We start from the raw sequence: 144,179 nt of genomic DNA, 5'->3' as shown, positions 1-144,179 counted from the left end.
ATACAATCCCACTTTATTTCGACCCATCTTTGTTGGCCAAGTTACAGGGTGATATTACCTCATTCATTTGGACCAAGCAAAATCCAAGGATAGCTTGGAAGAAAATTAGGCGCCACAGGGAGAAGGGGGGCTGGCAGGTCCAGACTTGCAGATTTATGCATGGGCGTTTCAATTATCGCACTCACGAATTCTGCTAAAAATGTCAACAGATGATGGGATCGGGAGTATGTTTTGGGCCTTATTGAAGGGTGAAGGAGTTGGGCAGTCAGGATTCTTGTTTACATTTGGTGACCCCAAATTCTTTAAAAAGGTAAAATTGAAGGTGCTGCAGGGCCTGGCAAGAACTTGGGCTAAGTTGAGGTCTTCAATAAATTTGGGGTATTACTCCAGAAGGTCTCCAATATGGGATCTTCCTGTGGCTCCAGGTTGGGTGGGTGATACACTAGTACTCCTACTAAGAGAGGCTTGAATAGCAGCTTGGGGAGATCTGTTTGTGGAAGGGACCCTGCTTCCTTGGGAATATCTAGTAAGTAAGGTGGGGCCCAATCTCTCTAGATTTAAATATTTGCAAATATAGAGCTGGGCTCAAGCATTTACCACCCAAACCGTACGCCTGAATAACTTGCCATTAGGGGGAGGTTGTCAACTTGAATCTCTTTTTTTTAGATAAACCACCTGTAAAAAAAAGAGATCTCTCTATGGTACAATCTAATCCTGGAAGAAATAGATGGGGAATTCCACCTTCCTGAGCTATTGTTGGGCTCTTTGATGCCTGGCCTGAATGTGAAAGATATGTGGCTAATGTCCTGCAAAGTACTGTGGGACTTATTTAAACCAGTCTGGCTACATAGACACCATCTTTTTACCCTACATAGGGCATATTACTCTCCACAGAGGTTGTCCAAGTTTTCCCCGGGGGGCCCAGTGGCTTGCGCACAGTGTGGCTTAAAAGAGGCTCCTGATGCGCATATGTTTTTTGATTGTCCTCATCTGGCACCTTTTTGGGACTCAATAAGCAGCAAGCTTACATCCTCTCTGGGCTTTACAGTAACGATTGACCTTCGCCTCGTAATCTTTGGAGTAGTGGTCCAGCCAAGAACCTTTTGTTCTATTCGATCCTGGCAGCCCGTAGAGAAATTTGTAAGCAATTGAAGGATGCCTCCGCTCCTTCTTTTCAAGACTAGTGTACGTCAATCCTCCAAATCTCGAAATTAGATCTCGCCAGGGCTGGAAAACAAGATAAGAGAGCATTTTGGCACTTACTCGGCTGGTCCCACTGATTGAACCGGGGTTTTTTTTTTGTGGGGTTTTTTGTGTTTTTTTTTTTTTTGGTTTTCCCCAGGTCCGATGATTACGTTGCCATGGTACAATCTCCCTGCTATGCTATTCTGTCTCTTCCCATTTGCCACTCTGGCAAGCAATAGAAATGGTGGTAATTGGCTCAATGGTTAATATCTGCCAACTAGGTAACAAGGTGTTCGGATCAGTTTGAAATTCGTCGTTGCTGTTGGGAATAGGTTACCATTCGCTATTCTCTATCCCTGCCAGTTTCGACTGAGGCAGCACAACTGTACTTTTTTATGCCTTTCTCCCTTGTTCAGCAGTTCAGCAGATCGAAACCATGATGGTAAATGAGTATCTAAAAAAAAAAAAAAGAATATCTTCTTCTAAGCTCAGTAAAAAGTCATAGTTCTACATACAATTCATTTTTCAAATTGAAATAATTTTATTGCATGACTAATTAAAATCATTGCACAATCAGCAACAGTCGGCACTGCCAATCCTAATTAATATCACTGATTCTGAATAAAATAACTTTAATGGGCTTATTGAACACATTAAATTATTTTCCAATCTAAAACAGTAAAATAGTTCAAAAGATAAATGCAATAATTAAAAGTTCCCATTTAAAGAAATTTAAAACCATAAGCCGTGATTAAACAGCCCGCATTCCATTGTGTTGTTCCTTAAAATTGTGAAGCAGTCAATCATTATTTGTATATCAAAATGTAACGTTTTTGCTTTTTACAAATAAAGTACTAGAAAATCAAAGTTCAGAGGTGTGCAAATAATTGTTTGAGCTGAATTGCACCTCTCCTAAGTCAGTGCAGAATGGAAACCTTTGACTTTTTTGGTCTAACTAATCATTACCATGTTGTGTTATCTACATGATGGCTCCAAATGTTTAGGAATTAAGTCATAGGGGTCTATTCATAAAGGTATTCACAAAGGTAAACGTGCACATGCCTGTTCAGAAACTTTATTCTCTAGTATGTTTAGCAGCTCTACAATAGTACTACTATCGTACAACAAAGTGCTATTCACATAATGGCATGCGGAGGTCTATGCTTCCATCTCTTCTATCTTTTCTGCATGGAGACCTCTACCCCAACTGTGGATATCTACACTCAATTAAGTACATGGTTTAGTAGGAATGTGGGCAGTGAGAAGGTGGAAAATGAGGAATACTGAAAACTAAAGTGGAGTGCTTAAGTGAGTAGTAAGGAGAGTAAAGGGAGGGTTAGGGAGCGTTTTATGAAGGGACACACATGCACCCACTAATCAGTAAGCACCTTCTTATTCACAAACTTCCCTTCTATAATTACTAAAGCCAAAAGGACCCCAAATAGTTGTAAATGTACTCCAGTTCAGAGCTGGAATTGGTTCAGCACCACCCATGGTCACTTACAGGTACTGCAATACCCTCCCATTAAAAATAATGGCAACAGGGGCTTTAACCCCTCCCATGCTCATGACGAGCTCAGCTCGTCATGACCTCGTCATGCGCGGGGCTAATTCCCCTGCTGTGCTGAGCATTCCATTAAACGGGCGTGGTCGTGACGAGCTCAGCTCGACATGAGCACACGAGAACCGTGGCTCATGATGACCTGAGCTCGTCATGAGCACCGGGGCGCTGTGCGCGCGCCCCTGCCCCCAGCACAGCAGGGGAATGTGCCCCGCAGCCAAGGGGTTAAATAAAAGCCCATAGGAACTAATATTGAAATAAATACCATTATTCAGACTGTGTAAAAATATAATTATATTTTAATTATTGTTAAATAACTCTAAAAGTCAAACATAATTATCAATACTCAGCAATTGCAGCCAAGTTGTACCTCATTCACTTGAAGTATAGTCACAGAGTGTATCTTAAAAGGCACAGATTGTGGACGTTGGTGTGGTCTCCTCCCTTTCATGCATCCGCTGCACAAAGCAGAACAGAAACCTTCTGCAAATGACATGCAGCTAGATTCATCATAGTCCCGTTTTGCGAGTCCTTAATGGCGATTATTAAGGAATCGTTATTAAGGACTTGCAAAACGGGATTCATGTAGGAATGGCACATAAAATTGCGATTCCTACATCATCCTTATTTGCGATTAGCAAATTGCTAATCGCAAATAAGGAATAACTTCCCATTCATTCCTATGGGCCTACAGGCCCATAGGAATAAATGGGGAGTTATTCCTTATTTGCGATTAGCAATTTGCTAATCGCAAATAAGGATGCGATTTCAAGGGTGCCAGGGGTGTCCAAAGGACACCCTGTAGCACCCCTGAAATGCAAATTTACACAGGTGTTGCGCACACACATGTCCAAAGGACATGTGTGTGTGTAACATGCAACTGAGAAAAATGCACTAAAGTGCTTTTTTCTATTTTTTCGCTATTTACCACGAAGTCAGACTTCGTGGTAAATAGCGGCCAAAAATTGCAAATTCGCAATTTAAAATTGGTTAATGAATTGCATTTAAGGAATCTCAAATAGAGATTCCTTAAATGCAATTCCTCGCAAATATGCGATTTTGCAAATAGCGATTTTTGCATTTGGGATGATGAATCCCAAAAGCAAAAATTGCGCTCGCAAAGGGCCAGATTCTGAGAATCTGGCCCTTTGCGAGCCGATTTTTCGTTCATGAATCTAGCTGATGGAGTTGTCATCAGATAGAACCCTACTAGAGACAGGTGCTCTCCTGTTTGGAATCGGTACTGGGGTGGACTATACTTTCAGATCCCAAGTCTTTCCTCCTACATATTAACTCAGATCTTGACAAAGAGACGTGGCATGATACGTGACATTTTATCCGTTTGTGTTGGAGGGTGTTAGACCTGCCATACTTGGCATAGTTTTGTCCTAACTTTTTGCCTTTAACCTGCCTTTTTTGCTGACTTCATTTTTGCTAGCTTTAGGACGCTGCACGCTTTACCACTGCCAACCAGTACTAAAGTGCTCATGCTCTCCCCTTAAAACATGGTAGAATTGACTCAAACCGAATTGGCATATTTAATTTACTCCTGAGTAAAGTGGTACTACCTGTGCCCAGGACCTGAAAATGAAATGCTACTAGTGGGCCTGCAGCACTGAATGTGCTACTCACTTAAGTAGACTTTCAGCATATCTGAGGTCCGTTATTGCAGCCTGTATGTGCAGTTATAACCTGTCATTTTGACCTAGTAAAATGAACCTTTTGCCAGACGCAAACCTTCTTTTTTAATACCTATAAGTCACCCCTATGGTAGGTCCTGGGCAGAAAACAGTGTATTTAAAAAGGTGGAAATGTACTTTTCAGGTTTACATGTCCTAGCAGTATAAAACTCTTACATTCATTTTTCACTACTGCAAGGTCTACCTCTCCCATAGTCTAACATTGGAGTTATCTTATTAGAATAAATAAGTGATCCTTTCCAAATGGGAGCGAGCAGGTAACCAATTCATTTTTGGAATTGAAATGAAAAATCCTCTCTCATGGTGAAGTTGAATTTTAAATTCCAATTTTAAAAATGGCACTTTTAGAAAGTTACTTATAATGGGGTTGGGCCCTTATTACAAAGCTATATCGGGCCTATTTTAAACTTGTATATAACCAGAGTCTAGCTGAACTTATTAAACCACCATCATTTGTTGGTTAAGGTCAAGTAAATTAATAGTCTTGGCCTGTGTATTTATTCACAATTATGCATAACTGTAGGAGGCTGGCTAAGTATGTGGAGTACACTTATTTAAGAGAACAACCTTGCATTAATCCAGACAACCCTTATGGTGATTTTAGTGGTCTTAGGCAAATATAGAAAGCTCTCTAAGTGGTAGATGTGGAGAGCAGCCTTCAGACGTAGTTCCGAAGGAGTGTTAAGCAGCTTGATTTACTAGAACTAATCATATAGGGTAGGTTGAACGAAAAAGAACCAAACAGTGAAGTTATAAAAAATTATTTTATTTATTATACACACTCACAAACACAATAGTATATCTCCTACCCAGAGATATCAACACAATACACACAATACTTCAAATGTAATCAGGTAAGTAAGCACAAATACACAGTGCTTGCCAGGGTGAGACCAAACCATGTACTAAAGAAGTGGAATGCAAACTTCGACCAAAGTTAGGACTTGGATCAGAAGACTCAGAAGAGCTGGGGACACAAGGAACCACCCTAGGTAAGTACCCAGAACCTCACAGAGGTTGTGTACAGAGTGTAAACACAGCTTTGTACTTAATGCAAACCAGTGGGAAAGTGGTAGTTGCAGTTCCTCAAGAATCAACAGGTTTGTCAGTTTCTCAAGAAGAAGGACCCGTCCCAGTGGACCCTGAAGAAACCCTGTAGAATACAGAAGGTGGGAGAGTCACCCCACCTGTGGATACTCCAGGAATCAGCATATCTACACCAGGGAAGCCGGATGCGTAGGTGCGAAGTGTTACCGGAAATTGCCATAGACCACAATGGAGGACTTCATGAAAGATGCCGCTGGTGAAGATGGTGGAAGAGTCTGGTGAAATCAAAGGATGGATATTTGAAGAGAAGTACCTGCAAGCACAGGGGACAGAGTCTCTGCCATTCAAAAGTGACCAGGAGGCACGGAAGGCCAATGACCACTGATGGCAGAAGATGCATGAGTGATTATGGTGACCTTGAAGTTGCAGCTGTGAGGACCAGAAGCCATTCACAAGCTGTCCCACATCTGGGGTCAAGTACTAGGGTGTCGGTGTCCGGCAGGAGCACCAACAAACCTTAGCAGCAGCAACAGATGTGGTAAATGAAAATGTTCAGCGTTGGGACCAACAAGGTCCACGGGACTCACTAAGTGCAGTAGAGTCTAAGCAGGCCCAGAGCAAGCAGGGGACCCCTCTGAAGCCCAATAAGACACTCACAGGGCCCACAGGTCAAAGGCACAGGAGTTGCAAGAGGGCCTTGAGAAGCTCACCAAAGATGCAGGCCCACGGTGCAGAGGATATGGTAAGGATCTTGGTAGGAGGAGATGCTGGAAGCGGGTGATTTTTGTAGCCCAATTAAATCTGGAGGACAGAGCCAACAAGCCTTGGCAATGACAAGTCAATGCGCTGCGCAGTGGTTCTGTTCCAGCAGTTCCGACAAGGGATTCTGGCCTCAAACTTGCTGAGAGGACAGGTCAGGACTCAAGGGAGTTGCAGAACCACCACCTGTGTTGCTGAGCCTTTCAGAGTATGTGGGACATTAGGAGCAGCAGACCGGTCAGCTTTGTTGCGGTGCCTGCCTTCACTCCAAGGAGATTCCTTCGGGTGTCTTTGATGCCCACAGGCCTCGAGAGGAACCTGGATGAAGCACAGGCAGAGATGATGAAGAAGACTTGCAGAACAGCGAGACCAGGAGCAGCAGGAGTCTTCCTTGGTGCAGTCTCAGTTCCAGGAGGAGTCCAGCGAAGTCCAAGGTGCCCAGAAGGTAACATTTGAAGTGGTTTACAGTTTAAATCTTGTCCCAGCACAAATCTAACCCTTCCCAGTGGAACCCAAAGAAACCCTGTTGAAGACAGAAATATGTAGAGCCACCCCAACTGTGGATACCCCAGGAATCAGGATACTTACACCATGGAAGCCAGGTGCATAGTTGTGAAGTGAAGTCGGAAACCGCCATACACCACAAAGAAGGACTTCAGCAAAGATGTCGCTGGTGAAAAAGGTGGAAGAGTTCAGTGGAATCAAAGGATGGATTCTTGAACAGTAGTACCTTCAAGCAGAGGGAACCGAGCCTACCACTCGTAAGTGACCAGGTGGCACAGAAGACCAATGATCACCGATGACGGAAGATGCAGGAGTAATGACTGTGACACTGTTACTGCAGCTGTAAGGACCAGGCAATGCTGTGGAAGACCAGGAGCTGTTGATTAGCGTCCCCGTGACGGGAGTCAAGAACCAGGGGGTCTGTGTCTGGCAGGAGCACCAACAAGCCTTGGCAGCAGCAACAGATGTGGTAAACAAAAAAGGAGCAGCATTGGGACCAGTAAGGTCCATGTGACTCATAAAGTGGAGGAGAATCAGAGCAGGCCTCGAGCAAGCAGGAGAGCCCACTGAAGCCAAAGAAGAACCTCAAGAGGACCCACAGCCTGAAAAAACAGGATTTGCAGGAGGACCTCGAGCAGCTCACCAAAGATGCAGACCCACGATGCAGAGGATGCAGTGAGGACAAAGATATCGGTAGGAGGACATCCTGGAAGCTGGAGCTTCTTGTAGCTTGAACATCTCTGAAGGACAGAGCCAACAAGTCTTGACAACAACAAGTTGATGCAGGCACAGGGTTTTTTTTCCAGCGGTTCTGATGAGGGATACTGGCCTCAAACCTGCTTAGAGGACAGGTCAGGACTCGAGGGAGTTGCAGGACCACCACCTGTGATGCTGAATCTTTCTGAGTCCATGGGATGTCAGGAGCAGCAGAGCAGTCAGCTTCATTGCGGTGCCTGCAGATGCAAGGGAGTGACTCCTTCACTCCAAGGGAGATTTCTTTGGGTGTCCTTGATGCCTGGCGAGGAACCTGGATGAAGCACAGGCACAGACAATGAAGAAGACTTGCAGAACAGTGAGACCAGGAGCAGCAGGAGTCTTCCTTGGTGCAGTCTCGGTTCCAGGCGAAGTCCAGCGAAGTACAAGGTGCCCAGACAATTAAATCTGAAGTGGTTTCGAAATGTTGAATCTTGTCCCATGACAAATCTGAAGTGCCACCCACAGTACCCTAGGGAAAGGGTTGGAATGATTCAAAGGTCCCTCCCAGTGGAAGATAGTCCCATGTCCTTTATCCAGTTTCGCACCAGAGTGGGAGCTAGGGGCTCCCTGAACTGGCTCAAACTGGAGTATGCAAGAAGGCACCAAATGTGCCCTTCAATGCAGTTTGGTGGCACTGGCAAGCAGCCCCACCCGAGCCCAATATACTAAGTCCTGTCTGAGAAGGTGGTCACACCTCCTTGTGACAAGAAACCTATTGTTCTACCTTCCCCTACTTAAGCTTGACTCAGCATCAGGAGGGCAGAATTGTGTCTGGGGTCGGCATCAGAACTAGCTTGCTCTTAGTCCCTGAAAGGCTGGTACCATGAATACAGGGGGGTACCCTACTTGTGCTCCCCAGTACATTGGATTCTACATCCAACAATGGGATCGGTGTTGGGGTAGGGTTCCAACATGTTTGATACAAAACATGACCGGTTTCTGTGCAGCCAACACATAGTTAGACATCTCGTAATTGGCTTGATGGTCACTATATTTGTTAAATGTCTGAACACACTTGCAAAGCCTAGAGTATCGACTCTGGGGTCTGTAGTGGTGACCTGCTCATGCAGGTGCAACCTCAAACTTGTAACCAAGCACCCTGCCCTCAGGACTGAAGAGCCTGCCATAGGCGTGACTTATAGGTTTTAAGTCTAGTATCCTCAGATATAAAGAAACTTATATCTGTGATGAGGGGGGCAAGCAACCACTCACACAGGCTGCAATGGCTGGCCTGTAGTCACAGTTTGCGTGGTCTCTCATGGGTGGCATAATACATGCTGCAGCCCATGGGAGATGTTCCCTCGTGTACTTATGCCCTGGGACTTTAGTACCATATACTAGGGACTTATAAGGGTAAACCAGTAGCCAATTGTGGAGGTATCAAAGTATTTACCATTGTCAAATTTAGGGAGAGAGCACAGTGACTGGGGTCCTGATTTGCAAAATCCCAATCAGACTAGTCAGAAAACAGCATAACACCAGTAAAAAGTGGGGGTAACCATGAAAGCAGTTACTACTTTCCTACAATAACCATTTTTACAATTCTTATATACACTTATACATGTCCTAAGGAACACATTCAAGCAATTTTTGTATTCTTCAATCGAATCCATCAAAATGTACACAGTTTTTCAATACAACAACAAAAAATGAGAACACCAAAGTAATAAGGGGCTTGACACACGTCTACGGAAATATTTGTGAAGAGCTTCATCAGAATATCTTCTGTTTAGAGGATATTTACAATGAACTGGCAAGCCCAATACAATTAAAACAGCTCTGAAACCCCCACGAGACTTTTACAGCAAGAGGTTCACAGCATAAAGAATCACAGAGATGATAACCTCTGCATTATGTAAAAACTATTAACTGGTCATATGAGCACTATTGAGTTTTATTTTGTTTTCCATGCACAATTATAGACAAATGTTAATAAATTGCTACTCTTACACAATTACACTTTACTAGTGAAAAACTGTGTGCATTATGATTTCTCAGGTACTGCTGAAGTATTACGTGACCACTAACATGACTATGTGGACCTTATTAAAGGATTGCATATTAACACAAGTCTACCTTCGGAATAATAGTATGTGTTTTCTCTTCTTTACCACTTTACTATTTCAAAATAAGGTATGTGCCTGTTCACACAAAACCTATCACTGCTTTCTGTTTTGAATGTTTCGTCGACAGGGGTGATCCAGTAGACTGTATTGCACAGGTCACTGAGTATTTTTACTCCATCACCTTTTACTGAACAAACAGTGCAAAATTTAATTTTCAAATTTTGTTAACGTCATTCTTGTCTTGCCCCGTCATTGTAAATGTCATTATAAATGGCTGTGTCACTGGCAATACCAGTGCTAAATTGCTAAACCACCATAGCAATGCAAGGAATTGGATTTTATCCACTTGCAGGCTATATTTAGGGCTTGGACATCACAGCTGTCAAACAGACACTGTCTGGGTCAGCACATTAAACCCAGACGTATTGGCCTTGACAGCGCTTTTTTGTCCCATTTAATAATACCCAGAGAAATTAATTTTTTTAGCCACCAGCAAGCAAAAAAAAAAATACTTTCTTCGCTGCCACTGTCAAGTAAAATCGCCTGTACCTTCTTCCTCCAGTAAGGAATGATTATGTAACGTAATATAAAATCCAGTGCACATTTTTGTGTTTCTCACGGTTTTAAGTGCCTATTATTCACTACCAGGAGAGGTGAGAGATTACGAAGGTGATCGGTCTCCCGACGGCAGGGGTGCAGGGAAGGGCCTCGACTGTAACTTGAAAGCGTTGAAGCCCATCACCTTTTCACTCACCGCTCAAGAGTTTCCGCCCCTCAGCCATTACTGCTGAAGTCTGCACCGAGAATATTATTACATGCATTGAAGCCCTGCACCTGCATTGGTACTTATACAACACTTACAGCAAATAGCTATTGCAGATCCTCATAATATTACGTTTAACCGCCAACTCAGTGCCTCTGTGTTATACTTTTCTCTTTGAGGCTGGTATGTAGTCTGTTATTGTTTTAATATGCAGTCTGCAAATGATAGGTCTTCGGATTTTCTTCAAGGCAAGCCAGGATGCAAAAAAATACTATTATTTTAATCGTTTAGTTTTTCTCTGGTGCAGAAGAAGAGCTCTTTAATAAAGTGGTAAGACGCTGAAAACGATTAGCACAAAGCTAGTTAAGTTCCATTAAAAATAAACTTAATAGATTTTATATTGTGAATATTTGCAAACTATTTGGCCCCATTGGTGTAGTAAAACAAAATATTACATTTGATGTGCTTGGCTTGGAAAAGCTGTAGTTCTGCCAGACCCACATTGTCTGAAGTCTGAAATTGTAAATTATAATGTTACTTGAGATGGCGTATTGAGTCTTTTGTGGGGCACGGCATGACACATGATGTAATCTTAACTCCGCGTGCAGGTGTGATCCTACAGTCTGCCAGTCTCAGCACCTGGTTCCAATGTTCTCCCTGGCAGAGTGCCAGCACAGCCTACTGTACTACTACTGCAGAAACTAAAATAATTTTACATCCAGGTCCTGTAGCGAAAATCCTCCAGAACCTTAGTGTTAGCAAAACAAATACCAACCGTGTGGCAAATTCTTAAAATTAGCACTTTTCCCACACTGCTGGATGCCATATTCGACCGTATTCAAAAAATGAGGGAAGCAGCCAAGAACATAATTCACTGCTTACTGTGTAAAAAGATTAAGTTTGATTACATTTAGTGTGAATAAAAAATATGATGTACCTTATAAGGAAACAGATATATTAATGTAAAGCGTGGTAGATTTTTTTAGGTCTGGCGTAATGTATCGGGTCAGCACTTGAATGTCACCGGAATGTGTCGTACTCACCAGTCTACCAAAGGGAAAGGGAAACCAGCATAATAGTAAGTGTACTGCCATGCTCACGTTCTCTACCACCCACAACCATTCGTCTTACCACCATCACCCAACAGCACCCATAATTAAGGGAAATTAGCAGTCGCAGATATGGCAGGAAGATAGTGGGTTGGTGGCAATTTTTGGGCTTAGGTGGTGGCAACCTTCCTGCATTTTCTTTTCTGGTGCTTGAACTCACCTCCAACAGTCCCATCCACTCACTCCCATAGTCCATCCGTTTACCCTCGCAGTCATGTGGCATTCACCATCTAGTCCTGCTCCCTCCATCACGCTTGTCTCATGCTATGGACCCAACATTGGTGACCAGGAATTCTTCCGAATCCTCTGGGGCAAAATAATGGACATAGGCTCTACACACTTGATATCGAGGGGAGATTTTAATGTCATTGTAAACCCGACTCTGGATAGGTCACATCCATAACCTCACCACTATACTAATGCACAGAAGGCCCTCAAACACATTGTGGAGGAATATGACCGTATAGACGCATGGAGAACTCTCCACCCAAAAACCAGAGAAGGGACTTGCTACTCCACTGCCCACTCCTCTCGGTCTCAAATAGACAACTGGCTAATAGACAAAGGGTTAGCAACCTGGTTAACTCATCCAACTAACCTCTCCTGCACATATTCAGAACACTCTCCCATACTCCTCACTCTCACACCACCCAATGAAGATCCAAAATACGTGTCCTGGCATCTCAATCCACAAACTTTATTAGACCCCGTCTTCAAAGACGAAATAGAGCAAGAAATATCATATTTCTTTCCCCGAAATGAAGACTCGGTTCTGCATTACTCAACAATATGGGAAGCCTTCAAGGTTACCATACGTGGTATATGCATAGCCAAAAGCAGAGGAATCCTAAAATATATTCGCGCCAAGCTGCAGAAGCTTGAACTTGATATCAAACAGGTGGAACTAAATATTCGAACCTTGCCCACCCCTGAACTGAAGGCGCGCTTACATGACCTAGTCACTGACTACCAAGAAACAGCTGACAGGGAGTGCAAATATAGAGGGAAATACCATCAGGCACGCTGATATGGTGAGGGAGAAAGGCTGGGTAAAGCACTTGCTTCTACGATTCGCTTCGCCAACACTATACTTGATGAGGATGACGATGGCCAGACATACAGAGACACCTCAGACATAGTAAATATTTTCAGGAAATTTTATAAACACCTACACAAAACACACAGATGACAGCCGGTAGATTTTATTCCATTCTTTGAAGACACAGTCATCGCATGGCTAGGGGATGGACAGAGAGAGATCCTTCTTGCACACCACGAGGACGAGGAGATTATGTCGGCCATAATGCAACTGCAATCTGGCAAGTCTCTGGGACCGGATGGCCTCCCGGCTGAATTTTATAAAACGTTTTGACATCTGATTATCCCTATTCTACGACATGTGTTTGAAGAGGCTCGCGAATCGGGCATCTTGCCTCAATCGATGCGCGAAGCATTGATTATTTCCCTACCTAAGCCGGGAAAGCCGAACACACAGGTGGATTCGTATAGACCCCTATCCCTTATAAATGTTGCCGCCAAGATTTTAGCTAAACTAATAGTAAACCGTATCAGCCCTCTAATCCATCTTCTGGTACTCTCAGACCAGTTGGGGTTTGTGCCGACCAGAGGCACCTCCAATAACCTGCGCACCCTCTTCGTGATTCTTCACGATATTGACCCCGACACCAACAACGCAGCTATTTTTTTAGATACCACCAAGGCGTTTGACACCCTCGAATGGGACTATCTAGCCTTTGTTCTAAGTCGCATGGGTTTCCCTCTCCCATTCCTGGCCTGGATAAATCTACGTTACACAGGCCCGCATGCTACACCATTGGCCGAGGCACCATACAGGGATGCCCCCTATCTCCCCTCCTGTTCGCCCTAGCCATTGAACCCCTCGCTGCGATGGTCCGCCAGCACTTCTGCGACCACACCATCATCTACCCAGAAAGGCAAATACTAATTTCTCTATACGTAGATGATATCACACTATATTTACGTATCCAGGATGAAAGCTTGAATCTCATTATCAGACGCTTTATCTTCTTTGGAAGGCTCTCCGGAGTCAATATCAATTGGGGCAAATCCCAAATCTACCCCCTCACTGACTCCACTCCCAGATTCAAACCAGACTATCCCCTAAAATGGTGCGAGGACACACTCACCTACCTTGGGATAGTCATCTCCCGTAAACAAAATGTTATGTTATGTTATGTTATACAAGGGATTTATATAGCGTGCGGCTACTCGAAGGAGTGTCCCGACGCTTTGAATTGCACACTAATCTCATAACACAACAGGGAAAGTAAATAAAAGAAAAACCAGAAAAAGAAAAAAACCTAATAGGGGCCAGAACTAAGAAGTAAAAAGCCAGGTTTTGAGCCCTTTCCTAAAGGCCAACAAATTCGGAATGCTGCGCAGGGACACAGGCAGTTTATTCCACAACTGTGGCGCTAGTAGTTTAAAAGAGCGGCCACCGATGCGAGCTCTCTTCACACGAGGAACCGCCGCAAGAGACAGGGTTTCAGACCTGAGCGACCTGGCAGGAAGGTAAAAAGTCAACCTTTTCTGAAGGTATTTTGCTCCGGCGGCGTGCAAGGCTTTGTGTGCCAGGGTGAGAGTCTTAAAAATTATCCGCTTCCGGACAGGGAGCCAGTGCAGAGCCTCCAGGAGGCCCGAGGCTCTAGCACGGCGAGAAAGTCCAAAGATGGCACGTGCTGCCGAATTCTGGACAACCTGTAGCCGTTGGAGCAGGTATTCTGGCAGGCCGAGATAGAGGACGTTGGAATAGTCAATTCTCGAGCCTATAATCGCCTGCACCGTGATCTTCCTATGTTCCTCCGATAGCAGGGGAAGGAACTTGCGTAGCATCCGGAGTAGGCCAAAGCAGGTGCCAGTGAGACCGATTACCTGTGAGCGTAGTGTGAGGCCATTGTCGATCTTAATCCCAAGGTTTTTAGCTACCTGGGACGAACTTGCTGGTGGAAACATGTTCTCAGGCCACCACACTTTCCAGTCCGGATCCGAACTGCACCCAAAAAAGAGGACCTCGGATTTATCCGAGTTGCACTTGAGGCTGTTATGATGGAACCATTGAAACACAGCCTCAAGGCAACCCTGGATCCTACCTCCATCGAAGTCCGCACCCCTCTCACAGGTGAAGAGGAGCTGGGTGTCATCGGCGTAAGAAACGATCTGGGCCCCGAAAGACTCCGCCAGTGCCGCCAGAGGGGTCATGAAGATGTTAAATAAAGTTGGGCTCAGGACAGAGCCCTGAGGAACTCCGACCCCCAATGGCGACATCTCGGCGGAGCAAGCAGAAGCCCAGACCGTTTGTCGACGGCCTGCCAGGAATGATCGAAACCACTGGAGCACCGTCCCTCGGAGACCAATCTCTGAGAGTCTTGCAAGAAGACCCTCATGAGGGACGGTGTCAAAGGCCGCCGACAGATCTAACATCACCAGCATCGCTCTCCCGCCCGAATCCAGCACCTCCTTTACCGCCTCCGAGACTTCCAGGAGAGCTGTTTCGGTGCTAAGATTGGCGCGAAAACCCGACTGGGTGGGGTGCAGTAGGTCATGGGACTCCAGGTAATTGGCAAGCACCTTATGGACATGCTTTTCAATGACCTTCGCAAAAGCCGGCAGAAGCGAGATAGGTCTATAATTCGCCAACACCTCCACATCCAGGCCAGGCTTTTTTAGCAGGGGAATAATCATTGCCTGCTTCCAGGACTGGGGAACCACACCCTGTGCAAGAGAACAGTTCAACAGGGGGTTCACAAGTGGATTAATGACAGCTGCCATTTTAGCCAGAAATTTTGCGGGGCAGGCGTCCCGGGGGGAACCTGATTTAAGCCCAGCCATCAGGTCAAGTGAAGCAGTCAGCGAGAGAGGAGGGAAAGCTGCCAGGGCCACACCCGCGTTAGGTCGGGTAACAGCGGCATCCTCCGCCCAACCTGGCATCACAGGCTCCAGCACATGGAAGGAGTCCTGGATCCGCTGGATCTTAGAGGTAAAAAAGTCCGCAATCGCCCTGACCCAAGGCGCAGGAGGGGAGGTCTGGGTTGGTGCTGCGCGAGACGTTGTAAACTCCCGCACAATGGCGAACAGCTCCTTACAGGAATTGGAGGCAGCTTCAATTTTTCTCGCGAAATAAGCCTTCTTCTCCGCGAGGATGTTCCGATGATAAGCTTTCGCCACAGACCTGTAGGCGAGTTTCGCCGTTGCGTCGTATTTCACGCGCCATGCTCTTTCCGCTACCTTGCATTGCCGCCGTGAGGCCGCCAATGCTTCCGTAAACCAAGGGGCAGATGCACCTTTTCCAGGTTTGCGGAGGGGTCTCAGAGGAGCAAGATCATTAAGTCTCTCTGAGAGCCAGACCTGCAATCGCTCCACATCCTCCTCTAAGTTCCCCGTTAACACACAGGGGTGGTCCACACAAGCCTGTGCCAACAGTTCCGGAGTAATCGGGTGGGGTACCCTGAATCCCACGGAAGTCTGCCGGGGGGCACCAGAAGGCTTCCTAACTTCCGAGAAATAAAATTTCACCAGCCTATGGTCAGACCAAAGCACCTGGATAGGAGCCAGCATCTCTATAGGGGTCGTAGAGAAGGTCAGATCTAGGGTATGTCCCTTCTCATGGGTCGGTCCAACATGATAAGGAACCAGGCCCAGAGGGGCTGTGACCTCCAACATTTTGATTGCATCGGCATCCGTTGCCACGTCCATATGGACGTTAAAGTCCCCGGCAACAATACAATGCTCTGACGTGAGTAACAAAGAAGAAGTCACCGACTGGAACTCTTCGAAAAAAGAGCCCAAGGGCCCTGGCGGCCGATAGACTAGGAGACCCTTCATCGATTGGTGTGGTGAGAGGACAATGGCGAAGGCAAGGGATTCACAATCCTTGATCGCGTCCGAGGGGATGATGGTACAGGTGGCTGATTTATTTACTATTAGTGCAACCCCCCCTCCACGCCCCTTCAGCCTGTCCTGCCTGAAGATGTTATACTCAGGCGGGAGAGCAGTAGCGATATCTGGGTTGGACGCCTCGCCGAGCCACGTCTCGGTGAGCATCAGAAACAGGGGTTTTTCTGACTCCAGCAGATCGAGTATGTCCAAAGCATGCCGGCCCAGGGATCTAGTGTTGAGCAGCAGGCCCAGATGTTTAGCGCTACTCGCCGCCTTCTGTGGTGCCCCGCCAAGATGTTTGTGCGGGCACCAGCCACACTCAGGGCAACGATGCTTGCCCTTGTGGCGAGCAGGAAACACCATACGGCAGGAGCCATTAATGTGTTGCCAAGAACGAAGTTCCGAACCCGAGTAGTGAAGCATAATGCTCACATACACAAGCTACATATGAGATAAAATCGCCCAGTCCCGCCCGTCGCCTCGTACGCCTCCGGGACGCTGACGGGCGCAGACGGGCAGGACTCTGGCACGACTCCGGCTAAGCGGAGGCGTCCTGCTGCGCGATCCCGCTGCGCGGGAGAGGACGACTTTAAATAGGCGTCTCCCACATCCACTCGAGCGTCGGGACGCTCCAAGATGGCGCCCGCGCACACACACACTCAGCCCAACCAAAGATGGCGCCCACAAATGAAATCAACCCCGGAACCCGGACCCGCCAAATGGCAGTGTGTTTTCCAAAATTAAATGCGGGTAAGGGGACAGAAGCCCAGTGGAGCGGCGATAAAATCAGGGGTTTAAGGAACCTAAATAAACAGAGATAGGCAAAGGGAGTTTAAAATCACCAGTTGTCCGAGCTAGGTGTCAGCGCGACCTGCGCTCGTGTAGCAATCAACAGAATGCCTGAAAAATCGAGTCCGCCTTAAATAGGCGTCTCCCACATCCAACTCATGAGCGCCAATTATGGTAGCGCATTAGACTCAATCACGGAAAAAATCACGCGGTGGGTCGCGCTCACCCTGTCCATGGCCGGCAGAACTGCTCTTATAAAAATGGTAATATTGCCCAAACTATTATACTTGTTTGTTAATATTCCCTACGCTCCCAACCGGCACTTCTTATCATCCCTTAATAGCCAACTCATAAAACTCACTTCAGGAGGAAAAATAGCCAGACTTCGCTGGACCACTCTCACACGTCCCTTCTGCAAAGGCGGGTTCAAAATACCAGACCTGGAGTCATATTTTAGCTGCGCGCAAGCCCATTTTGCCTCATATTGGCTAAACCCCCCTCCCTACATGCCGCACTTAGCAATCTAAGACGGATATATGGCCCGACCCGTTGCACTGCCTATTTAAGCAGCCCTGCAGTCCCGCAGTCCCTCGCCTCCACCACTGTACAATCCACCATCAGCGCTTGGCAAGACCTAGGGAACCTCACACAATGCGCTCTGTTGTATTCCCCATTCTGCCCCAGTCCAGTAGACAGGATATCCCAGTTACACAAGAGGGCGGATGTCGCAAACTTCTCAGCAAACTATCAATACAATCCTGGGGACATCTCTACACTGGGGGTAAATTCCGAACAAGCGAGGAATTCTTCAGCTCTGTAATTCCCTCCCCCCTAGAGCGCTTCTACTATGTCAGACTGCGCCAAGACGTTAAAACCCTGACGCCCTACTTCCCACAGGAACCCCCATCATGTCCCCCTTACACGCCCTCCTACAACAAACCACTCCCGCCCACGTGATGTCACTACTATACCGTACAGTACAGAAAGAATGGGAATACGAGCAACCTCTGGCCAGGGGCAGATGGGAGGAAGAGTTGGGACATCCTTTTACCGACGAACAGTGGTCTTTTTGCTTCCGGCAGATGGGCGATATATCCGCAAACAGCAGAATTCGAATCATTCATTATAAATATATCCATTGTCTCTACTACACACCGGCACGTCTATATGGCCTAAGCATTTGCGATAATGATAGATGTGACTGCTGCACCGATTTTCAGCACATCGCCTGGGACTGTCCTCCCGTCCGTTATTTCTGGATGGAGGTGCTCACGGTTTTGGACCACATGACAGGACTGCATGATCCCGATGACCCTCTGACTGCCCTCTTAGGCTACACTGAACCTATAAATGCCAAAATCTGCAAATACACATCCCTTGTGTTCCTCTTTGCGAAGAGAAGGGTCGCTTGTAGGTGGGGAAGAGGAAGAGCGGCAACATTTAAAGATTGGCTCCAAGACCTTGTCTATTGCCAGGAACAATTGCATACCTAAGCAGGACTCTCACCCCCTTCCTCCCGACCATGGGATATATGGGCACCCCTACACACCTACTTACTAAAACGTGCGTCCGACACAACCTCCATGACTCCACCCCCACACCCCCATGGAGTGAAAGAAACTATCACGGAGGACACTCCCACCCTGTACGAAACACGCTATACACAGGAGTAGATGGGTCACCATGTTACACCACTCCAGATCTGAAGGATTGAAATGCGCTAACACATACAAGCATGTTCAAGGCACACACGATGTAAAAGTGGAAATGTTTCTTCTGTTAATAATAGGTTGTTATTTAAAATCACGAGCTAACAGACAAATGTATTGTTTTTTAAGACCTCCTGTTCCTATAGATGCGGCCGGCCCCGGAGGGTTGTAGGCGGCTTGCTGTGTAACCCTCCTAATTTCGAACAATTTTTTCATTCATCACATTGCTATGCCGGCCCTCATAGGGATGTAGGCACTAAGCTGTGGATGAGATGTCTTGCCCTTAAATAAAGGTTTTCAAAACTTAAAGAAAAGAAAAGTCCTGCTCCCTCCTCACACAGTCTCATCTGCTTCCCCTGCAGTCCCATTCCCACCCAGCAATCCCATCCACTCCCAAGTCACATCCACATAGCCTCATCCACTTACAACATAGTCTATTCAATCCCTGTGCAGTCAATCCACTCTCCAATGCAGTCCCACTGCGCTCCATATGCAAATCATTAGCTTTGCATACAATATCAACCACATGTCCACTTCAACACATGGTGATAATTGGGTTGGTGGTCCCTGGTCAGCAGTGAGAAGGATGTTTAGTGGTGGTAATATTGCCATCATTCAACCAGCCCATCTAAAACTTTAAATCAGGAAATGTGTGCATTTACCATCATGTCAGTTCCTTATGTAGTTATATTTTCACCCACTGCTGCAATGTCTAAATCCAAGATTAGTTTTCAAATCATCCTCATGTCATCAGGAACATTCTCATTTTGAGAAGTGTTCAGTTAGTCATTTTCACATCATCCCCAAATCATCAGGCACAAGTTTCTAAACGTTGCTGATGACTTTAAGAGCTTTATGATGTAGGTTGGAGAGAAAATCCTGCGTCCTTCTCCCCTCACTGGATACATAAGTATTATGTCTTTGCTTATATCTTTATGCACCCTCATGTCCTGCGATGTTCTGCAATCTTTTCCTTTGGGTATGTAAAGCGCTCTGATACCCACGGGTCTAGCTAGCGCTATGTAAAACTTTATAAATAACTAAATAAAATAGCTTCTGAGGTAGCTGGATGATTATCTGATGACTTGTGGATGGCTTCAAAAGTCATTCTATTTACAACTTTAGCTGTTGTCTGCATCCGCACATTAAAAAAAGCACATAATACCTCGAGAAAGGAGTGGGTCACACCCCATTGGCCATTGCTTGATGGAAGAGCACATTTTGCATAATCCCACCGAACAACATAGCGAGGGGGGCAATTGGCAATTGGTTAGCCCCTTTTACTTCCTTTGTAGGAAGTGTGATTCCCATTTTTGATCAGCCTTCACCCTAGGTGCTCGATATTGGAAGTGTCATCCATCATGATTTATGGCATTTTGCTTCTTCATTTGAGTCTTAATATGAATAGGCAAGTACAGACAGCTTTATTCTGCACTTTACACTGTGTCATGTAGGTAGAAGCCACAGCAGCTAAACCAAGTAGATAATAGTAGTTGCACAAGAAGATACAAATAGCAATTTGCCACCATCAGATCCCAGTGATTGGTTTCACAAGCAATTGATTGCTGCTACTTTTTCTGGGAGTTGTAGTTCTATCAGTATGTCTCTACCACCCACCCCTAAAGATTCTTTGTAATTCTGTCTCAGATATCTGCCCTTCAAGCCAGGAATGCTCTGCCAGCTGATCCAGCAGGTTTTCTGGCTACTGGAGAAGAGTGCAGAGGTGCTATTTGAAGAAAATGAAAGCCGGAAGCTTTACATAACCAAGCATCCCACTGTTTTCTTCATGCTGTAACAACGGAGAGGCTACAGGGAACATGGGAAGTAACTGATGTGGCTACTGGAGAAGGTCACCAAGACTGTCAGTTATTACTTTGCAGGTGAATACATCAGGAGTAATTTCATTGCGGTCATTATTTCAGGAGAACGATTGCATCGCCGTACTTTACATCAGGAGTACTTTACTTTGCAGGTAAGTTGGCAAGTATTGTCTAGCCCCATAAAGACATCTATATGATGCCTTCCTGTTATGGTTAAATGGCAATAAATGTAACCTAAGATTAACTTACAAAACCCATAAACTCAATATGGAACACATTTGGAACTTTTGGACCTTCTAGTTACTCTCTGAAATGGTACCCTATATAACAATCTTTTCAGGAAAGCAACTGCAGGCAATAGTATTCTCCATACCCATAGCCACCATCCAACCAATTTGAAAAGGATAGTCCCTTATGGTGAGCTGCTCAGAGCTAAACATAATAGCAGCAACCATGAGACATTCAAGAAGGAACAGAACCGCATGGTCACCAGATTTACGTCTAGAGGTTACCCATCTAAAGTCATCTGCACAGCCTGCGATAAGGTATCGGGAGTCAGTAGGGATATTTTGTTGGTTCCCAAGAAGAAGAAGGTCACTCCTAATGTGGTTAGATTCATTACCACCTGTAATCATGAGTCAGGTGCCATTCGTAGAGTCCTGAGGAAACATAGGGGTCTAGTAAAGACAGATCAAACTATTGGTAAACTGGTCAGTTCATCTCGCTATATTACATACAGGAAGAACAGGTTATTGAGCGATTTGCTTTTATATAGTTATCCAACTAGAAACCTGGGAGCCGCAGGATTGTGGCTCAGTGAGCAACAGGGATTTTTCAAATGCAGGAGGTGCAAGGCATGCTCACAGAATTCTAATAAGAAACTCTACACTCTACCCACAGATGGGAAAAGTAAAATCAGAAAATGTATCACCTGTACAACTGAGTTTATTTATTTATTTATTTATTTATTATCACATTTGTAGAGCGCTCTGTTACCCGGAGGTGTCCTGGCGCTGGCTGCTAGTGCTGGTCTGAGTGGATGGGCTTAGTGGGTAAAGAGCCAGGTCTTAAGCTCTCTCCTAAAGGCCATCAGGTCCTGAGATTGTCTGAGCGAGAGTGGAAGTTTGTTCCAGGCCTCTGCTGCCCCAAGGGTGAAGCTCCTGCCTCCCCAGCGAGCTCTTTTAATTCTGGGGACAGTGACCAGGGCCAGTTCCCCTGATCTCAGGGTTCGTGCTGGTTTATGCCAGCGGAAGAGCAGTTTCATATATCTGGGGCCCGTATCGTATCGGGCTTTAAAGACCATGCATAGAGCTTTAAAGACAATTCTCTTACGGACTGGCAGCCAGTGTAGAGTCACCAAATCCTGAGCTACTGATGCGAATTTGGGAGTATCAGTGATCAGGCGGGCCGCTGCATTCTGCAATAGTTGGAGTTTATTAAGAACGCTCTGCTGGGCGTTTAACATCAAGCTGTTACAATAGTCCAAGCGAGAAAGGACTAGACCTGTAACAATGGTTTTCCTGTGTTCCTTCTCCACATACGGGAGAATTCTTCTGATGGTTTTAAGGATATAGTGCAGAGAGGAAGAGAGTGCGTTGATCTGGGGTTTAAAGGACAGGGAATTGTCCACCAGAATGCCTAGGTTTTTTACTTTGTCCACCGGGGAGGGGAGAGGACCCATTTCCTCTGGCCACCATCTCGGGGACCAGAAGTTATCCCTAGCTCCGAAGAGCAATACTTCTGTCTTCGTGGAATTAAGTTTTAGACAGTTTTGTGCCATCCAGCAGCCCACCTCATGCATGCAGTTTTTAAATCTGTCTGCTATATTCTCAATATTTCCGGGTAAAAGTGACACCACTATCTGAGTGTCGTCTGCATATGCCGTGAGGTGAAAACCGAACGATCGTATCACCGGGGCAAGAGACGCAACATAAACATTAAAAAGGGTCGGGCTAAGTGAAGACCCCTGGGGAACTCCACCAGGCAGCACAAAGGGATGCGAATCATAATCTCCTAGGGCCACTACCTGGGTTCTGTCGGACAGGAAGGCCTGTAAGATTTTTAGTGCCTTTCCCTGGATTCCACAGGCCCTCAACCGGTCCACCAACAGTTTGTGGTGGACCGTGTCAAAGGCCGCGGAGAGATCCAGCAGGATCAGGGCCGCTCTGCCTCCTGCGTCCATCACCTGCCTGATGTCTTCCACTGATTTGATCAGGGCGGATTCCGTGCTGTGCTCCGCCCGAAACCCGTGTTGAGAAGGGTCAAGATGATCCCCCGTGTTTAAAAAGGCGCTTGGTTGTACATTGAGGCTGCCTTCCATGATTTTAGCGGGGTGGGGAAGTCGAGCAATCGGTCGATAATTATTCATCTCGGTGATGTCTTGATTGTTTTTTTTTAGCAGTGGCAGGATAGAGGCTCGCTTCCATCTGGATGGGTATTCCCCTTTCTCCAACATCTGATTGAAGAGTGGGGTGAGTCCACTTGCAATGACGTCTGGAGCTAGTTTGGCTATACCAGTAGGACAGGGATCATGAGGAGAGCCTGATTTTATTTTTAATAGGCGCCTCACCACTTCCTTTTCAGTAATGGGCTGATATTGTTGGAGTGTAACCGAAGGGCCGAGTGGCTCCGGGCCCTCCCTCAAGGGGGGTGTCTTAACTCGGCTGTCTAGGGAAAAGAAGATGTTTTCTACCTTTTCTCGAAAGAAGGTGGCCAAGTTTGTTGTGTATCTTCTGGTGTGTGCTTGTGGACTCCAATGTGTAGGGAGTACCCTCTTCCCAGTAAAGAAAAGGATATTAGAACATATGCATGCCATAAGAATAATGATTCCATTTACCCCATGGCGAGACACTGGCATCAGGCGCATGCCACTGAAACTGAAAAGATCTTTTTTTATGGCAATTAAGAGGATCTTGATGAATTTGAGCGGAGGTAACAGGGAACACCTTCTGAGGAAGTTGGAGTCCGACTATATTATCAAGCTCAATAGTAAACACCATGGGGGGCTCAACCAGGATGAGGAACCTCACGCCCATATAAGATAAGTCCTTTGCTTATTCCTGTTTTTGCTTCCCTTTGCTCTTAAACTCATCTTAAAGACGTTCTGTGATTCGGGGTTTCTTTTGGTGCTATTGGATTGAGAACGAGATTGATGTAATATGAAGTTCAGAAATCTATGTATATTTTGTTTATAAATTTGATATTCCAGTCTTTGACGATATTATGAAATGGTATCCTGGGCATATCATCACGTCGAATATATATTTCTAAAGTGCATTTGAATATGTGCGTTTTAGGGGTCCTTTTTGGCACATCTGTTAACACGGAGTGTTTATGTATTGTATTGTGTGATACACAAATAACTGCAGATTTCTTTTGTTCGTACATATTGGAATTTTACTTTTGCCACTTGGCATTGATGACTGATACTGACATTTGTCGCATTATCAATATGGATGGACATATGCTTCTCTTTTCGTTAATTTTCGTGTTTCTTTTAAATCAGCCATTGCGTGGACAACAGTATATACAGATATTTTAGCTGATGTCAGCCACTCAGCTGGTACATGTTGTGATTCCTCATACTATGCCTAAAGACCTGTTGATTTATTTATCTTTTGCTCTAAGCCTGAGGCTATTTCCCAAGAAATCGCTAACACAATGTTGGCTCAGAATGAGTATGTGATTGGGCGAGTGAATTTGACTCCTTCCTCTTGACTGTCCACTGGCTGGCTGTACTGGCTTTAACCTTATATGAATGCATTTCTCCATTGTTGAGATCGTATCAATCTTGCATATCTGCAGTGCATGTACGGCACGTGAACTATGTTTTCTTTCTATGATATTTTAAATATATATGTATTGTGGTAACTTTAGTATGTCAAGTTTGATTTTTATGTCTTTGATGAAGTCTTGTTTAACAAGCATTAGAAATGCAATCGGGCTCGGATTTATTTGAGTTTGAGCTAATGGCATTGTAAATGCCAATGTATTGTTGCTATGTGTTATGGAGTGTGTTCATGTGGTGTGTACTGCCAGTAATCTCCTTGTGAGTGTGCGAATATTGCACCACTTGCCTGTGATGTCCTTCTTGTGAGTGTGAGAAGCTTGCACCTCTGCTGCCTGTGGTCTCCTTGTGAGTGTAAGAAGCTTGCACTGCTGCTGCCTGTGATGTCGTTCTTGTGAGTGGGAGAAGATTGCACCTCAGCTGCCTGTGGTCTCCTTGTGAGTGTATGCACTGTCACCGCTAGCCTGTAGATATGCACTGTCATCGCTAGCCTGTAGATATGCATTGGGGTCACTAGCCTGTGGGTATGCACCGTCATCGCTAGCCTGTAGATATGCACTGTCATCGCTAGCCTGTAGATATGCGCTGTCTTTGCTATCCTGTAGATATGCGCTGTCGTCGCTAGCCTGTAGATATGCATTATCATAGCTAGCCTGTAGATATGCACTGTCATTGCTAGCCTGTAGATATGCATTGGCTTCACTCTGCACTACGCACCACGCCTCTGCACTACGCACTACGCCTCTGCACTATGCACTACGCCTCTGCACTACGCACTACGCCTCTGCACTACGCACTACGCCTCTGCACTACGCACTACGCCTCTGCACTACGCACTACGCCTCTGCACTACGCACTACGCCTCTGCACTACGCACTACGCCTCTGCACTACGCACTACGCCTCTGCACTACGCACTACGCCTCTGCACTCTGCACTACGCACTACGCCTCTGCACTCTGCACTACTCCTCTGCACTACGCACTACGCCTCTGCACTCTGCACTACGCACTACACCTCTGCACTCTGCACTACGCACTACACCTCTGCACTCTGCACTATGCCTCTGCACTACGCACTACGCACTATGCCTCTGCACTACGCACCTGCACTCTGCACTACACACTATGCCTCTGCACTATGCACTACGCCTCTGCACTACGCCTCTGCACTACGCACTACGCCTCTGCACTACGCCTCTGCACTCTGCACTACGCCTCTGCACTACGCCTCTGCACTACGCCTCTGCACTACGCCTCTGCACTACGCCTCTGCACTCTGCACTACGCCTCTGCACTACGCACTACGCCTCTGCACTACGCACTACGCACTACGCCTCTGCACTCTGCACTACGCACTACGCCTCTGCACTACGCACTACGCCTCTGCACTACGCCTCTGCACTATGCACTACGCCTCTGCACTACGCACTACGCCTCTGCACTCTGCACTACGCACTACGCCTCTGCACTACGCACTACGCCTCCGCACTCTGCACTACGCACTACGCCTCTGCACTACGCACTACGCCTCTGCACTCTGCACTATGCCTCTGCACTACGCGCTACGCCTCTGCACTACGCCTCTGCACTCTGCACTACGCCTCTGCACTACGCACTACGCCTCTGCACTACGCACTACGCCTCTGCACTCTGCACTCTGCACTACGCCTCTGCACTACGCACTACGCACTACGCCTCTGCACTACGCACTATGCCTCAGCACTACGCACTACGCCTCTGCACTCTGCACTACGCCTCTGCACTACGCACTACGCCTCTGCACTACGCCTCTGCACTACGCACTACCCCTCTGCACTTCGCCTCTGCACTCTGCACTACGCACTACGCCTCTGCACTCTGCACTACGCCTCTGCACTCTGCACTACGTCTCTGCACTCTGCACTACGCCTCTGCACTACGCCTCTGCACTCTGCACTACGCCTCTGCACTACGCACTACGCCTCTGCACTACGCACTACGCCTCTGCACTCTGCACTACGCACTACGCCTCTGCACTACGCACTATGCCTCTGCACTATGCACTACGCCTCTGCACTATGCACTATGCCTCTGCACTATGCACTACGCCTCTGCACTCTGCACTACGCCTCGGCACTACGCACTACGCCTCTGCACTACGCCTCTGCACTACGCACTACGCCTCTGCACTACGCACTACGCCTCTGCACTACGCACTACGCCTCTGCACTACGCACTCTGCACTACGCACTACGCCCAGAGCTGAAGGGAAAAAAAACACAGCAGTGCACAAGCTCCCACCACCATCTGCCTTCAATTACTGGCACCTCGGACAGCTGGTAATTGAGGATTTATGTATTCTTCTGCGCGTTTCCAACACTTTATGCAGCGCTCGCACTATCTGGATTGCATTACACGGCCACTCTGACAGCTCCTAATTAAGATTAATCACTCTGCCGTGCTCGTTCTCGCACAGAATATGCCACATCGGGCACGCGTAAATTACTTACAGCCTATCACGTCAACGCTACTAAATACACAGCACAGCGAAGACGAATCACTAGGCAGATTCCATAAAAAACTAAGGAATGTGCCAGCCTGGACCCCTTTCTGCATTGAACACATAAGAGCTCGCAAGCTCCGCCTCCACGAAGTGGAGGCTTAGACCCGAGCCCTAAAAAGGCACACATACACTGTTAAATGTTTTTGGGTTTTCACAAAGACTGTGGAGGTCGAAACATGTCAGCCTTGTGATTGTATTTTCTACGGCAATAATCCTTGGGAGTGCGAGTCATCTTTCCTGTGTCGCACGCAGGATACAGGTTTCCTGTTTTATATATATACGTATATATATATGTGTGTGTGTGTATATATTTATATATATACACTAAATATTAAATTAAATAATGAACATATTTATATATACATATTTGTTTTTTTATCTAGTAACTGTGGTGCTGTTTGATTAATCTTTATTTTTTAAAGTTCACTTATTTCACTTCATTCATGGAATAATTTGCACTGATCCATCGAGCGAGGACCAAGAAATCTTGAGAAATTTGTGTTTAAAGAGGTGTTAGGGTGACCATGGAGGGGATTATCTCAAGATAAATGTAATGCTATCTGGACGATTATGTACTGTGTAACTCTGGCAAAACTCTAGCGGCACCACAAATTCTTAAAATCTTTGAATTCTATTAGCTGAAGGAGCTTTTTCTCCTGACAGCTAATGGGGTACTGTGGTACCTCGCAAACTGATTGACCAGCTGCAACAGCTCAAGAAAATGTTGTACCAGACAATATAGGTCTTGAGGATCTTGTCCCCGTGTCCCGAAAACATTTGTATAAAAAGGCATAAGCGAGCAGAGTAAGGGCACCCTGACCCATGGCACTTGTTGGGGGGTCGGCACGGATACTCCTCCAGTGATTAATATATATTTTTTAAATCTGGGAGACGGGTACCATGGTACTCTCATGGGACACATCGCAGGCCTAAGCTTAACGAGTACTGAGGTACATTGGTGGTGAAAGCTTGCAAGACAGGTACCAAGGGATTACCATGATACCTGAATAAAATTAAAAAAGAAAAAAGGACAGATGAAGATGTTGGACGCAAAGCCTGCCAAGAGACCGGCCCTGGGGCCAACCATTGTGCACAGCTGTTATTGGCTGCATACGAAAGGTTGGCTGTTGGTCAACTTGAAATATGATTTTAAAAAACAGAAATTAGGTGTAGATGTTGAAAGGAGACATGAGCTAAAAAAATTTAAAAACGGATATACACAAGTTATAGTTTAGTCAGATGTCATCAGAGATGTTATCAATGATGTCATAGAACATGCCATGAGTGATGTAACATGAGAGGTTATAAGCAGTGCATGATGAAGGCATAAGTTGTAGTTACTTAAGTTAACTCTAACAGGTGAATTTCAGTGTGATTTGAGTTTAAAATATTACGTGTCCAGGCCATCAGTTCTACCCCTAACCTGCCCCCTTACACTTTCTTTTTTTCCATTGTCAGTACAGAGTGACCAAATCCTGAACAATTCTCTTCATTTTGTGGCCAGCCAATTAGAGCATCAACTCCTGCGGGACTAGCATAAATGAGGTGGCCAACAGCAAAACAAGCTCCCCAAAGGTAATCACATCACTCGGTAATTTAAAGAGGCATGCCCACGATACTCCTGCAAGTGGCCACGAACCCAATCACCCAGACATCTATACATTTTGAACCTCAATTTTGCAAAAATTAGTGAAGTGATTTACACTAAATCACAAAATGCATGCTTTCTTTGCAGCTTTCTGTCAAATTTAGTGTATTCCCTTCCCTTCAGCCATTTTGGCTGTTATGTTCTCTAGAATTCCATATGCAAATTGCACGTGGAAATTGTGTTTTGGGACTCCTCTGTTTTTCTCTGGCCCTGCTTGATGGATCACCATGAAACTTTCAAGGAAGGAGCTGAGGTAAATGAACTTTTTTTCTTTAAGTTTCATGAAGATTCATCAAACGACACTGAAGATATGAGGAAACCAAAAAATCTAATTCCTATGACAACTAGGTCCTAACTATAACTACACAGTGGCAATCACCACTTTGTAAAGTGTGTGTGTATGTGTATATATATATATATATATATATATATATATATATATATATATTCACTGAAAAAACCATAGGTTATAGACCATATATAGTTAGGAATTAGCATTTACAAAGCCTTGAAAATTCACTGAAAAAACCATAGGTTATAGACCATATATAGTTAGGAATTAGCATTTACAAAACCTTGAAAATTCACTGAAAAAACCATAGGTTAGAGACCATATATAGTTAGCTGGACATTTTATTGACATAAAACCAATGAAATTCCATATATAGTTAGTTGCACTAACTATATATCGCGCACCCGCAATCCACTGCTGATGATGTCACATATTACATCATTCATGACATGGTCAGTGACATCACTGATGACATCACTGATGACATCTCAAATGACATCACTGATGACATCATCCAGTGACTGTGTGTTTCTGTAAAGTTTAAATATGTTTTACATATTGAAGAATGAGTAGATGTATAAGTGTCTGGACGAAGGATTTAGTAGGTGCATGACTGAATGTATGAGTGAGTGATTAAATGTGTCTCACTGAGTGCATGGGTTAGTGACTAAACTGTCTTAATTTGTGCATCATTATGTCTGTTGTTCTGTAAACTGCTGCATGTGTTGATCAGTAGCTATATGAGTAACTATATGGGTTATTGATTGGTTGTCCAAGTATTTGTATGGGAGACTGAGTGTGTGTGTGGCTGGCTGGGAGGTGTGTGACTCTGTGCAGATCAATGTGTACTTGTATCAATGATTGTATAAGAAGGTAAGTATGTGTTAGTATATTTTTGAAAATGTAAGGTGCTCTATGTTTAACTGTATAGACAAGAAAATGGAAGTGTGATTGATTCTTTACAGGACTGACTAGGTGTGTGAGTAACTCCATGGATGAGTGGCAGAGTGTGAGTGTCTGTATAGGTGTATGAGTGCATATGATAGTGTTGTAAAGATGAGTGATTGTATGTATGAATGATTGTATGGGTGAATGAGTGAAGGTGTGTGTAGACGTAGGAATCAGTGAGTACGTATGTAGTAACTACTATTGGTGTGTCAATGGTTTCAAAAATTATACTCTGTATTTAACACTGGGTGAAACAGAGGTTATATTAAAATGTGAGGAGATGCATTGTATTGTCACATGAATGATATCATCAGTGGTGTGGTCATTGATGTCAAATGAGATGTCATCAGTGATGTCATTTGAGATGTCATCAGTGATGTCATCAGTGATGTCACTGACCATGTCATGAATGATGTAATATGTGACATCATCAGCAGTGGATTGCGGGTGCGCGCTATATAGTTAGTGCAACTAACTATATATGGAATTTCATTGGTTTTATGTCAATAAAATGTCCAGCTAACTATATATGGTCTCTAACCTATGGTTTTTTCAGTGAATTTTCAAGGTTTTGTAAATGCTAATTCCTAACTATATATGGTCTATAACCTATGGTTTTTTCAGTGAATTTTCAAGGTTTTGTAAATGCTAATTCCTAACTATATATGGTCTATAACCTATGGTTTTTTCAGTGAATTTCAATGGTTTTTTAATAGCAAATATCATAAGCTGTCGAATGTCAAGTACGTGGTAAGTAAAAACATTTTCGTGTTTATGCACACTGATCTGCTTTGAATGCTGCCCCCCACCCCTCATTTCTATTAGGAGTACTCTCTCTTTGCAGATAGTGAAGGGTAGTTAACGCAGCCCTTTGCCCCCTTTGTAATCCGTCGTGCCTGCTTCTCTCTCCATTTGATTGATTGTTCTCTTTGGTTCATTCTCTATTTACAAACAAGCACAGAGTCGCAATACTCTGTTTAGTCTTTGCAGATAGCGAAAAACCGTGTAAAAAAACAAAAGGAATCGAGCAAAATCAGTAGGCCACTAATGGGATCTCTTTTTGACCTCGCTAAAATAGAAACATTAGGAACAACCTGTTGAAAATAGCAATGCGTATGTACATAAGCGGCGTTCATTTGTGTTCACAGTACCCCTTGTTGATTGTTTGAATCGAGCATTGAATTGTTCGAAGTTGGTTCTCTTAAGGATCTTCTCTGCCTGCAAACGAGGAAGAATAGGAATATTCTCTCTCCCTTTGCAGATAGTGAAGGGTAGGTAACGCAAGCCTTTAACACGTCGTACCTATTTCATTCCTCATTGATTGATTGATTATCCGAACATTGACTGTTTGGGAATTAGTTCTTTTTGGAGGTATTCCCTGTTTGCAAATAAACGTAGGAAAATCTTTGCAAGTAGTGAAACGGTACGTAATGCGGACCTTTCTCCCCCGTTGTAATCTGTCATGCCTATCTACTCCCCACTGATTGATGCACCTGTTTCACCCGGACCATTTACTAGACATACGTCATCTGGCCCGACCAGAGAGCACCCCTAGTGAAAAGGACATATGCAATAATAACGAAGTGATCACTGTATCCTGTTAACAGAAACTTTAGCATGAAACAACCTGGAAAGAAAAGAATAGGAAAACGAAAATCAGTAGGCCACTGATGAACATGAACTTTTATTAAACAACGAACAAAGAAACGATAACATAACGTAATGATAAAACCTGTTAATGTCCTAGAAACAAGAAAACGTTAAAATATGCCATTGGTGAGAGACCAGAAAAACAGTAAGAGAAACCAAATCACCCCTCGCTGTCCCACCACCTGCCACGCCAAAAAAATCGATAGACTAGGGAAAATGCAAGTCAGTAGAACATCCGCCCCCACTCTGGAAACTTCCAAGGTGGAGCAGGGTTCCGGCTACGCCCAGCCGGGAGCAGCCCATATAAGGCAGGTCCTGCTGCCACGCCTCGGCCAGGAGATCCTAACGTAGGGTGTAGCCGGAGGAGAGGCCGAGACCAGCGGGACCCGGCCAGGGGATTGCCTTTACAACGCTGAACAGTTGCAGGGGGGGGGAAATGTCTCCTCGACCCTCCCCTCTCTCTCCCAGTCCGGCCGCGGTGGCCCTTGAGAGTTGCAGGTAGTCCCGCCACATGCTCTTCCGGTCCGGCCACCAACGGTCGGGGGGCCGAGGCCGACGGGATCCGGCTGCAGCCGATAAACCAAGAAACCCGTTCATGGGGCCAGAGCCAGGGGCGTCCGGCCGACATCTACCGGAAGCCCGGCCCGAAGACGAACGGGACACTTCTTCTTTCTTGTATAATTGCTGCAACAACCCTGGGGGGGATGTCTTGCACATGCCTCCGACCCCCCCCCCCTCGTCCTCATCGCCTGGTCCGGCCATAACAAATATCAAGCGAGACGCCGTGGGGTGCACTGGGAGGAAGAGACGGTGCGAACAGGCCTCTCCCGCCTCCCCAGTGGAGGCTTCCCAGCTGCACCCTCAGCGCTCCAGGCGCCCGGAAAAGAGTTCTTCCACTGTGGCCATGCTGCAACGTCTCGCCCGGCAGGGTGGAGCCCGTCCGCTCATTTGACCCCGCGATCGCCAGTAGCTACCGAACTCTCAAAATGGCGGTCGACCTTGCAAGAGCGGGCCCAGCATAAAGAAATGGCCCGGTCACTGGTTGACTCCACCACCGTAGTCCTCCACGACCTTGAAGATTCTAGAGGAGCCGCGGGAGTCTCCGACCCCCGATGGGGAATGACTGCCATGATCACCCGTGGAGTGACGAAACTGTATTCGCGGGACGTCGGCGCCAGCCTCACTTTGAATTACTAGAATCCTGCAGACCTCACTTCCGGTAAAAGCACAGTGTGACCCGGTAGGAAAAATTGTTGCACCCCCTCCCCTTTTTGACTGATAGTTCAAACCACCGATCCTTTCCTTTGCCCTTTTAACGGAACTTTGGACTGCCTCCCCCTCTTTTATATTTTCTAGAGAAAACAAAACATTAACCACTACATTAGCATAGCAGTTGACACCAGAACTGTTTTCAAATTGAAAACCAACAACATCTTCAACAGAATCCTTTTTGTTTCTGCTGTGACCCTGCTACAGCACAGGCATTGTCCCCAGCAGTAATTCTGCAATGCCGGTAAGAATAGCTGTGGTGCCTACTGGACTCACTCACCCCCGCGGCGCCCCACGCCGTTATGTGCTGGGCGGCAACTTGCTAGACATCACTTTAGTGCCATCTAGATTTCAGCGCGTTCTGCTGCCTTGGAACTATTCGCACAACAGACCGCTACTGACAAGAATATTTCATTATTGGTGCTGTCAATTTCAATAAATCTATTGGATAATTCAAAAGAAATTGCCACGGTCTCTTCGTTGTTTAAATGTTTTTACTGTTTTTGTTTTGTTGTATATATTTATATGTTATTAAAGTTTTATATTCCTACTACTTTGTTGGAGTGCTATATATTTTTAATGTGAGACATAATTGTAAAAACTTTGATGTACAAAGAGTCATTCCTGGAATCTTACGCTTCAGGCTCGATCCCCTCCCCAATCACAATACAGGATAGTTTTCAGATAGTAGGAACACGTGTGGTGTGACGGATCTCATCGGGTGTGGGCCTTGATCTACTATAACTCCTTTGAAGAGGGGTGATTCTTTACAGCTGAGGCCATAAACTACATCTGCAGGGCTAGCTGATAGCCTGGACAATCGGACACAGAGGAAGAGGAGTGTCAGAGGGTGCGGTAGTGAATAGGGCGAAAGGGAGGTGTCGGGCGGGCACAGAGTGTGATTCTCAGGGAAGAGCAGCGCAGATGGGGGGAGGTTTATTGCCCATGCATAAGACAGAGAGCGGGGGTGACCAGTGCCTGGGGAAGATGCTTGCGAGGGTGAGGAGCCATGCTACGAATCGACAGCGTGCAGAGAGTGGGTCTGGTCAAGACATCTAAAATGGCTGCCGTGCACGACAAAAGTGTGGCATTTCAAAAAAGGCAAGATGGCGCAGACAATGTTTTTCAACACTTCCTCATTTCCTTCGAATCGAACGTTAACAGACGTTGGGGCATATTACCAAAGTTAAGCGATATTTATCGCTAACGATGCTTACCAACGAATTTTTTACCGCTAAGCATCGTCAGAAATTATCAAAGATAAACCTTGCTATTATCAAGGTTTATCACAAATGCGATAATAAACGGCCGCAATGCATGAATATCGCTAAAAACTCAGCGATATATTTATACATTACCGAGCTAATGCTCTTAGCCATGTTATCCACCTCCCATTGGATAACATGGCTAAGAACTGCTCAGGGCAGGTGTTACTTTTTGGAGATATTCGCGCTTAGCGCGAATATCTCCAAAAGTTGGTAATAGGAGATAGATATTTTGCATGTTGTAATGCAAGTTATTGTGGTATATGGAACTCATACCATAATCTCTCAGGAAAGCAGAAACTGATCCTTTTGGGACCGCCTAAAAAGGCCTAGGGGGTGAGGAGTACTCTACTTTGCCCCCTTTTCACGTTCCGAACTATTTTATTTTACTCTCTTCTGTAATTACACAAAATAGCACCGATAAGATGCATCGGAGACACACAGTGAGAGAAAGGAGGCCGGAGATGAAGAAGAGATGTCAAATACACATTGGAGATAATATAGTGGCAGAAGGGAAGTAAATATGAGTAAACTTACCATGTAACATAAAAATGTTGCACTCTATACTATAAGTCTCATTTTATACTACAATCACTTCGCTACAACCTCATAAATTAAAAATAAAAATGAATAATGTCTCAAACAATTTTTGATTTCTAAATATAAATTTATTCTTCAGAATTTTCTAAATTTGAAAGAACTAGTAACATGTCCTCATCAGCAATGTCCTCATGAAAAGTCTGCAATAATGATTCTTGTAACTCTATCGTCTCCAAACACTCGATAAATTCGCCATCAAGAGATTGATCAAAAAAATCATTCAAGTCATCTCCTCCTTCTGACAATATTTCATTATTGGTGCTGTCAATTTCAATCAATGTAGTGGAATCATTCAAGTCATCTCCTCGTGACAATATTTCATTATTGGTGCTCTCAATTTCAATCAATGTAGTGGAATCATTCAAGTCATCTCCTCCTTGTGACAATATTTCATTATTGGTGCTGTCCATTTCAATCAATCTAATGGAATCATACAAGTCATCTCCTCCTTGTGACAATATTTCATTATTGCTGCTCTCAATTTCAATCAACGTAGTGGAATCATTCAAGTCATCTCCTTGTGACAATATTTCATTCTTGGTGCTGTCCATTTCAATCAATCTAATGGAATCATACAAGTCATGTCCTCCTTGTGACAATGTTTCATTATTGGTGCTCTCAATTTCAATCAATGTAGTGGACAATTCAAAAGAAATTGCCACGGTCTCTTCATTGTGAGCCATTTTATTTTGAAATTGCTTGCTGTAAATTGCAGAAAAAAATAATCACTTTCATTTATCGTTTTTAGTAATACATAATATAAAACTAACTTTATCAAGTATCTAGTATAACAGAAGGACTGCAAATAAATAACAGAAAACATTTTTCAAATTATCTTCAAGTGTACAACATAGTTCCCCTTACAAATTAACAACTCACCTTTTCAAAAGTAGGAAAAGTGTTAGTACTGTGTAAATCAAACACCAGAAATTCACCACCAAAAATTCCTCACAAATGTACCTCAGACAGTAGTATCACAAAATGGCTGTGGTTTCCTCTCATTTGACATATATACATAACCAATTAACTTTCATCACACACAAATACAAAACCAAAGTAACATTTTAATTGGTTCTAAATTTCAACACTTTCAAATGTGTTTTCCCCATGCAATTTTCCATAGGACATTTACATACGTCTACAGCCTGAATGGCTGAACGGAATTACACCAAACTTGGCAAAATGGTACATCAAACCTAAGAGGTCAGGAAGGATCTACTATGCCCCCTTCTGGTCATTTCCCCCTTCGCTTTGGCCTCCTCTTGTCTCTCAATCCTACCGAGAGACAAGATGGCGGCCGCTACGGACTGTTTGGAATGTTGACAGACGCCGGAGAACCAATCAGCTTCGCAAAGCTCCGTAACGCGAAAAGTACGCGAAGCGGAGCGCTGTTACAGATATATATCTTTTTTTGAACGTTAATTTCTCAAAATCCACTGGAGCACATATATTGAGACCTAGCAAAGGCACATCGGGCTACCAGTCCCTAATATTTTACCAAGTTTCGTGCAAATCCATTCAGCCGTTCGATTATTATTATTATTTTTTTTTTTGCCCCGCGGGGCCCTTTTAAAACCTCCACATCAAACCTAGGGGGTCAGCGAGGATCTACTATTCCCCCTTATGGTCATTTGCCCCTTCGCTTTCGCCTCCTCTTGTCTCTCGATCCTACCGAGAGACAAGATGGCGGCCGCTACGGACTATTTGGAATGTTGACAGACGCCGGAGAACTAATCAGCTTCGCTTCACAAAGCTCCGTTGCGCGAAAAGTCCGCGTCCTGGGCCGCTGCCCAGTCCGCTGTTACAGATATATATCTTTTTTTAAACGTTAATTTCTCAAAATCCACTGCAGCACATATATTGAGACCTACAAAAGGCACATCGGGCTACCAGTCCCTACAATTTTGCCAAGTTTCGTGCAAATCCATTCAGCCGTTCGGGCTAAAAGTGAGGCCAACCGCCCTATGGAAAACTCAATGTTAAAAACGCGTTTTGGGACCCCCCTTTTTTCTCGGCCCCCCCTTGACGAACCCCCCCAAAATTTTCAGGGGCTGCTCAGAAACAAAATGTGCCATTTTCCTGAAAATTTCAGCCAATTCCGTCCACAAACGCCAAAGTTATTAGACATAGAATTTTCAAAAAACCCATAGAGAAAAAATCCTAACTATATATACCTACTGGCGACCGCCAGTAGGTAATATATATACATATATATATATATATATATGAAAAACATCGCTCCTCCTCTGCACGCTCTGCGCTCGCAGCCCACGCTTCCACGCCAGCAAGTAGAGGACCGGACCAACAAGTCAGCAAGATGTAATTTTTATTTCTACATCACCCACAGAACCAGCGACGCGTTTCGGGGCAAGGTGCCCTTGTTCACGCTGCAACATAGTAGTGTTTGTAATGCTCTTTTATACACTTATCTTTGCAAAATGTCACCACCCCCTGGTGGCGACCTCCAGTGTTGCATGTGTTAATACAAACAGTGAAAAAGTACTATTGCTGCCAATTGTATAATGTACATCTGTCTTTCTGTGTATAGCATTGTGTCTCTATACAAACATGACTGGTTAAATCCATTAATTCTAAAAGAATACTGACCATGTAAATCATTTTAAAATATGTCCCAAAACCAATTATAGTATTATACATCACTAATCTGAATTTTCTAAAACTAATGAAGTAAGTTTACAAGACTTTACAAATACAGTACTCTTGATTTTACTAACCACCCACAATTCGATAATTATTGGTAGCTATAGTTATGTACATGTGCAAATCTAAGCATTTAGCAGCAACAAATAAAGTGCAAAAAGTGAGGAAAAGTGCAAATTGTATGAAAAAAGTGCAAAGTGCAAGAGTCGACCGCATTACCATCAAAACAAGGATACCATACATTTCCATACATATAGAATATTAGTATTTTAAAATTTTAAAATTTCATAAATGTCAGTATGGTTGAATTATCGGTTCTCAAGGTTCATAAATAGCAAATTGTATCAAAAAGTTTATCAAAAATTTAAAAATGGGCATATGTAAAAATAACATCATACCCCATGACTAGGAACACATAATGACACCATTTAACTTGATCTAAAATCTAGTAGATAAAGTTAAAAGACAATTCATAATACACTGGTATAAACAATTTGTAGATAAAGAGATATCAAAGTAAATGAGCTAGAAATTTCAATATACAGATATAAGCGAGGGTACAGATCTTATAAAACCCTCCGCGCTCAATGCTCACATAACCCTTCTTCTGCTACTCTTCTAAATCTAGCATCTCCTAATAGGGAACCTAACTAGGAGACAAATACTATCAAGAGGAGAAGAGGAAATAAAATAGATATACACAGATTACTCATGAAAACAGGCTGGGAGTATCGGGGAATAAGCAATCTATTCTTATAGGAAATGATGCATTTCTTCAATGTTGTTGAGCCCATTTGGCCAACGACTGTCGAGCTCCAAGATAAACCTACTTTCCAATTTTCTGAGTTGGAGTTCGCGATCACCCCCTCTTTTCTGTGGCGGGACTGCTCCAATCACAAAGTAACTCAAGCATGAAAGGTCATTATTGTGAGCCCTTTTAAAATGTCGGGCGACCGGATATGCCGGGTCACTGTGTAGAATTGCGCGTAAATGCTGCAGTATTCTGACATGCACCTGGAGCTTGGTACTGCCAACATATCTGAGCCCACAGGTGCATGCCAGAACGTATACAGCATGGTCAGTTCTACAGGAGTAATTTCCCAAAATAGGTTTAGAAATGGAGCTAAATGGAGTCGAATAGTGTGAGATGGTGGTGCCAAATTTGCAAGCACGGCAGCTTGTGCATTTAAAGAAACCCTGTCTCGGTTGTAACCAAGATTTTTTCATTTTAAGCTCAGGTGCAGCTTTATCCAAACAATTCCCCATTGTTTTGGCACGTCTGAAAGTTACAGTGGGAGCGACCGGCAATCTAGTATTAAGGACATGGTCGCTGAGGACAATGGGCCAGTTTTTATTAATGATGGATTTAATTAACCTTTCTTCCCTACTGTATGTGGTAATCAGGCATGGACATTCTACTGGAGGGTCCATAACAATAGAGGTTTCATCAACAGTAATTGTGGCAGGAAAAAGACTTTCTCTAGACCGAGACAAGGATTTGTTGAGAGCTGCTTTTAAAATATCATCAGAATACCCCCTTGCTTTCAGCCGTGTCATAAGGTCTTTAAGACATCTTTCATAGTCAGATGGGGAACTGCAAATTCTCTTCAACCTCAGAATTTCACCGTAGGGAATTCCTGCAATGGTGTGTCTGGGGTGCATGCTATTAGCATGCAGCGTAGCGTTGCCTGCAGTTGATTTTCTGTGTAAGGTAGTATTAAGGGTGTCATTGGCAACATATACTTCAACATCTAGAAATTGGATTTTATTTTTATCTATATGCGCCGTAAAGTTAAGATTGAGACTGTTGCAATTTATCTCCTGTATGAATGTAAGGGCTTCCTCCTTAGGGCCTCTCCAAGCGATAAAAATATCGTCAATGTACCTCAAGAAACAAATTACATTGTTGTCCATCCACCCTTTGTGGTGCACTTTGAGGACCTGCTCCTCCCACCAGCCAACGTGCAAGCATGCATAGCTGGGAGAGAAGCAGGCCCCCATCGCCACCCCTCTGAGCTGTCTGAAAATCTCTTTACCAAAAGAGAAGAAATTATTGTGGAGGCACCATTCCATGAGACACAAAATGACCTTATTGTGTTCATAATACTTAATTGTTCGTTTAGAGAGGTACCATTTCACAGCGGAAAGTCCTTGTCCGTGATCTATGCTTGTATAAAGCGCCTCCACATCTATATATATATATGTACATATATATATATATATATATATATATATATATATATATATATATATATATATATATATATATATATGTATATATATATATATATATGTTTCAAAAACTGGACATCACCGTCGCCTCTCCAGCTCGTCCTGGGTAATCGCTCCTGCGGTGGTGAACTGCTACTCATTCATTAACAGAAGCAAGTATCTCTTGCTCTCAATGGAAAGCACTCATGGCTGTAGTTTCAGCAAAAATGCTTTATTGTGCAGACCCCCACCGCCCCTCCAATGACAGACACATTTCGCCTTGCGGCTTTTTCAATGTCAGTTTCCCTGTGCAAAACCAGCTGTATTTCATCACAGTGTTTCACATGATTAAACAATAACATAGATGATGGACTAACAATTCATTACTGTCCAAAAACGTGGCGGACATCTTAAATGATGTTTTTCAAATAAACTTGTATTATACTGCCATAAAGTGAAATATGAAGTGCTCAGTATGTACATATTAAAACCTTCAGTACCACAAAAGGGACGACAATTCATATATTAAGTAAGTGCTTATCAATTTCGACTTATCATTATCATTGCTGTAGGGTTTAATCTCTGCCGTGGTGCTGAAATGGTATTTAGGAATTTATTGATACAGTTTTTTTTTCTGTCTGTCTACTTCAAAGATTAATACATGATAATGCCTTGCACTCAAACAAAGCAGAATAGCTGTCCATAATACCTTTAGGTGTCAGTAACAACTACTTAATGTTCAACTCCATCCTGCTTGTTGGAAAATGGCCCTCTCTGAAAGGCCCCCCCAAACATTTTTCCATTCCCCTCCTTGCGGAACTCTTTTTGTTGACCTTAAAACTCTAAGCACTTTACCGCTGCTAACCAGTGCAAAAGTGCATGCTCTTCTCACCTAAACATGGTGACATTGATGTATACAAAATTGACATATTTGATTTACTAGTAAGTCTCTTGTAGAAAGGTATAACATATACCCAGGGACTGTACCCCAAATGGGCACTGATTGTGCCACCCCATAAGTAGCCTTTCAAACCTGTCTAAGGCCTGCCACTGCAGGGCCTGTGCGTGCAGTTCACTGTCACTTCGACCTGGCATTCAAAACTACTTGTCAAGCCTTAAAACACCCTTATATTACATATAAGTACACATTTGAGGTGGATGACAGCTACACTTTGTACATTCCCTCTAGACAGCCACAACATAGAAAGGATAGGTGTGCCTGAGTACCCATCTACATACATATGCATTCTGATGGCCTTGCCTGGGCAGGATGGAAGGGAGGTGCTAACACTTCACTTGAATAGGCAGTGTTCTATCCCCAAACAGAGGGCTGATTACCCCACCCCAGATAGCCAGACAGACAAACAGGACTTGGTCTGTGCACTTCAGAAAGCTACTATGAAGTCACCCCAGCATCCAAGGCACTTTTGGGTATAAGTACTGGGTCTCTGACCCCATCAAATCAGACACTACTGGACTTGTAACTAAGCGCGGCCAGAAAAACTTCTGTGCTGCTTAAAGACCCAACTGGTGATCTGCAAGGCCTGCTTTTCTGTGCGTTGCCCTGCTGCCTGCTGCTCTCTGACTCTGCTAATGAAGAGCTGGACTCTGTCTTCACTCCAAGTGATCTCCAAAGTCTTGTTAGCTTGCCTTCTGTTGCTTGAGACTCAGGGATATCAAAGTCACTACCCCTTCACCTGTGCCTGGCTCACTGGAAGTGGTACAAAAGGGGGTGGTAATGGACGGAGCATCTGACCCAATCAAACACTCACACCCAGTCAAATGATCTGGGTTTAATCCATCACCGTTTTTTAGCCCACTCTGCCACCCCAGTTCAGACATGGCTGTATGCAAATCAGTCTGACCCTGTGCCTCATGGGACCAGTCCAACCCAAACTGCCAAGCCATGCCTTCCCGGGACCGGAAACAAGCTTCCGAGGACCGGTTTCTGGCATTGCAGCCGTCTTCAGCCCGGCTTGCTTGAATCCAGTGGCTCACTGGAAGTGGCCTAGATACTTGCAACACAGATTTCATGTCTGCATGTAGCAGAACTGACCTGATTGCAGGAGTAAAATCGGTGCATCACCTCGGAACCAGCACTTTGCCTGCATAGATGCACGCATCGGACAGCGTATTGTCGCCACTGCAGCTTGGTGAAAGTGGAGCATCCCCTTGACTGTGTGGCAGAATCCGGCGCATTGCTCCACTCCGACACCTGTCTTCGAAACTGATGCGACACCTTCAGTGCATGGAGAAGATCGACGGATCGTGTACCTGTGGGTCTTAACGTCGAGACATCTCACTGTTTGCAACTAGGAAAGGCACTTTATTCACCGGGGCCTGCGTGGGCACTGAAGCTGGCCGGCGCTCCATCGCGTTCAGCCCGAACTTTGGCTTTGCCACCGTCCAGCGTGACCTAATGTAACCTTTTTATTGCTACTTGCTTCTAAGTGCTTTATTGCATTTATTATTTTAAACTTCTATATCTCAACTTCTATACATTGGATTTTTGTCATTGTGGTTTCGTTCAGAATACAATAATCTATGTTCCTAAACCTGTGTGGAGTCTTTATGTGGTATATTCACTGTTTTACTGTGTGTGTGTACTGCACAAATACTTGAAAAGCTATAAGAATGTAGAGGTACCCCTGCACATCAGAATGTCTCAATCCAGACAATTTAGATGGATCCTAAACAACACCAGAAAGACCATAACTCAGGCCCACGGCACCAGCCGTCTCGACTACGGCAACATCCGCTATGCTGTCATCTCCACCTTGCTCCTAAGAAGCTTTCAGACCATACAGAATGCTGTAGTCAGGCTCATCCTGGACCTCCCCCAATAACTCACAACACCCCCTGCCTGGGAGACCTCCACTGTCTGCCGATCCAGAAGAGATGCCAGTTCAAGATCCTCATGAATGCCTACAAAACCCTCCATGACCTAGGACCTGCCTACATCAACCATTGACTGAACTTCCACAAACCCTGCACTCCTCTTCACTCGCCCTCGCACACACACCCCTATCTGTTGCGCTGCAGCAGTAGCCACTCCTTCTCCTACATCGCTAACAAGACCTGGAACAACCTTCCCCTCTGTACAGCCTCCTTGCTGGCAGACTTCCGACAGAGACTCAAGACCTGGCTCTCCGACGGACACTCAGCGAACAGATACTCTTGGGTGTGACATTGTTGCACTTTACAAATGCTGTTTGATTGATTGATTGAATCTGTCTGCAGACTTAGAAAGGTCTCAACAGCCACCTTTTCCAGCTTCCCTCCAAACAAGGACTGATGCCTCTGTTCAAATGTAGAATTTCCTCACGTGTGTTCCAATTTGCAGCACTCAACTTTCCTAAATATTTCAAAAACATAAGATGTGCTAATATACTTTTGGCACCAGTTGGCAAATATCTGACAAATCTTGGCTGAATCAAATCATTGTGAATTTGATTCATCTTAATTTTGGAGCTATTTGAGGTTTATTGGGCCTGTGAGCCTTCCTAAAGTCTGTTATACCAAGGATCCTGGGATGTGTTGGAAGCATGACAACTCACATTTTTAATAAGGAAGCCCTATGACAGAGTTGTTACTAGTGGTCCAATTAATTTTTTTTAGGAATGGTGTTAGCCAAGATGTTGATTTTAGAAAGCTTTCAAATATATATTATACTTGTTTATTGAGGCTTTCTGCCAGCCCTCATCCATTGGTTTGTTGTTTTGCCATTCACATTTTTTCCTCCCCCTACAGCATACAGCATAGGAAAATTGGTCATCCACTTCAGCTATTGCCTTAATTTACGGAGAGTGAAGCATTCTGCTCTTTCACAGGGAGCGCAACGCAGTTTCTGTCAATGCCTTGTGCTACTATGACAATGTGTACCTATTGAGGACTGAAAGAGCCAGGCCCATAAGTTCTGGACCTGTTCTAGAGACACACTCTGATGTTTCTTTTTAGCAGCTTTGAAGCATAGAGGGGAGAACATTTGTTAGTAGGCCAATCAGTTAATTAAGAGTCCCTGTGGACACTTAGTCACCACAGACAACTACGTAAAGTTAGTTTGATTTATTACAAAGCCAAAAATAACTGAACAAAAAGGTACCTTAGGATGAGAGTGTAAAAATACATCGGAATTAGCATAAAGCCAAGTCTCCACATCCATTGAGACGATGTAACATAAACAATACAATTAATTCAAGAAGCAGAATGCAGAGTATCAGAAAGCGTGAGTTCAAATGTCCCTACATTGAAGGTTGATGAATAAAGACCATTAATCTATCCCTACTCTAACACTAAGGTGACATCCCTACTTAAGCATCTTCAGGAAGGAAGGTAAAGGTGTCCGCATGTGGAGTCTTCCTAAGAAGCCTCTCCAAAGCCGATGGGTCATGTAGCATAAAACTTTTGCGAGAGAACTTACTCTCAGATGCTCTTTCTCCAAAGACAGAATAAGACATGGGTGCTTTCCCTACTCACCTCATCACATTTTTCATAGAGAACTTTCCCAAGATTAATTGCGGATCACGCTATCTGCTCTGAGTATAATCCTAAAGGTGTTGTTCCATGAGACAACGGTGTTATGTCCTTGCAACATTTTGTTCTTGGTTCCAAGGCCTTCTCCTGTGTGAATCACAACGGCCTTCCTTTGTAAACTTAAGCCACACAATTGTAACTTCTCCTCTTCCTGCCTGACTAGTAAGACAAAGACATTATTTTATCTAACAAGAGCGCTTCTTTCACCTGCAACACAAAACGTGAGAAAGAGCAAATTCCACAGCACATGAAATTCAAACTGTGAACTCTAAAGCGAGAGTTTCCAGGGAACTGCATTTCAGACCTAGGAAGTTCAGTTAACATAAGAAAGCATCGCAGGAACTTTTCGAATTTGCATAGGAAATAAGACACCTTCAATGAATGCATTTACGTACATATAAATGACATGATTAATAAACATATTTAGTGCTTGATTAATGGTCAGTTCACAACACAAGTTCTTCACGTTAATTTGTTCTGCTAGTTACATTTACCTTCCACGTAAATTTTTTCATGTTACTTTTAAACAGCCTAAATACTTCAGGTTTCTGATTAATACATTTTAAAATTCTAACACTTCATGTTAATACAACAAAGGAATATATGCAGGTGCGCTCTATACATTTGATTATAATCTACCCAAGCAACAAAAAAAATGTGTTTCCTGCAACATCAAGTCCCCCCTCTGATGACGATGAGTCATCACAAACACTCTGAATCCCTGTAGAGTAGTCAGATCTAAACAGGTGTCATAGCTAGTCTCCTCTGTCTGAACTCCTCCAAACGCTTCAAATTCTCATAATGACTGTCCTGCAGTCTTTCCATCCTTCTCTCTCTCTCTCTCACTCAAGGAGTACTTCACTTGCCTCTCCTTATGTCATTTGCATGCCCTTATCATACCTACGAAGATAATAACACCGACCACAACAATTATAATTGGCTTCAAGATAATTCCAAGAATTCCCTTTCCTAGGTTAGCAAACTAACTTCCTGCTGCATCAAAACATCAAATCCCTTTCCAATGTTATACCAAACTCCTTCAGAGGCCAGATCATGTATCTCATCATGTATCTCAGTGATATTACTTATATATAGGCTTACCTGTTTTCAGTTTCTATTTTTGGTCAATTCTGGTGGGGGGTTTTCAGTGATTTCAGTACCTTAAAAAGCAGTTGTTATCAGTGGTTACACATTTGCGCGCCACTAAAAACAACAAAAAAAGTGTTTTTCCGGTGTTTAAGGAACGTTTTGCTTTTATTATTGCTTGCTTTCTGCACTGATAGAACATGGTATATAGACAGTGTGCGTATAGTGTTTATGAGGTCCAAATAGATTTTTGCAAATTAAACTTATTGTAGTACACCATACAATACTTCTTCAGTGAGTCTTTGGTCATGTGTGCTCGCTCTTTCCTTCCCATGTAAACTTCTGTGAAAAAGCCCTCTCAACATTGGTAATTGAGATGGGCAACGCCAAAACAGCCAGTGCACAATTTGTTAGCTCTGGCCACTGACATAGCTTTCCATGCCAATACTGGTGCACTTGAACATTGCGATTCTCATGGCAGGTTCTGCAACATTTGCATTGAGCTGGCGCTTATGCCATCAGAGTTATTGAAGTGGTCAAAAATGAAGCAGCACTTTTGAAGCTACGGAGGAAATTCCCCTTTACTGAAGGGATCTAGAACTTGTACAGAGCACCACAGTGAGATTTCATTAAGTTCAAATGCCATTTGTGTGAAGGGACATTTCTATGCATCATTGCAAGCCATTTCTCATACATTGTAAAATAAACGTTCCTGAATTGCTCTTCAACATTGCTATGCTTACCAAGTGTCAAGCACTCTAACATGGAACATATTGCAGTGCCAAAGTCACAAAAAGTGTCTCCCAGCCTAGTCTCTAGGAGATGTTTCACATCTACACCAATTATGCTGAACACTTGGCAGACAAGAGTTTTTTCAGACTCTAGCTATTTATCATGTCAACTACAGCAGTTCTGTTTTCCTGTAAAAATCTAATAATGCAGTAGAGTGTGCTTTTTTTACATCACTATCAATATGCAACTAAAGATCCTTCCATTTCTTGCCTTTGGCATCATAACTCAGCAAATATTTTGTAAACGGTTGCCACATGGATAATATAGCATTCATAGCCCTTTGAACTGATAACACTCAGCTAAAGGACACAGTTGGGATGACTCTTTCTTTGATGTCACACAAAGCAAGAAATGATAAATGTTTGCGTTTTAGTTCCTGTGCATAAGAAAACAGTGTTCCAGAATGGACTAAAAAGTAAACAGCATCCCTCATTAACTCTGAAGAATGTAAAGATGCTTTCATCATACTATCTAACAAGTAGCAAGGATCTCCTACATGGAATTAGTTCAGCTCGGGTATCAATTTTGACATGTCATCATACAACCTTTCCATATACATAGCTGAATCACTGCAAATACAAACAATATCACTCCAATCTTTGCTGAACTTGGAAAGAACCTTTTTTTGCAGAGCATTTCAAGTGACACAGTGTTCCATGTTTTCCAAACGTCTAGTGTCATGTTTTCACCACTATCCCAGATGCTTGGTGATAGTGCTCTTTATACATTTACTTGTCACTATACCTTGCATTGAATGTTTAAAGCCTGAGGTGTTGGCAATTCACCTACTATCAATACTGACCCACTAGAAACTGTGGGCTGATGCATTAAGGGTTTTTACCCATTCTCTGTGGGTAAATGTGATGACGCATATTAGGAAAGATTCTTATGAAACCAGCCATTTTACCTATCAGTGAAAGAATCAAACGCAGCCAAAATATGAAATATGATTTTGATATTTCCAGATGCTCAACAGTTTATAAAATAATTAAACGAGACGTAAAACATGCTTCTAAACCCTTTATCTTTAGACCAAAGACCACAAAATCTGAAACAAGCAAAAGGAACCAGAAACAATATTTTAGTGGCATCCCTAAACATAAAAACTCAAGCAGACTAATGTTAGCCCAGTCTTTCTTACTGCTAGCTTGTATAACAAAGCTACATTGTATTGGCCCCTTCAGGAAGAAAAAAAATGACTCTTTCACTCTCTTTTTCCTTTCTTTGAATGGCATTTAGTTTGTGGTTGTGCAGGTTTTTTTTCAGTGTTTATATGTTTTCACTGGTGAGGGCTATTTCTCTTTCAGTGGGGTTTTATCAGTTATTATAGGTTTAAACCTAAAACCCCATAGCCTACTTATATATCCCTGAGATCTTTACTTTTGTCAGGGATATAAGTGCAACACTGTTGGACCTTTAGCATCCGACACACTCTGCCTTCTTTTGCCAGTAACATATCTAACGCAAGATGGTTTGGCATCACCATTGCCCTTTTCAAAACCATTTTCCTATCTCTGAGTAGCAATGACTGAGCTGTGTTAACCGAAAACGTATTCACAATGGTAGACAACTTCCTGATCTTGATGTCATTCAGCACCACTCCTACTAGGTATCATTGCTCCAAATATGTCTCCCACAACTTCACCAGCACTCAGTCCACGTTTCTCTCTATGATTCGATTTTCCCTCCGAACCTTCCACATCTTCCACATGATATATCTTCAGAAAACACAACTGCCACATAGCAAGTACCATCCCAATTGTTTGGAAGTCGAACATATGCATTCTTCCCACACAAAAAAATATACTCCTGGTATCACTTGTATAGCTTCTTGCAGAAATGTCTTCCAGGGACCACTGATTAAAAAGATATGGTCTCACAAAGTTTGGCCCACAAATACAGTGTCATAACGACTCTGAACGTGATGTATGCAAGTAGTAAATAACACTCTGACCTTCCCTGGCCTACTCCTATATCGACCACCTGGGCCTTGAGTGACCTTTACCCTAGCTCTCCAGACCCTTCTTGAATCCAGTTTAGAATCCCCCACATTTACTATTTTGGGTGATTTCAACTTTCACCTTGAATCTAATAATAATCCAGACACTGCGAGGCTACTTGCCAACCTGGCAGCGCATGGTCTAACCCAAATTGTCTCAGACGCCACTCGTTCTGCTGGTAACACTCTGGACAACATCTTCACCAATTATTCCGAAATCACTCTGGACAAAATGCTACCACTACCCTGGACTGGTCACAAAACGATTTATTTTAAAATAAAAAATGATGCGGCCAAACCACCACAACTTAAATAGATCACCTCTTGTAAAAACCCGACCTTGGCATAAAATACAGAAAAATGAGTTAGAAAAGACTCTTGACAAATGCCCTTCCTCACAGGCCGCTGATAATAATGTGACAGTGCATCAATTTGATGAATGGATTAGATCAGCAGTCGATTCGTTGGCCACGGGAAAAACTATGAAAACAGGAAGATGCCAGGTGTCAGCACCCTGGTACCGCCCAGACCTTAAAAATATTAAGGCTCAATGTAGAAGAGTTGATCGACAATGGAGGGTGACTATAGTCCTAGCGGAATATAAGGAGGCTATCAAAAAAGCTGGGACTGAATATTCCAGAACTAGAATAGGGGCAGCTAAGAACTCCTCTAAGGAGCTTTCTTAAACAATTCTTGCCCTATCCAAGCATCAGCAGGCTAATCAGTTTAGACCTGATCAAACCTTCTGTAACAAGATGGCCAATTTCTTTCAAATGAAGGTGTAATCAAAACTGCTCTGACGTTGCTAAAGCCAACATTATGACCATCCAGGCAAATTCCACTCAGGGTAAACTAACCAGTTTTTTGGCCCTTACCTCATGGAAAGTGAATAATCTCTTTTCACTAAGTCGGGATCCCCTAATTTCCCATGACCCCCAGCCACTCAACATCTGGTCTCAGAAAAGATTTGCGTCCATTTAGCTCCACTCATAAATGAAGTAACCAAGTCAGGGACTTTTCCTCTGAACTGGAAGAAGGCATGTATCAGGCCGTTTCTGAAACAAGCATTGGCATAGCCAATAGGTCTCGGTTTTGGGACCTTATAAGTATTTAGTTATGCAGCACAATATCGTTGGTGCAATAACATCAACTGTTGCATGGCTAAAAACGTATAAGGTCTCAAAGGCGAGACCTATTGGCTATGCCAATGCCCTCCAGGCAGGTGTACTTGCTTTGGATTGCTGTAGCCTGAGATACAGTTTATACTCACCAGGACAAACAAGAGTGGAATGGAAAAAAAGAAAACACTAAAGTAAAATACTTGACCACTTGCCCTAGCACTTAAAGTGCATTTCCAGTGTCTTTTTAGAAAGATGTGTATGTGTGATACGAGATACATTGGCTAAAGTGAACTGAACCGAAGCACCATGCAGAGAACAGCATATTATTCCAGAAGGAACAGACAATAATGATGGGGAGACACGGGGAGAAGACGTATCAATTAAAGAGATGACATTGGCACTGCTGAGGGAGGATGAAGTGGAGAGGCTATGGGGAAAAGCTAATTACCACCACCATTGAATAGGAGAGAGGTACCAAGGGATGTAAATAAAGTGGGATGAAGAAACCTCAGTGAGGAAAAAGAACCCTCAGGCACCAACTGGGTAGTTGGTTGGCAGTTGTCTTCATTGGGTCCTTATTGTAAGTACGTGAACACTACGTAGCAGCAAAAAATATATATATAATATTTCTTTACATATAAATCAATCAACAGAACCTTCTGTAACTGCTAATAGGATAGCTTCAAAAAGGTAACCGAAGCTACATGCACATCACAAGACCCACCAACCCAGTGTATAAGTTCTTCCAAACACTCTTTTAGTGCAGCATATATAGTTACAATACGTGTATATACAAAAAACATTGAAATAAAATCAGTCCCAATTAAATTTTTAGGAACTGCTGCACCATTTGTGGCAATAACAGCAAGAGCACCTAATCAATATTTGTGGAGCTCCGCTAGGTATACATTGGCCATTTTGCGATTCACTTTCATGAGCCTAACATTAGTTACACTGTATCAAGGCCCCGAAGTGTTTCTTTACTTAGAAAGTGCCCGTTAAAAGTACCAAGTGGTTAGATACACCTTCAATCTGGAAAGATTACGAACGCCATAAAAAAGGGGGGGAAACATCACTCACTTCACGATAGCAGGAGAAATGCCCCTTAGGCACGTGGCAGGGGAAACCTTCTCGTTCAGAGCACTGCAAAAACACAGGAAAGAGAAGTATGTCACCCCTCCTGTTTACGGCAGTGTTAACTCGGAATCAAGGTTTACAATGAATGCCACAATGACACTTACACCCTCACTCGAGTTCCCAAAGTCACTTACTTTCGTCTAAATGACTCTCCACAGAAGCACCTATTCTGCGCACATCCACGGCCTGTAATCACTGGACCCATGGAAGCGTCTTGGTTAAGTAAACGCGTAGGCAACGTTCACTACGTTACTCGCGACCATGTGACCGCCATGCAGGAGTGCCCGATCTTAAAGGGACAGGTACTTAGTCAAACACAATTTCTCCTTTGTTTTTCGAATTCAAATGGCAGAAAACTTTATTGCCTCGTAAACAAGTCCACCACATGACATTTGATCCCACGCCAGTAAATGAAAAATGACGTGTTTAAAAATAGGGTGACTTCATTGGGAGATTTAACAGTCGTAGATGCTCTCATTATTTAGCAAACCCGATCGACAACCAAAATGAGAAATCTGCATATGGAAGCTTCAATTAGCATGGAACATTTTTGAAAAAAAACATTTATTCAACCCCCTGAAGTAAATAGCTATTAAGGGTGGAACAAAGGTCATACAGTGTGGCCCTTACTTGCATAGCTTAAAAATCACAGAGGGACAATCTCGTTTCAGCTCTCTCATTAAACACTGTTAAAGGACAGGCAGATCTATCGTCGCATTACAGAGCCCCATGGTATATCGTCGTTGAGCCCTTGTAAATGCTTAGACAAACGATAGATCCATCTTTGTTCTTTTTCGAAGATGGTACTTTCTCTGCCCTGTTTTATCTGTTCTATAACCGTCCATCTGACGTCATTGGGACAGTGTCCGTGTTCCAAGAAGTGGGTAGTTAGTTTTGTTGTTCCTTTGCGGCACCGTACATTACTGCGATGTTCGCAGATGCGTAACTTTATTTTCCGTGTGGTCATTCCCACGTACTTAAGGTTACAAGGGCATGTGATTAAATAAATTACATTTGTAGAGTTACAATTTGTGTGTCCCCTAAGGTGCCATAGCTTTCCTGCTTCCAAATTCAATGTCTTAGTGGCAGTCGTCAGGTGGCAGACGCTGCATCCACCACATGGATAATGGCAAGCCCCAAGTGTTTAAAACGCTGTTGTCATGTACTTGATCTGTGTTTCTTGGACGAGTATGCACGAGTGCATCCTGTAGGCTTCTCTCTCGTTTATAAGAGAACAGGGGTTTCTGCCACTCCCGTCCATTACTATTCAGAATGTTCCAATGCTTACCAATGCAACGACTGACAGCATTTGAAATATTGCTATAAGTCGTCACACAGGTCAATGGAGTTTCAGTCTCAGAAACCCTAGGGTAGTCCTCCAATAGGGCCTCCCGATTCTGATTACGGGCCCTCTTGCAACTTTGTTTTAAAATCTTGGTAGGATAACCTCTTGTACGCAACTTGTTTGTTAGATCTTGAGCTTGTTTCTTAAAATCTGTCACATCACTACAATTCCTACGGATACGTAAGAATTGACCAAATGGAAGATTAGTCCGTAGGGGACGAGGATGGAAGCTCGAAAAATGAAGCAAATTATTTTTGCTAGTGGGCTTGTGGTAAGTTTTTGTGGTCAAATGATCTCCTATTCTGGTAATGATAACGTCTAGAAACACAATGGATTCCGGGTGGTACTGATGGGTAAATTTCAAATGAGGGTCACAGGTATTGACCCAGTCGAAGAAAGCCAGGAGACTTTCCTCGGACCCCTGCCAAATTAAAAGCACATCATCAATGTACCTCTGCCACAGGATCACATTGAGAGCGTAGGGGTTCGTTGCTGCCAAGATATGTTTTTTTTTCAAAATTGTACACATACAACCCTGCTATACTTGGGGCAAAAGTACTGCCCATAGACATCCCTGTCTTCTGGAGGTACATCTTGTCTTGATATTGGAACCTGATGTGAAAGGGGTGTAAAAGAAGACTTTTTTCTGAAAGTTGTGTCACAAGTTGTAGTCTGACTTGCACCTTGGTTCTACCCAGTTGGTGCCTGAGGGTTCTTTTTCCTCACTGAGGTTTCTTCATCCCACTTTATTTACATCCCTTGGTACATCTCTTCTATTCAATGGTGGTGGTAATTAGTTTTCTATCCCTCCAATGTTTATTTTTTATTCTTAGTCTGAGCTAGTCTCGTACTATTGGGTACTCTTATGTTGTTTTGATTTATTAGCTCTAAGGGGTACAAGAGTGGCCTATTGACCCTTTCTCTCTTGTTGTTGGTTTATGGGGAAAAGCTACCAACTACAAAGAATTTACAAAAATGCAGGCGTCTGACGACTGTCTCGTGTATAAGAACTCTATGCACACATGACAGCTAATGTTAGCTTATGGAAGACAACACAAGGTTAGTGTGTCTTTCTGGAGACAGACAACGGCGGCTTTGTGGGATTGAAAGCTATGCGCTGCCCAAGTACAGGAGACACTTCGTGAACACTTTGCTTTTTATAAGGCAGCCTGTTCTTTAAGCAACTACAATGCTGGCTACGCTCAGATCTAAAAAGCACAGAAAACCAATAAAGGACCAATAGAAATGCTTTCTTACAGTTTTTTTGATAATGTAAATATGAGCAAACATAGCAGCGATTTGATTGGATCATGGCAGTAGATCCACAGGACAAAAAAATAAATAAGCCTTTATGTGCTACTTATGGGTGGCACTAAATTACTGAAAGAAGACTCAAAAGAGCTGTTTTCTCATTACATGGGGGTGAGAACCAGTTGGCAAAACTGTACTTTACCTGGAGCTTCCAATATCCTTGTAACTATTGGGGAGGGTAGGAGTCCACCGGTACAACAAATGCTATGAAAGACTTTGCAGTGAAGCGGGAGTTGTGTGCGCGCGCGGCCAATGATTGGAAAAACAAGCAATGGCCGCGAAATTAAATACTAAACACAAAAAAAACCGGAGTTGTGCGCACGCGTGCGCCCAATGAAAAAACAGTGCTGTGCACGTCGCGCGCGCGCTTTTGCGCGTGATAGTAAGCTGGTCTCCGCTTTGGAAGCACTTCCAAAAGCAGCTTACTAAACATCGCGGCCAGACCAGCGCATGCGCTGGATCAGGCCGAGACCTAAAAACCTGCCCTGGATCCTATGCAGGTAAAAAAACTACCAACCTATATCGTGCCTGCCAGTAGCAGCTAAAGTCCTTGAAAAATCACTAAATAGTGAGCTAATTAAATGATGACAAGGGTTCTTATAAAGCGCATGGCTACCCGGGAGTGTCCCAGCGCTGATCAATCATAAGGAAAGAAACAAAGTTAAGTGAAGAGCCAAGTCTTCAGATGCTTTCGAAAAATAAGATGGTTGGGCTCTCTACGAAGGTGCAATGGAAGAGAATTCCAAAGCTTGGGAGCATTGTACGAGAAGAGCCTGCCCCCTCTTCTAGCTTTTCTGATTCTGGGGACTACAGCTAGGTGAAGTGAATTTGAATGAAGGTTTCTGGAGGCTTTATGCAGACGAATCAGAGCTTTGATGATGGCGGGACTATTCCCTTCTAGGGATTTATGGGCAATACATAAGGCCTTGAAGTGGACTCTTTCTTGAACCGGGAGCCAGTGCAGGGTGCGAATAGCAGGTTTTGCGGAGCATCAGTGACTGGTACCAGTCAACAATCTTGCCGCCGCATTCTGGAGAATCTGACGCCTCTTAATCACTGCAATAGGTGACCCCAGATAAAGGGCATTGCCGAGAACAATCCTAGAAAGGATCAGGGCCTGGACCAGTATCTTTTTCATTGGAAACGGAAGCAGAGGAAGTACTTTCCGAATCATTTTCAGCAAACCATAGCAGAAAGCCATCGTTTTTCTGGCTTGAGTTTTGAAAGAAAGGTCTTGATCTAACCATATTCTGAGACTTTTTATTTCTGGTTTAGGGACTGGAGGAGGCCCCATGCAAGCTGGCCAAAGCGAGTTAATGTTAGAACTACGATTATTACCCAGCAACATCAACTCAGTGTTGTCACCATTGAGCTTCAGATGGGAAAGGCTCATCCATTTGGCCACTTCCTCTAAACAGGAGTGGAGATTAGTGGGCGACTGGTTAGGTTGATTCAGTGCTACGACCAGTTGCCTATCGTCAGCATATGACACAATATGAATCCCGAAGGGGGTGACAATGTCCGCTAAGGGAGACATATCAACATTGAAAAGAGTGGGGCTCAGGGAGGAGCCCTAAGGAACACCACACTTCAATGTAACGGGGTCCGAGATGACCTCATCTTGGAACACTTGATAGGATCTTCATTCCAGAAAAGATTGCAGCCAATTAAGTGTGCGGCCTGACACACCAACATTCCTAAGACGTTGTATCAAGATTTGATGGTTCACCGTGTCAAAGGCCGCGCTGAGGTCAAGGAGAATGATAGCAGATGTGCCTCCTTGGTCAAGGATTTTTCTTGATTCCTCCACTACCGCCATTAGAGCGGTTTCGGTTCCTTGTCTAGGACGGAAACCAGTTTGAGATGGATGGAGCAGGTTATGAAATTCGAGAAATGTAGAGAGGGTGCTGTTGACATGTTTTTTTGCAATTTTACTTACTCCAGAAAGGAGCGAGATGGGCCGGTAGTTAGTTAAATCCGTGGGATCCAAGTGAGGTTTTTTAATAAGTGCTCTGACCATCGCTTTTTTCCATTCAGGGGGGAACAGACCAGAGAAAATGTAGTGTAGTTCCTATATTCCCAATGGGCTCTGCACATTGGAATAATATATCCTATAGATTTGACGTAGGACTTAGGTCGACCAGGTCTCTATCGAATATATTAGACTTAATTGTGAGTGCCAGCTAGCTCCGAGGTCACTAGAAACTTTCTCGAATACACAAGAAGGGATTAGTTTCTGACAACCGCATAAACATGACAGCTTTGTTTCCCCAAGAATAAAACTGATCTTCAGAGTTGTGGAAACAATAGATAGATATTTTACTCAGTCAATCGTGCATGCTTAGTTCCATCAGAGGTGCAGAGAAATAGAGAGACGGGCGTTTTCGTTAAAAGGGTTTATTGAACAGTCTTCTTTCTCATGCAAGTAAAGTGAACTGCTACAATCGTAATACTGGTAGCAAAATATAATGCATACAGTAAGAAGAGTATTATAAAATAATACTGTAAAAGCATTGTATGGTTTCTAAACCATAGATAAATACATACATAAATAACAAAGGCTAAAAGTACTCAACTGGTGCTTCTAAAAAACGCCTACCCTAATGTACCTAACCTAAGTTTAATACGAGGGAAGAAGTAAGTGAGGTATAGCATAGATTTAGTTTTCTTCACCAAGAATCTAACCAAGATTTCTCTTAGGGTCTAATCAGTTCCGTACCTTGGTTTTAAGTTCAAGTTCAAGTTCAAGAATTTATATAGCACACTACTCACCCATAGGGTCTCAAGGCGCTTGGGGAGGGGGATCATTATTTATCAAATATCCAGGTTTTAAGTTCTTTTCTGAAGGAGATGTGGTTCTGTGTAAGGCGGAGGTGGGTGGGGAGAGAGTTCCAGGTCTTGGCCGCCAAGTAGGAGAAGGATCTACCTCCCATGGTGGATCTTTGGATACGCGGAACTGCGGCGAGGCCTTGACTGGAGGATCTTAGTTGGCGGGTGGGTGTGTAGAAGGATAGTCGAGTGTTGAGGCATTCGGGCCCTAGTTTGTAGAGGGCCTTGTGTGCGTGGGTGAGGAGACGGAATGTTATTCTTTTGTTGACGGGAAGCCAGTGGAGGTCTTTCAGGTGGGCGGTAATGTGATCTTGGCGAGGGATGTCCAAAATGAGTCTCGCTGATGCGTTTTGGATGCGTTGGAGTTTTTTCTGTAGTTTGGCTGTCATTCCGGCATAGAGGGTGTTTCCGTAGTCTAGTCGACTCGTAACTAGTGCGTGGGTGACGGTCTTTCTTGTTTCGGTGGGGATCCAGTGGAAGATTTTTTTGAGCATACGGAGTACGCTGAAACAGGAGGATGAGACGGCGCTGACTTGTTTGGTCATCGAGAGTGAGGAGTCTAAGATAAAGCCAAGGTTGCGTGCGTGGTCTGTGGGTATGGGTGCTGAGCCCAGATCCGAGGGCCACCATGAGTCGTCCCAGGCAGAGGGGGATGATCCTAGGATGAGCACTTCCGTTTTGTCTGAGTTAAGTTTTAGGTGGCTGTGTTTCATCCATACGGCTACTTCTTTCATGCCTTCGTGGAGATTGGTTTTGGCGGTCTTGGGGTCTTTGGTGAGGGAAGGGATTAGCTGGGTGTCGTCAGCGTAGGAGATGATGTTAAGGTTGTGTTGACGCGCGATGGAGGCGAGTGGGCTCATGTAAACGTTGAAGAGGGTGGGACTGAGTGATGATCCTTGTGGTACACCGCAGATGACTTCGGTGGCCTCTGATTTGAAAGGGGGAAGTCGGACTCTCTGAGTTCTCTCAGCTAGGAACGAGATGATCCAGTCCAGGGCTTTTCCTTTTATGCCGATGTTGCTGAGGCGTTGTATGAGGGTGCTGTGACAGACAGTGTCGAAGGCGGCGGAGAGGTCGAGTAGAATGAGGGCCACTGTTTCTCCGTTGTCCAGTAGTGTTCGGATGTCGTCTGTTGCTGCGATGAGGGCGGTCTCGGTGCTGTGTTTGGCTCGAAATCCGGACTGTGAAGGATCGAGGGAATTGTTGGATTCGAGGAAGGCGGCGAGTTGGCTATTAACGGCTTTCTCGATGACTTTGGCCGGGAATGGGAGGAGGGATATGGGGCGGTAGTTTTTAAGTTCAGAGGGGTCTGCTGTGGGTTTCTTCAGGAGGGCGCTGACTTCGGCATGTTTCCAGCTTTCTGGGAAGGTAACAGAGATGAAGGAGCAGTTGATGACATCACGGAGATGGGGTGCGATGATGGAGTCTGCTTTGTTGAAGATGTGGTGGGGACAGGGGTCGGTTGGCGAGCCATAGTGGATGGAATTCATTAGGCGGATAGTGTCTTCAGTGTTGATTGGGTTCCAGGCGCTGAGGTTGTTAGAGGGCAGTTTAGGTTCAGAGGGGGGTGGAGGGGATTGTTCGTTGGAATTGTTTTCGAAGCTGTTATGTATGTCGGCGATTTTGTTGTAGAAGAAGGAGGATAACGAGTCGCAGAGGTCTTGGGAGGGAGTGATGTCGTTTGAGGCTGCGGTGGGGTTGGTGAATTCTTTGATGATGTTGAATAGATCCTTGCTGTTATGTGCGTTGTTGTCGAGTCGATTCTTGAATGCTGATTTCTTGGTGGATCGAATCAGCTGGTGGTGTTTGCGGATGGCTGTCTTGAAGGTGGTCATGTTGTCAGTGGTTGGGTTTTTTCTCCATGTTTTCTCGAGAGTACGGCATAGCCTTTTGGATTTCTTAAGGTCATTGTTGAACCAGGGGGCCTTTTTGCTGTCTTGTTTGGTGTGAAGGTTTTTCAGGGGTGCTAATTCGTCAGCGCTGTGAGTGATCCATTGTTTGAATTTGATGGCAGCTTGGTTTGGGTCCGATGAGGGGACGGGTGGGTTTTGGTTGAGCGATGAGAGGAGTTGGTCGGTGGTGATTTTGTTCCATTTTCTTCGGGGAATAGGTTGTGGGGGGTTGTGGGTCGAGGTGGTTTTGTAGCTGAAGTGAACGCATCTGTGGTCCGTCCAATGGAGAGCTGTGGTGCGGTCGAAGGAGATGCGTTTGCTCGAGGTGAAGATTGGGTCGAGCGTGTGTCCGGCTACATGGGTGGGGGTGTCAACAAGTTGTTTGAGGCCGAGATTGGCCAGGTTGTCAAGAAGGGTGGTGGTGTTGTTGTCGTTTTTCTTTTCCAGGTGGAAGTTGAGGTCTCCTAGTAGAATGTAGTTCTCGGAGGCGAGGGCATGTGGACTGATGAAGTCAGTGATGTCTTCGCTGAATTGTTTACGGGTTCCTGGAGGTCTGTAGATGAGGGAGCCTCTGAGTGTGGTCCTAGGGTCGGTGTGGATCTGGAAGTGAAGGTGTTCGGCGTTTGCAAGGTTATCATCGGAGCTGGTCGTGATTTTGATGGAGTTCTTATGGACGATGGCGATTCCTCCTCCTGTTTGGACGGTGCGGTCTTTTCAGATGATCTTGTAATTGTTCGGGATGGCTATGGCGATGTCGGGTGTTGATGATGCGTTCATCCATGTTTCAGTAAGGAAGGCGAGGTCCGGTGATGTAGTGTCGAGTAGATCCCAGAGTTCGGTGGTGTGTCTGTGGATCGAGCAGGTGTTAAGCAGGATGCACTTCAGGTGGTTAGAGTCGAAGTTGTGTTTGGGGTTGGTGGATGTGGTATGGGTCTTGATGCTGGTAAATTTGCAGGAGCGGCAGGCGAAGGGACCGTGGGTACGTCCTGGGACAGCTTTGTAGCATTGTGATGTGCGTCCGGTGTTAAGGGCTAGGAGGGTGGCGGCGTCATACATTAATCGGGATGAGTGAGGTTTGCGGGGGCCAGGGGGTCTGGCGCTGGGCGTGGTCCAGTCGCGGACGGGCGCAAACGGGCTTACCTTTGGCGCACCTTCACGCGCATGGGGCGCGACTGCTGCGCGTGAACGCTGCGCGTGTAAGCATCTGTCATATGTGGATGGAGGGGGGGAGGGGCGAGGGAGGAGCAGCTGGGAGGTGGGGGCGGGGCGTAGGTCCGGTCAGGGAGGGACAACAACAAGGCACAAAATGGCTGCAGGCCAAAAACGAAACTGTATTGGAGGCACAACTTGATATGGACGTTGTGCACAATTGCACTATTTAAATACAGTGATCAAAAGTAGCCAGGCACAATATAATCCTGTAGGCTGCGCGTTTACTGAGTGTAGCGCGACGAAACTAATTTGGTTACCTCAAGCGCTACGAGCAGTAATTTTAAACAGACGGGCAGCTGTGAAACTTAAGCAATAGTAGAAACGCTGCGATCTTCTAACAACAATAGCGCGCTGTAATTCCCCAAAAGCACAAGCGCTATAGTATATTAAATTGCAGCGGACATGCAGGCACAGTTCAAAAATAATGAGGGAGCAATGCGGGTGGGCGCAATCAGACAGGCAGGCACAGAGCAAATTAATGAGGGCAATGCGGGTGAGCGCTACGATACCACGGCAGATAGTGCTGGGAGCTGCGTGGGGAGCGACCGTAGCTGAAGGCTTCAGGGGAGGTCTGGTATCTCTGTCTCGGGACTCGATTTCCCAACACCCCGCAAGGGGAGCTTGGAAACACTGGAGCTGGATTCTCAGCGGGAGAAAGGACAGCTTCTCTATCAGTGCGTCAGCGGGAGGTCGGCTTCCTTCGGCACTTGCTGTAGCGAGCTGCATCAGGCAAGTAGATAATTGAGCTGCTCCGAACCACTGTGTGTTTGCTAGGGCAAGTGTAGGCATAATTATACCTTGAAGGTGCCTAGTTTGACGTAAAGTCGGACATAATAACGTCATCAAAGAACCCCAAGGGAATGGTAGTTCTTTGAAAACTCCATGATTTCTAGGACAAATCAATATTCAAGCAATGGGATGTCCCTGACGGCTGAGGCCGAGTTTTCCAAGAAATCGTTGTGGATATTTGGAACAAGTGGAAGTAGCCATGCCTGTATTTGGACTGGATGGGTTATGTCTAAATATGGGTATGATTTCTATGTCTATATAAGGGCAATGTGAATTATACCTGTATAAGGGCATGAATTGGTAAATTATGCTTGGATTCTAAAATGCTACACAACAAAAAGAGAGGCATTGATTATGGTGAGGATGGTAGGGTAATCGAGTAATCTTTGACAATCAGCTAAACTTTGCAGGTCAGATTAATCACCTTATGTCCTCCTGCTTTTTCTTACTAAGGACCCTATGTAACATCATGCCTTTTATTCCACTGGGACTCAGGAAAACATTCGTAGTGGCTCTCATCCTCTCTGAAGTAGATTATTGCAATGCAATATTCTTGGGCATTGACAAGGCGCAGATGGACTACAAACTCTTCAAAATGCTGCTGCGCAACTACTACTTAACATTCCTAAAGGTCATCCTACTTCCGCTAGAATTAGGTTACTTCACAGGTTTCCAACACAACAACGGGTAGAATTCAAGGCACGCTGTCTGGTTCACAAGGCACTGTATGGAGGGGGCGCCTTTGATGTGCAGAAACTGTTTCTCTGGTATTTGCCTATTCGGAACTTTAGATCAACCAACACAGGTTTGGTTCAGATTCGTAAAATTCGCAGGGCAAGATGGGAAGGCAGGAGTCTATCCCACTATGCTGCTAAACTGTGTAATAAGCTGCCGGCCGCCATTAGGTTGCAGCCAAATAGGTTGCATTTCAGGAAAATGATCAAAACTTGGTTGTTTACCCCCAATTAAGTTCACGACTGAACTGAGCAGCTCACCTCTCATTCCCTTAGTGCCAATACACCTCAGCATTCGAGCGCTTGACAAATACTTTACCTTACCTTACCTTACCTATGCAAATCTTACCTTGATGTTCCCAATCTAAAGCTATAGGACGATTGCTTACCTTAGCCTTGTGAGCTAACTCCTCTTTGGTCCATTCAACCTTACTATCTTGATTGTTAAACTTAGCAAATAGTCGGGGGAGTGTCTTGGCCAGCAAAGATGGCGGTGGTGTTTTAGATCGCGCTCCGACCAGCCCCGCATTATCCTTAACATTGATCCTGCCTATCCGACCTATCGTCGGTAGAAACATGGACCGAGTGTCACCGGAAAGCTGGGTCTTCCTACAGGGCGAGTCCTGAAGCGGTGGAAGGCCCAGCAGCAAAGTTGAGAAAGCCGAGTGCGACCGTGGCCTGTGCGGGAAGCAGTCTGCGTGAGGCCGGGCACTCTCCTGGCCTGACCGGCGGAGGGGGGGCCCGGGCGGAGGAGCGGCTGGTGGGCGGGCGGCGAGACGATCAGCGACCCCCGCAGCTGTCTGGCAGAGGTGAGCCCAGGAGAGTCAGTCGAGAGCCCCACACACTGAGGCGGACTGCGCAGGACGTTGGTGGCCGAATCAGGCCATGGGGGTAGAAGCCTTCGGCAGTGCTTGCGGTAGAGAGTTGACGGCCATATCATGCAGCCCTGGGGCGGCCGCGCGGACAGTAGCAGCTAAGAGGGAGTGGTTGTGTCACCTGGTACTCCCGTGCTGATGATTGTGGGGTCTGCCCTGACTGTTGCTCCCCTGTGCCATCCACCTTCTAACGGTAGAGATACCCGGCAGCTCTGTCGGGCCGCGGGGGGAGGGGCGGTGCACCAGAGTGGAGGAACACCGGAGGGCCTACCTGGATGGGAATCAGGCCCCTGGAGCTGGTTGGACAGGACTGAGCTTGGCTCCGGCGCTGTCCCCTGGTGAGGCTTTGGCCGGCAGGCGGCTTCCGGCTTTAATCGTTCCTAGTGGTGAGGACCGCCATTTTGGGTCGCTGCTGTGGCGTTGAAGGTGAGGCTGCTGGTCCCAGACGCGGGTGAGATGCCCGATGGTACCGGAGATGGTGCAGGCCCCTGGAGTGGACGTGGGGAAAGGGATCCCGCGTAAGAGTGGGACAACTGGATATGTGTTGCCCCCTCGCCCTCCCCCTCTTCCCCCCCAGTTCTCCACTCTTTAGGGGCTGGTGCAGGTTGGAGGTCCGTGGTCTTGTCGGGCCGCAAGGAGGAGGGCAGTGTGAGACCTTCTTGGTGGTGAACTGTGCCGCGGCGAACTCAGACCGTGCTTGCCCGCTGGAGTGCCTCGCATCTGACGCACTTGGGTGCCCATGTGGAACGCCTTGTTAATAGACATGACGCGAGATAGGGGTGGTGGGGGCCAGACCAAGCAGGGACTTATCGACAAATACCGGGGCAGGAGCGGCGGTTAGGACAGCGGGACAGCAGGGGCAGGTGCCAGACAAGGCAAGACTCCTGGCGGCCATTACCCAATCCAGGGATATGCTTGACGCATAAATTGGGGCAGTCAGCTCCGATGTCATGCTGCTGCGACAAGATCTGCGCAACGCAGTGGCGCGCATTACGGAGACTGAGACCCACATCTTGGGGGTCGAAGATGATGTCACTACCCTGACGAAAAAGGTTGCGGCCATGGAAACAATCCAAAAGGGACTGACGATGCGGGGGGAGGATGCCGAGGGACGTGACTGGTGCAACAACCTCCGCTTTGTAGGATTCCCAGAGGGCAGCGAGGGGAGCAGCGTGGAGCGCTTACTGACACAGTGGCTGGAGGGTCAGCTCTAAGCATGGGCATAAAATCTGTTCCGCTCGCGGATTTTGCGGATTTTCGGCAAATTCGCAATCCGCGAACTCTCGCTAATTTGCCGAAAATTCGCAAATCCGCGCAAGGCCGATTTTTTGCTTGGTCGCACTTGCCAAATAGAATACTATACAATTTTGCGGCTCGCAGCGTTCACTTACCGTCATTTAGCGCTTGAAGAGTTGTTTTTCTCCATGTTTGCGTGTGCTGCGCCATTTTGGATCCCGCGGGAGTTTGTCGACCGCTATTACATCATCGCGGCTTGCCACCTTGCACAGCGAGAGTTTGGCAACGCGAGTACGTCATAAAGGCCCGTGATCACGCATCGCGGGAGTAAACACTTGCGAACACGTAGATGCGGCGGGCAGCGACAATTTCGCAATTGCGAAATTTCAAAATTTGCAATTTCGCACAAGAAATCCACCAGCAGTCAGCATAAACCTTCTGAAAATGATTTTTTATCAGAATAACTCCTCAGGTTGACATTTGCCTGCACTTTTTTTTGCAAGGAGTCCGTTTTGGGGGGGTGGGAGGAAGGAAGTGCCCCACAGTCTCCAACTTCCTGTTCCTGTCCAGCAAGGCCGATTTTTTGCTTGGTCGCACTTGCCAAATAGAATACTATACAATTTTGCGGCTCGCAGCGTTCACTTACCGTCATTTAGCGCTTGAAGAGTTGTTTTTCTCCATGTTTGCGTGTGCTGCGCCATTTTGGATCTTGCTGCGGTATCCCGCGGGAGTTTGTCGACCGCTATTACATCATCGCGGCTTGCCACCTTGCACAGCGAGAGTTTGGCAACGCGAGTACGTCATAAAGGCCCGTGATCACGCATCGCGGGAGTAAACACTTGCGAACACGTAGATGCGGCGGGCAGCGACAATCTCGCAATTGCGAAATTTCAAAATTTGCAATTTCGCACAAGAAATCCACCAGCAGTCAGCATAAACCTTCTGAAAATGATTTTTTATCAGAATAACTCCTCAGGTTGACATTTGCCTGCACTTTTTTTTGCAAGGAGTCCGTTTTGGGGGGGTGGGAGGAAGGAAGTGCCCCACAGTCTCCAACTTCCTGTTCCTGTCCAGCAGGCTCCTCCCAGTGCTTTGTTCATGTCCTGGTCACTTTGATTTGGATCTTGACCTGGAAGGATTACTTTTTGTGGATGCTGCTGGATATTTAGATTTGAGGCCTTTTTGACTTTCTTTGGATCACTTTTGGATTAGAAATTTCACAAGTAAGTTTGTTTGGGGCATTACAGTTGCTGCAACTCCAATTTTGGAACTTTTTTCAGAACATTAAATAAAATATATTGTGCAAAACTGAAAACACTCAGCAGGTGCAAAAGTTAAATCTTATCATTAGTAACCATTCCCTGTAGTGCTTCCTGAGGGGCCCCTCCAGAGTTCAGTTGCCTACTTTCAACTATTCTATGACCCTGCTCTGACCCTCACAGCAGGCTCAGAGAATAGCTACAAGTATGCCACAAAGGTCCTGTTAAAAAAAATTACACTGCAACAGAAAGCAATTACAGATAAGGAAGCAGGTGCCAGACTGGAAGTTCAAATTCAGTGACACATTAATCAGCCCCTAATTCATTCATGTCAGTTGAGGCAGGGCAGGTGTGCTTTTCCACCCATAATCTACAGTGATGAAACAGAGGGTGGCATGGGTGAGCCAGAGGGTGGCATGGGTGAGCAGAGTGTGGCAGTGGTGAAACAGAGGGTGGCCGTGGTGAAACAGAGGGTGCTGTGATGAACCAGACGTAGAAACAACATGGTCGCGACCGTTGCTACCCGACAAGTAAGTTCGCTTTTGCGAACTGGTAAAAACCCTTGCGAAATGGCAGAAACACTTGCGAACACAAAAAAAAAAAGAATCCGCAAACTTCTTGAGTTCGCGGATTTTGCGGATTGCGAATCCGTAAATACGCTATTTCGCGGATTGCCAATTCGCAAAATCCACCCATGCTTAGTCAGCTCCCACTGATGTACTCTCCCGCTGCTTTGTAGTGAAACGGGCACACAGGGCACTTATGCAGAAACCCCGGCAAGGGGCTCACCCGCGCCCAATTATAGCAAAGCTTCTAAATTACTTGGACCGTGACACTATCTTGAAGCAAGCCCAAGTCAAGGAACCCCTTATCTACAACAATGCACGCATCCTTATATTCCCGGATTATACGCGACTGGTGCAGCAGCAGCGGCAATTGTTTCTTGCGGCAAAGGACCCCCTCCAGGATCTCAAGCTCCCGTATGCCCTGTTATTCCCTGCCCGCCTGAGAGAGGTGTACCGCTCTCGTATGCACTTCTTTGATACCCCGGAGGAGGTTTTTAAATGGACAGATGAGACAGTGCGGGTACGGGTTCATACACCACCTGGCAGGGAATCGGATTCATCCTCGAGGGAGGTGGCCCGGAGGGGAGGCAGGAGGTCGAGGTGCAGGCGTCGTTCCCAATACAGCACCGCCCTCTCATATGGGGCTCCACCGTTGATAGACAGGCCTGGGCGGACTGATCCTTAGGTCCATTTGAGGCTGTGGGACCTCGGACTGTGAACTAATTGCCGGATAAGCTTGGAACCGGGCTGGTATCTCTTCCACACAGCTGCTAGCGGGTAATCTCCCGCGGGCATGGGTTCATTGGGCAGTATTGTCCCTGTCCCCCGGTCGGGGACTCTGCTCCCATCCGTCCGTGATAGATACTTCAGCGTTTGTGAGGTATGGGGTGGGGGGATTGTTTTGGGGAGTGGGGTTGTTCTTGTTTTTAGATTGTGCGTCCACAATGTGTTCTCACAGATGAGCACACACACCGAGGATCGTGCATACCCGTCAAGGTCATAAATGCTTATCGAGATGTCCAATACAACGGGCGGGATGCGGGTGACCCCTGGGGCCCTGCGCAAAGTTAGCTGGAACGTCCACGGGGCTCTGGACAAGGTTAAATGTGGGGACCTACTTAAACAGGCCAAGCGAGCAGGGCCGATGCGCTCCTGCTACAGGAAACACACTTGATGGACACTAAGACCCTGTGCCTGCAGAGACACAGGTTTCAGCATATCTTCCACTCAGGCTTCACGAGGGGCTCGTGGGGAGTGGCGATATTAATTCACTGCAGGGTCCCATATACTCACGAGAAACACTGGTCAGACACACAGGGTGCTACATTATTTTTTTCGGGGCAAGGTTAGGGAGGACACTCTGACACTGGGAAGCGTTTATGCTCCCCCACCATTGCAATGGAATTTAGTGGAGCGGCTTTTGAACATCTGGGCGGATATGCCAGACACGCTCTCAGTCGTGGGCGGGGACTGGAATGATGTTATGGAACGGGGTCAGGATAGATGGAGGAGTGGGGGTGTTGTAGAGACTGGTCCTCCCACTAAGTTACACTCCCTAGTGATGGGGCTTGATTGGGTGGACGTCCGGAGGTACATACACGGACCCCTTCGAGAATACACATATCTCTCCATGATACATGATTCATTCTCGAGACTCGACTACCTTTTTGTCCCCAGGGTAATAGTACACAGGGTGGCGTCGGCTGATATTCTGCCCAGGGGCTTGTCAGATCATTCACCGGTGACCCTTATGCTTCAGATAGGTCCAGGACGGCAGCCCCTCAGAAGGCACATGTCGGTGTGGCATCTGCAGAAAGAGGACTACAGGGAGCATCTGGCCGAAGCAATTGATCACTGCCTGACAGCTAATGTAGGGTCTGTTTCCTTTGCTGCGGTACTGTGGGAGTCACTAAAACCCAAGCTGACAGGGGTAGATATTTCCTGGTGTGTGGCGGCGCGCAGGGAGCGCAAGAAGGAATTGCTCCATGTAGAGGGTGAATTGGAGGCGCTGGAATGTGGGAGCCGGGAAGCAGAGGGCGACCCAGTCAGACGGCAACTAATATTCGCTCAGCAAAACTATGCAGCCCTGCTGATGGACGAGGCCCGCCAGGCTAGGCTGGTGACACGTAGTAGGGTATATCAATGGGGGGACAAATCCAGCAAGATGCTGCATCGCCTATGTCAGGGCGCCTTTCATTCCCAGGCCCTACCGAGAATCCAGGGCCCGGCCAAGGTGCAGGTTATTGAGCCCCTGGCTATTGCGGAAAGTTTTGCCACATACTATGAGGACCTCTACGCACCAAAAGAATGCCTTACAGTCGCTGTCATTGCTAAATTTATAGATGGTCTACCACCCAAGGCCGTTTCTGATGAGGTGCGGGACAGACTAGATCGGCCTCTAATGGATGAGGAGCTATGCATTGCTCTGAGGGAACTGAACCCTGGAAAGGCTCCAGGACCGAACGTATTCCCCAGGGAGTTTAAAAAAAAAATTCTACAGCTGGCCCCACACTTTAGACCAGTGGTGGAGGAGGCAAGGGAACACAACTCACTTCCTCCGGACTGAGGGCACGCAGAGGTGGTGGTGCTCCTCAAACCTGGCAGACCTCCAGAGCTGCACGCGTCGTATCATCCCATCTCCCTCCTAAACGTGGAGGTGAAGGTCTTGGCCAAGGCATTGGCCAACCGGCTTCTACCACACATCTCCACCCTGGCCCACCCTGACCAGGCTGGGTTTTTGCCCCAGAGGGCGACCCGTCAAAATATCAGGCGCGCACATGTGGGAGCCAGTGGGCAGCTGGGGGAACCGGCGGCACTCTTGTTGGCCGACATGGATAGGGCCTTCGATTACCTGAGCTGGGTGTATCTCTTCGCCTTATTGCGGAGACTCAACTTCGACCAGAAATTCCTAGCTTATCTGATGCTCCTCTATACTGACTTGACGGCATCAGTGCGGGTGGCGGGGGCACTCTCCAGACCCTTTTCTATTCAGCCGGGAACGTGGCAGGGCTGCCCCCTTTCTCTGTATCTATTGGCACTCGCCATGGAGCCGCTGGCGGCCTTTGTGCGCATAGATGCCCAGATTCGGGGATTTGAGTGGGTGCCGGGCCTCTCAGACAAAATAGCACTGTACGCGGACGACGTTTTGTTATTTCTCACAGCTTTAGACAAGTCGGGCTGTGGCGTATTCTACAGATCTTTGGGGAACCTCTGGACTGTATATGAACCCACGTAAGTCTACACTGTGAGCCCTAGGGGGTCGAATGAGAATGGGAGCATGGGCCCAACCGGTCCAAATGGCGGTGGGGGAGCTGAAATATTTGGGTGACTGTCTTCCTGTCCGACGTGCCAGCAGTGTTTTGGGAACGCAATCTGGCCCCGGTGTGGGACCGCACCAGAGAAGATCTTAAGGTGTGGTCTCGCATGCCCCTGTTCCTATATGGCAGTTTGGCGATTTTAAAGATGGTAGCGCATCTCCAGCTCCTTTACCAATTACAGAATCATCCATATCAAATCCCACCCCGATGGTTTAAGCAAGTGAATGCAGCGCTGGGCCAGTTTCTGTGGGAGGGGGGAAGGTGAGGTTGGCCTTGTGCACATGCATCCTGTCTACTTACAGTGGGGGCCTCGCATCATCAGATATCCTCTCATACTATCAAGCTTCACACTTACTAGTGCTCAATGAATGGTGGTATGATGGCAGGGGAGACCCGGCTTATGCAGTTGAGCCGCAGCTCATGGGACGCCATTCCCTACAAACGATACTATACTCTGCACGCTTCGGAGATTATTGCCGTCGGTCATGCGGGCGGTATTTTTGATCTGGAGACAGAATCTGCGTTGGATGGGGTGGTGGAATACCTTGACCCGTGAGACTCCTCTTTGGGACAATGGACGCTTACCTCAACTGGTAGCACTGCAGTACTTCCGTGGGTGGGACGCAATAGGCATCTCGGTTCTGGGAGATGTAATCAGGGACCTGACACTTAATTCATTCCAGGACCTACAGGGGGAGTATGCGATGCCGCGCTCCAAGTTTTACCGCAACCTACAATTTAGGCACTCCCTCGCCCCTAGCTTGGCAGGCCTGGAGTCACTACCCGACTTTAGCCCCATAGAAGTGAAGTTTTTCATGGGGGATCTCACGAATATATCAGACGTTAGTCATTCACTGCTCCCCCAACCTACAGAGGCTTAGGAATGCTTGGGTAGCAGACATGGGTGCATTGGAGGAGGAGGACTGGGCTGAGGCCCTAACGGCCCGCGAGGGGCGGCAATAACAATGCGCCTACGGCTAGTACAATTTAAGTATCTGCACAGGGTGTACTTCACCAGAGAGCGCCTGTGGAGGGCGGGTATGATCGCCTCTCCCGAGTGCCTTCGCTGTCATCGGAAGGACGGTACACTTATACACATGGTCTGGAGCTGCCTCTCACTAAATGGCTTTTGGAGAGGGATATACTCCTGCCTCTCGGAGGTATTGGGTTGGGAGCTTCCCCGCATGCTGCGCTTGGCCCTGCTACATGTTATGGAGGGAGTGGGGGGCAATATTTACAAACGCCACCTTCCACAACTGGGCCTCACACTAGCGAAAAGAGATATCGCCAGGGCCTGGAAGGCACCTAGGGCCCCTTCGGTGGCGCATGGAAAAATCGGCTAGATTTTTGAATGGGGCTAGAACAACCCATTTTCCTTGCCAGGGGGTGTCCGCGCAAACACTATAAGATATGGAAGCGGTGGGCAGACTACCAGGGTCTGGAACTGGACCCGCCACAGGACACAGAGACACGCTTGCCAGACTAATTCACATGTCTTTTTCTAAGATGGGGGTGGCGGGCGGGACAGCTCAGAGGGGCCAGGATTCCTGGGTGTGATGTTATGTGATGGACAGGTTTTTGTGGCATGGGCGCAATCCGGGAGGGGGGAGTTGGGGGATATGTTATAATGTGGTTCACTAATATCTACAAAAGTCAAAGTCACTATCAATGTATATTGATGTGTGCAGATGTCTCTGGAGTGCAGGGCCCTGTAATGTATGTGAAACTAGACAAATAAAATATGTTTATAAAAAAAAACGTACCAAATAGTCCCTTATGCCTATCTTCTACTTGATCTAACAAATGTATTTTCTATGTCTGTTAAGATGCAGGTTAGGTTATGTCTATGCGCATAAGCAGTGTCTAATGTTACCCTGGGTGCAAAATACATTCCCATTCTCTCCTCCTGCTAATAATAGTTGTATTTGCTCAAATGTTTATAGACTGGTATTTCTGAGAGTACTGCATCATAATTTGAGAAATAGTACTCATAATAAACTTTTCCATAAAACATGCTAAGGAGCAAACTACAACTAATTCCATACAATAAAGGTTTGTGATAGTATCTAATCCCCTCCTCGACCGAAGCAGGCAATGGCATACACACAGAGCAATCTCTCACTTCCATAGTATTGACATATTCAAAAAGCAATTTAGCATAAGCAGTCAGTGTAAAATCACCTTTAGACAAATCTACATGAAGAGAGCGACTAGTTTGCTCTATTAAGCCTTTATCAGATCCTAATGGTACCCTCCTTTGAGGCAGCAGTGGTAGGTGTAGATGTCCCATGTACCCCCACTCCATATTACTCAACCTCATGTGCGCTTAGAATTGACTCAGTGATTACTACAGCTATTACTGTCATTAGTCCTACAATGAGAGTACCTCTAATACATTTGTGCCTACGATTCAAATTCCAGACTCCATTTTCAAAGTGGCTCGGATTGCAGCTATAAGAGGATTAATCACACAGAGTCTTTTTTCTCCACCTCTTATTCATGTGCAACAAAAGTCTTTGAGCAAATTTTCCTTGGCCCTTGGAAAGTTCCTTCAACAGTCCTTACACAATATGTACACAGATTAGAAGACTTCCCTAGCCCTCTTTCTTCTTGTAAATGAAAAAGTCCCTATTTTATTCTTCTTCCACTCGGATCTAGGTTATTTTCTTTCCAGCAATTTATTTACAGTACAAAAGTTAAATTTACATCCCTTACGAGATCAGAGCCAGTCCCCTTAGTGACTTGTGTTAATGGTTCAGCTGCCAATGCTGCAGTCTCTTGAGGAGACGGTGGAGCTCCAAAGCTTGGAATTTTGATGTCTTCCAGAATCAGAGTCCGTAAGCCACTCAACCTTGGTAGAAAAGGCACAGTCAATGACAGATGTGCATTAGCCTCGATTCCAGGAACTCTCAACAAGATTTCAACAATCAATATTGAAATCTCAGACCTCGCTCTCCCCGACATTTGCAACCAGATAAGTCCACTTAGGAGAGGAATATCCCAGACACAGCGCTCTTGTTCTCCTAGATATCCTAGAACTGCTTGTGGCTTGCTCAATGTCACTTAGATCAGACTCCGAAGATTCACTTCTTGGTGCAAGTTCTCTTTCAGAAGCCAGTTCAGATTCCTTCTCCTTTGTCTCAAAGGCCACATTTCATCTGCAGCATCCTTCTTCATTGACTGCACACAACCATTGTCCACACCAGTTTCTTCTTACTGAAACAGACTTAATACCATAGCAACGTTACCATCTCCCTCAGAGTTTATACCAGGGTCTTGTGTAGCTTGACCCTCCCCAGTCTGATCTGATGGGTATCCAGCTCCTTCACGAACCTCCACAGCTTGTTTTGCCCTCTCCGGTGACGCCTCGGTCACTGCTAGAAATACTTCTGAGAGAGGGGCTACTTCATCAGAGGGACCGGCGGCTCATCGGGTATGGGAAGCACGGATCCAGTTCAGTATTTCTCCGAACTTCACAGCAATATTCATCAAAATATCACCTGATATGGTCCATGCCACTGAGAGTCTAGACAGTTTTTCTTCACGTGCTTTCGGACAAGCACCCAATCACCTGGGCTCAGGTCGTGGCAGTGGTCTTTCAAAGTCTGTGCAGTTGCTGCTTCGCCCTGAGGAGACACAGAACAAACCACATCAGCCAATCCTCTACAGTAGTCAAGAATCAAGTCATCTCTGATATTGATCAATGCAGTGGCAGGCACAGCAGGCAAGCGCATCGCTCTTCCCATCAAGATTTCATGTGGCAATAACCCAGTTCTCCTGTCAGGAATACTGCGCAAACTCATTAAAACCAAAGGCAACTCATCAGGCCATTTCAAAGACGTCGAAGCACATGCTTTAGCCTGTCTCGCCTTTAAGGTCCGGTTAATTTGCTTCACTATGCCAGATGTCTCTGGTCTGTAATTCAATGTAGAGTTTTGATCCACACTCAGGGTGGTAGACAACAATTTAATGACTTTGTTATGAAAGTGTGTTCCTCTGTCTAACTCAAATGTAGTTGGAAATCCGAATCTAGGAATGAGTTCCCTCAGCAATATTTTGCTACTGCGATACTAGCACGCCTTCTAGTTAGATAAGCTTTCACCCATCGAGAAAAAATGCACACGACAACCAAGATGTATCTCAATCCATTACACATGGGCATCTCAACAAAATCCATTTGGATCCAATTGAAAGGACCCCCTGATCTGCCAATGTGGCTCAAGGTAACAACAGTCTTATTCCCAGCATTTCTTTGTTGGAACATGACACACTGATGACACTCTGCTTCTGCAATTACGCAAAACCTCAGATTGAACCAAGTCTGCCTGAACAATCTCACCATTGTATCCCTTCCTATGTGGGTTGACCCATGAATTTGACTTGCCATTGGGTTTAACAAACAATCAGGTAATACCGCCTGTCATCAGCTGGAACCCATAAGTAATTTCCACTTTCTCACAACCTTCGTATCGATTCCCTGTGGTGAATAGAGAGAAATCTGAATCGTAAGTTGAAAATTGGTAGTAGTTAAAGAGTAGACCAGACAACTCTACATGAACAGTACAAACGTGTTTTATTATTTTAAGAATATATTTCTGTGTCAGTTCGTGTTTCTATTTAAAAAAGCCAGTATTTCAGAGATATGTATGCATGAAAGCATCATAGGATCTGTGCCACCTGAACAAATGGTCTTTGATGTAATTTTCCATGTAGATGGTGCAGAATGGCCTTGCGGCAGATGCAATTTTACAAGAAGGCAGTCACTAATTTGCAGGGGGTGTTGCCTTGTGAAAATGGAGGAATTCTTTGCACATTTTACAAAGCATGTGCAATGGGGCTCGATGTAGAGGAGCTAAATGTGCACCACCAAGAAGGTAGTACCAGTGGCATAACATAGGCCCTGCAGCCACTGTGGAGTCGGGAGTGGGGCCCCTCCATGTACCTTAAGTTTTGTTACACTACAGCGTGATGCACATCATGCACCACACACGGCGGTCTTTGTAGTGAGGCACTTTCAGCCTAGAAAACGTCCAGGCACTCCCCTTGTGATTGTAGTGGTTAAAAGATTGCCTGCTTAGTGCCTTGCCACAACTGGGCTTAGTGATGTGGAGGCCTGCGCTGGGTACACGCAAGATCAGTTGGAGATTGGACGGCGCTGAGCGCAGAAGTGGCTCTATACACTCCTTCGTTTGTAGAGGCCACATATGGTGGGGTTGATAGAGCGCGCGAGGCCACCCGACCAATAATTTTCGCCGTTTCCGGCTTCAGGGCCCATATACTTTCAAATCACCATATACATTGACCAGGTGACTTCACGAGCTCTACCAATTTGTGTGTGAGTTCCCTACTATTATTTCTCAGTGCACCTGACTTACCATCCACCGATGCGGGTACCTAATGACCACAATGAATCAGGGAGCTAGCTGTAAAAGGAAAGGCAGCAAAATACAAACCCACCCAATAACATTCAAAATACTGTTGAAATGACCACGGACAACGGGAAGTTTTAAAATGTTTATCTAAAGTTCGTTTGCTTCATGTATAAGGTACATCAAAATGAAACAATCAATAACTAAGATAATATAAATGATATAACTGTAAAGAAATAAGGACAGAGTAATCATTGAAATACTGATATAAATGTAACGAGAAGATACTATGCTATTCAATAATATTTAAGCATGGGCGGATTATGTAGGTATAATTTCAGGAGGGCCTATAAAGAGTAACACGCTTCACTTAAGGTGAACGGGCCTTTAAACAATCTAGGCAATGAGGTTCTAGACCATATCAGAAAATGACAAACTGCAATGCAAAATATAATTTCTAACAAGTGAGAAGACATAGGAACAAACTTATGGAAAAATGCAAATGACTTTCAATAGTTTGCGGAAAGACATGGAAAAATAACATGTGCAATGGTAAACTTTATTGAAGCAAAAGTTAGAAATTCAGAAGGTGCAAGATTTAAGAGGTTCAGAGCAATATTTACCTAGAAAGGTGTGGAAACCAAACCCTGGCCACGGGTCAGTTAAGGACAGGAAACCCTCAAGGAAGGATACCCCTCAATGGACAGCAGGTGCAGAATGGACACCCAGGACAGGACAGGATACCCTCAGATTAGGAATCAGGACAGGACCCTCAGGATAGAACAGCAAACCCTCAGGACAGGACCGCTCAGGACAGGACCGCACCCGCAGTTTGGAAGCAACGCCTGCGCTCCACCCTCTCTGCAGCTATCGATCAAGACCCCGATTGGGTCAGCGAACTCCCAGCAAAGTGCTTCGCTAGCACTTTAAGGTTCAGTAAAACCTTAGTCTATGGTCAATTTCGGACAGAGTGCTCCGCAGCGCTCTGTATCTTCAGTCACCTATTGAGTATGATGGGTCAGTGACAGGTCAGCTAAACCAGACAAGTCGGACGGTTCCCTAGGGGAACCCAGGGTAGATATACAGTTTTGGGACAGTGTACCACCCCCCAATGTTGCAAAGTGTCAGAATCCCTCAATTTCGATTGGTCCTAAGGTAGGATTTGGGTAACACACCAATCAGAACACGCTAATTCGAGCCTATATTAGCATACTTGGGTACCGCCTAGAGAGATTGGGGTTCTCATGAGAACTGTGCAGAAAGACAATGGCAATTTTACAATGTATCATATGAGGAGCAACATTCGCCGTTCTCGCAGGGCAGAGGTGACTTTCTCAGGAGCATCTCGCCCATCACTGCCAACTGGCTATGTTCCATCAGTCAAGGTCTACTGTGCTGCCGAAGTTGCGCAGGCGCAGAAGGGACCTCCAATATGGCTTCTCCTTTCACTCAGACCCCCATTCCCCGCGGTACATGAAAAGTAAGCGAAAACAAATTAATACACAGAAATAACGTTATAAAATCACATTCACATGGTTGTACCTTCAATTTATCATTATAACATATACTTATGCGGTCTAAATGTTAGCTACATGGAAACAGACACAAGAGCAATGGCACGAGCAGTACCACATGATGAGCACAGCTATGGATTACGCATGCGCATATATTTCCCTCCACTTCTGCAGACGCGTCAGGACACGTGAGTGTGGCTGACGCATGCGCAGTAACTAAAATACAAGCGGCAGCCATTTTAAGTGACTCGAGTAAATTATTTTAGTAAAACATATAGGCAAGCGTCTTAATCTTTATTTAAACTAAATATAAACGTTAGTAAGACTTACACTTATTACTTTGTTACACATAAACGAGGTTCTTGACTTCGGCAAGCCGCAAAATATGCGAAGCTTTGCTTCATCAATCCCCTCTTTGATGATATTTACTATCATCACAAAAATGGAACCAGATGCCAACTTTCTTTCACACTTTATATAGCTCTATCTCTTCCAGCAATCGTTCTAACTTTTCTCTCTCAGTTTTAGTAGGGTGAGAAGTCTTCACCTTTTTGTATATCTGATCATTCACTTCCTCCAACTCAATCTCATCCACACTCCGTTTCAACCCTCTTGCATTTACCTCGTGCTTCTTGGTGCGCTTACGGCATTTACAACAGATAAAAATGAGAAATATAATAAGACCTATAATACCAATTGGCATCAGTATCTTGAACAATAAGCTTTTACCTACGCTAGCAAGCCAATGACCTACATTTGAGAGACCATCTACCAGTCTCTTCCAGGCACTATCAACCTCGAGTGGTTTGAGTTCCTTTGTCAAATTAGTAATGTTTTTCACATATCTTTTGATCTGTACACTTTTATCCGGAATATAAGTGCAACAATGTTGCGCCTTCAACATCCGGCAGACTCCGCCCTCTTTCGCTAATAAGGTGTCAAGAGCAAGTCGATTCTGCAAAACCATTGATCTGATCGCAACCATTTCAGTATTGACCAGCAGAAATCCATGAGCTATTTCAGTAGACAGCACATCCACTATAGTAGACAATTTACAAATTCTGTGAGTGTTCAGAACCACTCCCACTCCAGGTATCAGTGCACTGAAAATACTACCCATAATTTCACCTATACTTTCTCTTTTACTACGCACTAAGCCATTAGTATCTTCATTGCTTCCAGCTTTTCCATTCACATGGTATATTTTCGGGAAGACAATGCCAAAATAGCAGCTTCCATACCAGTGATCCGGCAATTTGAAATAAGCCTTGTCCCCACAAATATAATAAATTCCAGGAAACACAGGCTCTGACCCATTTTTGAAACCCCAACCTCCAATTACCTTGTAATTATGTTCGCATTCACTGGAACCAATGAAAACATTATTATAATAGCTAGTCTTCTCGCGGTGAAGACATAGCTTGCCTTTCTTTTCAAAATCCAGCAACAGAGCAGGTCCCGCCCCACCATTTGAGGTGCCTTCCATGTTCTCTGCCCACTTTGGCTTTTTCTGACTTTCGTCATTAGCCTTCTTTTGTATTTTAATTCTTCTTTTCTCTGCCATGTTCAGGAACATCTTTTCCTGTTCACGCAAAGAACAAGTCAAATTATCTCTGTGTGCATCAGCTATGTCAATGTTACCTATAGTCAAGAAGTAGTCTCCCATATATCTTATGGTATCGCTTTTGGTATGTACAGGATTCAAGTTCCCACGTATAGGAAGTTCAGAAAATATTACGTCATTATTAGAGTAATAGTACTGTAACGGTCCTCTTTTGTAAAATAAACTAGCTAAAATGCTACAGGAGATTCCATATGTCAATGGCAAGTGATGGTATGTCACGCCTTCAGCCACAGAAGTAGGTAGCTTCATGCAGACATAGCAATCTTCAATTTCCATAGTCTCTACATAGTGTATTAACAAGTTTGCAAAAACATTTAAGTGTGTCCTGTTCTTAATTCCATGATAATGTAGTCCTCCCTCATCTGATGCTTCTAAGTCTCGTTTTGTTTGTCTCAGTGCTCTCTCATGTCTTGCTACACTCTGTGTTGTCAACTCCTCACTGTCTGTATTTACAATTTCAGTAGGGACAATGTTAGTATTTTTACTTACAGTGAAGGGTATAAAGATTGTTAGTCCTATCCAAATTACTATCAGTACTACTATACTACATATGCACACCTTGCAGCACGTCTTGAAACGACTGCAACTAGGTCTACCATTCACAGTTGAATCAGACATTTCGGCTCAGAAGAAGTTTCTCGACCCCTCTTTGTGTCTTTACACAGCTAGCTTACTTTGTGCAAATTCACGGTGGTTCGTCTTCTTCTTCAGCAGAGTACTCAGGGACGGGCTCTCCGTCGCTTACGTCAGTTATATCAAGATCTTCAAGTTCTTCCAAAACGAGTGTCCATTCAGGAGACTTGTACTTCTTGTTTTGTCTTTTTATTCGCTCACTCCTTCTTTTGGAAGAGTTTTCTTCTTGCTCTGCTATCCGTGCACTTCTCCTTGCTTCTGCACGTTTTTCTTCCACCGTCTTTATCCTTAGCCTTAGTCTCTTTATGAACCTAGGCTCAAGGTTGTTTCTTTTCTTAAGTCTCTTAGTGGGTACTTGGACTTCACCTTCTTCTCTTATCCTCTTGTTCTCTTTCGCTTGTGGCAATTCTGCTTCACTTTCTTCTTCTTCTTCCCCTATCTCGCTAGTTCCAGGGCTAGAATCAAATTCTTCTGCCTGGTTACTAATCTGGCCTTGTTCAGGAATATGTTGTTTTTGGCTTTCGATTGTCTCTGTTTCTGATTCTGTTTCTGTTTCCTGAACCCGTTCTTCTAACCCTATCTGATCCTGTTCAAGCACTTCGATCTCTTGATTTTCTTCTGCTCGAACTATCACTCTATGTCTAAGCTGTCCCTTATCCACATCAGGAGTTAGTGGAGGTGTATCGAACCCCTGTTCTGTCCCTGTCTGACCTTCTCCTTCCTCAGTTTTGATGTGAATCTCAGGCGGCTGAGGTTCTTCGCCTGTGCCTTGCTTCTCCTGACTAGTCCACTCTCTACCTTTACAAAGTCGCTCTCTTGTTCTGATAGGATCTTCGGTCAGATCAATCATCGGTATCCATTCTTCTGGCCATATGCTTGGCAGCTCGTCATCAGCTACTCCTGGCTCAGCTTCCTGGACCTCTTCAGCAGGCTGGATTCTTGGCAGTTCGTAGTCAACTACTCCTGGGCCAACGTCTGCTGTTCCTGCAGCCTGACTGGTGCTGGGCTGCTCGTTGTCCGCTGCTTCTGATCTGGCTCCTGCAGAGTCCTCTGCTGGATGCCCTTCTTCTTCAAGTTCTTTGTCTGGTAATACCTTCTGGGTGTGGCCAGCGTGGATCCACTGGGGAATACCTGCGACCTTCACTGCAGTGGTTGTTACCAGGATTACTTGGCGTTTCTTTCCCCACCTTGGTGCCAGACAGCTTGATCGAGTGTGTTTCTTTATTTTGACCCAGTCTCCTGGAACCAAGCTGTGGAGAGGAGTCGTTGGATTGAGGATGCCGTCGTCTCCAATCTGGCGAGAGATAGAACGCACTTGGTCACCCAATCTTCTGCAGTATTCAAGCACCAAATCATCAGTAATACTCAACAGTTTGCTTCCTGGCACCCATGCTTGTCTCATCACTCTTCCCATAATGATTTCATGGGGACTTAGGCCTGTCTTGCGGTCAGGAACACTTCTCAGTCCCATCAGGACCAGGGGCAGGGCCTTCACCCAGGTCATGCCAGTTGCATCGGTCAGCTTTGCTAGTCTGTTTTTGATAGTTCCATTTACTTGTTCCACTATTCCAGAAGCCTCTGGATGATATGCACAGTGAAGTTTCTGCCTTATTCCAAAGGCTTTACAGAGTTCAGCCAGTATTTCATTCTGAAAATGTCCACCCTTATCTGATTCAATAATGAATGGCACCCCGAATCTAGGTATCAGTTCTTTTAGTAAACACTTCGCTACTGTCAGTGCGTCACTTTGGGGAGTAGGGTAAGCTTCTACCCATTTTGAAAATACGCAAACAATGACAAGGACATATCGCTTCCCTTCACAACGGGGCATGGTGATGAAATCAATCTGTATCCTTACAAAGGGACCCCCTGATCTCCCAATTTTGCTCAGCTCAACCATTGTCCTCTTGCCTGGGTTCATCTGTTGACATGACAGGCACCTCTGGCAGAGGGACTCTGCTACTTTCCTGAACTTCTTACTGTACCAAGTCTGTTGAAATACCAGAATCATGGCATCCCTACCAATGTGTGATCCTTCATGTATTAATCTTGCCATTGTGCCAAGCAAGTGTCGGGGTAACACAGGCATACCAGTTGGGCCCAAAATGACACCATCCACACGTCTCGGTCTACACCCATCCTCCTTCCATTTCTCTCTTTCTTGCCAAGGAGCCGACTCCTGCCACTCTCTCACTTCATCCCAAGTAGGCACTTCCTCAAACACTTGAAGTTGGCAGCTGGTTCCTGGCCCCCCTCGTTTTGGATTTACAATATACCGATCTCTGGCGCACCATTGGGCCACTCGATCAGCATAATCGTTTCCCAGTGATACCTTGTCCATGCTCTTCTTATGAGCAACGCATTTTACCACTGCCAGTTCCTTGGGTAACTGGATGGCCTCTAAAAGGTCATGAACAACTTTTGCATTCCGAATGGGAGTACCTGAAGAAGTCAGGAATTCCCTCTGTAGCCACAATTGGCCAAAGTCATGCACAACTCCATAACAGTACTGACTGTCAGTATACACTGTTATGGATATGTTCTTCCCAATTTTGCAAGCTTTTATCATAGCAATCAATTCGGCTACTTGTGCAGACTTGATGTTATATAGGTAACCTGCTTCTTCAATTTTTGTTAAAGAGACTACTGCATAAGCAGCACTCAGGCCTCCTAGTTCATGTCTTAGACAGGAACCATCTACAAACAGCTCTTTATCATGCTCAGGCAATGGCGTTTCTTTTATGTCTGGGCGTGGTTTGGTGCTGAACTCTGTCAGATCAATGCAATCATGTTCATCATCATCCCCACCTTCCATGTCCATGGGGTCGGGGAGTAAAGTGGCAGGGTTCACAATACCGCACCTAACAATGCTTACATTTGCTGCACCCACAAGAATCCTCTCGTATTTAGTCAGCCGACTAGGGGTGAGATACTGCGTTTTAGTTCTGGTCAATAGAATTACCACTCCATGTGAAACATACACAGTCACAGGATGTCCCATGACTATGGACTCACTCTGTTCCAAACTTGCACAGGTAGCAGCTACTGCTTTCAGACAGCCTGGTAACCCAGCAGCTACTGGGTCCAGGGTGGCAGAGAAATAGGCCACAGGCCTTCTGGTCGTGCCATGTTCTTGAGTCAGGACTGACAATGCGCAATTATCGCGAGTGTCACAGAATAGGGCAAACTCTTTGGAATAATCTGGCATTCCCAACGCAGGGGCTGTACACAGACAGTTTTTCAGTCTTGTGAAAGCCATTAGGCTTTCATCGTCCCATTCTACAATGTCTGGCATTCCTCTCGTGGTCATTTTTATCAAAGGCCTGGCTAAGACTGCAAATCCCAGAATCCACTGCCTGCAGTATCCTAGTACCCCCAGGAACATTCTGACGTCTTTTTGAGTACGGGGCAACTGCATCTTTTGAATTATTCTCACTCTTTCTGATTTAACTTTTCTGACACCCTTTTCTATCTGGTGTCCTAGATATTTCACTGATTTTGCACAGAACTGTAGTTTGTCAGGGGCCACTTTATGCCCTTTCTCACACAGATGATTTAGGAGGGCAATGGTGTCAACTACACAGTCCCTATGACTTTTAGACGCCAGTAGAAGGTCGTCTATGTATTGCACTAAGACAGAGTTCCCAGGTAAGATCAAAGTCTCTAGACATTTTTTCAAGATCTGATTAAAGATAGAAGGGCTCTCTGTATACCCCTGAGGGACCCGGTTCCAGCAATACACGTGACCTTCGAAGGCAAACGAGAAAAGAAATTTGCTGTCGGGGTGCAGGGGTATCGAAAAGAATGCATGACACAAATCAATCACAGTGAACCACTCAGCATCCCAAGGAATCTGGTACAATATCACTGCTGGGTTCGGGACAATAGGGCAGCAAGGAACTACAATTTTGTTTACCTTTCTCAGGTCTTGCACTACCCTATACTTGCCACTAGGCTTCTTGATGCCCATAATCGGTGAGTTGCATGGGCTGCTCATCACTTCCTGTATGATGTTTCCTTCTAATAATTTTTGTATTTCCAGAGTGACACCTGCTTTCACTTCAGCATTCATTCGGTAGGGCTTAGTGTTAGGATATACTGCATTGTCCTTGATGGCTATCTGTATGGGGTCCACATCTTTCATTAATCCCACATCTTTTCCAGTGAAATCCCACACCTCTGGCTTTACCGCTTCCTGGAGTTCTTGGGGCAAATCCTGCAGGGTCAATCTTTTAATTTCTGAGTCAGGTCTAAGTAACAATAGTTTATAAATGCCATCTTCATCCGGGGTCTGTATTTCAACACCTTTTGGTGTGCAAAAGATGGTACAGTTCATTTTGCACAGCAAATCACGACCCAGTAGATTCACTGGACTGGTGTCACAGACGACAAACCTATGCATTTCTTTAAAATTTCCAATTGAAATCTCCATTGGTTCGGTAACAGGAGTACTAATCAGTTGATTAGATACACCCACTACTTGGATATTTTCTCCCGATAGGGGTAGGTTTGGAACGTCCACTGTTCTTACAGTAGAACGGGTAGCGCCAGTGTCCAATAGAAAGGTGACATCATTTCCGTCGACCTTTCCTTCAATGTATGGTCCAGACTGGTCTACCGGCAAGGAAGCGCCAAGTACGCACTCCTCGTCCTCCCCTCTCAGGCTCCGTCAGTACTGATCATTACAAAGGAAGGTATCATTTAGCAGATACTGCGAAGTTGCTGTATTTCTGTTCTCACCGCTTTCCCAAACTTCTATCTCCTCACCCTCTCCCTGTCTTCCCCTGTATACCTGCTTCGTTGCTCGAGGCACCTGAACTGTTTTTACCTGAGGTTGAGTCTTTCTTGGTCTTTCTTTCTGCGTCTGTGGAGTTAAATCAGGTGTTTTGGCATTATCATCTGTCAATTGGGGACACTCGTTTCGCCAGTGTCCAATTTCGCCGCACTGATGGCAGGGAAATTTCTTCATAGCCTCTTCCCTGCTAAATTTGGGCCGGGGCTTTCCTCCACTCCCTCCCCCAGGACTTTTGTTCTCAGCATTTTTAACCATGTTACTCAATTGTTTTTCCTGCTGTTCTGCGAGCTTCACTTGAGCCCACATCACTTTTTCCTTAAGGGCCTTTTTCTTTTCTGCCATCTCGTCCTCGCAGTACTTAGCGTACCGCAGGACCTCATCCATTTTCTTGGTATGCCAACAGATTTTATTATCTTTTATCCACTGACAAATTTCAGGTCTTAAACCATTTACAAACCTGTAAATAAAGTGCGTCATATCCTTCAAATCGATGTTATCAATACCGCTGTATGTTTTAAATACCTGCAATAACCTCTCATAGAAGGAGTGCACTGTCTCGTCCCTTTCCTGTGTTGTTCTATCTATTTTTGTCCAATCAGTTTCTTTTGCGGGCACCTTTTCTTTCAAATGCTGAATTACCTGCTCATATTTTCGCATGACATCCTTTGATGGCTCCCCTGTTTCCTTATTTCTTGGGTACTCTTCAGTAGGCCAGTCTATGGCTATTTTACACTGGGTCCATAAATCTACCGGAACCACAATGTCGAAAAACCCATCCAGGTCTTTCCACAGACATTTCTGTACCTTCACGAACCTCTCCACCTGCCTGTACCAGTCTACTGGTTTCTCTCGTAATTTTGGAAAATCGTTCGTAAAGGACACAATATCCTGTCTAGACCAGGGGACATGCACATATTTCCCTCCAGGTACTTCGCGCATGGGGCATAACTGCTCAGGTTTCTCTACCTCCCTTAAAGCAAATTCAGGAGTCACTTGTCGGGAGCGAGCCTCTTCCCTCTTTTTCGCCCACCTGCTTCTCCATCTTTCCACATCTCCCCATTTCTGCAGTACCCCCAATAATTCTTTAATCTGCAACTTTTTTCCCGCCACATTCAGGTGCTCTATATCTTTGTCTGAGAAGTCTGCTCTGTACGGTTTCTGTAAGGGCTTGGATTTCGAGATATCTACCCCCATACTAGCTGCGGTTTCGGTCAGTTTTTCGTGGAGCACTCTGGTGTTCCTTGTAAAGCTTTTACATATGAACGACAATTCTTCTTCAGAATAGGTATTCAATCGATCCAACCCCACATTTCCTGCCATTAATTCTTCTATTTCTACCCTCAGCTTGTAGAGATCTAAAGGTTTCGTTTGCGGAGTCTGTTTCTCTAATTCACGACTCCAACTCTCAATTTCATCCGGAGTTACCAGAGAGACATTCCTAATGCCTGTTGCTGACTCTAATTTAATTTCTTTCGCATTAAAAGGGTTATGCCTCTGCTGCATTCCCTTTCCGGTCGGTTTGTTTGGCAAGTCCAAGAACGCAACTTCAGACTCGCACTCACTGGACTGATCATCTATGATTATCGGTTCCTGTCTCGGGGTTGCCATGACTGGGGTCATAACTGGAGTAATCAGATTTCCCTGGCCATTTCCGTATAACGGGACCACTGGTCCAATAGTTACTGGAATAGTCAATGCCTCAGGACTGGTATTTAACTGGGAGATTTTCTGAATTATTTCTGTCCTTTGTCTAGCTAGAGCCTCTTGCTCCTTTTCCACTAGTATCCTTCTTAAAGTCGTATCATGTAATATCTGTGGGGTCAAGGGAGGAGTAAAACTCGGGGCAGTAGGATGCGTTTCACTTGGTCCCCCACCATAATTTGGTTTTGGGAACAATGTTCTGGTGTTAAAGGACCTGCGCTCTTCCCCATATGGAGGTTGAACAAAAGGCAGTCCTGAATTTGATGGTTTCTCTTCACTTTCATACAAGGGTCTGGGAAAAAAAACTTTCGTACGTGAATATTTTTCTTCCTGGCTTGCGGGCACTTTGGGATATATATCCCTTGTTTCCGCCGGTTCGGGTTTCTCAGAATAGGGCAATACTTGACCACCCCCTCCCAGTCCTAGGAATCCGTCTTCTTCCTTGAGGAAGTGGCGTCGGGGAGCATCTCCTACACTGGAAGGTCGGGTTCCCTTGTTATAAGGTGGCGGACTTCTGGTACAGATGTCATCTATCAGTTCATCATCTGACTCCCCAGGGGCCCCCCAATGCTTACACTTTTCGGTACTTTTCTCACCCGCTGCAGGGTTATGACATGCCGGCATCATGGGAAACAGACCCTCAACAATCATGCTCTGCCTCCACTGTTTCATCCTTTTATCCCTGGACTCCTGTTTCAGCCTGGGGTACCACTTGGTCAAACCCTTGTCCATTCGGGGTCTTTCTCTTTCAAAAGCCTCAATCTCCCATTCCTCTAATGCCTCATACTGCGTTAGTCTCGGTCTGGGATGCAGTTCATTCATCCGAGTTCTTAAATTAAATAGGATCCTACCATTGAAAGTCCCATCTAACGGAAAAGCCAATACTCCGTCATCTTTTGTGTACTTCACCCAATTCTCCAACCACACACAGGTATTGTATCCTCGGTCAAACATCATGAATGAGGCAGGAGTATTGGGTGATGGGACAAGAACACCTTCTCTAGATTTAATTGGTTTGTCCGTTTTAAAATAATTTTTCACCTTACTTACAAGGGACAATTTTCTCTTGGTTCCGTACATAATATCGTATCTATTAGTCTTCCACTGATCCCTTTCAAACCCTAGGTGCCTTGGATCAGGTCGAGTTCCTGTAGTCTGCGAGTGCCACATACGACTTCTACGCTAAACTTTGTTTACAAACTACCTCCAATCAGAACGCGCTTCAGAAATTCGTGCGACCAATGGGTGCGCGACTCTGAATAATCTCCGCCAATGGGTGCGCGGCCCCTTCGTGAGACAGTTCCCACGCTCTGGCGCTCACCCCTCCTTTACAATCTCAGCTCCGCTACCCGCCCGCTGCTTCTACCAATCTCAGCGCGGCACAGAGTGACGTCAGAGGCACTTCGCGGCTGACTCCCTCCCTTCACAAGGTAACGGAAACTTTCTTTCTTTTAAAGTGCTCAGTGCTTGGTTATTTTACAACAAATTAAAACAACAACAGGCGTCCTATGTCGGTGGACAATGGCGGTTGTGTCTTATTTTAGTATCGGACGGATGGGCGTAAAAACCCATCCGTCCGATACTAAAATAAGACACAACCGCCATTGTCCACCGACATAGGACGCCTGTTGTTGTTTTAAATTGTTTTACCCTACCGTCCTGTACAATCTAGTGTGGGGTCCTCCTAATCTTTTCCCTATTTTACAACAAATACACATTCGCCACAGTGCTCAAGTGTCTAGACAGAGAAAGAATTATTTTACTGCAAGTAAACTACTTCCATTTACTTTTCACTCGCTGCGGGTAGATCTCTTCCGCCTACCCTTCACTTTAGCATCGGTGAACCTGTTATTCCCCTAAACTCATCCACTTCTTTCCGGGATATATTCCGAGTTTAAGGTTTCCCAGCGGACCCCTTTGCTTTCACCCAAGCTCCGAGAAACCTGCTACTCTTCCGATGTGACCCTTACTAGGTTACGCCACTATGGGAATTTTGCCAATGAACCCCGTTACTGATATTTATTCACACATGTATTCAGAAAACCCTAGTTAGTGCTTCCCGGTTATCTTAACCTGCACCTAACTTTCCTTGAGCCTGTGACCTCAGGACAATGGATTCTATTCACCACTTGCCCTTTCAATTCCCCGGGGAGTTCGGACAACAAGAAACTAAACGGTTGACAAATGCATGGATTAATACATATAACAATATAAGAACAAGAATAATAACAATACAGCAATTCATGAATTCCAAAACAGCGTATTCACAAGAGAATGATCAGGTCTCTTAGAACAGCAGCTCTTCTAGCAGCATCAATATACTAGCAGCTTCTGACTCAACTAGTCCAACTAATCCTGCCTAACCTTTAGCTAGTCCCTAACCATACCTCTGCTTACCAGTAAAACTGATAGAGCGCGCGAGGCCACCCGACCAATAATTTTCGCCGTTTCCGGCTTCAGGGCCCATATACTTTCAAATCACCATATACATTGACCAGGTGACTTCACGAGCTCTACCAATTTGTGTGTGAGTTCCCTACTATTATTTCTCAGTGCACCCGACTTACCATCCACCGATGCGGGTACCTAATGACCACAATGAATCAGGGAGCTAGCTGTAAAAGGAAAGGCAGCAAAATACAAACCCACCCAATAACATTCAAAATACTGTTGAAATGACCACGGACAACGGGAAGTTTTAAAATGTTTATCTAAAGTTCGTTTGCTTCATGTATAAGGTACATCAAAATGAAACAATCAATAACTAAGATAATATAAATGATATAACTGTAAAGAAATAAGGACAGAGTAATCATTGAAATACTGATATAAATGTAACGAGAAGATACTATGCTATTCAATAATATTTAAGCATGGGCGGATTATGTAGGTATAATTTCAGGAGGGCCTATAAAGAGTAACACGCTTCACTTAAGGTGAACGGGCCTTTAAACAATCTAGGCAATGAGGTTCTAGACCATTTCAGAAAATGACAAACTGCAATGCAAAATATAATTTCTAACAAGTGAGAAGACATAGGAACAAACTTATGGAAAAATGCAAATGACTTTCAATAGTTTGCGGAAAGACATGGAAAGATAACATGTGCAATGGTAAACTTTATTGAAGCAAAAGTTAGAAATTCAGAAGGTGCAAGATTTAAGAGGTTCAGAGCAATATTTACCTAGAAAGGTGTGGAAACCAAACCCTGGCCACGGGTCAGTTAAGGACAGGAAACCCTCAAGGAAGGATACCCCTCAATGGACAGCAGGTGCAGAATGGACACCCAGGACAGGACAGGATACCCTCAGATTAGGAATCAGGACAGGACCCTCAGGATAGAACAGCAAACCCTCAGGACAGGACCGCTCAGGACAGGACCGCACCCGCAGTTTGGAAGCAACGCCTGCGCTCCACCCTCTCTGCAGCTATCGATCAAGACCCCGATTGGGTCAGCGAACTCCCAGCAAAGTGCTTCGCTAGCACTTTAAGGTTCAGTAAAACCTTAGTCTATGGTCAATTTCGGACAGAGTGCTCCGCAGCGCTCTGTATCTTCAGTCACCTATTGAGTATGATGGGTCAGTGACAGGTCAGCTAAACCAGACAAGTCGGACGGTTCCCTAGGGGAACCCAGGGTAGATATACAGTTTTGGGACAGTGTACCACCCCCCAATGTTGCAAAGTGTCAGAATCCCTCAATTTCGATTGGTCCTAAGGTAGGATTTGGGTAACACACCAATCAGAACACGCTAATTCGAGCCTATATTAGCATACTTGGGTACCGCCTAGAGAGATTGGGGTTCTCATGAGAACTGTGCAGAAAGACAATGGCAATTTTACAATGTATCATATGAGGAGCAACATTCGCCGTTCTCGCAGGGCAGAGGTGACTTTCTCAGGAGCATCTCGCCCATCACTGCCAACTGGCTATGTTCCATCAGTCAAGGTCTACTGTGCTGCCGAAGTTGCGCAGGCGCAGAAGGGACCTCCAATATGGCTTCTCCTTTCACTCAGACCCCCATTCCCCGCGGTACATGAAAAGTAAGCGAAAACAAATTAATACACAGAAATAACATTATAAAATCACATTCACATGGTTGTACCTTCAATTTATCATTATAACATATACTTATGCGGTCTAAATGTTAGCTACATGGAAACAGACACAAGAGCAATGGCACGAGCAGTACCACATGATGAGCACAGCTATGGATTACGCATGCGCATAAATTTCCCTCCACTTCTGCAGACGCGTCAGGACACGTGAGTGTGGCTGACGCATGCGCAGTAACTAAAATACAAGCGGCAGCCATTTTAAGTGACTCGAGTAAATTATTTTAGTAAAACATATAGGCAAGCGTCTTAATCTTTATTTAAACTAAATATAAACGTTAGTAAGACTTACACTTATTACTTTGTTACACATAAACGAGGTTCTTGACTTCGGCAAGCCGCAAAATATGCGAAGCTTTGCTTCATCAGGGTAACTGGTACAATCATTAGTAAGGCTCTAAAATGACTGTCACATATGCTTTGATTGATTAAAGAAGAATCTACAACACGCTCATTGATTGCTCGTCCTTCAAGATGAGAGTGTGCCTGTATGAAAGAGTCTGATATGAAGCAGGCACTATGACAAGACTCCAAAGTCATGTGGGGCAGAGGAAGCTGGGTTCCCGGTGTCAGTATCTGCAAAGGAGCACCCTGTGCACTGGCCTCTGAAGGGCTGCACCACCTTTGGTTGCAGTGACCTGCTGTTCCACCCTGCTTGCAGGCCATCAAGGCCAACATCAAATATATGGGGCGTCTGCACGCACACACACAGCACTTCTGAACTGCTGTCTCATTCTCTCTGCTGTGTATCACTTAGCCAATTAGCAAAAGAACAAGACAACGAGTGTTTTTTTTTCTTTTCTTAAAGTGTTGTGCAACTTAAATCTGCTCATGACACATTCAGTTAACCTGGCTTTACAGTTGTTAAGTACCACTGTGTACCTTACTTCAATGTTAATGCACAAACAAATTCTTATGGTAGTTTATGTATTTATTAATTTTAATATTTAGTTATTAATTTCAGTATTTTATTCAGTATTATGTTTTTGCCATATTTTATGAGACACCACAAACTGCTGAAAAAACTACAGAGCACAACATATTACATCATTTGCCAGATGGAAAGCCACGGATTGAAATTTCCTTAGTATCAGCAATTAGCAAAGCACAACGTTTTGAACACATGGTAAGCATCCCCAGGATTCATATGTGCACTCCAGGCATTTAATAATGTGACATTTTAATAATTCAATTTGTCTCAAGCCGTTTTTATGGATCTACCATACACTTTCATTTCTTCATATAAGCGTTCCTGTTTTTTTCCAGATTTACAAAAGGGCAGCCAGGCTGGCTTTGAATTATATGAACATGAAGTAAGCTCGTTTTTTCCATAAGCTGAACACTTTTGTGAGATCAAAGCTGACATCTGAGCTAATGTGGTCTATGTATAAGTAGCTAACACGAATATCATTTTTACCCAAAACCTTCAGGAGCGCATGGGAAGGTCTGCCTGCTTTCCTGTTAGTGCCTGATTGAAACCAGTCACACAAGAGCAAGTAACAGCTGCTAACACTCCATTCACAAAGAATGCAGTGCTACAGTTTGGAGTTTACTCACAGCGGACATAATATTGAACACACCTCGCCTTTGAACCCTCATCTTGACTAAACCATATGTGCCACCTGTACCAGAGTGAAATAGCCAAAGCTGGAATTGTATCTTCTTAGTATGCACGTGTAGATGTATTTAAAGAATTGTCTGCAAGATAGAGGGAATCGTCTAGACAAAGTTGAGGCCTTTTTTAAATTTGTAATGCATAGTAATTTTATGTATATATTTTTCAAGCAAGTGTGCCAGTACTCGCATCAATGAAACTTTAAGTTGCAGTTTCCTTGTTTTCTCAGTTTATAAAACCTCATTACGAATAAAGTTGGCTTGCAGGAGCCACAGCATGTCCCTGAGGCTACTTGGGCCAATCTTCGTGCCACCAGTTTCCCAGAAAGTAACCCTCTACTACTGAATTTTGTCCAAGCAGTAAAAGGTGTATTCTTAGACACGTGGATCTTTTCCCAGTTTTAGCAGAAGCAGTAAACAGTGGCCAGGGCTGTAAGTGGGGAGGGTCCTTCTTGGACTCTGACCTAGCAGTAACTAAAACCTGACTTTGAAAAGGATCCCTAGCAGGTCCTATTTTTATGTCTCTAGAGTTTTAGAAAAAAGCACTGATCAATTTCTGAACAATGACCGAAACCTTTGTTTAAGTAATCCATTTCTGCGATATAGTTCATGTGCACGTTTCCCATATTTTACGTAGTCTCTCATTCTATAAGAGTGTCTGCTTTTTACAAGATTCTATGTTTCTATATTTTATTCACCCCACTTCTTTTTCTTGAATAGTGGGTATTGTAAACTGTCTGTGTCACCTGTGGGTGGCTGGCCATAATGGGCCATGATTGAGACCTATGGATTTGAGGGTGAAGGTAGTGCAAGTTTCTCACATTATATGCCATGTAGGTGTTCAGAATACATGGTGATCTAGCCACTCTCTGTAAAACGCTCAAAATAATAGTCATATCTGGCAATTGTAATTGTATTTCTATGTGAAAGTATGTGAAGGAGGTGCACAGCTGTTAAAATATTTATAGGACGAAAGTAAAAGAAAACACAGTGCTTACAGGTGAGTGGGTGTGTTGTGTATATGAGGAAGGAGAAGTGTAGAAGATGCAAGGAATTATGTACAGGAGAGAGAGAAAAAAGGGGTCTGAAGAGGAAATGGATGAGGTGTAAGATATGCAGATAGAGGATTTCAGAAAGATGTGAAGAGAAACAGGGCGATTATGTCTAACAGTCAGAGACTACTGAGGAAAGAGGTGTGAAGGGAAGAACGGGAGTGGAGACTCCTCACCATCCCAAAGGGTTTGCCTGCTGCCTCTAGTCTGATATGGGTGCACAGTTTATGGTCAGCCAGATACTTGAAGTTTTCAAAGCTCAGTAATTGAGTCTGTGCCAACTATAGCTGCACTGACATGTAATTAGTACAGTATGACACAAGCCATTTACTACCTGACTCAAAATCAGTACTTATGTGATGGCCCTCCTTCCAGCAGCATGGCAATGTGTTAGACCTGTCATCCTTACAGTGGTCGCCTTCACCCCTCCCCTTTTTAGGTCGAGCACTCGAGACCTCTTGTAAATACTTTAGGAGATCAGCCCTAGGACTTGTCTGCTTCCGCTTAGGGACTTTTTTTCCTGTTCAACTGCCTCTATTTAACTGTCTTGATAGAAAACGACCAGTAGAGGTCTTTAAAATACCAGAATTGCTTTCCGCTGAGGGACTTTATTTTTTTTATTTTTCTGGTAACTGCCTTTATTTAACTTTCTTGATAGAAAACGACCAGCAGAGGTCCTTAAAATACCAGAATCACTTTAACATTCTCTAGATTCCAGTTCATAGAAGTTGTCTTCCACAAGCACCCGTAGTCAATAATATTTTTTTTCAAATCTTGTATTTTCAGTGATATGACCACCGAAGGCCCTGATTTTATATTAAAAACAGAGCTTTGGACTATACAATTTCCCTCTTAAAGGCAATATTTCTCTCCATGTGTTCCCATACCTGGCTTGTCACACAGTTTGGTGCTTACTTTCCCTCCATGTTAAAGAACAGTAGATGTTTCAGCACCCAGGCTAATGTGTTGCATAGCTAAATACATATAAGGTCCCAAAGGCGAGACCAATTGCATTGCTTGTTACTTGTAAGTCCTTGGTAAGATGGTACTACATGTATCCAGGGCCTGTAACTTAAATGCTATTAGTAGGCATGCAGTGTCCCCCACTAAAGTAGCACTTTAAAACATGTCTCAGTTCTACCTTGCAGCCTGTAGTGCAGTTTTAAATTGCCACTTAGGCCTGGGAAAAATGTACCTTTTGCCTTATCTAAACCTTTCCTTTTTATTCATATATCACCCCTAAGATAGACTCTAAACAGCCCACATAGCAGGGTGCAGTAGATATAAAGAAATAGGGCATGTGTTTTTAATTTTACATTACCTGGTAGGGAAAATTCCAAACACATATTTTTCACTAATATAAGGCCTATCTTTCCCATAGGATAACATTGGGTTAACTTATTATATTGAATAACTGCTAACTTTTGATTGGGAAAAGATAGGAATGCCAGGTTTGGACTCAAATGAATTGCAATTTGAGCTCCTCTTTAATGTTGGAGATTGAGTCATAATTCCAAAAATGCCACTTTTTAGAATTAGAAGATTTTTTTGGGAGCAACCAAAGTATATCCACAGGGGGATTCAGGTCACGGGGTTGGTGTTAATTGGTCACATATGGGGGATCACTGTTTAAATTGAGGTTTGATTGTCAGGGAGAACAAACAGTTTTGTATGAAAATGGAGAGAGGTGCATGAGGAGATTAAGCTGCCGGCCGCGGCTTCTGTGAGGTAATTAGTTATGATTTATCAATGAGTCTGATAGGGACACGGGGTGGATGGATTTGAAGGGGTAACATATTGATTAAATAGGGAGAAAATGAATGTTAATTGTAGTTTGAATTTTGCATTTGTTTATTTCAGAGGTATTGTTTGGAGCTGAGGGTGGAGGGGGTTGAACAATTGGAGGGATTTGGATTTATTTTTCATCGGGCGCACATGTTTTTTTAGGAGAGAGTGGCAAGGAGATGAGGATGGTGACTATGGGTGGGACAAAATCACGATGTATTGCGAAGGTAACCAATAAGTAGTCAGTTGAGCTGCCTCTTTTATTTGTTTCAGAGTCCCCTGATGAACTGATGAAGGGCACGAAATGCATTGGGCATACTGTAATGAACCTACTTTGATGTACGTTTCACCTATTCATGTCGCTGTGATTGGCAGGCAGAAGACATAAGAGAATGTTGAATAAAGCAATAAGGTGGAATTACGCTGTCTCTTCAGTGCTTTAATAAGGTTGGGAAAGTATAGATTAAGTAATGGTATTAACATTGGCATCAAGTGATGAAATTGGATGAGTAAAGAGCAAATAAATTAAAAGAGAGGGACATTTTCCTACATCGCTGTGCGACGGATGGGTGCGCGAGAGATGTGCCCTATTAATGTTTACTTTTAGAACATTGGCATTTTCTTGCCCCACACATTTGGTTCCCGCAGCATGTATCCTGGGTCACATGATTGTGAATGGCTTGGCAGTTGGTCAATGTGTTTTCCTCCCAGACAGTGAGACAAAGAGGGACTAGTTTCTGGCAAGATGCACCATCTTGCCAGAATGGGGGGACGAGCTGTTCCCTGCTCCACTAACATTTCAAACGGCTACCCCAGCACACTCGCAAAGGTACTTGACACCCGTCCTTTGTCACCTGAGACTACTTGGAGCTCTGGCAAGGAAAGGGAAGAACATTCCATAACCAGATGTGTGAGTAGCCAGGATGTCATCCCCACTTCAAAGACTGGCACCAGGAATAGACATTGGACCTCCTGAACCACATCTTCAAAACACTCCTGGACCTGTGAAAAATTAAGAAGGTCTGTCTGTTGCCCAATTGCCAGTAGGACTGCCTTGCTACGGGAAGGACTGCCTTGCTTCCCTGCTAACTGAATGAGGGCTGGACCTGTTCCTTGATCCCAAGACTACAAGAGTGACTCCAAGGGCTAGTTGGCTGGCCATCTGTGTGCGCTACAGGGACGTAACAAGATCCAGCGACCTTGAGCCCTGCATCTGGCCTCTGTCTGGAGTGAGTCCTAACCCCCCAAGTGGTGACCCCCATGTCCTGGGTCCTTGTAAGAGGCATTAGAGGTGCTGCTCCTGCTTAACCTTCAAGGTTGGAGCTTAGAAGAAAATCCAGCGAGAAGGACCAGAAGAACCAACATAAGATCAGGACCTAGCTGCCAGTCGATCTGTCCAAAGTGCATCACCTATCGACCTGACATCGCGGTTGCTTTCTCTACATTCTTCTCCACAGCAGCAAATCCTATTCAGCAGGCCCTCTCACCAAAAGTATTTGGCCTCGTACAGAAATCATCAGCTAAAGCCTGCAGCTTTGTCCCTCTGGAGGTTGTCGACTTCCAAAAATGCAAAATTCGAAGTAGAAATCTTCACCAGGACTCTGTCCAGCAGCTCCCCAATAACGATGCCTCCTCCTCGGAGAATATCTGCTGACTTTCCCCGGTGAGCTCTAACTTCTCAGGAACTTTTTCTCAAAACATCTTCTAAGTCCAAAGGTAAGCCGAGACCAGGTCCAATATACCTCATTGAGGTTCTGTAATTCTCGAGTCTGACTCCATTTTGTTCTGTGCCACCATTTTGTGTTGCCCTCACGTAGGCCTGTAAAGGTATCCTGGCGAACGAAGTGGCCTGGCCTTCTTAGTTCATGTATACATTAACTAGGTTTCTTTTTGACTCTGAAATTAACTGTAAGAAACTGACCTCTTCACCTGAAACTGACCTCGCAAAGCCAATTTCCCTGATCGATCTTTATCTGAGATTGCCAATCAATGTTCAGGACATCGTTAACTTTTCAGTTTCCTTGCACATGCTTTATCTTGTTCAGCATCTGTTACTGTTTCTTTTTTATGTTTCTTCATTACATGAGTAATGCTTTCAATTATCGGTTTGTCCGACTTGTGGAGATTGAATTTGGGACATTCCTAATAATTAACTTTTGGGTTGGGATACTGTAAATTGAGTTTTTGCTATGTGATACTTTGTTTGAAAATGTATCTTATTGGTTAGAATTTTGTGCAGTGGGTGTACATTTATAATGTGAATATTGGATATAAAAGGAGACGTCTCGCCTTAGTAAAATGAGCAGTCTCCTGAGAATTTACACCGTGATGTATTTCTAGGATCACTGTTACTAGCTGCAGCTAATAAACTTGGTCTCTGATGCCATCCAGAAGTATTCCGTGTCTTTGAATATCAAGACAGGTGAATTCGAAGATCTTAGGCGTGCCCCTGACGCCGCTGGGTAAACCCCGGTTCTTCAACTGGTGCCCAGCGTGGGGCGACTTCAGTGGTACTGGTCCAAGCCCGAAGATTGTGAGGAGCCCCGTGAGGAAAATCTGGAGGACGCCCGCCACTTTATTGACCCCTGCATGTCGACGTGGACCGAAGGTTTTTTTTCTGCGAGGCTTCCCCTTTCCGACGGCTGCGAGGACTGCTGCCCTGACTGTTAGGAATCAATAGCCTTGACATGCGAGGTTGTTGGGCTGTGGTCTTTTACCCAGGTCCCTACAAACAAACAGCCTGTTCTTTTTAGACGCTCCCTAACCAGTGAAAAGAGGCACGGCAGAACGTAGCCTTTGCTTGGCTTACTGTTCCGGTACCACGCCCCCTCTTCACTTCCTGGTTCCTGGCTCGAGGTTCGGTGGCGTCTTGTGGAAACCTGCGAGTCTCCTTGGACCCTTCCCCACTTCCTTGCCTTCATTCCCCTGTCCCTGCAGCCGCTGGATGGTTGTTTGAGAGTGAGAGCGTCTTTGCCGAGCTTCGGCATTTCTTGAATTCCTACGCGAGAGTTTACTCGCGACTACCCTTGCTTTTCTCACGCATTTTGCGGGCGTCATTTCGCTCGGATTCTTTTTCTCGCTTCTGTTGTATGAATGAAATACATGGCGAGTTCGTTGTTTGTTTAAACCCTTCCTGTGAGAGTGAGCGCTCCGCCCTTACCTCCTTTGAGGGCCGGGTGTGTCTCCTCGTGTGTGTGTGTACTGCTCCGCTGTTTCAGCCCACAACAGCCGGCCAGTGCTCCTCACATACCCCATTTTTGTTTTTGTGTTGGTCTGGTGTGTATGTCCCTCGAGAGCTCTATTCCTCATAGCCCGTGGCTCATTATCCTGGCTACCATTCCTAGAACTCCTCGAGAAAGCCTGCCTAATCTTCAATTGGTGTAAGCACACCTGAATAATCACGCATGTCAATGACTCCTGCTTGTAGGTTAGTGAAGGAATGATATATTATGTGTACTGCCTATTTTGTTTTCTAGCCTGGACATCCACCTACGACTACTCCTGCTATACCCTGCTTACCCCCTCGTATGAGGAGAGTGGTGGACACTCCTAGGGTAATTCCCTTATACTTTTAGGGGACAGTAGACAGGAGTGTGTATTTGATTCGCATTCTTGCTTCTGTGCCTTGGAGGTGTGGGGATTCTTCTTCGCTCCCGTGGAACATTGGTTACTAACCTGACAGAAAGCCAAGCCCACGAATATCCATTCCCCTGAGCGAAGATGAATCCTGACCCTTCGGTAATCCCTGTAGACCTCCAGGCTCATTCCATTGAGCATATTACTGCAGCCTTAGTAGCCCTTCAGACAGAAGTGGGTAGATTGGGGGTCAAAAATCAAAGACTCATGGCAGAAGTGCAGCAGTTAAGATCAGGAGAGAGAGACACAAGCACCATACCCAAAACCAGAAAAAACTATATACACCCCGCTAGGTTCACCTTACCCCCCCCTGAAACAGACCAAGGGGCTAGCGGAGAATCACACAGCTCCCCTGTTCAAGTCACAGTAAATACCCCTAATCCTGTTCCCCTGGCCATGCCTGAACGATTTTCAGGGGATAGCACTAAATATAATGTATTTTGTGTAGGACAGCGTCTTTTCCTGATGACTCAGCCAAGGTAGCCTTCATAATCTCCTATCTTGCAGGGAATGCGGCAGAATGGGCAGTTCCCTTAGTCCAGAACAATGATCCTGCGCTTTATGATTTGGATCTTTTTAAGGAAAAGATGAGAAGTCTCTTTGCCAAACATTCATATATGCAAGCCAGTGATCCAGAATTGCTCAATCTAAAGCAAGGCTCCAAAGATCTCTTGTCTTACATTACCAACTTCAATCGGTTGGTGGCGGAGACACATTGGCCAGAGGACAAGAGAACTTCCTTGTTTTATCGTGGGTTAGGGGATGACATAAAAGACCTACTCTCACAGATAGTGAACCCCCCAGAAGATTGTGCCTCTTTCATTGATCTAGTAGTCAAATTAGATCATCGTTTGCATGAAAGGAAGGGGGAACGAACTCGAAACATTGTACCTAGGGTTTTTTTACCTAAAATTGAGAAACCCGTCCCAAAAGATGTCCCTGAACCCATGCAAATCGGGGGCATACGAGGTCCGTTATCCTCAGAGGAAAAAGACAAGCGGCGTAAATTAAACTTATGTCTGTACTGCGGAAAGGGTGGCCACTATGCTAAAGATTGTCCAGTCCGTCCTAGGACACCCAGACTAACAGCTAGCATTATTTCCAGTTCGGAAAACTAGCAAGCTTGAGGAATAGAGAGGTCACTTCCCCAAGCTACATCCCTCATCAGATCTCTACCAATAAAATACACGTAGTCAAACATTTCACATTACCCATTACACTCACGTACAGTGGTAAAAAGCAATTCACTATGTCCGTCCTTCTTGATTCCGGAGCAACAGGAAACTTCTTTGATATTAAACTTGCTAAACAGTTGGGCATGTCTTTTGTTGCTAAACCCCAGCCTGAATCCATATGGGCTGTAGATGGGTCAGAGTTGTCGTCAGGAATGATCAGTTATCAGACCCCGCCTGTGATCATTGTTTTTAATAATGGACATTCCGAAAGTCTTGTTTTTGACCTCATAGACGCTCCTAATTTTGGGGTTATTTTAGGAGTCCCATGGTTACAACTACACAATCCAGTTATAGACTGGGTTCAAAGAACAGTCACCTTGAACTCCCCCTATTGTAAAACACATTGTTATGTTGAAGCCCGAGAACCCGAAAGTCCCTTATACTGTGCAGTCCAAACCGGACTAGACCTGAAAGTGCCTGATCAATATGCAGAATTCGCAGAGGTGTTCAATGAACAAGAAGCAACTAAATTACCTCCTCACAGGAGTTACGATTGCAGAATCGACTTAATCCCTGGCGCAGATTTGCCATGTAGTCGAATTTATGCTTTAACTCCCGCAGAAAACGACTATCTAAAGAACTATTTGGACGAAATGTTAGAGAAAGGTTTTATCAGACACTCTAATTCACCTGCGTCTTCTCCTTTGTTTTTTATTGATAAAAGAGAAGGAGGGCTCAGGGCATGCCTGGACTATAGAGCCTTAAATAAAATTACGATAAAAAACAAGTATCCTCTACCTCTGATTCCAGTTCTTCTTGAACAGATAAAAGGTGCCAAAATCTTTACGAAGATAGATCTCAGAGGGGCTTACCATTTAATACGCGTCAAACAGGGCGATGAATGGAAGACCGCATTCCGCACCAACTTTGGGCTCTATGAGTATTGTGTAATGCCGTTCGGGCTGTGCAACGCACCGGCTGCGTTCCAGTACTTTATCAATGACATTTTGCGTGAATATATTGACATCTTTGTTATCGTCTATATCGACGATATTCTTATATTCTCGCAGAACGAAAATGACCATGTAGAACACGTGCGTAAGATCCTTACCAAGTTAAAGGAAAATCAGTTATTCGCTAAATTGGACAAGAGCATGTTCCACACCACTGAAGTGGATTTCTTGGGTTTTACTATCAAACCTACTGGCCTGCAGATGGATCCCAAGAAAATTGAGGCCTTGGTGAACTGGAAAAGTCCTACTTCAGTGAAGGAAATACAGTCATTCATCGGGTTCGCCAATTTTTATCGGCGGTTTATTAATCATTTCTCTGACACAATAGCACCAATAACTAGACTCCTGAAAAAAGGAGTACCTTTTCAATGGTCTACTGAAGCAGAAAGAGCCTTTTGTGACCTAAAAACCCAGTTCACTTCTGCTCCTATCCTTCATCACGCCGATAACACTCAACCTTTTTTTGTAGAGGCGGATGCCTCGCAATATGCAGTGGGAGGTATACTTTCACAGAGAGACCCCGAGACTGGACACATGCATCCTATAGCGTATTTCTCCAAAACTCTATTACCAGCAGAGAGAAATTACACTATAGGAGAAAGAGAATTGTTAGCTATCAAATTATCCTTCCAAGAGTGGAGGCATCATTTACTAGGATCCCCCCATTTTGTCACCATATATTCGGACCACAAGAATCTTCAATTTTTTAAATCAGCTAGAGCTCTCACGCCCAGGCAAATGCGGTGGTTATTATTCTTCAGTGAATATGATTTTATAATCACTTATCGCCCCGGGATACAACAAGGAAAAGCTGATGCCTTGTCAAGGTTAGGTCATGATCAACATGTGGAACAAGAACAACCCAGTCCGATAATACCTGAGAACAAGATCCTGGGAGTGGGTGAAAAAGATCATACCCTTCTTGAACAAATCAAACATCTCCTCATAGATGTATCACAGGAAGATTGGTTGAATGATCCTCTACACTCCATTAGAGATGGATTATTTTATCATGACGACAAATTGTTTGTCCCTGCTTCAGAGTGGAGACAGACCATCATCAAATGGTGTCATAGCAGCACCTTGGCGGGTCATCCAGGTATTAAGAAAACCCATGACTTATGTAACAGGTGGTTTTGGTGGGAGTCTACGTTCAAAGAGGTAGCTGCATATGTACAAGCTTGTGCCACTTGCGCTCGCCAAAAGGCGTCGCATTGTGCTCCCACTGGACTCTTAAAAAACATAGCCCTTCCTCCTCAGCCCTGGCACACTATTAGCATGGATTTCATGACGGACTTGCCCTCTTGTCAAGGTTTTACCTCGATCTATGTAGTTGTTGATTTACTGTCCAAAATGGGACATTTCATCCCTTTGAAAAAATTACCTTCCTCCAAAGATCTAGCATCTGTCTTTTTGAAAGATATTGTCAAATTACATGGTTTACCCTCGGTCATCATCTCAGACAGAGGTCCACAGTTTGTCTCAAAGTTCTGGAGGGGGTTGTGTTCCAAGCTGGGGATAGATCACAGATTATCCACTGCATATCACCCCCAAACTGATGGACAAACAGAAAGGACAAATCAAACACTAGAACAATTTTTGCGCTGTTTGTTGACATCCCTTCCGTCCACCTGGGTTCAAGCCTTACCTTTGGCTGAATTCGCTTACAATAATTCTACCCATTCCGCTACACATACATCCCCTTTTTTCTTTGTCCAGGCCCAACACCCTAGGATGATCCCTATTAACATCCCTCCCAAAGACTCCTCAGTACCTTCCCTTGATGAACACCATGCCCAAATCAAGTCAGTATGGGAAACAGCAAAGACGGAGTTAAGTAAGGCCAAGGAAGCTATGAAAAAACAGGCGGATAAACACTGAAGACCCGAACCCATGTACACAATAGGAGAGAAAGTGTGGTTGTCCACTAGAAACCTAAAGATGGAAGGATCTAAAAAACTCCAACCCAGGTTTATAGGTCCCTTCCCCATTGAGAAAGTCATCTCCCCTGTCACCCTGAAGTTGACCCTACCCCTGTGCATGAAAATACATCCTGTGTTCCACAGCTCCTTGTTAAAGAAACATATCCCTTCTGTTGTCCCTGAAATCCCTCCTCCACCGATACAAATTGATGGAGAAGCTGAATACGAAGTGAGAAAGATACTAGATTCTCGTAAAAGAAGAGGCAAACTACAGTACCTGATAGCTTTAGTAGGATACCCCCCAGAGGATAGGTCATGGGAACCTGCAGAAGACATTCATGCAGCGAGATTGATTCAACAATTCCACAGACTTCATCCTGCTAAGCCCGGTCCCCTGGATAGGCCTTTGAGGAGGGGTACTGTTAGGAATCAATAGCCTTGACATGCGAGGTTGTTGGGCTGTGGTCTTTTACCCAGGTCCCTACAAACAAACAGCCTGTTCTTTTTAGACGCTCCCTAACCAGTGAAAAGAGGCACGGCAGAACGTAGCCTTTGCTTGGCTTACTGTTCCGGTACCACGCCCCCTCTTCACTTCCTGGTTCCTGGCTCGAGGTTCGGTGGCGTCTTGTGGAAACCTGCGAGTCTCCTTGGACCCTTCCCCGCTTCCTTGCCTTCATTCCCCTGTCCCTGCAGCAGCTGGATGGTTGTTTGAGAGTGAGAGCGTCTTTGCCGAGCTTCGGCATTTCTTGAATTCCTACGCGAGAGTTTACTCGCGACTACCCTTGCTTTTCTCACGTATTTTGCGGGCGTCATTTCGCTCGGATTCTTTTTCTCGCTTCTGTTGTATGAATGAAATACATGGCGAGTTCTTTGTTTGTTTAAACCCTTACTGTGAGAGTGAGCGCTCCGCCCTTACCTCCTTTGAGGGCCGGGTGTCTCTCCTCGTGTGTGTGTGTACTGCTCCGCTGTTTCAGCCCACAACAGCCGGCCGGTGCTCCTCACATACCCCATTTTTGTTTTTGTGTTGGTCTGGTGTGTATGTCCCTCGAGAGCTCTATTCCTCATAGCCCGTGGCTCATTATCCTGGCTACCATTCCTAGAACTCCTCGAGAAAGCCTGCCTAATCTACAATTGGGGTAAGCACACCTGAATAATCACGCATGTCAATGACTCCTGCTTGAAGGTTAGTGAAGGAATGATATATTATGTGTACTGCCTATTTTGTTTTGTAGCCTGGATATCCACCTACGACTACTCCTGCTATACCCTGCTTACCCCCTCGTATGAGAGTGGTGGACACTCCTAGGGTAATTCCCTCATACTTTTAGGGGACAGTAGACAGGAGTGTGTATTTGATTCGCATTCTTGCTTCTGTGCCTTGGAGGTGTGGGGATTCTTCTTCGCTCCCGTGGAACATTGGTTACTAACCTGACAGTGACAGTCGCCCTGTCTTGGACCCTCATGTGATGATTTGTAAGGCGAGACATTAGACGGTCTTCTGGTGGCGTGACAGATATTTTGGTTAAGTATAAGTGGGCCGCTCCCACGACTTTGTTTTGTTTCTTGGTTTTGATTCGGCCATTGCAATAGTCGAAGCCGAGGGGTTCGTATATTTACGAGTGTATCATTTTTGATAACCCCTTGAAGTTTGAAGCAAGACTAGTGAGCTAAAGATGCCTGGTTTTGGCAAAATTAGGAAATGGTTTTGTTGTAGTTGTAATAAGGATTCCCGATTGGAGGACTTGTGTCCGATACCTCCGGTTGGAACTCCAACCTATGAGCTCTATTCAAAGCATGGTGTGGGTCTCATTACCTTTAATGAAGTATGGGTCCGTTATACAAGAAAAGATGGTGTTTTACGATGGCCTCAACATGGTAGTTTTGAATCAGATGTTTTAGATAACCTAGAAGTTGCGCTATTTAAGAAGAAAGCCCGGCCGGCGATGTTTGACTCTTTCCGCCTTTGGCGTAAGGAAGCCAAACAGCGAGAAATTAAGCAAAGCTAAGAGAGATAGGAAGGAAAGGAATATGTCGGTAATGCAAGCTGCTAGGCAGTTTAAGGAAGATGAAGAAGATCGTGCGATTGAAGTGTTAGATAGACAACATTGTATGGCTATTGACAAATGTTACCCGGCTTTGCCACCTCCCCTTTCAGATGTGACTGAAGACCCTGAATAGGATCCTTTGATGTCACATTTATTGAGATTACCACCCCCTTATGTGTAGGGTGCTACTGCACCTCCGTTACCTCCAGTTGTTGCACCCCTTGTTGTCGTTCAACCCCCTGTTGTTGTTCCGCCACCTGTTGCTTCACAGATGGTTCTTCCTTCCGTGGCGCAGCGCCCTCCAGGGCCGCCAGCTTTGCCACCAGCCTTGCCTCAAACTCCTTTGCCTTACACTCCTTTATCTTCGACTTCTCTTATTTCTGTCCCTACGTCCCTCTTGCCTCAAAACACTTTGTCTCCTGTCCTCATGTCAACTTCTTCTCCTTCTGCTCGGCAACGAATGACTGAGACTGTCACTAGTCTTTTGTCTCCTTTATTTGGGTCACTGAATATGACCCCTGCTTCTGAACGTAAGCAGAGACGTAGTCAGCTTCCTGGTCCCAAAGAGCGGGCAGTGTTAGATCTCCTTGCTCGTAGATGGGTTTCGAATGCCTCCAAGTACGGTCCACAAGTGGTTATGGATATCTTCCTACAGTGGGAGGCACCAAAACAAAGGTATGTTTTTGATGTCATGTGTACCTTCCTTCATCAGGAATGGGAAGATAATGAGTTGGGTTTAATTCCACTGGAATTGATTAATGTTCAGTCTGAATTTGCTAAAGGAACGATAGTGGGTTCCGATGTTGAGGAAGCGGTAGAGACACTACTCACTTTTAGGTCTAGACTTCCACCTCAGTCATTGTTCGAACCTGACCCTTCTGTTAGAAGTAAAGTGAAGCAGTATCCTATGAGAGAGGTTCCCCCTGTATGGAGAGAGGCAGTTGTGGCTGATGCCGCTCATGGTATTGTGGCTGCACCGGCTCATTTTCAGCGAGTGTGGGTGCATGTCCCTTGGAAGAGAGCTGAGGTCCTGGCTTTTAAGCAGACCTTGCCTGACCCCCTTAAACATCCTGCTGGTTATTACAAGAAATTGTCTCAGACCGTTGATGTATGTGTTATGAATTTAGCTGACATAGATATGTTGATGGGTAATGTAGTTCCTCAACCCTTGTGGGCGAAGATCCGTCACGAGGATCAAGCGCCAGAGTTAGGAGATACGTGGGTTAATATTACTGCTGCAGATGGTCGGCAGGTAGGAGGTGCCAAACCTGAACCCTTAGTTGCAGAACTACCTGGTAGAATTATTAATTTAATGAAAACCATGATGCCTCCTTTGGGGGTGAATTTGGACAAGTTAGCAGCATGCAAACAAAAGAAAGATGAGAGTGTGTCTGATTTCTTCACTAGGTTTGAGGAAACATTCATTGATCATAGTGGTCAGGACATGAGTAGAGAAGGTGGTCAGAGGTTGTTTGTAGATATGTTTGTTTTTAATTTACTTCCTGAACTTTCTAATAAGTTAAAGGATTCTGAGAGTTCATGGGCTGTTTCTTCTTCGGCCCAGATATTGGCTACTGCACAATACTATGAGAATAGAGATAAAGATGAGAAGGATAAAGTAGAGAAGAAGACTAGTGAATTAAAAACGAAAGTCCTTCTGCAGCAGGCTTATCTGCCTCGCCCTAATCAGCGTCAGTTTCAGCAAACCCCCACAGTTTCATAAACTGTTGCAGAAGACTGAGTCTTTTGCTTCGCGACTCCCGCTAGGCCCTAATCAGTGTGCTTATTGTAAAGAGGAAGGTCACTTCAAGAATAGTTGCCCGATCTTGCTACAGCATGCTATGGTATGTCTGGTCTGAGAGGTCCTGGTGGTTTCCAACAAGTACCTAGGGGTAGGGGACATGGTACGTTTCCCCAGAATGAATGTTTCTTTTCCCCATAGAATTCTATAAATTATTTTGACCAACAGAATGTTCCGACCATCCAGTCCACTCAGTACTACACTGATGATTATTATGTTGGAAGTGAGAGTGCTGGTTTTAATGATAGTTAGGACAGCCATGGACAAAGGGAGGGAGTAGTGTCAGTTCCAGTAGACCAGAGTGGACCTTATGTTGAAGTGATTACATCAGGTGTGGCAGAACCTTTTCTTTTGGATACTGGTGCAGCAAAGAGTTCTATCATGCACTCTAAACTCCCTGGCGCACCCTTGTCTGGCTTGACTAATGTTTCGGTAGGATTTTCTGGCGCCCCAGTTCGTAACCCGGTTTCTTGTCCTTTGCCCCTTTCTATTGGTCCTTGTGAATTGGAGGCTCCCCTTCTTCTAACGACTGGCTTTGGCGAGAATTTGTTGGGTTTGGGCTTGTTGAAAAGATTGCATGCAACATTATATTGTTCTCCTTTGGGAGTACATCTTACGGCGGGTAAGAAAGTGATTTCCCCAATGTATCTGTCTAAGGATCGCCGTCCACTGGAACTGCGTTCTCTCCCTGATACACTTTGGGCTACAGGTCCTAATGATGTTGGTCTGTTGCATATTCCACCCTACGTTGTTACCCTTAAGTCGAATGCGAAATTACCTCGCATTCCTCAATACAAAATTTCCAGTGATGGAGAAAGAGCTCTTTTAGCGATTATCTATGATTTGGTTGAGAAAGGTGTGGTTGAAGAAACGAGAGGCAATGTGTGTAATAGTCCTGTTCTGCCTTTCCTTAAGCGTACTGACTCTTCTCAGCCACCTGTGTATCGGTTTGTGATCGACCTTCGAGAGGTCAATAAGATTGTTGTGCCACAGTTTCTTGTTGTCCCAGACATTACTGCTTCATTGACTATGATCCCTGCCTCAGCTGCTTGGTTTTCTGTTATTGATCTGAAGAACGCTTTGTTCAGTATTCCGATTGCTGTGGAAAGTAGGGATATTTTTGGCTTCTCTTTAAGAGGCCGCAGTTTCCGGTTTAAACACGCTCCTCAAGATTATTGTGAGAGTCTCTCCATTTATAGTCAGGCTTTGAAAACTCAGATTGATACTTTTGCATTGCCTTCTGGTGCTACTCTTATTCAGTATTGATGGAGCAGATTTCATCTGCAGTCATGCATTGTTTTATTTTTGTGCTACAGACAGGCTGCATTTAAATTGCCACGCACATTTTGGTGCAGGTTAAAAACATGGCACATGAAAAACATGAAAGTGAGGCCTATTCACTTCAGTCTGAAAATGCTTTTGCTGAATTAACATGTGTTTTTTGCAATGTAGAGAAAAAGTGGCCTTTTTACCTTTGAAGAGTAATTGAATGTGTTTCTCTCTTCCCAGCTCATCCATGTAATCTAGATTTATTATTCCTGTCTTAATAGACTTTGACTTGCTGCATATTTTGATAAACATTTTCAGTTAATAACACCTCTTTTTATAATGTGTGTGTGAATTAATAATGCACTTGGGAAACATAATGGACTTATTTACATGAAATTAATATTATCTTTGTGTTTGTTTTATTTTTGGGGCCTACACAAAACATGGCTGCCTGTGAATCCATCAAGGCTATGGCTTGCAATTTAATGAGAAGGGAGCATGCGCAGACTGTGGCAGCTTTCCTCATGACAAAAAGTCAAGGACAACCTGAACTCTACATTTTTGTAACTGTGCCAATGTACCAGTTAGTTAAAAGTATCCATTCTGACTACGCTGTGGAAGGAAGGATGAATTAGAATGAAACATTTTTCCTAGTAAATGTTGCAAATGTTTATAAATGTAGTTATGCATGTATGCTTCTTTGTTAAAAACTGGTGAAGTCAGGATTTTAGAATGAGTCAGGGTATTGTGAACTCATGCCTTTATGACTGACCAATCACGTAAGGTTCTCCTGAAATATGCTACATCTTTGTGTACTCTGCCAATAATTAGGGTATAAATACTGTCCTCTCTGGATGGGGGCTGTCTACTTTTTTCTCAGCTCAGCTGGCTTCTATGGGTTAGGTACGAGAAACGTCTCGGGAGATTGCTGAAGGGCAGGTTTGCGTCCGAGGAGATTCAGGGGGAGGTTTCTTGCTTCCACGTCATATCTTGGCACATCAGGCCGCATTCCTTTGAGGTCTTGTGAAGGGCGGGCTGTCTCCCTCCTTTTTGCTCTTTAGACACAGAGATGCACGAAGAAGCAACAGATAGAAAGGCTCTTTAGATTAGATGCTAAAACTTTAAGTTTATGTTTTGACTAATTAATTAGGTCTAAAAGATTTATTTGTTTTATGCATTTATTTCTCTTAATGGGAGATTTTTTGCAAACTATTTAATTATTGATTAGCTATGCAAGACTATTTTTCTTAGAAACTCTTTAAGACTTTTGCGCCACATTTTTCATAACTACATGTAATGCTTATATGCAGACTGTAATGTGTTCTGTATTATTGATATTTTTCCTGTTTTCCAAATTCTGTAACCTGATTGATATTTTACTAATGAATAAAGGGTCAGAGAAAAACTTAACTTTTGACTAGAAAATAAAACCCTTTAAAATACTCAACAACTCTCTTTATTGGCTTGAATAATAAAATTGCATTTTTGACTGTTCAGGTTTATTTAAATCTCCTGAAGGTAATACATGGTGTAAAGGGCCCAACACCTTTTGAGCGGTAAATTAGAGTTAGCATGAGGGTTTTGCATTTAGAAACTACCAGAAGAAATTACCTCTCCATCAGTTTTTGGTAATCAGAGGATGGTCATTATTGATTAGTTTGGTGATTAGTAATTATTGCTTTCACCATCAACTACTCAACTAATGGATCATTGACCTTAAGAGGGAAGTAAAATAATTGCCCAAGTTAGATAAATGTCCAAGTCCTGATTCCTGACTCCAATGCTCAGAACCTGAAGACTGGCAAAGCAGTACTGGCAGGTGATGCAAGAAGTGGTGTGAGTATCAATAGGGTTGTGAAATGTTGTTAATATGCTAGCATGTATTTTTGAAGTGTTGAAAATATTAAGTTTTTATTGTTGGTTACATGTGGCTCATTTTGAATTGATGGTGTTATTGATTATATTGGTAATTTCATAGGACATATTTTTTTGGTTATTGATTACATGTTTTAACTCTTCATGTTAAGTTAGTGTCTTGTTCTATGTTGTCTGGAACACGCAGGTATGCACACCTGTGGAATCCCGGGAAGGAATAGCGGGTGGTAAATGGAAGCCACACTGCACTGAGGTTACTCGTCTGTTGGAATAACACTGAGAAGCTAGGTAGGGCTGGCAGTGTTAAATTAGGGACTATTTTCTGTGTGATTGATTAATAGCAAAGTGTTCGCTGGTGAAACTTTGGTCTGATATCACCTAGAAAGGGTCACACCAAAGGAGTAGCAGGTTCTTCTGAGCTTGATTGACAGCAAAAGGGTTCGCTGGTGAAACTTTGGACTAAGATATATCCTGAAGGATAAGTCCAAAGGAGTAGCAGGTTCTTCTGAGCTTGAGTGAAAGGTAAGTGGAAGGGATTTACCTGTAGTGTTTGAAGAGTAAACGGGAAGCCTTACTTTGTGAAGGGTAAGCAGAATGTGTTACTCGCAGTGAATATAAATCTATCCTTTATTTAGCACAACAGACAGAGTAGCGAATGTATTTATGTTGTAACTAACAGAGTTATTGATTAAGAGAAATATTGCAGTAAGATTTGGTGGAGGGTCAGTGGTAGGAGTACAACTGACTAAAATTGAGACTGACAGCTTTGGAGAAAAGAAATTGCATTGAACTATTGCAAAAATGAAATTGTTTGAAGGTTTAAAGAAGCTGTTAGGAGGTAAAGTGAAAAATTCATTTTTTATTGGTGATGCTCCTGAAGGAACACCTGTGCATTTTATGTCTACCAGTTTGGGACAAAACACATGTATGTGGTTTCACCAATGGTGCAAGATTACTGAAAAAGAAGGTGCTTTGAGGTTTCCAAAAGATGGTACTTTTGAATTGCAAATCATTGACAAATTAAGGGAAGTGTTATGTGAAATAAAGACACAATCTAAAGCTGCACAATTTGAGGCCTTAAGCATGTGGGAAAAGACAGCAAGAGAGAAAGCATGTGAGGATAAAAAGGTAAAGCACCAGATACAGGAGAAGGGAATTAATGCTGATAAAGAGCTTCAAATAAATATTAATTCAGGGGATGAAATAATGGATGAATTGTTAACTGAGTGTCCACCACTTTATGTGGTTCCCATGAAAAATACTGAAAATAGTGCACCAGTAAATACTACAGGGGCTACTGCTTCTGATGAACAGAGAGAAATACAGACTGAGAGAACTGTGCAGATATTTTATATTAACCCATTACCTGTTTATTCAGCACTGACAGTGATACCTCCAGGTGTTACTCCTTCAAATGTGCCTGATTTAGTTCAAGAATTGCAAACTGCAGATGCACAGATAATGCCTAGAAAAATTATGACTGTCCCAATTAATATGGTCCCTACTGAAAAAGTTCAAAGAGCTGCAGAATCAGTGATTTTGCCAGAGTTTATTTCAGAAACTCAGAATACACAGATTATTGAACAGAAATTACCCCATGCACTGAAAGATGAGGGAAAAATGGTATTTACAACATCTGCAGCCCAGGATAAAATGAATGTAATTGAAAATGGGATTTTTCAAACCTGCTTTGAGGAAGCAGCAGTGATTAAAAAGATAGAAGACATGGGAGAACATATTAACACAGGCCCTGGAAAAGAGAGACAGCCTAGTGTTTTAAATGGAACATGTGAACATGAAGAAATTAACAGTCCTTGCTGTTTAAATAATGAAAATGTGAAGCAGTGTCAGGAAAAAGAATTAATTTCCCTGAGTAAGGAAACAGCTACATGTTCATTAACTACACATAATGGACTGACAGATTTGGCTCAAAAATATGAAAATGATGTTTCAGGAAGTTTTCCATTTCAGAAAGGTTTCAGGGTACACATGGATGATGAAGCAAATGAGAAAATGTGTTCTTCAGGAATGCAATTGCACATTGCAGAAATAAAATATTTTTTTAAATGCAATGGGCTTGAGCAATTAGGAGACAATTGGGCAAGAAAACATGAGAAGAAAAAGAAACCACCAGACCTAGCAAGGAAACTGGCTAAGGAAAGGAAGCCACCAGATATAATTGAGAAAAATAATAATAAGCAGAATGAGGGAGAAGCTTTTGCTTACTCATTGAGAGAAATGGTGGGAGAAGTGCATGTTCCTATGCCACAGAATAAAAGTGAACTTGCAGCATTTCTGAACACATTCCCACAATTGAGAGACAAGATTGTGCTGTGGTACCCACAAGTTGATGGATTTGATGAAATATTGAAAGAGTTGTGCATTAATTTGGAAATGTTCTTTTATATTGCCATGCTGACTAAATTGTGGTTTGAATCTAAAGTTGTTGTTCAAGGGCCAGGTGAGGAAACAGTGAAAAGGGTTTGCATGAATGCACCATCATTTTCTGTTGTAATGGAGAAAAACATAGCAGTGATTACTTTCCTGAAGGGCAGAGTGCCAGCAAAGGATGTTGATTGGGTACAGATTAAAAGAGCACAGGATGGAAGTAAAGGTATTTTGGTTAGTGCAAATTCAGGTATGGCTGTTGTACTGCTGGAAAATGTGTCCTTTTGCCATCGTTATAACAGATTTGAGCATTGGAAGAAGAAATATAAATTTAAACATGATTCACAAAAACATGGAGAATTGCAGGTGCAAAATATGCCAGCTAAGCAAATGCAAATGTCAGTTCAGAAACAGGTACCAATGGCAGGAATTTTTCAAGCACAGATAGTCCCACAAAATATGGAAAATGTTAAAATTAATTTAAATAAGTTGCCCAGAGCAAATGTGAATTATTTCCAGAGACAAAATGAGAACCCAGTTCAACAGGTTGCTCTGTTTGCAAATGAGAGCTTTAACACTCACAATTCTGAATGTACCAATTCCATTGAGAAGGCAGTGGAAAGTCCAGATTTAGTTGCAGGAGTTTTAAAGAAAGAAATTACAAACAAAGTTTTAGAAAAATGTGCACCAAAATTAGGCCCATTTGAGGAAGATTGCAAAACTGTTGTCTGTGACTCAGGCCTAGCAGAAAAACAATTATTTTGCAAAGTAAGCAGCTCAGATTACTGTACACCAGATAATGCTATTTTTCAGATTCCTGATGAGGATGTACATTTTAAAATGGCCCAACAAGAGACAGTTGTAGCATTGTTTTCAGAAAAGACAGTTGAAAATGTACCTTCTGCTTTTGAAAAAATAATAAACACAGAAATAAGAGAGTTCACAGAGAAAGATGCCAGATTAATAAAATGTTCAGAACATGTCTTATTAAAATTAGAACCAGATGACATGTATTCAGGAATACCATCAGTTGCAGGAATTTTACCAGTAAAAGGATTTTTGATGGAATTGATTAGAAGTTTATGTAACTTTCTGATCATAGGTTCACAGAAAATAAATGAAAAAAACAGAATAGTGCAGGAGATTAAAAGAATATTTTTTCCATGTTGTCCTGTGGTACCGAATCCAGCCAATATATTTTTTCACATTCCATGTGCTGAAGAATGGCTTATTTTTATTGATTTTTGCAAATCTCATGTCATAGTGCCATTGCATGAGAATAGTCAGGAGTACTGTCAAAAAGAAGATGAATATCTGAGACACGAAATTGGAAAGGGAGGTAGAAAGGTGTCACCAGAGAAGGTGGTAAGGATTTCAAAGAAAAATCCACCTCAAATTCAGAAAGAAGTATTTTTGGGAATGGTTAGCTACTGTAGAGAGTGGTTACTACACCTTTCCCTAGTGGCTAAGCCTTTACCGAGGCTGACACACTCAGGTGTGTCTGATCCGCTTCCATTGGACTACAATTGCACAAAAACATTCCTAGAGTTGAAAGAGAAAAAATGTCGTGCCCCAGCACTAGGAATGAAAGTTTATTTGAAAGAAAATACACTAATTTGCAGTGAGAGGGAGGGCTGCGCTCTCTCATTGCTTATTCAAAAAGATGAATGTGTTCAAAGGTCTGTGATGTATTGCCCAATGACCTTTGACCCTAGCTTCACAAAAATGTCAGCAAATGAAAAGGATTGTGATGAAACTGAATATGAGTGTCTAAATATCATGAAAATATGCATAAAGCCAAAATCAGACTTGAAGGATGAACACCTGAGTCAGCCCAACAATGTCCATTTTGTAGATGGCCCATGTTTGAAAGGTGACACATTAAAAGCAGCACATGCTGTGCTCCTTATACATGATGTTGTCAAAGCTTCATGGCTTTTAGTAATTACCCCAGCCCAAAATTCGAAATTGATTGCCCTTGCCATAACATGCAGTATATCTGCTCAATTGGGAGTCACTGTAGTCATGGGAGAGAGAAATGCTAATTCAGTTGCACAACTTTGTGTTCTGTTAGCATGTACATTCTATGGAATCTTCACAGTTAAATTTAAAGAGGCTCAAGAAAATGTTTTTGAAGCAGCACAACAGGGTTGTATCAGAACTGTTTTTGAGAAAAATGACAACTGCAAAGTGGCAAATGTGTTATTGCAAAGACTGATGCCCAGGTATAGATTGCCAGTTTCTCTGAAATCAGATCATAATGTGGGCTTAAAGATAATAAGTGCAGAACAACAGATTGGACAAGGAATGGATTGTAGCTATCTGCCTGAAGTGTCAAGCATAATAAAGCAACACAATGGCAGCACTGAGTTACTTTTTGTAAAAGACTGTTTTTCAGCATCACCAAAGTGGCTTGAAAATGCATATGCAAATGCACTTGTGGAAAACACTGAGGAGAACACTAGCCATTGCTGTGTAGGTCTGGTTGATGTACAGTGTGCAGTTTCTCACCAGATTGCAGCTGCTACACAAGATCTGCATAATGGATGGTGCAACGGCTTTGATCTGAGAGATGCTGTGGTGAAACATCTGAATCTGATCAAAGTGAAAATAAGAGTGAAAGGCCTTGGTTGAAAAAAGTGCAAAGGATTGATGGTGCTCTGTCAGAGTTTCTCAGCACCTAAGTAGTCCAATTTGCATGGAAAGTATGAGCCATACTAATGACAAGCTGATGACAAATGAGCAAAGAAATGCTGAAACTGTCCTGGTGAATTCTCCTTTTTTATTATTTTAGTTACTTATTTTAAAGAAGACTGTTCCAAGAAGCTACTTACAGATCTCTGCACTAAAACATTTGAGCTTGGCTATATATGATCTGATTACAGACCAAACTTGTGTTTGCCTTAGAAATAGAAGTAACATTGTTATATGCTCAGCTTTTGCAATTTAAAAAAATAAAATAAAATAAAAAAAATAATAATAATAAAATAAATAAATACTGTCACTTGTGAAATTAAATATGTGTGATGAATTATAAATCATTTTATTATGATTTGAATTATCAGAAGGGTGGATTGATGGAGCAGATTTCATCTGCAGTCATGCATTGTTTTATTTTTGTGCTACAGACAGGCTGCATTTAAATTGCCACGCACATTTTGGTGCAGGTTAAAAACATGGCACATGAAAAACATGAAAGTGAGGCCTATTCACTTCAGTCTGAAAATGCTTTTGCTGAATTAACATGTGTTTTTTGCAATGTAGAGAAAAAGTGGCCTTTTTACCTTTGAAGAGTAATTGAATGTGTTTCTCTCTTCCCAGCTCATCCATGTAATCTAGATGTATTATTCCTGTCTTAATAGACTTTGACTTGCTGCATATTTTGATAAACATTTTCAGTTAATAACACCTCTTTTTATAATGTGTGTGTGAATTAATAATGCACTTGGGAAACATAATGGACTGATTTACATGAAATTAATATTATCTTTGTGTTTGTTTTATTTTTGGGGCCTACACAAAACATGGCTGCCTGTGAATCCATCAAGGCTATGGCTTGCAATTTAATGAGAAGGGAGCATGCGCAGACTGTGGCAGCTTTCCTCATGACAAAAAGTCAAGGACAACCTGAACTCTACATTTTTGTAACTGTGCCAATGTACCAGTTAGTTAAAAGTATCCATTCTGACTACGCTGTGGAAGGAAGGATGAATTAGAATGAAACATTTTTCCTAGTAAATGTTGCAAATGTTTATAAATGTAGTTATGCATGTATGCTTCTTTGTTAAAAACTGGTGAAGTCAGGATTTTAGAATGAGTCAGGGTATTGTGAACTCATGCCTTTATGACTGACCAATCACGTAAGGTTCTCCTGAAATATGCTACATCTTTGTGTACTCTGCCAATAATTAGGGTATAAATACTGTCCTCTCTGGATGGGGGCTGTCTACTTTTTTCTCAGCTCAGCTGGCTTCCATGGGTTAGGTACGAGAAACGTCTCGGGAGATTGCTGAAGGGCAGGTTTGCGTCCGAGGAGATTCAGGGGGAGGTTTCTTGCTTCCACGTCATATCTTGGCACATCAGGCCGCATTCCTTTGAGGTCTTGTGAAGGGCGGGCTGTCTCCCTCCTTTTTGCTCTTTAGACACAGAGATGCACGAAGAAGCAACAGATAGAAAGGCTCTTTAGATTAGATGCTAAAACTTTAAGTTTATGTTTTGACTAATTAATTAGGTCTAAAAGATTTATTTGTTTTATGCATTTATTTCTCTTAATGGGAGATTTTTTGCAAACTATTTAATTATTGATTAGCTATGCAAGACTATTTTTCTTAGAAACTCTTTAAGACTTTTGCGCCACATTTTTCATAACTACATGTAATGCTTATATGCAGACTGTAATGTGTTCTGTATTATTGATATTTTTCCTGTTTTCCAAATTCTGTAACCTGATTGATATTTTACTAATGAATAAAGGGTCAGAGAAAAACTTAACTTTTGACTAGAAAATAAAACCCTTTAAAATACTCAACAACTCTCTTTATTGGCTTGAATAATAAAATTGCATTTTTGACTGTTCAGGTTTATTTAAATCTCCTGAAGGTAATACATGGTGTGAAGGGCCCAACACCTTTTGAGCGGTAAATTAGAGGTAGCATGAGGGTTTTGCATTTAGAAACTACCAGAAGAAATTACCTCTCCATCAGTTTTTGGTAATCAGAGGATGGTCATTATTGATTAGTTTGGTGATTAGTAATTATTGCTTTCACCATCAACTACTCAACTAATGGATCATTGACCTTAAGAGGGAAGTAAAATAATTGCCCAAGTTAGATAAATGTCCAAGTCCTGATTCCTGACTCCAATGCTCAGAACCTGAAGACTGGCAAAGCAGTACTGGCAGGTGATGCAAGAAGTGGTGTGAGTATCAATAGGGTTGTGAAATGTTGTTAATATGCTAGCATGTATTTTTGAAGTGTTGAAAATATTAAGTTTTTATTGTTGGTTACATTTGGCTCATTTTGAATTGATGGTGTTATTGATTATATTGGTAATTTCATAGGACATATTTTTTTGGTTATTGATTACATGTTTTAACTCTTCATGTTAAGTTAGTGTCTTGTTCTATGTTGTCTGGAACACGCAGGTATGCACACCTGTGGAATCCCGGGAAGGAATAGCGGGTGGTAAATGGAAGCCACACTGCACTGAGGTTACTCGTCTGTTGGAATAACATTGAGAAGCTAGGTAGGGCTGGCAGTGTTAAATTAGGGACTATTTTCTGTGTGATTGATTAATAGCAAAGTGTTCGCTGGTGAAACTTTGGTCTGATATCACCTAGAAAGGGTCACACCAAAGGAGTAGCTGGTTCTTCTGAGCTTGATTGACAGCAAAAGGGTTCTCTGGTGAAACTTTGGACTAAGATATATCCTGAAGGATAAGTCCAAAGGAGTAGCAGGTTCTTCTGAGCTTGAGTGAAAGGTAAGTGGAAGGGATTTACCTGTAGTGTTTGAAGAGTAAACGGGAAGCCTTACTTTGTGAAGGGTAAGCAGAATGTGTTACTCGCAGTGAATATAAATCTATCCTTTATTTAGCACAACAGACAGAGTAGCGAATGTATTTATGTTGTAACTAACAGAGTTATTGATTAAGAGAAATATTGCAGTAAGATTTTGTGGAGGGTCAGTGGTAGGAGTACAACTGACTAAAATTGAGACTGACAGCTTTGGAGAAAAGAAATTGCATTGAACTATTGCAAAAATGAAATTGTTTGAAGGTTTACAGAAGCTGTTAGGAGGTAAAGTGAAAAATTCATGTTTTATTGGTGATGCTCCTGAAGGAACACCTGTGCATTTTATGTCTACCAGTTTGGGACAAAACACATGTATGTGGTTTCACCAATGGTGCAAGATTACTGAAAAAGAAGGTTCTTTGAGGTTTCCAAAAGATGGTACTTTTGAATTGCAAATCATTGACAAATTAAGGGAAGTGTTATGTGAAATAAAGACACAATCTAAAGCTGCACAATTTGAGGCCTTAAGCATGTGGGAAAAGACAGCAAGAGAGAAAGCATGTGAGGATAAAAAGGTAAAGCACCAGATACAGGAGAAGGGAATTAATGCTGATAAAGAGCTTCAAATAAATATTAATTCAGGGGATGAAATAATGGATGAATTGTTAACTGAGTGTCCACCACTTTATGTGGTTCCCATGAAAAATACTGAAAATAGTGCACCAGTAAATACTACAGGGGCTACTGCTTCTGTTGAACAGAGAGAAACACAGACTGAGAGAACTGTGCAGATATTTTATATTAACCCATTACCTGTTTATTCAGCACTGACAGTGATACCTCCAGGTGTTACTCCTTCAAATGTGCCTGATTTAGTTCAAGAATTGCAAACTGCAGATGCACAGATAATGCCTAGAAAAATTATGACTGTCCCAATTAATATGGTCCCTACTGAAAAAGTTCAAAGAGCTGCAGAATCAGTGATTTTGCCAGAGTTTATTTCAGAAACTCAGAATACACAGATTATTGAACAGAAATTACCCCAAGCACTGAAAGATGAGGGAAAAATGGTATTTACAACATCTGCAGCCCAGGATAAAATGAATGTAATTGAAAATGGGATTTTTCAAACCTGCTTTGAGGAAGCAGCAGTGATTAAAAAGATAGAAGACATGGGAGAACATATTAACACAGGCCCTGGAAGAGACAGCCTAGTGTTTTAAATGGAACATGTGAACATGAAGAAATTAACAGTCCTTGCTGTTTAAATAATGAAAATGTGAAGCAGTGTCAGGAAAAAGAATTAATTTCCCTGAGTAAGGAAACAGCTACATGTTCATTAACTACACATAATGGACTGACAGATTTGGCTCAAAAATATGAAAATGATGTTTCAGGAAGTTTTCCATTTCAGAAAGGTTTCAGGGTACACATGGATGATGAAGCAAATGAGAAAATGTGTTCTTCAGGAATGCAATTGCACATTGCAGAAATAAAATATTTTTTTAAATGCAATGGGCTTGAGCAATTAGGAGACAATTGGGCAAGAAAACATGAGAAGAAAAAGAAACCACCAGACCTAGCAAGGAAACTGGCTAAGGAAAGGAAGCCACCAGATATAATTGAGAAAAATAATAATAAGCAGAATGAGGGAGAAGCTTTTGCTTACTCATTGAGAGAAATGGTGGGAGAAGTGCATGTTCCTATGCCACAGAATAAAAGTGAACTTGCAGCATTTCTGAACACATTCCCACAATTGAGAGACAAGATTGTGCTGTGGTACCCACAAGTTGATGGATTTGATGAAATATTGAAAGAGTTGTGCATTAATTTGGAAATGTTCTTTTATATTGCCATGCTGACTAAATTGTGGTTTGAATCTAAAGTTGTTGTTCAAGGGCCAGGTGAGGAAACAGTGAAAAGGGTTTGCATGAATGCACCATCATTTTCTGTTGTAATGGAGAAAAACATAGCAGTGATTACTTTCCTGAAGGGCAGAGTGCCAGCAAAGGATGTTGATTGGGTACAGATTAAAAGAGCACAGGATGGAAGTAAAGGTATTTTGGTTAGTGCAAATTCAGGTATGGATGTTGTACTGCTGGAAAATGTGTCCTTTTGCCATCTTTATAACAGATTTGAGCATTGGAAGAAGAAATATAAATTTAAACATGATTCACAAAAACATGGAGAATTGCAGGTGCAAAATATGCCAGCTAAGCAAATGCAAATGTCAGTTCAGAAACAGGTACCAATGGCAGGAATTTTTCAAGCACAGATAGTCCCACAAAATATGGAAAATGTTAAAATTAATTTAAATAAGTTGCCCAGAGCAAATGTGAATTATTTCCAGAGACAAAATGAGAACCCAGTTCAACAGGTTGCTCTGTTTGCAAATGAGAGCTTTAACACTCACAATTCTGAATGTACCAATTCCATTGAGAAGGCAGTGGAAAGTCCAGATTTAGTTGCAGGAGTTTTAAAGAAAGAAATTACAAACAAAGTTTTAGAAAAATGTGCACCAAAATTAGGCCCATTTGAGGAAGATTGCAAAACTGTTGTCTGTGACTCAGGCCTAGCAGAAAAACAATTATTTTGCAAAGTAAGCAGCTCAGATTACTGTACACCAGATAATGCTATTTTTCAGATTCCTGATGAGGATGTACATTTTAAAATGGCCCAACAAGAGACAGTTGTAGCATTGTTTTCAGAAAAGACAGTTGAAAATGTACCTTCTGCTTTTGAAAAAATAATAAACACAGAAATAAGAGAGTTCACAGAGAAAGATGCCAGATTAATAAAATGTTCAGAACATGTCTTATTAAAATTAGAACCAGATGACATGTATTCAGGAATACCATCAGTTGCAGGAATTTTACCAGTAAAAGGATTTTTGATGGAATTGATTAGAAGTTTATGTAACTTTCTGATCATAGGTTCACAGAAAATAAATGAAAAAAAACAGAATAGTGCAGGAGATTAAAAGAATATTTTGTCCTGTGGTACCAAATCCAGCCAATATATTTTTTCACATTCCATGTGCTGAAGAATGGCTTATTTTTATTGATTTTTGCAAATCTCATGTCATAGTGCCATTGCATGAGAATAGTCAGGAGTACTGTCAAAAAGAAGATGAATATCTGGGACACGAAATTGGAAAGGGAGGTAGAAAGGTGTCACCAGAGAAGGTGGTAATGATTTCAAAGAAAAATCCACCTCAAATTCAGAAAGAAGTCAGGACATTTTTGGGAATGGTTAGCTACTGTAGAGAGTGGTTACTACACCTTTCCCTAGTGGCTAAGCCTTTACTGAGGCTGACACACTCAGGTGTGTCTGATCCGCTTCCATTGGACAACAATTGCACAAAAACATTCCTAGAGTTGAAAGAGAAAAAAATGTCGTGCCCCAGCACTAGGAATGAAAGTTTATTTGAAAGAAAATACACTAATTTGCAGTGAGAGGGAGGGCTGCGCTCTCTCATTGCTTATTCAAAAAGATGAATGTGTTCAAAGGTCTGTGATGTATTGCCCAATGACCTTTGACCCTAGCTTCACAAAAATGTCAGCAAATGAATTGGATTGTGATGAAACTGAATATGAGTGTCTAAATATCATGAAAATATGCATAAAGCCAAATTCAGACTTGAAGGATGAACACCTGAGTCAGCCCAACAATGTCCATTTTGTAGATGGCCCATGTTTGAAAGGTGACACATTAAAAGCAGCACATGCTGTGCTCCTTATACATGATGTTGTCAAAGCTTCATGGCTTTTAGTAATTACCCCAGCCCAAAATTCGAAATTGATTGCCCTTGCCATAACATGCAGTATATCTGCTCAATTGGGAGTCACTGTAGTCATGGGAGAGAGAAATGCTAATTCAGTTGCACAACTTTGTGTTCTGTTAGCATGTACATTCTATGGAATCTTCACAGTTAAATTTAAAGAGGCTCAAGAAAATGTTTTTGAAGCAGCACAACAGGGTTGTATCAGAACTGTTTTTGAGAAAAATGACAACTGCAAAGTGGCAAATGTGTTATTGCAAAGACTGATGCCCAGGTATAGATTGCCAGTTTCTCTGAAATCAGATCATAATGTGGGCTTAAAGATAATAAGTGCAGAACAACAGATTGGACAAGGAATGGATTGTAGCTATCTGCCTGAAGTGTCAAGCATAATAAAGCAACACAATGGCAGCACTGAGTTACCTTTTGTAAAAGACTGTTTTTTTATTCATCACCAAAGTGGCTTGAAAATGCATATGCAAATGCACTTGTGGAAAACACTGAGGAGAACACTAGCCATTGCTGTGTAGGTCTGGTTGATGTACAGTGTGCAGTTTCTCACCAGATTGCAGCTGCTACACAAGATCTGCATAATGGATGGTGCAACGGCTTTGATCTGAGAGATGCTGTGGTGAAACATCTGAATAGGATCAAAGTGAAAATAAGAGTGAAAGGCCTTGGTTGAAAAAAGTGCAAAGGATTGATGGTGCTCTGTCAGAGTTTCTCAGCACCTAAGTAGTCCAATTTGCATGGAAAGTATGAGCCATACTAATGACAAGCTGATGACAAATGAGCAAAGAAATGCTGAAACTGTCCTGGTGAATTCTCCTTTTTTATTATTTTAGTTACTTATTTTAAAGAAGACTGTTCCAAGAAGCTACTTACAGATCGCTGCACTAAAACATTTGAGCTTGTTACAGACCAAACTTGTGTTTGCCTTAGAAATAGAAGTAACATTGTTATATGCTCAGCTTTTGCAATTTAAAAAAAATATATAAAAAAAAAAATAATAATAATAAAATAAATAAATACTGTCACTTGTGAAATTAAATATGTGTGATGAATTATAAATCATTTTATTATGATTTGAATTATCAGAAGGGTGGATTGATGGAGCAGATTTCATCTGCAGTCATGCATTGTTTTATTTTTGTGCTACAGACAGGCTGCATTTAAATTGCCACGCACATTTTGGTGCAGGTTAAAAAACATGGCACATGAAAAACATGAAAGTGAGGCCTATTCACTTCAGTCTGAAAATGCTTTTGCTGAATTAACATGTGTTTTTTGCAATGTAGAGAAAAAGTGGCCTTTTACCTTTGAAGAGTAATTGAATGTGTTTCTCTCTTCCCAGCTCATCCATGTAATCTAGATTTATTATTCCTGTCTTAATAGACTTTGACTTGCTGCATATTTTGATAAACATTTTCAGTTAATAACACCTCTTTTTATAATGTGTGTGTGAATTAATAATGCACTTGGGAAACATAATGGACTGATTTACATGAAATTAATATTATCTTTGTGTTTGTTTTATTTTTGGGGCCTACACAAAACATGGCTGCCTTTGAATCCATCAAGGCTATGGCTTGCAAATTAATGAGAAGGGAGCATGCGCAGACTGTGGCAGCTTTCCTCATGACAAAAAGTCAAGGACAACCTGAACTCTACATTTTTGTAACTGTGCCAATGTACCAGTTAGTTAAAAGTATCCATTCTGACTACGCTGTGGAAGGAAGGATGAATTAGAATGAAACATTTTTCCTAGTAAATGTTGCAAATGTTTATAAATGTAGTTATGCATGTATGCTTCTTTGTTAAAAACTGGTGAAGTCAGGATTTTAGAATGAGTCAGGGTATTGTGAACTCATGCCTTTATGACTGACCAATCACGTAAGGTTCTCCTGAAATATGCTACATCTTTGTGTACTCTGCCAATAATTAGGATATAAATACTGTCCTCTCTGGATGGGGGCTGTCTACTTTTTTCTCAGCTCAGCTGGCTTCTATGGGTTAGGTACGAGAAACGTCTCGGGAGATTGCTGAAGGGCAGGTTTGCGTCCGAGGAGATTCAGGGGGAGGTTTCTTGCTTCCACGTCATATCTTGGCACATCAGGCCGCATTCCTTTGAGGTCTTGTGAAGGGCGGGCTGTCTCCCTCCTTTTTGCTCTTTAGACACAGAGATGCACGAAGAAGCAACAGATAGAAAGGCTCTTTAGATTAGATGCTAAAACTTTAAGTTTATGTTTTGACTAATTAATTAGGTCTAAAAGATTTATTTGTTTTATGCATTTATTTCTCTTAATGGGAGATTTTTTGCAAACTATTTAATTATTGATTAGCTATGCAAGACTATTTTTCTTAGAAACTCTTTAAGACTTTTGCGCCACATTTTTCATAACTACATGTAATGCTTATATGCAGACTGTAATGTGTTCTGTATTATTGATATTTTTCCTGTTTTCCAAATTCTGTAACCTGATTGATATTTTACTAATGAATAAAGGGTCAGAGAAAAACTTAACTTTTGACTAGAAAATAAAACCCTTTAAAATACTCAACAACTCTCTTTATTGGCTTGAATAATAAAATTGCATTTTTGACTGTTCAGGTTTATTTAAATCTCCTGAAGGTAATACATGATGTGAAGGGTCCAACACCTTTTGAGCGGTAAATTAGAGGTAGCATGAGGGTTTTGCATTTAGAAACTACCAGAAGAAATTACCTCTCCATCAGTATGTTGATGATCTGTTGGTTGCTGCTGATGATGAAGAGATTTGTAAAGAAGTTACTCTTTCTTTGTTGCGACACCTGTCTGACCTTCATCATAAAGTGTCACCTTTGAAGTTGCAATACTGCCGACAAGAAGTGACCTACTTAGGTCATCTCTTGTCGAAGGAGGGAAGACGATTGACCCCAGAGCGTATTCAAGCGATTGCCCAAATGACTGTGCCATGCACACAGAGAGAGGTGCGTGCCTTCTTAGGTATCACCTCGTATTGTAGACGCTGGATTCCGAATTTTTCTTTGCTAGCGAAACCTTTGTTGGCACTTACTCTTAAGGACACACCACACCCTTTTCCTTGGTCTGACAAATGTCAGAAGAGTTTTTCTGAATTGCGTGATGCATTGTGTTCTGCTCCGGTGTTGGGTACCCCTGACTATAGTAAACCTTTTACACTTTATGTACATGAGAGAGAAGGTTGTGCGTTGTCAGTATTGACGCAACAATTTGGAGACAAGCAGCGCCCATGTGCGTATTTTTCAGCCACTTTAGATCCGGTAGCTAGGGCATTGCCTAGTTGTCTAAGAGCTACAGCGGCAGCGGCTGTTTCTATCCGACAGTCTGCTGGTTTGGTATTGGATAATACATTGATTGTGATGGTCTGACATGCAGTGGATACCCTATTGAATAGAACAAAAACTCAACATCTTACCAGTGCACGCTTATCAGGTTATGAGTTGACGCTTTTGGCTAGCCATGTGCACATCAAGCGGTGCAACACATTGAATCCAGCTACATTGTTGCCAATTTTTGTAGAGACAGATGCTCAGAAACAGCATGACTGTTTTCTTGGACAGAGGAGGAAACGAAGAGTAGAGTTGATCTGAAAGATACTCCTCTTTCGAATCCTGATGGTACCCTATGGGTAGATGTTTCGTGCTTTAAGCTTCCGAATGGAGAGACGACTGCAGCATATGCTGTCACAACTTTGCACACGATTGTTGAAACAGCACGTATTGCACAGAATTCAGCGCAGGCAGTGGAGTTGATAGCATTGACTAGAGCGTGTGTGTTGTCAAAAGGAAAGAGAGTGAATGTTTTTACGGATAGCCAATACTCATTTGGCGTGGCTCACAGCTTTGGTCGTTTGTGGAAAGAGAGAGTATTTCTTACTTCCCATGGTACGAAAATTCAGCATGGACAATTAGTGACTGAACTTCTTGAATCACTTACTTTGCCGACCCAAATTGCGATAGTAAAGTGTAGAGCGCATAAGAAGGTTACGGATGATGTGGGTCGAGGGAATGCGTTTGCAGATGAAGTAGCGAGAGAAACAGCGAAAGATGTGACGAGTCGGATGTATGTTGCAGGTCCTGCCAGATGGGTTGTGGAAGGAGGAATGTGTGAAGATACAACAGAAAGTGTGAAGATGATTCAGGCAGAAGCTACTGAGAAAGAATTGAGTATGTGGAGAGAGAGTACGAGAATGTTGGATTCAACAGGCTGTTGGGTTGAGTTGTCAGAGCACCGGCGATGGTTGTTGCCGCATGCATAAGTGGTTACTATGGCTCATGGGCTGGCTCACATTAGTTCAAAAGGGATATGTAAGTTGTTGGCTCCGGTATGGCAGAATGGTGGAATTCCTAAATGTGCTGAGAATTTGGTTAAACATTGCATGATTTGCTTGATGCATAATCCTGGAAAGGGAACACCAACTCCAGCAGGTCATTTTGCTCCTCCAACGTATCCGTTCAAGGTGTTGCAGATAGACTACATTCATATGGAAGATGCAATAACTTGAAGTATGTTCTTGTGGTTGTTTGTGCCTTTTCCAGATGGATAGAGGCCTGCCCCCTAAAGGATAATACTGCCTTGTCTACAGCCAAGGTTTTGCTCAAAGAATTCTTTCCCAGATATGGTTTGCCGAGGATTGTATGGAGTGATAATGGAAGTGAATTTGTGGGTCAGATTATGAAGAAAGTATGTGCGGGTCTGGGTATCAAACAGAAATTTCACGCTGCGAATCTCCCCCAGTCAGCAGGCCTGGTCGAGTGCTATAATGGCTCTCTGAAACTGAAGTTGGCCAAGGTGCAAGCGAGCTCTGGTCTTACATGGCCCGATGCCTTACCATTGGTACTTTTGTCCACGAGAACGACAGTACATTCTCGCGTGGGACTTAGCCAATACGAGATTGTTTTTGGACGCCCGGCGAATGTCTGGGGTGTGCCGAGGCCTAAGAAATACAGTGATATCGAGTACCCTATGTTGGTTAACTACTTACATGATTTAACTGCTAAATTACGTGCTCTTCACCAACAGGTCCATGACACTTTGCCTTCAGTTTCTGTAGACGCAGGCCACACGATTCAACCTGGCGACTGGATTCTAACCAGGAATTTCCAGAGGTCAAAGAACTTGGAACCAAGAAGGACCGGTCCATACCAAGTCCTGTTATCAACTCGGACTGCCATTAAGCTGTTCGGCAAGAAAAACTGGGTACATGGTACCCATTGCAAGAAGATACCTTTGCCCTTACCGTACGATAAGTGGGTCCGGGAAGGTGTTGCCGATTCCGAGAGTGAAAGGGTTCCAAGATTTATACCTTTTAGCGATGCACATCTGGAATGGACTCAGTCAGAAGGTGCGGATAATGAAGTCTTGCAAGAAGCTGTGCCGCCGTGTTTGACGAAAGGTCTGCGGTTCTAGGGATGTCTAGGACGCCTGGACGCACACTTGAGTGAAAAAGGAAAATTGCCGCGAGCAGCACGTTAGAGGATGGAGTCTGTTGTAACTGAAAGAGATGTTGAGAGAATAGATCTTAAGACAAGATTTTGTACATTGATATATAGCAAATGTTTTATAATATTGTGCTTTTTGATGTTTTTAAGTATCACATTAGCTTGTGTGGGTTGGATTGTCTATGTTACACAACAGACATCTGCACCCACCTCTCAACCTATGCTTTCTTTCACTACAGCTTCTTTGCACCAGTTTTTTACGTTGCCTGAACATGAACAAAGAGGAGATCAGAATTTGTCAACAACTCGTTCATACAGTTGTTGCATCAGCATCAGTTAGTAGTAAATACGACTAATTGTTGGGTTTGTGGTCTTATGCCTCATACGACAGATAAAGGTATGCCATATTTGGTTTTGCCTTTTTCTTTTAATGGGTCTGTGTGGGCTTTTCTGACCATGTTTATCTATGCAAATGAGGTACGCCCCTTACGTTCCCTTAAAGACAACTCCAGCAATAGTGCCTTGATAAGGGGAATAGTAGCTATGATCCGAGACATTGATGCATATAATACTATCCCTAAGGATGAGGTGCAGGCTTATGTTGGTTGGAACGTGACTGGATATAGTACCAGCTTGACAGAGAAGGAGAGACGAAAAAGGTCTCCCCCTATTTGGATTGTATCCCACCGAGGCCATTTATGTCTGCAAAGTACTGGTCGGAATCCGAAAGCTCAGCCAAGTAAGAGTGTGTGTGCTCAAACCTATGTCTATTCATCCCGGACTTCTCCACCGTTTGTGTCAGCTAAAGGCACATATTTTGTTTGTAATGACAGAGCCTACACATGGCTACCACCTGATTTTTCAGGAACATGTTATGTGGCGTTTTTGCTTCCCCCTACATACACTACTGCTTCAGACTATCATAGAACGAGATATGGTAGAGGTGTCTTCAATCAGGAAGATACTGCAGCACACGAAGTAGGAGATTTCTTCAAGGGCTTCCTGCCCTTTTGGGGTCCTATGATCAATAGTAGGCATGTTTGACAGCTCGTCCGCGTTGTTGAAGCTACTATTAATGAGACAGCAGGTGCTCTTAGTAATGTTACAGCTGAGCTTCAAGCGGACCGCCTTATGACTTTGCAGAACCGCATGGTATTAGACATCATACTTGCAGATCGAGGAGGAGTATGTAAATTGATTGGATCTAGTTGCTGTGTTTACATACCAGATAATGCCCCTACAGTGTACCAAGCCATCTCTAGGTTGCATAAGATCTCTGAGTCTATCCATGTAGATGAAGGAGACTGGTCATTGACGGGATGGTTTTGGGGACTGCTGTCCAAATGGGGATGGAAGATTCTGACATTCCTTGGTATGGTTTTAGCCATCCTTTTCTTTTGTTGTCTTTGCATCCAGTGTGGTCCCGCCATTTGTAGTCTTTGTGCTACTATGTGTGTTCGGAGACCTGTCTCGAGAGAAGTAGAGAAGTAGAGAATAATAAAATGATGCTACAGCAACACTTTGATGACCTAATGAATATTGATATAGACCTAGATTCAGATTAACATGAGTCTTAGGTTATTGCCTACGTAATGGCAAAAGGAGGGTCTGAGGTTCTGTAATTCTCGAGTCTGACTCCATTTTGTTCTGTGCCACCATTTTGTGTTGCCCTCACGTAGGCCTGTAAAGGTAACCTGGCGAACGAAGTGGCCTGGCCTTCTTAGTTCATGTATACATTAACTAGGTTTCTTTTTGACTCTTAAATGAACTGTAAGAAACTGACCTCTTCACCTGAAACTGACCTCGCAAAGCCAATTTCCCTGATCGATCTTTATCTGAGATTGCCAATCAATGTTCAGGACATCGTTAACTTTTTAGTTTCCTTGCACATGCTTTATCTTGTTCAGCATATGTTACTGTTTCTTTTTTATGTTTCTTCATTACATGGGTTATGCTTTCAATTATAGGTTTGTCCGGCTTGTGGAGATTGAATTTTGGACATTCCTAATAATTAACTTTTGGGTTGGGATACTGTAAATTGAGTTTTTGCTATGTGATACTTTGTTTGAAAATGTATCTTATTGGTTAGAATTTTGTGCAGTGGGTGTACATTTATAATGTGAATATTGGATATAAAAGGAGACGTCTCGCCTTAGTAAAATGAGCAGTCTCCTGAGAATTTACACCGTGATGTATTTCTAGCATCACTGTTACTAGCTGAAGCTAATAAACTTGGTCTCTGACGCCATCCAGAAGTATTCCGTGTCTTTGAATACCAAGACAGGTGAACTCGAAGATCTTAGGCGTGCCCCTGACGCCGCTGGGTTAAACCCCGGTTCTTCATCATGGAGCTGAACTGCACTCCATCTCAGTCGGCCTTAACTTTTGACTTTGCTCCGTTCACGCGCAACCAGATTATCTTTTAGGCACACATTTAAACTTAAAAATGTAAATATTCAGAACTCTGTTCTACTGTTCATATTGAATTCATTTTGGTGTCATTTTATTTATAAAGATGTTCTCTATTTTTTCAAATTGGTTTGAGATTTTTCCTGACTTTTGTTTTCACTCAATTGCTGTTCGTCTGCACATTTCCTTTAAGTTCATCCTGACTGTGTTTGTGACAGGTTACCATAGGGTTAAGCACAGGTTAATTTAGTGACTTTTGTGGTTCACCCTGACAAGGATTGTGGTTGTTGCTTGAGGAGGGTCTTAAACCCTCAAATCGAATTCCCAATGTCTTACACAATGCTTACAAGTTCAATCTACGCTATCACGTCTGCAGCAGTTAAATGTATGTATTCTCCTTTGAAGTATATCATCATTTCGATTCTAACTCTTTTTACTACAGTAGTTGGGGCACCCACATTTATCTTTAAAACCTAGGTGAATAATGATTGAAGAAAGACAGAAGCATCTAACCTTTTCATGGAAATGTCAGATTACAACATGGTTAATACTAAATTGATCCAATTGTCTAGTCCTAACATAAAGTTATAATACATTAACTCAGGGGAAATCCTTAAAATGATTGCATTTATTGGGGACAGACCCATTTAATTTTTCGAAGAAATGGTTTTTGTTTTGGGGCAAAAACACAGTACTGATGGATCATATTTTAGAAAAAAGGTGCTTTACACTAGTCAGTTATTTGCCTTCCATAAGTGTGTCTTGTGACAGCTTCAGACTAGTATTAAATGTAAGGTATTGAAATACTCTTAGCATGCTAGTTGAAAAAATACCTACATTCATTGGAGGTATTAAAAGTACTAGCCTGTCTGTAAATGGCATGTTCAATGGAAAAGCAGTTTTGGGCTCTGATAACAGATGTGTATTGCGATCAAATGCTTCATTCAGACATAGCATAATTACTTACCACTTGGGTACTTCTTCCTTTTTTCAGTCTTTACTACAACGAAGATGAATGGTTGCTGTAGCAATGGGTAATCCAATCCCTATTCTGAAGAAACCCTTTGAGTTCCCGTTTTAGGTCTCACCTAACATCCTATTGTGAGTTTATCAAGAACTTACAGGGGCCTAGATCCCACCAATTGCTTACCATTGGTTTGATTTGTTGTCTATCAATCAATCAAACAGGATTTGTAAAGAGCCACACTGTCACCCTAGGGGTTTCTGGGTGCGGTGTAGCCATTGAAGAGCCGAGTCTTGAGTCTCTTTCTGAAGTCTGCCAGTGAGGGGGCTATACAGAGCTGGAGGGGAAGATCGTTTCAGGTCTTGGCAGTGATGTAGTAGAAGGAGCGGCCACTGCTGTGGCTGCAACGGATGCAGTGAGGGTGAGTGAAGAGCAATGCAGGTGTCTAGTAGGTTGGCCGAAGTTCAGTCGGTGGTTGAGGTAGGCAGGTCCTAGGTCATGGAGGGCTTTGTAGGCGTGTGTGAGGATACTGAAATGGCATCTTTTCTGGATGGGGAGCAAGTGCAGGTGTCTCAGGCAGGGGTCGATGTGTGTTCATTTGGGGAGGTTTAGGATGTGTCTTGCTGCAGTGTTCTGTATGGTCTAGAGTCTTCTGTGGAGCTGGGTGGAGATGCTGGCATAGAGAGTGTTGCTGTAGTCGTGGTGGCTGGTGATGAGGGCCTGTGTTATGGTCCTTCTGGTGTTTATTGAAATCCATCTGAAGATTATACAGAGAATGTGAAGTGTTTGGAAGCAGGAGGAGTCAACTACTTTAACTTGTCATTTTATGGTCAGTTGTCTGTCGAGGATGATGCCAAGATTGTGTGTGTGTGTTCGGTCGGTGTGGGTCCGAGTTCTGCAGACCACCAGTTGTGGTCCCATGCGGAGGTGCTCTTCCCAGAGATCAGCACTTTGGTTTTGTCAGAGTTAAGCTAGAGGCAGTTGTCTCTCATCCTTTCGGCTACGTTGGTCGTGGCATTACAGAAGTTGGTTTTGGTGTTGGAGAGGTCCTAGGTTAGCGTGACGATCAGTTCAGTGTCACCTGCGTAGGAGATTATGTTCAGTCTGTGGCATCTGACAATGTCAGCGAGGGGGGGTCATGTAGATGTTGGACAGGGTGGGGCTGAGGGATGGTCCTTGTGGTATGTCGCATATGATGTCTTTGGATGGGGAGGTGAAGGGAGGCAGTCAGATGCTCTGTGTGTGTCCTGTGAGAAAGGAGGCAATCCACTTGAGGGTGTCTTGCTATATGCTTATTTATTTGCTGTCACTCACATTTGCTTGTTTCTTATTCAAAAATGTTCCTTGTCTCATCTTGTCCGTCTTGTGCATGTCCCTCACCTAGAGCATTGCCAAATGCCCACCCCGATTTTCTGAGTTGCTCTCTCATACATGTACTACTCGAGCTCTCTCTACTTGCGCTGTACTTCTTCCCTGCCCACATGTGTTTCTCTCACCTTATTTTGTGTCTCCCATGCCCCAGTATTGCTTAGACCCATGTGTGCTGCTCACTCTCTTGTGTGCTTATCCTCCTATCCAGGTGCTCTGTGTTCTTCTCTGTATTGTGTGCTTCTCCCTCATCAGCCATGTAGCTCTCTCTCTTGTGTACTGTTTATTTACCCTCCTACATCCACCCGCTCCTCTGTTTCCTCCACATCCACAGTTCTTTTTTTCATTTTGCTCTTTCATGCTAAACAATTCCCCACTTTTAGGTCTTGTCCAATACAGAGCAAGCTGCATTGTTGCAAAAGACCTATTGTGAGTTTATAGCCTGGCTATTGCTTACCATTGATTTTCTTTATTGTCACTCTCATTTGCTTGCTTCTTATTCCATGACATGCCTTCCTCTTCTTGTGTTTAGCCTTCCCCTGGAGCTTAGTCTCTTTACAATCCTTTCGATTGGTTGACTTGTAACCTTCCACAGCTCACATTTAAAGAACTACTTTCACTTTTTAATTCAGCCCTCTATGAGAGTGCATGTGTTTTCTAGATCTCTTGTTCATACGCTTGTCCGCCTGTCAAGCAATCCACTGTCCCCAAATTGTGTTTCTGTCTACTCCTTCAAGCTTGTCTATGAAATCACAGCAGCAGGAATATTTTTACTGGGGAATGGCTGACGTATGTCCTACAGCACATGGGTTACCCCAAGATCACTAGCAACCTGGGATTTCAATTATATAGCAAAAGCAGTGGACCCTAATATAAAGCAATGAACCATATTTTCAAAATAGGAATTGTCTGTATTTAGTAATCCATGATATAAATCGCTAAATATTAACCATCAGCCAAGAATAAAGTGCAATGAGGTGAACAAATGTGCCAGATGCTCAATGTGATAAGCATGTGTAGTATACATAAATATATGTGTATCGCAAAAAATAAAGACATAGTCCACAAAGCACAAAAATTCTTATAAAAGGGGTACACTTTAGTAGTTGATGGTGTTTGGATCCTTAAAAATATCAGAATCATCATCAGAACTCCAATATAACAGAAACTCGAGAGGAAAACTACATAGGGAGATGGGGTGGAACAACTAAAGAGGATATAAAGTTAAGCATCACATTATATACAGACATATTATATGCATTGTGTACAGATACTTTATGGATTTTGATGATGGATTATTAAATGTTGCAAAATCCTATCCTGAATACATGTTTCACTGTTTTGTATTAGGGACCAGGGAAATGGCTGAAGAGAGGACTTCAGGAGTTGCTTTTGTTTTATCTCCTACATTCTCCTATTGCATGAAGTCACAAGCTTTGGCATACAAAACACTTTTGTGGTGCTGGAGGAAACGTCATTTGCTGCATTCAGCTATCAACTGAGGGACAAGGTATAATTAGCATGCCACTTGTCCCGGGGGGCATAAATCTCCTCCCTGGGCATCCGCAGAAGAGCAAATAGCTGAATTCTGTGGAAAGTAAATTATAATTTGGCAAGTATTTCCATTGAAATTCTGACACTTGATATTCTTTTAACATTTTCTTGAGAATTTTCTGAGTGAAAAGTATTTGAAAATAAACCATGCCTTTTTCTAAAGACAGAAAACATTGAATTTAATGGACAGTTTTTATGTACTTTAAGATTTCTGTGTGCTTTTTCTCCAGATTTTTAAATGTTTTTAAAACATTTTTAGGGAAAAGTTACTTTACAGAAAAACATTGACAAAGCCAACATTCTCAGCAAATGCAATATAAAGATGAGACCTATTGGCTTCGATTATGCTTGTTTTATTTATTAATTCAAGTGGAGTTTGCCAACTTGGATCAGTAGATAAAAAGGCAAAGCAAATGGCGCTGGCACTGGCGTCATTCCAATGGTGAGTGTATGCATTATGATGCATATTGGCACATACTGCACACCAGTAGAATAAAGTGACCACAAGAGTGATCAAATCATTACGACCTTTTTACTTCTTGTTTTTTGCCAGTGCTGTACAGAATTGGAACTAAGAATCGGGTTATTTCCCCCGATTCTGTACAACATCACCTAGTCCTGTCAGACCGGCATTCGCAGTCGACCCTAGAGGGACAGTGGCTAGCATTGTGGCCCCCCCAACCCGTGGGCATCACCCGAAGGGCACAGCAGAAACAAAATGTGAAAAGTATGCCAAAATTAGTGGTCATCAGAGTGACCAAACAAGTTTATATTTGTAAGGCCCAATCAGAGGAGAGGAATCGTGGCCACTAACAACCAAAAAGTCAACTGGGAAAAGCTGTCAGCATTGTTTTCGCTTGTGGCAGCTGATCCCACCCACCCACACCAGATAGCACAGGCATCACAGCCTCAAAGAGTCGAGGCCGGACAGCTACTTGGTATAACAAATATCTTCACACAAGACAAGGTCATTGGGATGACTCATGGCAGGGACACTTGAGAGCAAAGAAAAGCGGTAGGAAACGGTCAGTTCTGTGTGGACACGACACTTCCGAGCCAGGCATTGCCACATGTCCATGAACATCAGACATTCAGTAGCAAGGGAAGCCTCGAAGCCATGACCTGCTGTACCAAGTAATCAACTGAAGAAGAGCTGTCACAGCAGCTGACAAACAATGATTAATGACAACCATTAGAGAGACTTTATAATTTGAAGGATGATGCATTGCAGATTATTCAAGCAAAGGTTATTCATATGCAATAACAATAAGATTACACTGTGGAAAAGATAAGAACTGTATGCTTTACATGCAATGCAAATGAGGCAAAGAGCTGAGCATGTTAATGACCGATGCTATCCTGACAATTTATATACCAGCTTATGATGTGAATAATCTGCGGCCGTTCTAACACCACAAAGGTCTTGGTGTCCATGATTGGTTCAGAGATTTCTCGATGTTAACATATATGGAAATATAATGACTAATGAGTAATCTGTAATGAAACTTTTTTTTACAGCAAATCACTAATTTATTTCAAATTTTAAAAAACAATGACATAACTAAAATGTATTAATTACGTTTATAATTAATATTATCTAAAATAATTAAACAGAAAATCCCACCCTCTCTATTGCTATAACCTTTAACACATGCAAATATATATGTGTGTGTGTGTGTGTATATATATATATATATACACAAAAAAAGGAGAGAACTCTGGGTAGTTCCCAAGTTTAGGTGGAAGGCAGCTCCTGTATAGAGCACCCTCAACACCAGCGACACTCTAAATTTGCTCACCTCAAATGTCTGCTTTTCTACCAAGGTTTTTAAGCATAGGATTAGCACAGTGCTATCCATGCCGAGATAGAAATGGACAAAGTCTTTTGCCATTTGTACAGCAAAGTCTTTAAGCATAGGATTAGCACAGTGCTATTCACGCCGAGCTGTAAAATGACAAAAGCCATTTACCACTCCAGGCACAATATTACAGCTTTGGATTGGTAAAATACCATCCAAGCCAACCTGAAATGAATAAAAGCAACCCCTGACACGTGTTTCGCTGACATTACAGCTCTTCAGAGAGGTTTAGCTTTGTCCAGACACAAGGGAGCACCCAGTATAAGTCAAAACAATACCCTTGCAGGCATAGAGTGACGCATAAATTATGGAGAAAAAAAAGGAGAGAACTCTGGGTAGTTCCCAAGTTTAGGTGGAAGGCAGCTCCTGTATAGAGCACCCTCAACACCAGCGACACTCTAAATTTGCTCACCTCAAACGTCTGCTTTTCTATCAAAGTTTTTAAGCATAGGATTAGCACAGTGCTATCCAAGCCGAGATAGAAATGGACAAAGTCTTTTTGCCATTTGTACAGCAAAGTCTTTATGCATAGGATTAGCACAGTGCTATTCACGCCGAGTTGTAAAGTGACAAAAGCCATTTACCACTCCAGGCACAATATTACAGCTTTGGATTGGTAAAATGCCATCCAAGCCAACCTGAAATGAATAAAAGCAACCCCTGACACGTGTTTCGCGGTCATTACAGCTCGTCAGAGAGGTTTAGCTTTGTCCAGACACAAGAGAGCACCCAGTATAAGTCAAAACAATACCCTTGCAGGCATAGAATGATGCATAAATTATGCAAAAAAAAAGGAGAGAATTCTGGGTAGTTCCCAAGTTTAGGTGGAAGGCAGCTCCTGTATAGAGCACCCTATATATATATATATATATATATCAGTTCAAAGGAGTTCCTACCGAGGCACTGGGACCCATGAAGGTTGGCGCATATTCCGGCGGAGCAAGCCGGCACAATCCAAATCCGACAGCAAATGTAGCAATAATCATGCGCTCTCAGGAAGAATAGTCAAAACAACCAAATGCAATATCCAACTTTAATCCACACAACGTGTTTCGGCGAGAAGCCTTGTTCACGTGTAGACATGCATACCACATACAGATACAGATAAAGTTTTTGTTCATACAACAACATAGAAAGTGGACTACTCCCACAATGACTCTGGCAGCCATCATGACGTGATCAATTGATCAAAAAATAGCGCGTTGCTCCCCATCTGTTCATGACAACACAATACTAAAGCATAGGCAAATTATTTGGCAAAGTGCTAATATGTCAAAATTGCAGTAAATAATGGCAACGGTTGACGGATCATCCACAGTGTAATGGTTATAAATAACGACCTGAAGAAAGTACAACTACCACTATGATTCAGGCCGCCATCTTGGAGTGATAAATGTTCACCCCCTCATTTTGGCACACCACTATCAGGCCCAGACCATAGGCAAATTAATTAGCATAGTGCTCAAGTGTCAAAGTATGCGGCCATGTATGTAATACAAATATCTTACAATGTCCAAAATTGTGATCTGATGAACAAAATACAGAGATGGCTATGAGTGATTCATGCACTGTACTCATTGGACTTATGGACATGAAGATAGAAAGGTGCTTCTAACATAAGTCAGTGAATCTCGGTCTCGTCGACCAGTCTGAATACGGGTCCATGGCATGTCCATGCACATGAGAGTCAGACAAATAGCATCAAATACGAGTGAATGTGGTCAACCACTCATGTCTGTCCGTTCATGCCAAGAGGGGGGCGTCCAAAGGGGGGGTGACGCTGAGTTCAGAGGGATGAAGATTGCTTTCATGAGGCAAGTGCCTATTCACCCAGGAGAGCAAACCAACAGAACATTCACCTACCAGAAAGTGCGTAACCCAATGTGACATGAGTGATATTCAACACGGAGTGCAAAGGGTAGGTACGCCTGTGATGGTGAATACTTGTGTATGGGCCCCTTCCTTTCCTCCTGTAACAAAACACAAAGAGAGGAAACACAATTATTAAAAAATTCAAAAAGCAGACATCAAATCAATGTTTCAAAATGGACAAAATCTACAAAATTGACAAAAATCTTGCCACACATATTTTGTACGGCTATGCAGAAAAAGCAGAAAAACAATCAGCAGACAAATGGCTTATGATCCCTCCCTCAGGTGGATTGCAAGCTCTTCATCCATGTTTAATCCCCCCGGGTTTTTTGTTTGAAACTCAATTATATAGCGAGATTCACGCTGTCTAAGAGAAGCAGTGTTCAAAAGTGATTCTCCTCACAAAGTGGCGTGCAACGGGGTATTTGGGATCATGATTGGTGATGGCCCTAAGATGTTCCAGGATTCTTTTTTTGGCAGCGCACATAGTGCTGCCAATGTACCACAAATTGCATGTACACTCTATGGCATAGATGACAAAGCTAGTGCCACAGGTTAAGAATTGGGTAATTCTTTTAGTGGTTCCTTTGTATTCTAGGACATCTCTGTATTTACTGTGTTTACAAGCCTTGCAATGGCCGCATGGGTAAAACCCAATCAGGCCATGTTGTGTGTTCGTGGGGTATTCGGTGATGTCATTTCTCACCACCAGATCTCGTATGTTTCTGTTTCGTTTATATGTGATGTTGGGTCTGTCTGTTATGGTATTACTCAGGACACCATCGGTCTTAAGGATGTCCCAGTGCTTGGTAAGTATGTGCTTCACCTTAAGTGAATCTGAGTTGTAGGTAAAGATCATCCGTGTAATTTCTTTGTCGTCTTTCTGATCTGTAGGGGATCTGTCCTGTAAGGTCTGTGTTCTTTCTACCTCATCTGCGCGCTCTCTGGCTTTTTTGAGCACCCACTTAGGATACCCTCTACTGCGGAACATCTCGATGATGTTCGTACTCTCTTCCGCATATGTCGCACTGTTGTTACAGTTCCTTTTGGCCCTCAGTAGCTCACCGTAGGGGATGCTCCAATTTAGTGCCTGCGGGTGACTACTGAGGGCATGCAGGACGCTGTTTCCTGCTGTGGCTTTGCAGTAAAGAGAGGTACATATAATGTTATCCTTAATCTGTAGACAAACATCTAGATACTCAGTCTTTTTTTCACTGATGTTTCCTGTCAGGAGGATGTTGTATTTGGTGGTGTTAAGTTTGAGAATGAATCTTTCCGCATCAACTTTGGTTCCCTTCCATATGATGAACAAGTCATCAATGTAGCATTATGATTTTGTGGAAGTCCCCCGACAAAGTGGTGCTGGCAAAGATTAAGCATGGGCGAAATATGCAAATTCGCGGATTTCCCCGCAAAATCGCCAAACAAATCAGCAAATTTGCGAATTTTCCCGCGAACTTCAGTTGAGTAGAGGTATTACACAAAAAGGTGCCATCTTCGTGGACAAACACGCAGGGCGGGATTCATTCTGCCCCCTGTTAGACTCGTTTTTTGTGCCCTTCTGCCCTCTGTTAGACTCGTTTTTCCCTGGTTTTTGTGCCCTTCTGCCCTCTGTTAGACTTGTTTTTCCCTTGTTTTTCTGCCCTTCTGCCCCCTGTTAGACTCGTTTTTGTGCCCTTCTGCCCTCTGTTAGACTCATTTTTCCCTTGTTTTTCTGCCCTTCTGCCCTCTGTTAGACTCGTTTTTTGTGCCCTTCTGCCCTCTGTTATTCCCTTGTTTTTGTGCCCTTCTGCCCTCTGTTAGACTCGTTTTTTGTGCCCTTCTGCCCTCTGTTAGACTCGTTTTTGTGCCTTTCTGCCCCCTGTTAGACTCGTTTTTTGTGCCCTTCTGCCCTCTGTTAGACTCGTTTTTCCCTTGTTTTTCTGCCCTTCTGTCCTCTGTTAGACAGTTTTTTTGTGCCCTTCTGCCCTCTGTTAGACTCGTTTTTCCCTTGTTTTTGTGCCTTTCTGCCCTTTGTTAGACTGCTTTTTGTGCCTTTCTGCCCTCTGCATCACCACATCATCACTCAGCGCTACCCCAGCATCACTCAGCACCACCACATTATCACTCAGCACCACCACATTATCACTCAGCACCACCACAGCACCACTCAGCACCACCACAGCATCACTCAGCACCACCACAGCATCACTCAGCACCACCACAGCACCACTCAGCACCAACACAGCACCACTCAGTGTCACCACAGCATCACTCAGCACCACCACAGCATCACTCAGCACCACCACATTATCACTCAGCACCACCACAGCACCACTCAGCACCACCACAGCATCACTCAGCACCACCACAGCATCACTCAGCACCACCACAGCACCACTCAGCACCACCCCAGCATCACTCAACACCATCCCAGTATCACTCAGCACCACCACAGCACCACTCAGCATCACCACAGAACCACTCAGCGCCACCACAGCATCACTCAGCGCCACCACAGCACCACTCAGCGCCACCCCAGCATCAATCTGCGCAACCATTCAACAACAACTGGTTCAAATATGTTCTCTCAATGTTTCAAGCTATATTACAAATATCACAAAAAGATGTTAATATTTCACTTCTGTTCTTGGATTTTCATCACAATAAAATACACTGAACATAATCTTCACAAAAGTTATTTACAAAAGTTTAAGATATTGCCATTATAAATTAAAATCACTTTTATTTAAGTATTAATTATTTTAAAAAAATAAAAGCCATTGTAATTTGTAATATCAATACATCTAAGTCACGTAAATACAAAACATGTTGCATTAAAAATGCTATAGGTGTCACATTTGCGAAAGTTATAACTATTGGCATTGTAAATGACAAAGCTATTAATTTAGCTATTTTCAAAACCAACACATAAATAAAAAAATTGTAATTTACAAGACCAATAGCTCAAACTTTCCTAATGCGAGACCTATTGCATTGCAAATGCTTGTTTTTATATCTGTCAGTGCTTACTGTTGAGGTTTAATTTTCGTGACAGGCGCCTCATTGCCTACTTGTAACTATTTTCTGACCCTGCTTCAAGGGTCAGAGCAGGGTCAGAGAATAGTTGCAAGAAGGCAACGAGGCGCCAGGAAGCACTTACAGGCTTACAGCAGCAGGTGCCCAAGTTGAAGTTAATTTCTTTGTAACCCTTTTGTAAAAGGTTACAAAAAATTAGCTTCAACTTTTGCACCTGCTGCTGTAACCCTGTATGTGCTTGTCTGAAAATTCCTCCCCGCTGATTCGCGGATTTTACCGTGATTTCGCGAGATTCGCAGATCGCGAAATCGCGGTAAATCCACAAATTCCGCGAGCGGAACGAATTTTTCAGCCCATGCTTAGCAAAGATTTCTTGCTCCCAGTAGCCCATAAATAGATTAGCAAAACTGGCAGCAAAACATGACCCGATCGCAGTACCGTTGATCTGCCTATAGAGGGCGCCATTAAAAGCAAAAATATTATTCTTGAGACAAAACTCCATCATTTCGATGACCATTTTAGTATGTTCACGGTACCTAAGTGGTCTGTTCTTGAGAAAGTGCTTGCATGCCTCGATGCCCTGTTGGTGATCTATTATGGTGTACAATGAGTGCACATCAAGGACAATAAAAAGAAAATCAGGATCCCAGATCAGGTTTTCAATTTTACAGTGAAAATCTTTGGTGTCTCTTATGTAACTGGGTAAAAGTACAACAACATCCCGTAGGAAATGATCCACTTATTTAGAAATATGTTCACCTACACTGCCAATGGAGGAAACAATGGGGCGTCCTGGTGGTTTTATGTTATTTTTATGTAACTTGGGTAACAAGTACAGTATTGGAAGCTTGGGGTAATCTTTTTTTAGATAGCAGTATTCCTCCCATACAAGGAGTCCTTTGTCTTTCCAAGTGATAAGTTTGTCCCAAATTTCAGTGATACTTTGATTATAGATCTGCAAGGTAACGGGTATATAAAAATTAGTATCACTGAGTTGGCAGAGTGCCTCATTAATGTAGTTACTCCGCCAACTCAGTGATACTAATTTTTATATACCCGTTACCTTGGAGGTAATAGATTTCGAGACACTAATGCCCTCAGGTTTGAACTCCAGTGAGGAACTGGCAGTTCATTTAGGTTGACATTATGCGTAATGAAATGATTGGGGGCTCAGTCCTGATTACAATAAGAGGAGTTTAGTATAATGCCATGGGAGGCTATATTTACTAAAGGACTTTGAGCCACATTATGGACTTCCTGCAAATATTTGTGATATATGGTTTTAATTGTAAATATATATTTTAACCCTTTTCTGTTTTGCACTTGTATTCAGGGCACTTGTTTTTTTCTTATTTATGTATCTACAAAGGTTTTTCAATGCTATCAACAGACATTTCCATGGACAATGAAGCAATAGAATTGTGAAATGAACACTGAAAATTGTGTATAATATGCATTTTGGCCCACTGGGGCCAAAAGTGCCTGCCCACTAGGGCGAGACTGCAAGGTTTCTTGGGTAATTGTTGTAAAAAATGTATTGATTTAGCACCCGCGTAAGCCCATTTGTTTATTTGCTCTGATAGCACAATATGGAGTTTGACTGGCTGCGGAAAGCGCGCAAAATAAATACTTGAAAAATTACTTCGACCCCAAGGATGGCTTTGTTGTGTGCACTTGAAAAAGTGGTTTGGTAGAATTCCAAACCAGTGTTGGGAATATATATATACATATATATATATATATATATATTTTCATCCGAGATGCCTCTGTTTCAAGGACACCACTTCACAGGCAGAAGTTCACAAAACTATTTATTTAAGGAAGCTGCATTTTACGGCTGTATTTAATCAGTCCCCGACGCATTTCAGAGCCGCAGGCTCCTTCCTCAGGGGGCAGCAATCTGACACATGACGATAAAACTACAGCCCTTTATTTCCCAAAGTGCATACACTCTCCAGTGAGAGCATGCTGGGCGCTGTAGTCCAAATCTTACCCACAGATAGGGTTCGTTCATTTTGCCAATGTTCTATGTTTGCCATAACCTTTGTTTATTTAAAAGCCCTCCGGTGGGCCCCAGATGTAATGCGCAGCTTCCACAATGTTCTATCTTCCCATGACGCTTCTACGTTGGTACAGTCACCCCGTGCGGTCCTGTCACCTCATTCCAGGCACAAAAGGGGGTAGTGATGGACGGAGCATCTGAACCAATCAAACACTCACACCCAGTCAACAGATCTGGGTTTGATCCATCACCGTTCTTTAGCCCACTCTGCCACCCCAGTTCAGACATGGCTATATGCAAATCAGTCTGACCCTGTGATCATGGGAACAGTCCAGCCCGAACTGCCAAGCCATGCCTTCCCTGGACCGGAAACAAGCTTCCGAGGACCGGTTTATGGCATTTCAGCCGTCTTCAACCCGGCTTGCTTGAATCCAGTGGCAAAGTGAGCAAGGGACTCACGTCTGAGCAAACCCTGCCAACTTATGGCGAACAAAGTGGTACAAAAGGGGGTGGTGATGGACGGAGCATCTGAACCAATCAAACAATGACACACATCACTCATTGTTAGTGCTTGGTACTTACCCAGTAGCCACATGTTACCAAATTCTCCAGCAGCCATCCACCGGGCAAGAGGTGACATGCGGAATATGAAGCTGTCATGGGTACTGCCTGGGAACACTGCATGCACATTGATTAACCTCCCACTGGCATCACAGACAGCTTGCACATTGATGGAATACCATCTGTGTCTGTTGCAGAAGATGTGTGCAATGTGGCAGGGTGGCTGAAGGGCCACATGGGTGCAATCAATTGCACCCAGCACACGTGGGAATTGCGCAAGGAGATAGAAAGCTCTTCCTGCCCTTTGTCTCATGGCCAGTGTATGTGGCATTTGTATGTGGTTGGCGGCTCTAGCAGTGATGCATCTCAGTACCTGATGCAGGCACCGCGTCTGGCTTGCCTGGACAATGCCCACATGGTCACTGGAGACCCTTTGGAAAGACCCAGTGGCAAAGAAATGGAGAGCAGAAAGGATCTTGAGATATGCTGGTATTGCATGCAAGCAGCAGGTCACAGAGTCAAGTTCCTGCTCCAACTCACATACCATATCCAAGATGACTTCTGCAGGGAAACGGTACCTGGCCCTTACATCTTGGCTGGATATTCCAAATAGGTTGATCCTCTGCCTGAAGATCCTCTCTGCTCTCCTCCTCCTCCTCAAGTAGTTTTGCCGCATGTCAAGGGGCAGTGCTACAAACACATTCAGTGACATCTTGAAAGGGTTTTTTGTGTCTGCTCTGCATTTATACATACTGCAGGGCTAGGATTGGCTGCAGTGTGTCAGCTGATCCATGGTGGGGGGTGGTAGGCACTTGGACAGAGTTTACCCTTGGCTAACATGACCAACTGCCAAAATTCGTATCTTCCAGCCCGGAATTGGAAATTCCGGCTTAAATTCGGAAATTCCGACATAGACCCGTAAATTCCGGCCTGGAATCGTAAATCCTGCCGAAGAGCCATAAATTCCGTCCCGGAGGTGGAAATTACAGCCCGGGTGCGGACGTAAAGTTAGTAGTCATAAGTCTATTCTGTGAATACTGAAAGTAGTAAGTTCATTCTGTGAATACCGAAAGTAGTAAGTGCATTCTGTGAATACCAAAATAGTAGTACGTTTAGGATTTAGTCTTAAGTTGATTCTGTGAATTGGGCCCAGTATGGGTGATTGTATGAGTGCATGAGTAATGTGTTGGAGGTTATATGAGTATACTGGTAGAGCGTCTGTGATTGAAGGACTCCAACAGTAGTGCCTAGGTGATTATGTAAGTGCATGAGTAGTGCCTACACGGTCGAAAGAGTGCATGGGTAATACCTTAGTTATTGCATGAGTGCATAGATAGTGCCTAGATGATCGCACCAGTGCAGCAGTAATGCCTGAGTGATTACAGCACTGCATATGTAGTGCCTGCATCATTGGAAGACTGCATGGTGAGTACTTTGGTGTTTTTATAACTGCATGAGAATTGGGCCTAGCCAAATATAAAGCAGCAGACTATTACATGACTCAATGACTCAACTGTGAGTCTCTCCATATTGTTACAAGCACACATACATATGTCTCTACATTTTCAAATCATCTTGATATCTAAATATGTATACAATATTTCTGGAATATAGTGAAACATAGAAACTGAGACTTGTAATAGATCTGCTTGAGTGATTGCATAACTCCATCGGTAGTGGTTGGGTGATTGTATGAGTGCAAAGGTAGTCTGTGGGTAATTGCAGTAGAAGATGAAAAGTGACTGGCTAATTGCATGTGTGCATACATACACCTTGCATGATTGCATAACTGCAGAGGTAGTACATAACTAGTGCCTCGGCGATGGCATGATTACAGGGGTTATATCTGGTGGATTACTGGAGTACATAGCAAGTGAGTGGGTGATTACTGAACTACTAAGATACTGCCTGAGTGATTACAGTAGAGCAAAGGTAGTGACTGGGTGATTTTAAAAGTACATAAGTACTGGCTGAGTGATTACATAAGTACAAGAAAAGTGCATGCGTGATTGAAAGAGTGCAAGGATAGTGTCTAGGTGATTGAAGCACTGTATATCTAATGCATTAGTGATTAAATGAGTACACGGGTAACGTCTGGGGATTAAAGGAGTACATAAGTAACACCTGGGTGATTGCATGACTACAGGAGTAATATTTTGGAATTTACATAACTACATAGGAAGTGACTGGGTGATTTTATAAGTGCATGGGTACTTCTTGGGTGATTGCAGGCCTACTGAGGTAGAGCCTGAGTAAATAAAGGAGTGCAGCAGTAACGCCTAAGTCATTACAACAATGCATTTGTAGTACCTGCAGCATTGAAAGACTGTATGGCGAGTACTTGGGTGTTTTTATAACTGCGTGAAAGTTCGGCCTAGCCAAATATAAAGCAGCAGACTATTACATGACACAACTATAAGTCTCTCCATATTGTTACAGGAACACATACATATGTCTCTACATTTTCAAATCATCATGATATCTAAAACAAATATGTATAAAATATGTCTGGAATATAGTGAAACCTAGAAACTGAGACATATAATAGATCTGCTTGAGTGATTGCATAACTCCATTGGTAGTGGTTGGGTGATTGTATGAGTGCAAAGGTAAGTCACTGGGTAATTGCAGTAGAAGATAAAAAGTGACTGGCTAAATGCATGAGTGCAGACATAGACATTGAGTGAACGGATAATATATAAATATCACCTGAAGGCATAGATGAGTCATTAAGTAGTGCCTAGGTGAATAGATGAGTGCAACAGTAGGGCCTGCATGATTCTATGACTGCACGAGTAGTGTGTGGGTTAGTACATGCGTGCATAGATACACCCTGCATGATTGCATAACGGCAGGGGTAGTACATAACTAGTGCCTGGGTGATAGCATGACAACAGGGGTAATATCTGGTGGATTACTGGAGTACGTAGCAAGTGAGTGGGTAATTTTATAAGTTCATGAGTACCGGTTGAGTGATTACTGAACTACTAAGATACTGCCTGAGTGAGTACAGGAGTGCAATGGTAGTGACTGGGTGATTTTAAAAGTACATGAGTGCTGGCTGAGAGATTACATAAGTACAAGAAAAGTGCGTGCATGATTGAAAGAGTGAAAGTATAGTGTCTTGGGGCCATATGTATCAACAAACTCTTTTGCGATTCCTAAATAGCGATTTTTAAGGAATCGCTATTTAGGAATCGCAAAATGGTATGTATGAAGAAAATCGCTATTTTTTAGCGATTCCTTAATCTTCCTTATTTGCGAATTCGCATTTTGCGAATTCGCAATTAGGGACTAATTTCCAATGCATTCCTATGGGCCAGGAGGCCCATAGGAATGATTGCGAAATAATTCTCAAATTGCGAATTCGCAATTTGCTAATCGCAATTTGAGAATTATTTCAAGGGTGCAGGGGTGTCTCAAAGACACCCTGCTGCACCCCTGAAATGTACATGTGTGTGCATATGGCGCACATACATGCCCTATGGGCATGTGTGTGCATCACATGCCACTTTCAAAAATGCCAAATTGTGCATTTTTTGAAGAATTCGCAAGTTACCATCAACTACAAGTTGGTGGTAATTTGCGAATTCTAATCCAAAATTAGCTAGCCAAAAATGCTACATACATAGCATTTAAGGAATCGCAAAATTGCGATTCCCTAAATGCTATGGCAAAATAAGGAATCGCACAACTTTGCAATTCCTTATTTTGGGAATATTTCATACATCCCAAAACATGCAAAAAGGCCGTTTGCGATTCGCAAAAGGCTTGATACATATGGCCCTTGGTGATTGAAGCACTGTATAGCGAATGCATTGGTGACTGCATGAGTACAGGGGTAACGTTTTGGTGATTAAAGAGTACATAGGTAACACCTGGGGGATTGCATGACCACAGGGGTAATATCTGGGGATTTACATGACTACATAAGAGGTGATTGGGTGATTTTATAAGTGCATGGGTACTTCTTGGGTGATTGCAGGACTACTGAGGTAGAGCCTGAGTAAATAAAGGAGTGCAAAAGTAGTGCCTGAGTGATTTCATACCAGCATGACTACTGGCTGAGTGATTACATGAGTACAAGGGTAGTGCCTCTGTGATTAAAGGAGTGTAGCAGTAGTGCCTGGGCAATTATATAAGTACATGAGTAATACCTTGGTGATTGCATAGATAGTGCCTAGATGATTTCATCAGTGCAGCAGTAATGTCTAAGTGATTACACGACTGCATATGCAGTGCCTGCATCATTGGAAGACTGCATGGCGAGTACTTGGGTGTTTTTATAACTGCATGAGAGCAGGGCCTAGCAAAAAAATATAAAGCAGCACACTATTACATGACTCAACTATAAGTCTCTCCATATTGTTAAAAGCATGCATACATATGTATCTACCTTTTCAAATCATCATCATATCTAAAAGAAATATATATAACTATATCTATATATATATATATATATATATATATATATAGAGATATAGATATATAGATATAGATATAGATATATAGATATAGATATAGATATATATATCTATATATATATATATATATATATATATATATATATATATATATATATATATATATATATATATATATATATATATATATATATATATATATATATATATATATATATATAGATATATATAGGAGTTTCCTGCATTAATTACCGGAGTGAGCTTGCTTCCGGTACGGACCCCTTTCCCTGATGTGGCGTCGGCTTCTCAAGCTTACTGCATTTTTTGATCCTGTGAGGAATTCAGCAGACGCCCCCTACTGCAGCCCAACAGATTCCAACGACGTACGACGAAAGCGCAAACCGACACAGGTCGGAGGACTCGGTTTGTGGTTTGGAGCCGAATCGACATGGTGAGTCGCAAAGGGGCAGAGCAGAGGT

Source organism: Lissotriton helveticus, chromosome 8, assembly GCF_964261635.1.
Source record: "Lissotriton helveticus chromosome 8, aLisHel1.1, whole genome shotgun sequence".
NCBI classification, from domain to species: Eukaryota; Metazoa; Chordata; class Amphibia; order Caudata; family Salamandridae; genus Lissotriton; species Lissotriton helveticus.
Note: the sequence above shows the minus strand (reverse complement) of the source record.